We start from the raw sequence: 144,179 nt of genomic DNA, 5'->3' as shown, positions 1-144,179 counted from the left end.
CCTTCTTTTTAGATAATTTATTATACCCACTGTATCTGGAGGACTAAAGTAAGTGTCCACCTTCTCGTGGGTCATGGCTGACGTCATTCCAGGAAGCCAACTTTCTTCATGTAAGCCAGTGTGGAAACCTAAAATGCTCTGATTCTGAAAATAATATGCTGTCCTTCAAAGAAGAAAACAAGGGGTTATTTGAACAACAGATCTCTGCCCTTGGCTTTTAAATACAAGTATAATTGCCCCTTAGTTTCAGGGAGGCTGCACAACCATGAGATTGCTCTTAAGAAACAGCGGTGGTCGCTGGGCGTGAATTGTCCCTGTTAAGAGCCTTTAACCTCAGCATATAGGTTTGCTGTCAGCTGGTAAGGGTAGTGTTTACATACGTGAAATGCATGGGTATCATTGTGTCCCATCTCAAAAAAAGGAAATGTAATTGTTTTGGGAATCGAAGGAGAGACTAAGAGGGTCCTGTAGACCCTGCTGGGCAGTCTGCTAGTCTGAGAGCCTCTGCCCAACCAGAGAAGAACCACCAGGTATACTGAGCAATGCCCTCCTGCCTGGGGGGATCATTTTGATGAAACCTTGTCGCGTGGGCCGCCATATTGCTCTGTCCCATCTGGTACTTTTTTTCAGTTTCAGGAGAAAAAAGCAAGTTTTTGTTTATGAAAAAGAATAAAAGACTGGTCATGATGTGCAGGGAGCTCCTTTCCTGTGTGTTGGGGCAATTGTTTGTTTTCCCTGCCCGGGTCCGCTCTGCCTTGCGTGGCCATCCTGGACAGGGAATATCTGCATTAGCAGGCCTGCCATAAATAAGGTGAACCTCCCCATTCAGCAAAGGTGGCGGCCATATAGAGGACAAGCAGCTACTATTATTTTTTTCTGTGCAGTTTTATGTAGCACCAACTCGACCCAAAGGTATTGGAGCGTTTTACATGAGCACCAGTTACATTAAACAAGGACACATTGATGTTCTGGTAGCACGGGGAGATTAAGTGATTTTCCCGGAATCACAATTACAATTACATTGATCAATGGTGGACTAAGCAGACGCTCCACTGGAGGTGAAATAGCTGTTCCGCAACTTCTTAGTGGTGCAGCGGACCCTAAGCTTGTTCTAGCAAACTTTCAATCACCTCCTAAATTGTGCTGGAGCTGCTAGACCGTGGGTCCTCAGAAACATTTTCCCGGGGGACAAAATGTTTTGTCTGTGATGTGATTGAGGTCTGCATTGATGCCAGCAGGGTGGCGGTCATGAGGAGGAGTTTCTGGGGGGGAAAGAGGGGTAGAGCTCTAGGGCGGTGCGACCGGTGCTATCGCACTGGGTGCTGACTCTTCCAGGGGCCGCCTGTTTGGAAGTATTGTATGGGTTGAAAAGCACATGTTAATCCATTGTTGGCTTCCAGCAAGTATCAACAATAAAAATGTCAAGATAACTCCGGTGATTAATGTTCATCCTGGAGAGAGGAGGAGTTTTGTCTGGAAGTTTTAACTCATTTTATGGTAGCACGGAGGGTTAATGTCCCTGCTGCAAAGACTGTTTACCATGCAGATCACAAAGTGCATATAGTTTAAATAGGTCAGTGCTTTTGTCAGAGAGATCCTTTTGTTACTGGCAGTGTAGATGTTAAAATCCTAAAATGGAACAGTGAGCTAATAACTGTCATCAAAGGGCTACATGCAAACTACAAGGTACGATTAGAGCATTCTGATGTTTTCCTCCATCTTTCTTTATTGTAATGTTTCAAAAAGGGTTCCTTTCAGTAAAACAAAATCTTTATTATTAAATGCAACCCACAACCATGGAGTTATGTTTTAAATTCTGAGTCTTTGCTTCTCCAGACCTAGCACTCTTAAACTAAACTGTCTACCAGGATGGATGACATGTGACTCGCCTTGTAGTGTTCTGGCTTATGTAACATTTCTTATACACTGATTTACACATGTATGATTGATTATCACAAAGACCTGTATACTCCAAAACCATACCACTTACTTGCCAGAAACAGCTAGACTCACCAACACCACTCTGCACAGGAACAGTAGGAGTGGTGTTGGTGAGTCTAGCTGCTTCTGGTGAGTGGTATCGTTTTGGAGTATACAGGTCTTTGCGATAAAGCCACAATTTGTTTATTACTTATTTTACAAAGTGTGTGTTGTTGTTGACTTGTTTGACAAGTTACCTCTATTAGTAAGGATTATGGCTAGCCGTAGAATTACTGCTCAGTAAGTGATTGGCATGCTTTTCAAGTCTTCCTCTGAGCAGGATTATGAGACTGACAGTGCGTCTGAGGGAGAGGAGGGAGTGCAAGATTCTGGCAGTGAGTTTCTGTCCACGAGGAATCATCTGATGATGAAGCTACTCTCAGTGCGGATGAAGCTACTCTCAGTGTGGATGAAGTGCCTGTTTTAGAGGAGGACACTGATGTGTCGATGGTGCAGCAAGAGACATCAGGATTACAGCCTGAGGCTGCAAGGCTTCTTACTGGAAGTGCTGGACTCTGGGTTGATCCAAACATGGTGCAGCCAGTTTTGCCTCACTTTAGTGGTGATGCAGGGTGTAGAGTGGATTGTGAATTTCTTTTGCCTATACAGTTTTTTCAGTTGTTTATGGATGATGTTGTGATGTATTCCTATAGGTTCTGAATCGATCCCCCTATTCCTGACCCTATTCTGGTTAACAAACCAACAAGTTAACTAGCAGTCAGCCCATGAGGCAGCAAACCCCCATGATGCAGATACCGTTATCTGACGAAGCCACACTACGGCACAGGAACGTGTTATCTGATTAGGTCATAACGCTTGCGATCTAATTAGACAAGTGATATTCCTCCAGCCCCTGATAAGGCATACGGAGTTCTCTAAACAAATCAAACCTATGACAACCTGGGAAAAACCCTGCGGCCATTGTTTTGATTTCACCGAGAACTTCAGCAAAAGAATGTGCTAACGACCTGGTCGTATGACATCCTTATTGACGTATCTATGTCCATCCTTACGTCAATCTCGGCACCTTAAAGGTATAAATATTACCGATATTGCCCTATGCAAACACACGCGGTGGTGACGAGACGGAGCAGCCATACTTGCCGAAGCCCAGAGCAGAGCAGACCCCGCTGGCGCAGCCCCGCCTTCCTGACGCGCTGAGAACGAGACGCGCCGCTTTCTCCTGCCGAGAAATCCAGCACCGGCGTTTCCGGGTAGCCCTCGCAGGCAGCCTGGAATATCGAGAGCAGAGAAGAGAGATACCATCCCTCATTCATCCTAACTTCCAGGTACAGAACTGAATAACCCCTCACAGAGAATTCTTTAGTCAGTCACTTGGCAAAAACAAACTTAACTTAAACTGTAACTTTCTATTCCCGCCCACGTATTAGGCTTAGGTCAGGTACACGGGGTAGGCGTATTTAGAAACACCAGTTGAGTATGTTTAGTCAAATGTATATGTGTATATATCTATTTTATTCATTTTAAACCTTCATATGGCTTAGAAACCATATCAATGTTTTTACAGTATTATTTTATACTTCTGCTTCTAATGTATGCACTTTACTTAAATATAAGTATTGCAATAATATCGATCCATTTCTCTTGTATGAGAAAAGAGACTGATCAATAAATAACATCTTTTATTGAACACGCCCGTCTCTTCCTTTTCTCTACAATCTGATGAGACTAAGAATGCACGTACTGACTGAGTAAAATAAATTGCCTTTTGTTCACACGACTCTCGAGATATACTCTTGATTAGGGGAGAGCAAAGTTGTCATGTTCTATGGTTGTCAGAAACTAAATCCCTTCTTGTCTAATCAGGGAAGTTAATTCCTTCCTGAACATTCAAGAAAGTTTCTAGTGAACTCTGAGCTAAGCTGGCAAACCCAAAACTTTAAGTCTAATATCGACAGTAGTAGACCTAGTTAACGTCTGGTCTAGGCCTATACTATTGAAGGTATTATTCCAATGCGCAGAGCCTATTGGGATGATAGGAACTACACTACAATGTATTTTTGGCTGAGATTTTTTAGCAGACTAATTTGTATGCGGAACAGTTTTTGAGGGACAACAGTGCCAGACTTAGGCCCCACTCTAGGGCTACCCGGTGAACTCCCACAAATCTGGATGAGATGAAGAAGTTTTTGGGGTTAACTTTTTTGATTGGCTTAAGGAAGCCGTCCCTGGCTTCATATTGGTCTACCAGTCCCTTGAAGGCAACAGCCATATTTCCTGCAATTATGAGTCATGATCGGTATTTACTTTAGCTTCAGATGCTGCATTTTATTGATAATGCTTTATTGTTGCCACGAGATCACCCCGACTGTGACCGTAGATCAATTTTCAGAGATCTATACTCCTGGGAAAGAAATAGCTGTTGAAGAGTCTTTGGTCCTGTTCAAGGGCTGTTTGGTTTTTAGGCAGTACATTCCTAGCAAGAGGGCATGTTATGGAATTAAGATGTATATGTTGTCTGAGATTAGGACAGGATACAACCTGGTTTTGCAAGGGGGGTCCCCTGGGTTTTTGGCCCTGGGCGCGATGGCCATCTTGGGAAACTACCAAACCCACACATTTCTGAAAACTAGACACCTGGGGGAGTCCAGTGTGGTATGCCTGGCAGGGCTGGGTCTCAAAATCTACAGCTAGGCGCTTTGCAAAAAAAGGGTCAGTTTTCACCGTAAAAATAAAGGGGCATATTAGCAAGAACCTCGTTAAAATTATTGCTGTTATAGCGGCAGGAAACTGACGCTAAAACGGCAATAATGGGCTTGCCAATAGAAGCCCAGGTTAAATGTCCTGCACATCTAACCTGGGCTTCTATTGGAATTCTATAACGCATATTAGCAAGCCCATTATCGCCGTTTTAGCGGCAGTTTCCTGCTGCCAAAACGGCAATAATTTTAATGAGGTTCTTGCTAATATGCCCCAAAGTGTGTCCATGTTGCGTTTTGAGCAGTTTCCTGTTGCGGGCTCTAGGCCTAACCACACAAGTAAGGTACCGTTTTTATCGGGAGACTTAGGGTAACACCAACTTGAAGAGTAACTGTTATTACCTATTGACTTTTGGTGCATTTCTGCCTTCCAAGTGAAAGACAATGTGTAAAAAAGAAGTCACTTTGAAAAATGACCTATAATTCTCCTGTTAGAATGGGTACTCACAATTTCGAAAATGTGCAAATATCTACTGTTTCTAAACTATTTTGTAACAATTTTAGAAATACATAGGTGTCTTTTGTACCGATTTTTCCATGTATATATTTTTCCAAATTAAGTGCTATATACCCGGTACATAATAAAAAACTATTGCAAGATGCTGCTAAGTTATTGGCTCTGGGTTCGTCGGGTTCTTGGTGAACCTACAAGTCCTGTATATCCCCACAACGAGAAAGGTCCAGCGGATGTAACAGTATATTGCTTTCAAACAGCTGTCATAATTAGAAGAAGTTACAGTTGAAAACGTTGGCACAAATGACTGTTTTTTTCAACTAATTTTCAATTTTTCCTATATTCAACTGTTTGCTTGTATAAAGAAACCTTGAAGAATCTACACAAATGACTCCTTGCTGAATTCAGAAATGTGCCTACTTTTCTAAAATGTATAGCTGTCCAGGATCCATTATTGCTTTCATACCCATTTCTACCATTAACTGGAATAAGGTTGAAGGCACAAAAAATAGCAAAAATCGGCTATATTTCAGTAAAATGCCAAAACTGTGGAAAAATGTTGGATTTCTGAAAAAAGTCTGCCAATCCCTAAAAGTTGGGAAAATGGTGATTTCAGCCCCACAAATCCTTGTTGATACCATTTGCAGGGGAAACCAGATGCTTTCATTTGCAGCATTTTTTTACCATTTTTCCTGAAAAAAACTATATTTAGCTGTAATTTGGCTAATTTCTGGGTCCGCTTAAGGGGAATCAACAAACCCTGGGTACGTTTAGAATCCCTATGATGTTGGAAGAAAACAACGCAAATTTGGCATGGATACCTTATGTGGTCAAAAAGTTACAGGGGCCTAAGCGCAAACTACCCGAAATAGCAAAAAAAAGGCTGGAGCACAGGAGGGGAAAAAGCCTAGCAGCGAAGGCGTTAAAAATAAAGTTGTTTCTAAGATTAAGCAGTGCAGGATAACCTATTTACATCCTTTCTTTAACTTCAATCAACCTTTACATAAAGGCTTCCCTTTATATTTAACTTCTTTTGCTGAGTCGAGAAAACAGCAATCCAATGCTGCTTTTGGCCTGGGGGCACATGTAAAGGTCAGAAGAGCCGCATGTGGCACCAGACCATACTTTATGAGTATAACTGTGCCAGGCCATCTTTCTTTGATAAGCAAGTCATTGAATTCCAGGCTGTGAAGCGACAATAGGCAAAAGTGAGTGGTCACTTCTTTAAAACCTTGCAGGCATGGCTACACGTTTTGAATGAGTTCTGGGCCGTATATTTTAAATGTGATTTAGTGTGTTCTCTCTGAATGGCTTTGGATTCTCAGTTAGGCTTATAGTGTGTTTAAGAGGGTGAGGTCTATTGGTTGCTAAGATAATAGTAGGGTTGTCAATGACAGGCATTTGTGGGGTCCGGGAGGAATCATTTTGTGGATTCCTCGGCCAATTTCAAACAGCGTACTGGACAGAAGAGGAGAATCTTAACTTGTTTTATGTCTTTACTCTTAGGGCCAGCTTTATGGAGGAGCAGACGGTGCAGCGGCATCTGGCGCTGATCTCGCGGGGTGGGGAGGTATGTAGGAGAGTAGATACTGTGTTTAGAAATAACTTGTAGTTTTAAAAGCACATGCTACAGAGTTCCTTGTGAGTCCTGCAGTTTTCAGGCATCAATAAACGTGTCAAGATAACTCTGGTGATTAATGGTCCTGTGGAAGAGAGATTGAAGTTTTGTCAGAAAGTAGCCCAGAGGGTTAATGTGCCTGCTGCAAAGAACGTGTACTATGAAGGTCAAAGAACTCTGTTATATGTGGATAGCTCAGTGGGTTACTGCTTTTGCAATAGCGATCCCTTTGTTACAGCAGCTCCTACGTTACAGTCCTAATTATACAACAGTGACTCAAGCACTGACATCAAATAGCTGGATGCAAACTGCATAAAATAGGCTAGATCATTATATTTTTCCCCTCAATCTTTAATTATCCTAATGTTGCTAAAAAGGGTTCGTTTGGGTGGATATACATTTGTATTAGCAAAGCCAACCCAATCATTGCTTTAAAACAAATTAAATGTATGTGAGAGGTCTATGCTAAGATGTGGGGCACTGTTTGAGGGTGGTAGTGAGGGCTGGTGCGTGTAGGCGCATACTGAAAATGAGGGGAAGGAAGTCCAGATTGAAAATGGCTTAGAGAGGAGATAGTAGGAGGAGAAAAGTAGTGAGAAGAGGCACATGGAGGATAGAGAGAGCGATGCAGAGAATGGAGCAGGTCAGTGGGAGATGGCTAGGGTATAAACGGGTGGAAGGAACCTATGCAAAAGGAGATGAGAAGTGCCAAGACCCTGAGCGGTGCAAGGGGAATTAGAGAAGTATAAGTGAAAGTGTAGAACAGCAGAGAATGAAGACAAGGGACATAGGCAGGTAAAAGAAATATTGGTGCAGGGGAGAGGGTGCGAGGTGCAGAGAAGAGGTAGAAGGTGTAGGTGAGAGGCTCAAGACTGAGGTGTCCTCCACAGGTGACAGTTGCAGGAGAGGGTGGAGAAGTGAAGATAAGGGGACTGTTACAAGGGAGAGACGGATGGTATAAATGAGAGAGAGAGTTGGAGATGAGGGAGCACGCTAAGAAAGACACACAGAGACAGTAAGTCCATCTTGGGCTGTGGAGAATAAGTGCAGCTAGAGTACAGAGAGGTAGAGGGAATGTAATACTTGCACATGACAGGTGAAGTGTCTGGTGGAAAGGTGCAGGGGCCAGATGAGCTGTGCATGGTCGGAGATGGGTTTGTAGAGCACGAGCAGGGCCGGCTTCAGAGCTGGTGGCACCCGGTGCAACAATCTTTTTTTATGTCACTCCGCCCCCCCACCCCACATGACCTCCTCCATGAATTACCAGGACTGGTGCTACATTAAAGCAACTGTAGTCATCTGCCTTATAGGACCAGTGAAAGAGGCCACAATATTGTAATATAAAGCATCAAAAAAGGGCTTGGTACTCGAAGAAGGGACTTACCCAATATATTATGTTGCGAGTAGGTCTGACAATATGCTAGAGAGCTGTTAAGTACTGATGAGTTGCAGAACTAACCTCATCTGACCATCATACGAAGGGGCTAGTTGTCCTCTTATAGTGGACCAGGCCAAAGACATCAGTCTCGCTTAATCTTTACTGAGTCATGCCTTCATCATCAAGCTCTCTGTTGAATCTCTCCATACAGCATATAAAAAGCCTCTTAAAACCAGCAGACCGCAAAAGATCAAACCACAGCATTACTAATGCAGACTGGGTTTGGACATTGATTACATTTTGATTGTACGATTATTCCGGGCAGTGTCTAGGTTGTTGCTCAGAAGCTTCTCCCTGGATGGTATCTCCCCAGGAACAGATTGCCGGGGCATACATGGCTTGCTTTGAACTGACCTGGGATAACGATGTAGCCAGTGGTAACCACATGGTACCAGACCCGTACCGATACCCACTGTGGTGAAAGCGGAGGATCGGCCACAGCAGCATCCTTTCTGGTACCTAGGGCAAGATAAACAAAGTGTTAGCGTAGGGTTAGCATCTTTTTTTAAAGCTAACCCTGACGCTAAACTTTTTGGGGGATTGACAAACCAATGCAAATTGGTATTTGCGTTGGTTAGTATGGAAAAGTAACGCAGAGCAGTGCAAAACACTGCTTTGCATTAGTTTGAGTCAAGGGGGTGTTACATGGGGTGTATATGGGCATTGCCATGCAACAACCTATGCTTCTTTACGCTAAATCCGATCTACTTCTGTTAGTGGACAGGGTTTAGCGCCAAAAATTTGTGCCGCTAAAAAGCAGGCGTTAAAAGGAGAAATGTTTTCATTTCACTTTTCTTTTCCTACTTTGCCTACGTACTGCACTGTGCAGCACACATACAAAGTAAGAAAAGCTTCAAAGTGTGTCTACGCATAGTATTTTGCCCAGAAATGGTACTCTTCCTGCACAAAAGCTTTGGTAGACTTGGGCACGAACTCAAACACTACGGCGCTAAGAAGTGTGTCTGGCACACGGCAGCTGAAATCAGCGCAGGCTCTAGGGAGAGGGGAGGCGATAGACATCTCTGTGAATATGGCGCTTTCCTGCTCCCTCCCTGTCATGCAACGCAGCGCAGCATTTTTGGCTGCTTCGTTCCGTGACCCCTTTTAGAATCTGGGCCCTACTTTCTTCAGAGCCCGTTTCACTAGGCACAATGTGAACAATATTGGGTTCAGTGTAAACATTAAGGGCTTTCGACTTCTCGTTCAAATATCTACGCAAAGGATACAGCGCTCAACAGCCATAAACAATACGTTTGATGTCCGCCTATATTTTAACAAGGCCGAGAAGCAAACAGCGCGAATCACCGGCTTCAACCGATGCTAAAGATCTATATGTCTTTGTTATATGTCTCTCTTAATTGCATCGCTATAGATTTATAGCTGGATGGCTGCCCAGGTTTATCGGTGGAGCAACGCACGTTTTATCGTTAATCAATTGTATATGTTCCTCGAGGCAATAAGTCAAATGTCGCTCCACGTGTTTACACACAGGAGTCTGCGACGGACAGACACAGAGGAGGCAGCGGAAACGGGACGGCGCTCAGTTGCTTTCATCACTTCCAGGTCTACTGCATTCTCTTGACTTAGTTATTGTTAAATTGTCCAACAACCATTAAACATACACTGGGCAAGGAACAGGTGGAGACCGAAGGACGCATTTCCTTGCCACTCAGAGGCATTAAGTAAGCACATGGGACATGAACTTGTTAAAACCCGGGACCTAACTGAAAAAACAGATAAACATATCCAGGAAAAACTGTGCGGACCTGCAGATTTGTCTCCCTTTGCACTTGCTGAGATTTTGATGACTTGTATTTTTATTATTTTCTTTTCAGGTTAATGTGTAGATTTTCTTATGACTTGTACATTGATTGCATTTTTAATTTGATTGTTTAATATGTAGATATTTCTTGTGCGAAAGGCATGTCTTTTGCCGAAGGCACCTGTATTGTAAACTCTCTTATCTGTCAGTAAACCCTCATGGAGCACGTCACTCCAGGATAGCATCCAATGCTCTCCCACAGTCTATCTCTGTCGCGACCCTCCTCTGTCGTGACCCTCTGAAAACCACTGGGAGCATTCAGGGTCTGACTAACGGAACCAGATGTAAACCTACAAACAAGTGTGTAAGGTGTGTATGCGTAAATTATTTAAATACCCAAAATTGAAATGGTGCAGCACCAACATACCAGCAATGTGGTACCAGCTCTCCAGAATTGAGCATCGTGTACCGGAAGTGAAGGTCACAGTTCCTGCATCCCTGGAAGTCCCATACCCGAGGCAAGGACCCATCTGAAGCGTGAGATATGATATGGGTCCCAGGAACATAAGGCTCAGGATGACACCCCGGGGACACCATGGAGTTTGAAGGAACTCAGAAAAGGGATGGGTTTTGTGCTTTTTTGCTGTCCGAAGCATTCCAATAGAATATTCCCAATTTCTAAATCAGGCGTTTACCGGAGTGGTAATTCTGATTTTTTTACTTTTCATGGACTCAGAATATTCCTTTTGGGGTGGGTCCCTGGTTTTCACGTTTGATCTCAGATACTAGTGACATAAATGTCTGCCTGGTTTGAGTTAAAGTCATTGCTCAGCCACACTGCGACTATCGTAACCCCTAAGGTTTTCAACAGCCAATTGTCCATTTCTCTAGGATTCCTAATATTGCATTTAGAGTTTATAAAAGGACTGTAAAGGGGATAAAGGCAAGAGATGTGAAATGGAATCTGGAGAAGCTGCCTCTATGGAGCTTGGTATGGCAAATATTTGATGGCGATTCCTTTGGTTTTCAATGTTTACGTTGAGTATATTCTGAGGAGGGATTTGAAGAAGAGGGGATTAAGACATTCTACTGAATCCCTGGGGTTCTATGTGACTCCACATTTAAATTTATTTAAATAGTTCAATAAACAGATAGATGAAATGAGTTTTATAAGGGAAAAAACAGTGATTAATCTCTGTCCCCACAAAAAGAAGGATTACCATAGCCAGTCGATATGGTATAACAACATCAAATTAGCTGGGCATTATTGTTTGGCTACAGATTGCACATAGATTTTTGGGTACCAGCACAAGCAGGAGTTTTTAATTCACTGGAGACTACAAACAATTTACTTTGTGTGCAAAAAACGCAACTCGGAAGTCAAAACAAAGAAAATCAGATTTAAAAGTTCAAAATGATTCTGTGCAGCAGAATAAAGAACAAGTAAAGGCCGGCTTCATGGGCAGCAGTGTTAATAGTGTCTAATCATACAAATTGTACAAGAAGAAACACTGTTTTAATGTAAGTCTCTAAGGTTGTCTTATACCCCTCTATGATCTGCAAATATAGTGATAAAGTCTTTTGAGATCAAATCCAACAAGCTTAAACTGCTAACAAGCACGCCTAAGATATCGGTAACTGCATCCGCCTTTGGCCGTCTTGGTGCCATCTTGAACCTTGATGCATTACCTGGGATTGTTGCATCTATTTGCAGTCACAGCCCTGGGTGATGCATCATGAATCACCCATTTTTATCACAAGCAGATAAGGGACAGCGTACCTGATCCAATTTTCTACAGACATTTCATGAAGTAAAACAGAAGCAACTCTAACTCCTACTTCATGGCCCTCTCAATATCTTTTTACTTCTGATTCTTAAGGGAAGGAACACTCATGAGGCTAAATGTTACATTTGTATAAAATTACACTTGCTATATTCTTGAACTGTTACAGGGAAGAGCGTCGGATGGGATCTATAATACGTCTGTCATTCATTATAGCATCTCAATCAATCAATCAATCAGGGATTTATAGAGCGCACTACTCACCCTTAAGGGTCTCGTTGGGGGGTAGGGGTGTGGGTGGGCTTCGGGCAGCTCCGAGGTCATCCGAAGAGCCATGTCTTGAGGTCTTTTCTGAAGGCTTGCAGTGTAGGGCTTCGCCTGATGCTGAGGGAGAGTTTGTTCCAGGTCTTGGCCACGAGGTAAGAGAAGGATCTGCCCCCCACCCCCCTCTGTTCTGGCTCTGTGGGTGCAGGATGTTTCAGCAAGGGCTAGGTTGGCAGAGCGAAGGTTTCTCTTGGGGGCGAGAAAGGAGATTCTTTCATTGAGGTATTGGGGTCTGGTGTTGTGGAGGGATTTGTATATATACTATACAACAAAATAACTGCCAGTACTGCCACTTTATCTTGGGATCTTTTTAGAAGGGACGTATTGACGTAAAACAATATGAACCATAGACTTCATATTCTGTCTGAAATGAATCTGTTAATTTTATTTTCTGTTTTCACATATCAAATACAATTTTGTCTTTTTGAGCAGATTTTTATATTCACAAACATTTACATTTGCACCTTATAACATCCTAGTAGCAATTTAAAACAACTATATTTTTCACACACTTTCACTGCTCCTCACACTCTTCCCATCCATTCTTACACTCATACCACAATCTATCTACAAATTACTCCTATACATCATCTCATTATATACATTTCATATTAACAACCATGGAATAACTTTCCATTAATTTTCTGTTGGTGACCGCCCTGATCCTTTCAGACGCGGTCGCTCCGCACACTGCTCCCGGCCCTGCCTTGACCGCCTGGTATCGTAGCGCTTACAGCCTGACTGCAACCCGCTACCTCGCCTTGCACACACAAGCGCCTCCGCCTTACACAGAACCACTTCTCCTTCAGAGAGCAGCTAAAAACTTGGCTATTCGATAAGTAACGCACCCACCCTCCCCCAAGCGCCTTGAGACCCTCTGTGTGAGTAGTGCGCTATACAAATTCCCGAACTTGAACTTGAACTTGGTTGTATCATGTATGAACAATCCTAAAGCTGTATGAAGAACTGGTCTACGCATTTCGAACTCCCTGAATTAGGGGGAGTTCTCATCAGGACCACGTAGCTCATAAGTGATGAACTATTCACAGAGAAGAGGCGATTCATGTAGCACTTTCCTTCTATCTTAGTTTGGAAAGTGGGGCTTGATGTCTATCAGAGCGGAGTGTTCGCGTTTCTCCAGATGTAAATGAGTACATGTAGTACCCTTACAATTTTGCCACGGTGCACTGGATATTTTACTCAATTCAGTCCTGTGGACTGAATTGAGTAACATATCCATTTACATCTGGAGAAACGCGGACACTCCGCTCTGATAGACATCAAGCCCCAGTACTTTGCATACACACCATTCCATCTGTCTATTCCTGGCTAATCAAGTGTTCCCTACACTATGGAGCGTACCGGTAACTACACCTACTCCATCACTTACCCCCCTAACCTTTAAAGAAAAGCAGCTAAAGGTTTTAAACACAACTTTTTAAAATCGCATCCTAAAACCCCAATCTCTGATCCATACTTCTCAATGAACAAAGGGCTCATTAAGAATGACATCATCTTCTATAATAAAAGAAGAGCTCAATGGAGAAAAGCCTTTCTCGCTCTCTTTAAGGTCTCTCTCATGAAGAAAACAGCGCACAGATTCACACTAGCTATCCTCCCATTTCTATTCTTTAATGCAGCAGCAACCGTCAATATCTATCATAATGGAATCATCCTCATCCAATCATCCAACCGCAACCTAAATCTGATAGATCACATCTTTCCGCTCATCAAGGAAAAAGTCACTATAACACACCCCTCCTCTCCAGCCAATCATTCCGAAATGTTCAACTCCCAACCTGATCCCGAAGTAAATCAGGATTCCCAGCTGTCCCCATCTGCTCCGACACTAACTCTAGACCTTAGCCACACCCCAGCTAACAACTCATCCCACCTGTTAACCGCCTCACACCGTAACACTACCAATACACACACTATACCCCCTCACCTTGCACTATCACCCCCACCATCCCCCGCACCATTACTCCCTGCACCACTCACACCCCTTAGCCTTCAACCATCCTCTTAACGCCACTCATCTCCGCTTTTCCTACTCCTCCCCTAACATCAACACTAATCATTCAGTTCTAACCCCACATATAACCACCACCTCCCATTAGCCCGTCAGCCCCACTGCCCCTGCATCCTCACCAATACCACTACAGATCCTGACATAGCCGACTCTCAATCCAGTCCCCATCCTGCTTCTTCACTTCCCCCTCCATTGACATACACACAGAAAGAGTTCTGCGTATTGATCCTGACCACGACTCCCCCTTAAACGGCACTAAAGATGCAACTACTCCGCCTACTCCCACAGTCCATCCATCTAATAAGGACACTCTCACAACTGACCCCAGACTTGACCTGATATTATCAGCCCTTCAGCAAGTCAAAACTGACATCCAAACCCTACACGACCTGATTATACAGCAACCCAAGTTCACACACATTAAACAGGAATACAGATCTTTCCCACACTCCAAGAACTCTAGTCGCACCCAACATCTACTTGCAAGCTCCCAGGATTAGGGGTCCCTACGTTGAAGCACAGTGCCTCACCCTAATGCCATATCCTGCCCAATCAGGATGATAAACCCTTTATCTGCTAAAGAATTAGGGGCCCTCCTTTGCTCTTACGAGCCATCTCACCCTCCACATAACGCTGTGCATCCAGTTAACTTACATACAGACTCATGAATACAATCTATCCCGATCAACACATACAGAGCCACTAGACACAACTCCAGAGGCATAGTTGAAAATAACCTCATGAGAATCCCCTTCACAATCGAACCCACCACAGTATCCAACAAGACGGGGCTAAATTGTATTCTCCTAAACTGCAGATCCGCATCGAGACATGCAGCTGATATAGCTGACCTACTACTCACTAACGAACCAGACATTCTAATCCTGACAGAAAAATGGTTAAATGAAGCATCTACTCCCATCATGGACATTTTGCTACCCCCAAACTATGACATCACCAGACTAGACAGAACGGATAGGCCAGGCGGTGGGATAGCCTGCATACATCAGAACAGCCTAACAGTGACCCGCTTTATCCTGCTGTAAATACCTTTGCGTAAACATCGCCAGTAATAACAAACAAATATGTACTTTACACACATTCTACCACCCTCCTGGAGATAACCTCACATTCATAGAACACTTCATGGATATTCTAGCGTCAAATTACAGCCAACAAAATATGCAAATATTCCTGGGGGACTTCAACTTTCACTGGGATGACCAGAACGACCCAGCAGTAAACAGCCTCAAAGCTTTCCTCCCTGACCTTAATCTTAACCAAATATGTAACAGCCCAACACACGACAAAGGTGCAACTCTCGACCTAGTAATCTCCAAAGTGGACTATACAAAGCCCGACTCGATCCTCCCCTGCGATTGGTCCTACCATCACGTCATTACATTCCAAGTCTTGGCAACGGTTAAACGACTTCCAACACAACCCCTGAGAACTAAAATCTGGAAGACAAACCAGAAAAACGTCGGCTCCGACTTTCTAGCATCATCCAATTCAAACCTACTATGTCCCCCGGCAGACCTGCCGATGTCCAGGGGCTGACCAATCACTACTTTCACTCCATGAACAACATACTAGACAAAATAGCTCCTCTTCAACTGAAAAGAACTTCCCCAAAATACTAAAAACCTGATGGGAGGCTAAATGAAGACAGACGCTCTCTTAGAGTAATTTAACGACATTGGAGATCCGCACCCTCAGCTGACCACCTCAAGCTACTAAGAACCTCCAGAAACGCCTACTTTAGAAAGATCAGAAAATCTAAAATAGACTTCTTCAGGATTCAACTAGACCAAGCCAAGAACCGCCCCAAAAAGCTATTCGATCTTATCAAAGCTCAAACCAAGAGCGCACCCAGTCTCCATAAGCCTATCCCAGTCACTCCACCCAATTGTGATAAATTTGCCTCCTTCTTCGCTTCAAAAACAGAATCCACAAAATCAGACCTACTCAAGGACCTCTTATCCCTCTCAGACATGCAAAATAATTCATCACTGCCCCCTGCAGGTGCCCAAGCTAATGACCTTCCAAAATGTAACCTAAAAAACAACGCAACTTGGTCCCACTTCAACACTTACAGTAAAGCTACCATATTAAAGACACTTACCGCTCTGAAACCTACCAACCATTTCACAGACCCGCTTCCGGCCAACTACTTAAAATACATAATTCCTCTGTTACTACCTCTCTGGACCAAGATCATAAATATTTCCCTCCTTCAAAGATCCATTCTAGGCATCATGAAAACAGGTCAGGTATCCCCTATCCTAAAGAAAACAACAGCTGACCCTTCGTATTTAAATAACTATCGTCTGATTTCTAACACACCTATGCTAGCCAAACTCCTGGAAAAATGTGTTAACATGTAGCTGAACAGTCACATTGATCAATTCAACCTACTTAACCAATTTCAATCAGGCTTCCAAGCAAGTCACAGTACCGAATCAGCCATGATACATATAATTAACGATGCTCTAAAAATCTAGGACCAAAACGAAGCCTGTTTACTAATCCTACTCGACCTGTCATCAGCATTTGACACCGTCAAACACAGCAACTTGCTAGAACTCCTGAAACACAGAATGGGACTGTCTGGAGCTGCATTTAACTGGTTCGCATCTTTCCTCCAAAATAGATCCCAAAGATTCAAGGTCAATCAATCCCTGTCCAACTCCATGCCAGTCACGTTAGGAGTTCCACAAGGCTCCTCCCTCTCACCCACCCTTTTCAATCGTTTCATGGAACCTCTCACCGAACTTCTCAGCCTCGCCAAGATTCACTTCCATATGTATGCAGACGACACCCAAATCTACATCAAGATCCACTCACTTGAAGACATCAAATCGCTCAACACAACTCTACAAAATACCCAAACATGGCTGGCCGAAAATCATTTGAAACTAAACTCCCTCAAAATGGAGTTCCTCTTAATCGCTCCCCCTAACATAACACCCACTATCCTGGACTGGCTGAAGCACTTAACAGCTCTCAAAGGACAACCTCTCATTGTCGATTTAGCAAAATTGATAGGTGTAACTCTGGACAGTAACCCAAAGATGCAGAAGCATATCAGTGCTTCCACAAAAGGAGTTAACTTCCACATGCAGACCCTACGCAAACTGAAACCCTTTCTGCCAGCCTACGATTTCAAACAAGCAGTTAAAGCCCTAGTAATCCTTAGAGTGGAATATGGGGCGGTAACCTTATGCAGCCTCCCATGGTCGTCGACAGCCCCGCTAAGAGCCGCTATCAACTCAGCTGCGAGACTCATCACAGGCTCAAAGAGAACCTCTCACATCTCCCCAGACCTTAGAGCCCTCAACTGGCTACCGCTTGAAGCAAGAATTCATCTGAAAATCGCCAGTATGACACACAAGGCCCTACACCACAATTCCCCGCACTACCTAGCTCAGAAACTAGTGCTCTCTGCGGGCATCATAGCCTCCGGGAGTTCCAAGACTCTTCTACTGAAAGCACAACGATTTGCCAAGAAAAAAATCTATAACCGATTCTTCTCTGGTATGGCTCCTAGGATCTGGAACGCTTTGCCCATTGACAAAAGAATGAACCCTTCCACTGCCTCCTTCAAAAAAGAAGTGAAAGCGATCCTCATGGCTAAATTCATGTGAATTTATTGACTTATTACTGTATTTTATTACTAGTTCTGTTTTTGTGCTCCATACTGTTTTCTTTCTTTGTTCGCTAGTTTTTACGTTTATGAGTATTGTATATCCGATTCAATTATATCTTTGTTTGCTATGTCTACTCTTGTTTTCTACATCTGACATGTAAAGTGCTCTGATACTCGCAAGGGTCTTGTTCGCGCTATATAAAATCTTCAAATAAATAAATAAATAAATCTGTCAGTTCATGGTAAATGAGTGAGGAGTCGCGTATGATGCTGAGGTTGCAAGCGTGGTTGTGGGAGGGATTTCGAGGGCGGGAGACCACTAGGTGTTGTCCCACGCAGCGGGGGTGGATCCGAGGATGAGGACTTCCATTTTCTCAGAGTTGAGCTTCAGGCAGCTGCTGCCCATCCAGGATGCGACGTCCTTCATTTCTTCCTGGAAACTGTGCCTGGTGATGTTGGGTTCCTTGGTGAGGGAGAGAATAATCTATGTGTCGTCTGCGTAGGATACTATGCTGAGTCCGTGTTTTCTGACAATGGTTGCAAGAGGGCCATGTAGATGTTGAAGAGCGTGGGGCTGAGGGAGGATCCTTGGGGTACTCCGCATCTGATCTCTGTGGGTTCGGAGAGCAAGGGCGGGAGTCTTATTCTTTGTGTTCTGCCGAAGTGGAAAGAGCAAATCCAGTCTAAGGCAGTTTTTGTACGCTGGTGTTGTGGAGTCTGGCGGCTAGTGTGCGGTGGGAGATGGGGTCGAAGGCTGCTGAGAGTTCTAGTAGAAAAGGGCTGTAGTTTGGCCTTGATCGAGGATCATGCTGATGTTGTCAGTGATGGCTACGAGGGCGGTCTCGGTGCAGAGGTTCCTGTGGAATCCGGATTGAGATGAGTTGAGGATGTTGTTCGTTTCTATGGAGTGTGTTAGCTGGGTGTTGATGATTTTCTCAATGACCTTGGTGGTAAGGGGTTTGACTTCGGCACATTTCCAGTCGTCAGGAAATGCGCCTGTTTTGAGGGTGCACTTGATTGTCCGTCGTAGTTCTGGTGCGATGGTGGAGGCATCCCTGTGGAAGATGTGCGGTGGGCAGGGGTCAGTGGATGCTCTTCATAGTCTTTGTGGTGTCTTCTGTGATGACTGGGGTCCAGGTGAGGAGGGTCGGCTGGGTGGCGTAGCTGGTGGATGGTGTTGAGTCGGTGCCTTGGTCTTGGTCATCAAAGTTGTCGTAGAGTGTCCTGATTTTTCGAGATGAGCTTGTCAGTCGGAGGGAGCTTTGTGGTAGATGGCGAGGTCTCCTCCGGAGCGGTTGGTCGGTCTTTCCTTAGGATCTTCTACCCATCGGGGATGGCGGTTGCGATGTCGGAGGGAGAGCAGCTGGGAGGTGGTGACGGGAACACACAGGGGGGAGGGGCTGCAGGGGCAGCAGCGGCGGGAAAGGCAAGAAGAAAAACAGAGTCAAGCATCAAAATGAGGAAACAAGGCAAAGGCAGAAAAAAACAAATTAGGGAAAAAGGCACAGACAGAAAAAGGAAAATAAAAAAGACAGCAGACAGAAAAAGATAGAAATGGCTGGCAGACCAGCAGAAGAGCAGGCTCTCCCACTGGACCACCAGGGATAAGGCACAGACCAACAAAGGAAGATAGAAAAGAGAGCAGACAGAAAAAGACAGTAGAAGGCTGGCAGAGCGGACCAGTAGCCTGTCGTGCAGCAGCCACCATTAAGTAGGGGTCCGGGGAGGGAGAGCAGCTGGGAGTTGGGAGCGGGAACAAGCAGGGGGAAGGGGCAGTGGGGGCAGCATCGGCAGGAAAGGCAAAAAGGAAAACAGCGCAAACAGGGAAATGAGGTAAAAAGGCTAAGACAGAAAAAGGCAAATTAGGCAAAAAGGCACAGACAGAAAAGGAAAATAAAAAAGAGAGCAGACAGAAAAACATAGATGTAGCTGGCAGACCTGCAGTAGAGCAGGCTCTCCCTCTGGACCACCAGGGATGAGGCACAGGCAGGAGCCTGCGGGTATAGGAGGGCCTCGAACTCCTACCTGGAACCAGAAAGGCGCTGGAGGCAGAGCCTCAACGGCGGAGCTGTGCAAGGGAAGACCAGTACCATGACCAGGAGGTCAGAGGTCTTGCACTCTGGGGGTCAAGAAGGAAAGCTCAGTGGGCATAAGCCAATAAGGCATAACCAATACCAGCCCTAACATACCCAGCACCCAAAAGTAATCTGAGGATGGCAAAGCACTGATAATGAGTTTTCTAATTAGAAAGGGAAAACCGGATCAAATTCCAAGTCATGTGGATGACCAGCGTGCTGGGTCCTAATGGCTATAATCAGTGTTTATTCAACAGAATGATAGGGCACCATTAGAGACTAGAGCATGGTTCTAAGTCAATTAAAGATGAAGAGGAGTTTATCGAAACAAGATGGCTTCTCCTAGTTGAGATCCAAGGTCGTTTAGTGTTGGAGGGCAACCAAGGAAGAAGTGCTCCCTCTGAACAAGGTGGAATCTGCTGGGAGCGCTGGCATTATAATTTGAATGACAGCAAAACTCGGATCTGTGACAAACTGGGAAGGATAAGTCATAGATGGTTCAAGGCCGAGGCACTTCTTAATGGACTGGAGGCCAAGTGTATAGCTGGGCAGGACAGTGATTATCAGTGACAGCGGGCATTACTTCATACTTTGATATTTCACATTATCTGCATGGGAAAACATTCTCTGACATCTATTAGCAATCCTAAGTGATATCAAATCGCGGCTCTTTACAAGTTAAAGAGTCTCTCATTCGTAGACTCAGATAAACGATAGAGATGGAACTCTTCCAGCTCCATTTATGTCGAATGTCTGAGGCGGATGCCTAACAAAACAGTATATGGTAAAGTAATGCGTGAAAGGCTAAAGATTACGTAGCTCGTCGTCCCTCCACGCCTTGCTTAGAGCTTGGTATTTGTAGTTCCTCCCACCCTCTCTGTTAGGATTTAGTCGGCCTTACCTTTTTCCCCAGTCTTCTCTCTATGGGCATACATTCACAGGTTACCAGGTCAGCTGGTGCAGCACATTCAATCGGCGTGCTTTAAAAGGAAGCCTATAGCTGATCCTCTTTGCTTGGTTTCTACACCCGGTCGTATTACCCGGAAGGACTTTGCTTTTGTATCTGGTCATTCCTGTTGGTTGATCCTTGGTTTCCCGCTTTCAGAACGTGGTGTCTGCAGGACTGCAGGCATATTTTCCTATATTCCTGGATCGTGAACTTGGCTGTTACATTCCCGTGGGATACCCTTTTATTTTTTACTTTCGGCACCATTGCATTGGCTTGTGGGACGTTTCCCTCCAGTACGCAGCTGCGTATTAGAACCTCGGCTGAGGATTACCTGGCAAGATTCTTCCTGGATTTTTGTAACCCTCTCAGGTCGTTATAGGGTTTTTGGGTGTATTTTCGGATCTTGACTTCCCGGTAGCGTTTTTTAGGTCTCGCCTGGCGTTGCAGCGCAAAGCGCTGTCGCCAGTGAGACTTATTGTTATCGTCTTGCCTCTCATGCTGGTACAGACCGGGGCACGCGCAGGGCTTTGGCGATTGGGGTCCGTGGACGCGCTTGGGAAGACGCGCCGCGCACACACACGCACCAGCCACCCCCAGCCGCGCACACACGCACCAGCCGCCTCCACACACACCAGTCGCCTCCACACGCACCAGCCGCCCCTAACCGCCCCCACACGCACCAGCCGCCCCCACACGCACCACTGGAAATTAGAAACAACTGTAATATTGATCTTCGCCTCGGTAGGAGAGTCTTAAACCCCTGATAAGCAGAAGCAGCAGCCACGTATCTACCTGCCAGGCAGCGCTCTTAATCCCATACATAAATAGGCCAATGTGCGTAGTACAAATAAATGGTATATCCCGCAGCCCCGGAAGGGTGGCGAAAATGAGAGCTGCATGCAGTTAGGTGATTTCACAGGGAAGGTTCGCTACATAGGACTTCCATTCGGAGCTCTGCTGTGTGGGTTATAGAGGCTCAGATAGTCATATCACCATGTTCCTTCCTTTATACAATTTCAGTTGTCGATGAGCCTTATCTGGACCCCAAAAATTGCAGTTTCACTACTTGTGGGATATGTTGGGCAGCTTGAACTCTCGGCCTGGTGTCTCTATTATTCTCCTCTAACTTACCTCCTCCGCCAACACACAGTAGCTCCTTGGACGTCTGGCAGATAGCAGTAGCGCCATGGTCAGGACGAGACATGACCTCGTTACCACCGACTTCTTGCATTTTGACCAACACTGAATGATCACGGTGGAGGTCCAGCAGCTGGGTTGGTCAAGGGGTGCACAACGTGCAAGAGAGGACTGCTGGGGGCGGCTAAGAGGAAAACAGAGCGGCCATCTTGTAAGGTCTAGGGCTGGCAGTATACTCTGCGGCAACCCTTCCGGATAAGGCGGAAGGCACACACATTGAAGGCCAAATCCTCGGCAAAAGGCAACAGCAACACAAACGTGTCGTGTTCAGGTTCAAAGGTCTTCGGCGGTACTCGCTGGGTTTTGGCCAATCAGCTAAATCATGTGATTAACTACAAAGAAGAATATGTCTCTAGAGCAAAATCATTGCGGCCTTCAACTCAGACCAAAGCCCTGGCGAGGAATGTCCAGGCTGCTGCAGTTCGGTATTCCATTTAGCGCCCTTATTAAAAATTTTGAATCTCTTCCGGGACAGAATAAAGCTTCTTTTCCGGGACGGAGGCATCTTACTAATAGTCGCAAGATGTGTTGTAAAGTAACCGCCCATATCTTCCTAGTGCCGCCCCTTGCCTGTCACTTAGTGCTGTCCACTTTACATATTGCGTCTCCTTACTATTTGTGAAGCAGCGTAGAATGTAGCTGTGGCAATTGGAGTTTAAAGATCCGTAGAGAGAAGTAGAGAAGCTGCCGAGTCCTCCGCCCCAGTCGGTGAGTGCTTGCTTTGCTGCCCCCCCTGTTCCTCGTTGTGCTCACTTTTCTGCCCCCCACCCCCCTGTTCCTCGTCGTGCTCGCTTTTCTGCCCCCCCACGCCCCTGTTGCCTCATTGTGCTCTCTTTTCTGCCCCACCTGTTCCTCGTTGTGTGTGTGTGGCTCTGTGTGTGTGAGGGCCGTTGTATGTGGCTCTGTGTGTGTGTGTGTGTGTGGCTCTGTGTGTGTGTGTGTGTGGGGGGCTCTGTGTGTGTGTGTCTGGGGCGCTCTGTGTGTGTGTCTGGGGCTCTGTGTGTGTGTGTGGGGCTCTGTGTGTGTGGGAGGGGCTCTGTGTGTGGGGGGCTCTGTGTGTGTGTGGGGCTGTGTGTGTGTGTGGGGCTATGTGTGTGTGTGTGGGGCTGTGTGTGTGTGGGGCTGTGTGTGTGTGTGTGGGGCTGTTTGTGTGTGGGGACTGTGTGTGTGTGGGGCTGTGTGTGTGTGTGTGGGGCTGTGTATGTGTGTGGGGCTGTGTGTGTGTGGGCTGTGTGTGTGTGGGGCTGTATGTGTGTGGGGCTGTGTGTGTGTGTGGGGCTGTGTGTGGCTGTGTGTGGGTGGGGCTCTGTGTGTGTGTGTGTGTGGCTGTGTGTGTGGCTGTTTATTTGGGGATGTGTGTGGGGCTGTGTATGGGTGTGTGGCTCTCTGTGGGTGTGTGGGTGGCTGCAAATGCAATAGGTCTCGCATTTGCGAGATATTAAGCTATTGACATTGTAAATGACAATGTCATTTATTTATCTGTTTTCAAAACCAACACATAAATAAAAAAATTGTCATTTACACTGCCAATAGCTCTAACTTTGGCAAAGGCGAGACCGTTGCATTGTAAATGCTTGTTGTATGTGGCCACAGTTTAGCTTGTTTCTGCTTTACCGAGAAGTGTTTTCCGGCACTTTGTGATTACAGCGTTTTTTTTATGTCTATTGACTTTTTCCCCCTTGTTTTGGTTCTATGAGGTATGGAAATCACTTACGAGTCTTTTTGGGAGTTATTTTCCTTTTGTCAAGGACGCTGCTGCACACTGCCTTTGAATCTTGGATTGAAAGCGGCACCACAGAACTAAGACTGGTGAGGAGGGTTATTGTGCAACTTATGCAAAGCCTGTTTATGTGTGTCCATGGGGAGATAGGCATATACACATTGTGTACCTGATTTCTTGCTGTTTGTCTCTTATTCCAGGTGCAGAAGTTGCTACTTGCCTGTAAGAATTGGTGGGGCCCAGGGGTGGTGTTCTTGTTTTCCCTTCCCATTTCCTCCAACCCTCTCCCGGTGTTCGGACAGCAAGTCCACTGTGTGTTGTTCAGTGTTTGCTGTCGGGGCAGTGGTGGCTGACCTGGCATATCCTCGCTTCCGCAGTGTTGGGCATAGCCAGGCGGTAATCTGACACTCTCCTCGTCACGGATCTGGCCGCCCGGTGGGGGTGCCTGTTCTCAGGACCACCACACCCTGCTGTTTCCCCGGGAGCTTTAGGTTTTGCGCGTATACTTTCTACCAGAGTTTTTTTTTTTTACTGATTACAGATTTCAATGTGTTGCGCAACAGAAGAGCCCCAAGCAACACTGGGAATTCCTGTCACTAGGGCACACTTCTGACTTCGTTTAATTCCGTGGTTGGGAGTCTGCATTTTACACCCCAACCATGGAATGAAACAACGTGGTCATAACATTCAACTGCTCCGGTGTAACATTTTGTAGGGTTTCTCTGGGCAGGTATGCCCAGAGTAGCATTTATTTGCGTTAAAAAAGAACACCGGGCAAGGCAACAGAAACACTCTATCCAATTGTCTCTCTCTGTCTCGGACCTGCTCTGCTGTCTCACCCAGTCCTGCAAACTACGATTATGATGGGATACAGCTGAGCAGCCCGTACCCCCATCATTTTCTGAGCCGAATATGGTATTGGTGTCATTCTGTGTGGGTCGAATGAGGCATATGGAATGTGTGTGGGGAGAATGTTGAGGGTGGAGGTTCGGGAGCGGGACGGTTGGAAGGACTATTTGGGTTGATGTCTCTGGTGCCGCATATGCTCCGTAAATCAATTAAACGTTTATTGGCCAACACTTATCGTCTGAGGACCCTTCGTGGTTGCATGAAATGGATAAGGATGTGGTTTTGAGAGAGGTAGAGAAGTATATTGTGGGTGGTTGGCCAAGGGAGTCATCTTGTTCTGCTTTTTGAAAGATTAAGAAAGAGTTGTGTGTGTCGAATGGTATCATTTTGAGAGGGTACTGGATTGTGCCTCCTGTGGGCATGCGCAATGGTATCATGGAGAAGAGTCAAAAGGGTCATGGTGGCATGTCAAGCACCAAAAGAAGAATAAAAGAGAATTTTTGATGGCCTGGTGTTAACTCTATGGGAGATCGTTGGGTTAGGAATTGTAAGGTGTGTGGTGCTAGTGATAAGGTGGCTAAACCATTGTGTATACCCTTGACCATGGTGGAGTTACCTGAGGGACCGTGCAAAAAATTGCTATTGATTTTATGGTTCTGTTTTGTGCAGTATCAGCTAAAGTTTGTTATGCTATTGTTTTGATTGATTATTATTCTAAGTGGATGGAGGTAAGGATGGTCAGCAGTGTAAAGTGTTTGAAGGGAATGGCCAGGTGGAGCGCTTCAGCAGAGTGGTTAAGGAAGCAATTCAGTTGGCTTTGAGTGCAGGATTACCTTGGAGGAAGGCTTTACAAGAGAGACTTTTGGCTTATCGAGTTACTCCCCATTCTGTGACCATTAAACACCCTTCAAAGTGCTGAGGGGGAGAAAACATTCAACAGTGTTGGTTCCATGGTGGTTGAGGGGAAGGAACACTAGAATGAAGTCTAGTGAGAGTGTATGTGATGAGGATATTAAATCTAGAGTTAAGGCATTCCAGGAGTGTACTGTTTGTTAATGTGGTGGTATTTACAGTTGGCCTGTTGTTAAAATGGGTCAGATGGTACGTGTAAGGAATCCTAGAAGTGTATTCAAGGGTGAAGCTGCTTGGTCAGGGCCTTTCAGAGTGCAGAAGGTGTTGGGTAGTGCAGTGGAGCTGGAAGATGGAAGGAGATGGAATTTTCACCAGTTGAGCTTGTGTAACGAGTGGAATGGTGTTCCTCGTGGGGAAGTAGCTACTGAAGAGGGGGTGCAATGGGTACATGTTGGGGAAGGATCATGGTGTGGAGTTGTGCATTGGCGATGTTGTGTTGGAAGAAGCTGCCAGACACAAGTTATATGTTGATAGTAATGCCTTGCATCGAGGTGGCAGGTTGAGGAAAATTCTGGCTCATTTTGTAGAATTGAAGCTGGGATAATTGTTGTTTGTTTTTCTTTGTTTTTTTTTTGTTGGTCTTGTTTTGTGTGGGTTCTTAAAGGGGTAGCTGTGTGATAAAGGTGTCATTCTGTGGGGGTCATGTGAGGCATGTGGACTATGTGTGGTGAGAATGTTGAGGGAGGAGGTTCGGGAGCGGGACGGTTGGAAGGACCATCAGGGTTAACGTCTCAGGTGCCGTTTATGCTCCGTAAGTCAATTAAAAGTTTATTGGCCATCACTTACCATCAGAAGACCCTCTTTTCTGCATTGAACCCGTGCTGTTGGTGAAATGAGACACTTCATTCCTTCCTAGTCTATGCCCCCCCCCAGCCTTTGAATGTGTAGTTGTTGCTTTGGTTCCAAAAATTGCATTCTGACTGTCGCTAGTCTGCTAAGAGTGAGAACAGTCATCTGTGAGCCAAATTGCGACTCTGTGCAGCTACGTTCACCTCTGCTTGTTTAGGCACCCTGTTTACTCCCCACTTTAGATGCGTATTTTTGTTATGAATAACAAAGCAGTTTATATCTCTGCTTTACTGAATAAAAGAACAGCGACACAGAACGTGACACTCTTTAATAACTTACTTAACAAGTACACCCTTTCTGATGTAATCCCTCATTCGTCCTCAACATTTCCCGCAGCAGCCACATCACTGAACACCTAAAAGACATCCGATGACTCCCAGTAAACAAAAAGATCACCTTCATTGGGAGGAGCCAAGCTCGCGACCGCAATGGCCGCTCTGTAGCTCGGCTCCGTCAGCCTTCCTGCCCAACACGCAAATCCTGTCAAATATCCTGCCCCGAGACGACACACTCAGGAAGAAACAGAGACGTAAAGCATTGCTCTTACTCACCGCCTGATCTGGGGGCTCCTGCGTGCTGTGGTTCCGAGACTGTGCTCCTGCTTGGTCCGGGCCTTCGCGGTGTGGAGACCGGAGCCTCGCCTGCTTGGATCGGCCGGGGTGGCGGTGTCGGCGGCGGCCCCTTACGGGAGAGAGAGCCGACGGTGAGAAGCCGTTGTGTGATTGTCCCGGTGGATACTGACCAGGCCTGTTCTGGCGGCCGGGAGGCCCCGTGTGGAGTGCGGCGCGCCGCGAACGGGGGTCGACTGTGCAAGGGGTGCCCCCCCGTTGCCGCCTCGTCCGGCCATCCTGAAGCCCTGCGCCCGGAGTCGGCCTGTGATGCCCGCGGGTGGTGGTGCAGGCGGACCCCCCGAATTTGGTGGCACATCTTTCTGCACCAAGATTGCCATTAGTGGGGCCTGTGTGAGCTCCAGGGGGGTCCCCGCTTAGGAGCCCGCTCCGGGAGTTGTGGAGGGTGGTGACGCTGCTTAACCCTCAAAGTGGCGGCCGACGACCTGGGACACGGATTTCCTCAGGACGGCGGACTTGTGTGGCTGGATTGCGCGGGGGCCTGGTCATATGAGCGTGAGCCCACGATTGGTGATGTTCTTGACGCCCTGCAGTCCCTGCATGCGGCCTTGGCCCCCGGTGCCCCTGTGAGAGGTGTGCGGTCCGCCGCCATCTTTGATGGACCGTTCTTCATGGACGCGGATCGGCTTCGTGGTGACGCTGCTTTGTCCCCCTCGATTGCTGCGAGGAGTGCTGCCGCTGTCCATCGACAAGTCTGCAGGCCTGCGGCCCCGAATCTTCTGACAGTTTTGAGTGTGGAGTGTGGGGACGTGGGCTCCATGTTGGGGCCCGTTCCTGCCCGAATGTCCGAGGAGCGTTGTGGACTGCTGCTCCGATCTACTTTGGTGAGGTCGTACTGTTGTACTGCGGGGGAACCTCTGCTTTCCTATTCGGCTAGACTGAACTCCTGGTTTTTGTTGCTCTTGTTGTCATTGTTGAGAGATCCGGACTGCAGAGAACGATTCTTGTTTTGTTGCTGGTTACCGGGGCCCCCTGGTCTGTATCCTTGCCCTGTTTTGTTCCGATCGGATGGCCTCTCCATCTTGCGGTGTTTGCTACCCACTGCTACCTCATTTGTGATAGTGAAGTCTAAGAAGGGCCAGGGGTGAGCCACACTGAATCCCTGAGGACTACCGGTGAACGGATTGTGCTGTGGCTGACCCCCACTCATGATAATATGGATGATCCCCTTGTGAGTTTATGATACCTGTAACTGTGTCGATCTCGTTTCAGAGGCTGTGTAATTGTGTGGGCGGGCGGGGGGCTGGGGCCGAACGCCTCGTTTGATGGTCCCCTTCCCCTCCCTCTTGCTTTCTTTTCCCCCCTTTTTTTGCCTCTTTACTCCTTTCTCTCTTCTTGACTTCTCTATATTTCGGGTTCTGATTTAGGGCGACAGGCACGCTGCTAGGGGGGGTAGGCCGTAGCCTTCTGCAGGGGTGCAGGGTGGGGTGGGTGGGTTGGGGTTTCTTTCTGTTTTCTTTTCCTTATTTCTATGGCCCTTTTGTATCCCTTTATCGGAACGCCGCGTCTGTCCCTGTCTCCCATGGTACGCTTGAGGGTTGGGACTGGAGGTGCGTTGTTCTCCTTCTTGCGCTTTGCGCATTTCGATTACGATTCGCATGCCCACCTTGCTGGCGATATCCTTACTTCTTTGCGTGCTTATTACTGTGGGGTGCTTGTACCAGCGCGGCGTTCTCTCCTTCTTGCTTACATTATTTCTTCCCTTTCTCCCTCCCTTCTTCCCCCTTTTTCTCTTTTAAGCTAGTATGGCGGGTGATTATATTCACTGTCGCTATTCCGGTTCCTCTGTTCTGTCTAAAACGTGTAACTGGGTGATAAGTAGACAAACGACGAGCCACGGTGGGTGCTGCTTTGCTATATGGTGTCTATTTCCTTTATGGTGTAAACTGTTGCTGATAACTATCCGTACTGATGTCCTTATGTTTTGCTGTTGCTTCGTGGCCCACTCTGGGAACTCGGATATTCATATACTGCAATTGATCCTGCGATACTCCTTATTTAAAAAATTAACCTTCTGTGCTCCTGCTCGATGGCCGTACCTATCCTTTCTAGTCTGACTTGGTTGCTTCTGTATTGTTGGCTGATTCCGGTGACCATCATTCCGGAGTCACCAGCTGCTCATACTGTGTCGTGGCCGGCCTGAATGGTTGTATGCCCGTATTTGTATATTCTTATTACATAATAAAGGTTTAAAAAAAAAAAAAATCACCTTCAAGCTCTTCACACACATACAAAGCCCTCCACAATGCAGGACCTGCATACCTCAACCACTGCCTCTCATTCCAAGCACCCAACAGACACCTCCACTCCGCCCAACAGGCCCTGGCTAACCTCCCACAGATCTGTAAGACCAGGGCCGGAGGAAGATCCTTCTCCTACCTCACCTCCAAGACCTGGAACCCCCTGCCTCTCCACCTCAGGCAATCACCGTAGCTGCCCCAATTCAGGAAGGGCCTCAAGAACTGGCCCTTCGACTGACCCACAGTGCCTAAATGGATCAGCAGCCCCCTGCCCCCAGCACCTTGAGACCTGCACGGTTGAGTAGCCATTCTTAACAAGAATTGGTTTGATTGATTGATGGATGTATTCCCTCTATGCACTTGGAGGATTACATCAGAAAGGGCTGATTAGTGCGACGTTCTGCAGGGGACCGATGATACGCAGGCACAAGGTTTTGTGAGGCTACAAAGTCAGTGAATGAATGCATGCAAAGTTTGGATAATGGAGTCACCAAACAGTTTCCTTTCTTGTAGCTCCAGCCATACCTACCTTCCGCCTCACATTCTGAATGGATGTTGGTGCTTGGTGGCCCAGAGCAGGTCCCTTGACTCCTCATTGTCCCAGCAGGCCCATTCCACTTCTCTCCGACAAAAGGTGATGGGAGGAACGCTTGCAATAAGTCTAACCACTGGAGAGCGCTTGGATAGCATTCCAACCTATTTTTCTATTGCCAACCTTGCTACCTCAGTTTGGGCCCAGCCATATGCAAACCACTCTTAAAAATGCTCCAACAGGAACAACCCATCCTGAACTGCCTTGCTCAATGTGCCACAGGAGTAAAGATGCACCCAACTGACAAGACCCAGTCAGGGAGAAACTACTCTTGGATTGCTTGTGTTCCAGATCAGTAGGGACTTGGCCTGGCAGTTCAGGCTGACTACTGGGCTCCTTTCAATATTCATTATAAAATGGAAATGCCAAAAGGTCTTGCCTACGTGAGCTATTAGCTTTGTCAATGTTTTTTAGCCATGCTGGCCATCTCATAGCCTTTTTTTTTATTACTGGCAGGAGGGCGGGCAGGAGACATCTCAGAGGGAGGAAGGATATGTGACAAAGAGGGTGTGGATGCCTCCCACCCCGCTTTCTCACCAGCATAAACAAACAGTGCTATGTCATGGTCAGTGCTGGCCGCATCATAGTGGGTCTTTTTTTAAACTTTCAGTCATGTTGCATTTCCTTTTTCCAGCTCTTTTGGGCTTCAGAATTTGCAAGACAGAACCACACACGACACTACCCTGCCCAACATATTCCCAGAAAGCCATTTTCCCTAAGCCTAGAATAGACCGAGATCACTGTCGCTCAGTGCATGAGCTATCCCACAACAAAAACATCTGGCATAAAATTATAAATACGTACAAAATTACAGTTGACAAAATGATATACACTGCACCCAAAGAGGGCCTAACAAGAGTTATCACAATCCAAATCTGCTACCCCCAGGGTTTGTAAAAGGGGGTGACCAACACTATGGGCATGATTACGATTTCAGCGGTCGTCCAGTGATCCACCACGCCAGCAACCCCTGGAAGACCGCCAAACCCGTAGTCAGACAGCCCGCTGGATTGCGAGTGTAATCCAGGTCGGGTAGTCCTGCTGCGGCAATACCATGGAGGTGCGTATCTAAAACACAAAGATGTGCTTCAGACGCACTTCCGTGAGACGGACGCAACCGGTTCCTGCGAGGGAAGAAATTCACAGTGTTGTGCATATGTCTTTCTGTGCAGGAATAGGTGGTGCAAAAATACAGCGGGCATAACATGTGTCCCCCTGCATGCACCCCCATGCACAGAGGTGACAGGGGGCTGTGTTAGGGCCCTTAAGTTTCCTCACTGCCACCCTTTTCATAGCTGGTTCACTGCCATGAAAACTAGAGCAGTGAGGGAACTCATAATATGCTTTGTGGTGCCTAAGCGGCACAGCCAGCATATTGCAGCTTCAGACTGCTGTGCCAACGCCGCGGGATCCTTGATCCCCAGCGATTGTGGCAGTCCTGTGGTGGCCCCACCACCACATGCAGAAGACAGCGGTCGGACCGCCAGTGCGGGGGTGCTCGGAACGCGACTGCAGCAGTCCCATGGACCGCTGTAGTCTTAATTAGACCCTAAATTCCTTGCCTACTACAATGATCTGTGAGAATCAATATAACAAAGTATATTTCTGCAGGCTTTAACACAGTATAATAACAATCCACTCTTAAATGCTGATTGTAAATCAGCACATAGCCTTGCGCACTGGCTTGTCACCATAATCAACTCTGTCCAGCTGCATTGAGCCTTAGCTTTTCCACAAAGCAAAAACTGCAATACAAGCACTTTTTAGGTCTCAAGTACAGACAGCTTTTTAATGTCTCTTGTTGGAAGAGCTCTTGGGGACCACTCCAAAAAGTCACACTGGCTTTCTTGTCACTCTCATTTGCTTGCTTTTTATTTGATGGCTTTGCTTCTTCTTTTTTTGTTTGTCCCTTCCCTGGAGCATAGCTTCTTTCCATCCTTTTGATTGTCTGATTTGCATCCTTCCACTACTTACACTCAGTGAACTACTTTTTTATTTTTTATTCGGCATTCCATGAGGGCGCATTTGTTTCTTTACCCTTTACATCGTGTGCTGCTTCCCCACTCAAATACACACACCGCAAGCTTCATGTTGCTCCCTCCTACCCCACCCCAACTTGTCCATTGCCTCGTCAACCCTGCTGTTTGTGTTTTTAGGTTGAGCCCGGGCAGCGCATGTACTGCTCTGCGGCATGCTGTATTGGAGTATGGAATAGGAGCTCCGCCCACTCCCCGCCAATATTTGTCATTGGCTTGTGTCATTGCCCTTCGTAATGCTGGCTTCTGATTTGTTAATAGGCTTGGTAGTCCCTCCTTAGTACCGCCTTGTCTTCATTTGTAACCTCCAATAAGGACTGACCCTTTTACTTTGGTTGTTACACGGTACGTCTTTTTTAGTCTGTAAGCACTATTTTCTTTAATGAGCTTCTCCTACTGCAGGTAGGCCAGGCTTTCCTGCAACATTCAGCGCGCCATGAGTACTTTCGCTTTCCAAGCAGCCCAGGACCATGGCAGCCGCTTCTTTGAATAGGTTTCGCATTTACAAGAGTTTGAGCTATTGGCTTTGTAAATGATAATGCCAATTATTTGTGTAAATTAGCAAAACAGATAAATAAAAGGCATTGTCATTTACAATGCCAATAGCTTAAACTCTTGCAAATGTGAGATCTATTTCACTGCAAATGCTTGTTTTTTTTCCTTCCCCCTTTGCATTTCTACTCCATTTCTCCACAATCACTTCTCATTATTCACATGTGTTTATTTCTCCCCCACCCACTCCTCAGTTGCTCAACTTTCCCAGGGCCATCTAAACAGCATTATAGGTCCCCGGGCAAAGCAGTGTAGTGAGCCCTGCCTACACAAACACTCACAGGAACAACAAGCATTTGCAATGCCATAGGTCTCACATTTACGAGAGTTTGAGCTATTGGCATTGTAAATGCCAACAGCTTAAACTCTTGCAAATGCTAGACCTATGGCATTGCAAATACTTTTTTGTTGTTAAAACCCGCATGCCGCACTTTCACATGCATGAAGGCCGCACCCCTTTCTTTAAAAAAGCAGTGTCTAACAAAGGGTGCGCGGCCGCTATTAAAGTGAAACTGCGGCATGGGGGCTTTTCCCCCCAAAAAAGCCTCTGCTCGTCAAACAAATGCTTTTGTTTTGTAAAAGCCCCCATGCAGCGGTTTCACTTTAGTAGCGGCTGCACACCTTTCCTTAGACACTGCTCTTCTAAAGAAAGGAGTGCGGCCTTCATGCACGTGAAAGTTCGTCATGGGGGCTTTGACAATAAACAAAAATATTTGCAAGGCCGTAGGTCTTGCACTTGCAAGAGTTTTAAGCTAGTGGCATTTACAATGCCAATAGCTCAACTCTTGTAAATGCGAGACTTATGGCATTGCAAACAAGTGCCTGTCATTGTCCGGCTGCTTTGAAAGTGAAAGCACGCATGGCGCGCCGAATGTAAGGAAAGCATATCGCACCTGCAGTAGGGCAAAACCCATTAAAGAAAATAGTGCTTACAGACAAATTCCAACATACCGTGTTGCAACAGAAGTAAAAGGGCCAAATGACAACAAGGCGGTACTAAGGAGGGACTAACAAGGCAATTAAGGAATCAGAAACCAGCATTTACAAGGACAACAGAAGCCAATGAAAAATATGGACGGAGAGTGGGAGGGGCTTCACATCCCTAACTCAATACAGCATGGCTCGCAGAGCAGCGCATGCGCTGCCCAGGCTCGACCTAAAATTGTTTAACTGAAAATAAGAGTTTTAACTTCTGGTCGGCATGGGGCCCCTATGCTCGTGGGGCCCTCAGGCAACTGCCCAGCATGTGCCATGAGTTAAGACTGCTCTTCCCCCACCCTTCATGTCAGTGTCATTTAACATGTTTCATTGAATTTTTTCCAGGCCTGCTAATTGGCATTTGCTGCCATCATTTTAGCGTCCTCTTCTACTCCTCCTTGTTCCCCCACTCCTTTCATTTTTTTGCATGACCTAGCAGCTGCCATTTGCTGCCGGGCCGCTCCGTTTTAAATACACATTTTTACAAATGTATATATATTCTTTTTTTTACTGCTCCAAGTGGTGGTTGTATCATGCGGTATGTGCATGCATGTATGGTGTGACACATGTGGATGCATAAGTCATCGCACTATTTGTCATCCTTTTTTTTCTGATGCTTTTTGCAGATACACCATAGCTACAGCCAAATTCATTGGCAGAGCTAGTAAGCCATGGGCGTAAGGCCTACTTGGCCTTGCCAATGCTTGTTTTCAGGGGTACTACTAAACTTTTGGCCAGCCGAGCGCTGTAAACAAGGGAGTCACCAGGTGGGACAGGCCAAACCCCCTCTCTCAGCAGTGCCTTAAAGCTCTTCTTTTGTTGATCACATATGGTCCGGCAACAGCTGTGCTGTCAAGTCAGGCCTTAAAAAAAACTGGATTCAATTGAGTGATAAACAGGAATATTATTCACATGCAGAAGCCTGGGGAAAAAGAAAGAGCATCTGTCAAAACAAAACCATAAACACCAAAACGTTCATTACACTTTTCCAATGCTTCAGTAAAACAATCGATACACGTCATTGAAATAATGTTAATAAAGCTAACGTAAATAATAACAACACAATTAATAATAATATTTTATTATATCACATTTGGATTTTAGTAAGTTTCAAATTAACCAAATAAAATGCCACTGTCTTACGTATCATTATTTCTCATTCTGTCCACAAGGGGGCAATAGTGGGTGTGTAGGCCGACGCAGAAATTATTTTCTCAAAGCAATGAGGAATCAAAAATTTGCTAGCATTCGCGACAAGAATTTTCAATTCTATTAAGGACACGGAGGCGAGGATTATGCTTCTCAATCTTTACTGCATAAAACACAGCAGCCAATGAAAATGTATATTTTCAGTAAACAATAACAATAAAACTTCATTACCCATGAACACCCATGAGTATAGGCACGCCCCCACAGTCCATAAGAACCCCTTGCGTGCTCCCATCATCCTCTTTCTTTGAGGCGAAACAAGTCCAACAAAACTTGAACAGTCACAATCCTCCAACGTGGAAGAACATCTTCAGGCGGAACATCCTGACCTCCGGAGTCGATCAATCCGACTTCTTATCAGATCCTGAAATAAAGGAAATAACACCCCGTAATCCTTGCATAAAAGGGTGGGTAAGCTTAATACATACAGTACATTAAGCCGGGTGGGATAATCCTCGCCTCCGTGTCCTTAATAGAATTGAAAATTCTTGTCGCGAATGCTAGCAAATTTTTGATTCTATTACAGGACCGGAGGCTTCAGATTATGCTAGTTTAACGCTGATTAAATACCACAGAAGTAATATCTCCCACCGGCTTGTAATAAAACGTCTTAAACGTTGAATCAGAGGACCAATCTGCACAATGCATAATATCTTGGATACTGGATCCTAAACCATATGACTTGGACGCCATCGCGCCCCTAACTGAGTGAGCACCAAAAATATTTGTATCAACACCAGCTTCCTTCATAATGAACCGAAGCCATCTAGCAATAGTGGCAGCCGCCACTGGTTTAAAGGGCTTTTGAATAGCAATCAACAATTGTGAACAGCCCTGCGGCCGCAAGGCCTTTGTACATGCCTCGTAGGTCTTCAAACATTGGACCACACACAGTTTTTCATTTGCAGGAAAAGCATTATAAGATATATGCCTAGACAATGTTTTAGTACGACCTGTAATATGAAACGAAACCCCTTCCGGGGTAAACACTCTACCTGTTACGTCGAGCGCTCTGACATCTGAGGATCTTCTGCAAGATGATAAGCAAAGCAACAAGGCTAGTTTAGCCGACAACTGCTTCCTGGACAGGAGGGAATTAACCGGCCATTTGTCAAGCAAAGAGATTACAACTGAGACATCCCACAAACCCGTATACTTGGGTTTGGGAGGGTTGGCCACCCTGATGCCCTTCAACAGTTTACAAACCACCGGATGCATGCCCACTGGCCTACCGTCCACTTGGGCATGCCCCGCCGAGATGGCTGAGCGAAAGTTGTTGACCGAACGATACGCTAGGCCTTTCTCCGCCTTCTCGGATAGAAAGTTCAACACTTGGGATAACTCTGCCCCCACGGGATCCAGACGTCGTCCCACGCACCAATCCACCCAGTTCTTCCAGGCAGCGGAGTATCGCTTCCTGGTGGAAGGTGCCCAAGCCTGCTTGATAAAGTCAGCAGCCTTGTCCGAAATTCCTGGCATTTGCCACTGTTCCCTGAAAGCCTCCATGCCATCAGGGATAACCTGCCCTCCAACAGCAACGGGTGCTGTTCCTGACGAGGGCCCTGCAACAACCACTTCAAGTCCGGCAGTAGCCGGGGGCGGTCGCAGCTCCACTGCAACAACTTGGGAAACCACGCTTGTGACGTCCACCACGGAGTCACCATGACAATTTCCGCCGCTTGTCGAATCACATGAGTCATTACCCTGGGAATCAACAGGAAGGGGGGAAAAGCATACTGGGTCCCCACCGACCAATCCTGAAGGAAGGCGTCCGTCGCCGCTGCCATCGGATCTGGTCTCCAGCTGAAAAACTGGGGAAGTTGGTACGTCAACCTGGACGCGAACAGGTCCGTCTGGAAAGGACCCCAAATCGCCTGTAACCAGAGAAAGACCTGGGGAAGCAGCTTCCAGTCGCTGTAATCCCTCAAGTGTCTGGAATGCCAGTCCGCCACTTGGTTGGCCTGACCCGGAATGTATTCTGCTATGACTGATATCTGGTTCTGTAGACAGTAATGCCAAAACTCTTTGGCTATCTGGACAAGAAGAGACGACCTCGTGCCGCCCAACTTGTTGATATACCTCACTGCGGACACATTGTCCAGGCGCAGGAGGATGCAACATGACGTCTGCTTCGGGGATAACGTGCGGACCGCGAACGATCCTGCCAGTAATTCCAAACAGTTTATGTGAAGTTCCAGGTCCTGAGATGACCATCTGCCGCCTGTGGAAACATCTCCACAGCGCGCGCCCCAGCCCCATCTGCTGGCGTCCGACTCGATTATCACATCCGGTCGCGACCCGAAGATCGCTCTGCCGTTCCAGGCATCCACGTGGCCTAGCCACCATTGGAGTTCGTGGCGAACCACGTCCGTAAGCGGGACCGAGTCCGTATATGAGAGACCCTTCTGAAGGTGCTTGATCTTCAGGCGTTGGAGGGCCCTGTAATGTAAAGGACCCGGGAATATCGCCTGAATTGACGACGCTAGAACCCCTACAATCCTGGCCAGGGTTCTGAGCGTGACCAATTGACTGTCCAGTAATTTCCTGATCTCCTTCTTCAGCTCCCTCAACTTCGCCTGCGGAAGATGCAGCTGCGCTGTGAGGGAGTTGATCGTGAACCCCAGAAAATCTATCATCTGAGCCGGGGTCACCACTGACTTCGCTAGATTTATCACAAACCCCAGGCTTTGCAACAAGGAAATAGTCATGGTCAAGTGTTGCTGCAACACTGACCGGTTCTGTGCCATGATCAGAATGTCGTCTAGGTAAATGATCATGCGCACTCCCCTCTCTCTGAGGAAGGCTACCACTGGTTTCATGACCTTGGTGAAACACCAGGGAGCCGAGGAGAGACCGAAAGGAAGAGCTAAATACTCGTACCACCGGCCGTTCCAATGAAACTGCAGGAATCTGCGGTGTGGAGGAAAAATTGGAATAGAAAGATATGCATCTTTCAGATCTAACCGCACTAACCAATCTCCTTCTTGTAACAAATCCGCTAACATGTGGATACCCTCCATTTTGAAATGATTGTACACCAGATACTGGTTGAAATCTCTGAGGTTGAGTACAAGCCTGTTGCCACCTCCCTTCTTTTGGACCAGAAAGACATTGCTGGCGAAGCCGCGAGGACTTCTCTGGCAAAAAGCGATCGCGCCCTTCCTCAGCAAGTCTGCCACCTCTGCCTCTATAAAACTGTGATCTAGTTGGGAAAAATGGAGAGGTGGCGGGGGGAACGCTTGCGCAGGAGGAGAGTAGAATTCCAGCCTGAACCCCTGAATAGTCTGCAAGACCCAAACATCTTGAGTTAACACTTGCCATTGTCGCAGACAATGCTGCGTGCGACCCCCCAATGGAAGGAAAGACACATCTGTCAGACTCACCGGAACTTTGATGGGCCTTGAAATTCGCCCTGTTGTTTCCCGACTGGAAACGGCCTTTGTTGAAGCCTCTTCGTGATGGATAGAAGGTTCCTCCGCGGGTAGAGTCCCACTCGCCGCGGCCAAAATCACCTCTCTGGGAGCCTCTCTGGAACCCTCGGCCTGACGAGCGACCCCCGCCTCGCCCGGCCCTGTTGAAAACACCCTGCGTGAGGGCGCGCTTAATACCACTCTGGGCCTTATCCAATGCGGTGAAGGTGCCAACATACTTGGTGACATCCTTCACGAACCTGTCTCCAAAGAGACACCCACCGGCCAGAGGGCCCGGTTCTGCCTCCGCCAGTTCCGTTAAATTGCTGTCCATGCGCATTAGTAAGGACTTGCGCCTCTCCGAAGAGACAGCGCAATTCGCGTTACCCAGAAAGCAAATGGCGCGCTGAGTCCACTCAGCCAAGATGTCCGGATCCACAGGAGTCGCCCCTTCCTTGGCCGCTAAGGCCATCTCTAGGGTCTTCGCCAGGGGCCCAATGACATCAAGCATTTTGTCTTGACAGCCCCGCCAGGCCCTGTCAAGCCCTCTTTTAGGATCCTTGGAAAATTTCTTTAGGAATGTCAGCATACTTCCGTCTATTTCCGGTGTGTCCACGACACAGTCCGGAATATCTGGACGCGGGCATTCCGACCGCAGTCGGTTGCGCACCTCCCGAGTGAAGCTCTTCCGGAGGTGGTCATGAATATAATCAGAGACGTCCGCCGGCGGAACCCAGTCCGAAGACCGGGGATGAACGATGTCCGAAGGGTCAAAGTGGAAAGCCTTAGAGGCTTTGTCCTCCACTGACTTGGAAGCCGGCTTGGCCTTCTTAGGGGGAGGAGGCTGCTCCTCCGAGGTATCAGTGTCCGTATTGGTATCTGTATTAGTGGTGGTAGTATCCGTGTCTATCACGATCTGGCGTTTACTCTTCGCCTTGCCCCCAGAACGATGGTCAGTCGGGACGTCACAAGTCGGCAATGAGGCCATGGATTGTGCATGTGGCCACATTTGGCGCTCGTCAGAAATGGAAGTAGAGGTAGAGGGAGTAGCACGCTTCTGCTTCCTACTCTTGTCATATCCGTGGCGCTTAGCAAAGCCTTCTAACTGCTTGCGAATGGGGCGCAGGGCCACTGCGAGTGCTTGCTGCACAGTCTGGGGGACCTTCGTCTCCATTGCTCTCTCAACTGAAGCTTGGACCGAGGCATCCAAAGCTTCGACAATATTGTCCTCAAGAACAGCTTCCTGCTGCCCGTCATTATTATCCTCCCCATCTGCCTCCCCTTCTTCGGGGTATTTAACCCAATTTTCCATGCTTACTCTTTGATAAGATACTACTGAGGCAGGTGTAGGGGGTGGTGGGGGGGGTCAGCCCACTGCACACAATAAGGTAGAAAATCAGGCAACTGTACCCAAACCCCCTCAGCAAAGCTGTATTCAGCAAGGTCAAAGACCTAGGTCCCAAATATATAAAGAGTGTGTGCTCACTCTGGACCTTGGATTAATACAGCCAGCACTGGCGGTAAAACGAGGGGCCAGCCGGTGTGTGGAACGAGAAAACGCGCGTTCCAGTAAGCCTGGGGAACGTGCTGAGGCGCGCCGCCCAAAACGCTACCAAAAGCTACTAAAAAGCAGCCCAATTGAGCAGCGTTTTTGGGCGCGCGCGTCGGCCGTGAGCCACCCGGCCTTTACACAGGGCGCATTAGGGAGCTCCTGTGCGCCCTCAGGCTGCCGGTGAAACGGGCCCAACTGATGATCGCGGCGGCCCCCCGCCGGTCAGAGACCGTCCTGATAGCGCTGGACGCGCGCTCCACAGCGGGAGCTGCCTGAGGCAAAGCCGGCCCAAGACGAGCGCAGCGCAAGGTGAGCGCTCGCGATCCGCCTCGCACTACAAAAAACCCCAAAACACCACGACAGGCTAAATAACACCAATAAGTACACCATATAAAACGTATGTCCTCAATCAAGCAGCGGAGCGACCCGCCTCAATCCAAATATTTATACAACAGTCTCCCAAGCACCCCCAAACCAACAAGCAGAGTGAGGGAACAGGGAAGGTGCACTTAACTCTGGCTTGAGCAGCAAAGAAAGAGGATGATGGGAGCACGCAAGGGGTTCTTATGGACTGTGGGGGCGTGCCTATACTCATGGGTGTTCATGGGTAATGAAGTTTTATTGTTATTGTTTACTGAAAATATACATTTTCATTGGCTGCTGTGTTTTATGCAGTAAAGATTGAGAAGCATAATCTGAAGCCTCCGGTCCTGTAATAGAATTTGACTGGAGTGGGGGGCAACTCTGGCAAGAGCACACTAGAACTCTTTCCACAACCTGACAGCTTGCTGCATTTTGTTGACGTGATGAAGAGCAGGAAACCCAGATAAGAAGCTAAAATAACCAGACGCTCTGTCCTTGTTACCGGCAAGTGTGTGCCCGATGTGTCATTCATTATTCATCACCCTGAAACATGACCCCGGAAGTGCTATTGCCTCCCTTAGCCTGCAGGGACAAGAGGGACAGACGCCTTCCGTTCTCACCCCCAGAACTCCAAAACAATACAAAGCTCGTGTTTTTTATTTTATTTTAAGTATAGTCCCCTCTACTTCCCCGCCTGCTCAATGTTACCCCTTTGTACTGAAGCAGGCAGATGGGATTGTGGTCTGAGTGGTTTGCTGGCGGCTCGAGGCCACCAGTGAGCTGGTGATACAATTATAAATTACTCTTATCATTGTTAGGGGAACGGTAGATAATCCTTTCAGCCTTCACCCTTTCGAGCACACCAAACAAAACGCACTTGCAAGACAATCGAGGGATCAAGCAGCAGGGCTGGCAAATCCCCGCTGGTTTTCCAATCGGAAAAAGAAACATTTGTCAAGCGCGCTCACGTGAACAAACAACACACAGACATGGGAGTTCTCGGAGATACTCAATGCCTCCTGTGCTGCCTTCGGTCTAAACTGTGAACATATTTTTGTTGAAACTTTCCTGAATTAAATATATTAAAGTAAATAAGATTGTCCTCTTCTGGGGGGTTCAATAAGCAAGCTCCGTTAAACACGTTTCTTCAGACTTGCAGAAGAAACCATATATAAGTGGATAAGTGCATAAACTGCCATGGTTTCAGATTAAGTATGTGTGACATTACATTTTTTTTCACTGTGAGTGACATTCAACGACTATAATTGACACTTTCTCGTGAGCAAAATCAAGTAATGAAGCCCAGGAAAACATATATATCATAAAAAACACTCATTTGAGCAACCAAAAACTTGCATTTTACTGTACCAGCCCGTAGAACATTAGAAAAAAAATCACAAAAAGCCAGTATTTTCTCCCACATTACAACTCCAGGTATAATGAAGAAAGCACTTTAAACGTGCTTTAGAGCTGCTCTTGATGATCCCTGACTGATAAGTAAAATAACGAAAACAGAAAGTTATATGATACAGATGGCTTTATGTGGCCCATGAACAAATGTTAACAGTTTGTATTTTTTTTAATGCCTTGTAATCCTACCTTGAAAAGTCAAGAGCCAACCGACTTAAGAGGCGCCAGCGGCTCCATTCCGGCTCCGGGTGTCGAATATAGAAAAGCACTGTACGTACAGTATGCCACTGCCCGCTTACCAGCAAATCCTGATTTCGGGGCCTTGGCAGTGAGTGGTAAAGACAGGGCTCAGTCAACCCCTAATCAGAGGGCCCATATTGGCACAGAGGAGACCATAAGGACATCACTTGGAATTGTGGTTAAAACAGAGAACAGTAGGTCCAAACTTCTGGGGAGGCCATCAAACATTCCTACGGAGAGGTAAATAAAGCTATGTACATGCCCACCAAGCAGGAGGGCTTGGTTTAACTCTAATTCGAAATCAAATAGAATAAGAAGGGCTTGGTAAATGAGGCAGGCCTCATTAGTGCAAACACCACATGGTACCCCTGATGGGGACGGGGCACACCTGTTGGAGGTAGAATGGGAATTGTCCAGCTAGAAGGACTGTTAACTGAAGATTGCAAGAAGCCTGCCATGGTGGGGGGGCCCTGGATATGACGGCGACCACATCCTGGGCACTGGCGGAGTTACAGGGTGATCTGAAGGCTGATTGGTACATAGCGGTAGCCTTTTCAGGAGCACAATCGGGGTACCTTATAACAAACCCCCGGAGTCTTTACGACTGGACCCTGGATGAAAACGTTGGTGCCCTGCTAGGGATCTATGATGTTACAACGCGTTATTTTACAACGCGTTCCGTTACAACGCAGATTTTACAACGCGGGATCCATTACAACGGATGTCATTACAATGCATGGCATTACATCGCAGGTGCTATTACAACGCATGGCATTACATCGTAAATATAGGTAAGTTGACTTTTTTTTTAAAATGTTATTTAGTTTATTGTAATTAAATTTTTTTTAATAATTTAATTAAAAGACATTTAAAAATTGTGATTAATTTAATAAAATAATATCTATTTAATAAATGTAAATATAATAAAAATTGTAATTAATTTAATTTAATTAAAAATGTAATTAATGTAAAATAATTAATTTAATTTATTAAATATATTTCATTTAATTTAAAAATGGTAAATATAATTTAATTATCCCTAAAGCCAAACCCTGCCCTAAAACCTAAAAACACCCCTGTACCCCAAAACCCAAACCCTACCCTGAAACCTAAAAACACCCCTGTACCCCAAAACCCAAACCCTGCCCTGAAACCTAAAAACACCCCTGTACCCCAAAACCCAAACCCTGCCCTGAAACCTAAAAACACCCCTGTACCCCAAAACCCAAACCCTGCCCTGAAACCTAAAAACACCCCTGTACCCCAAAACCCAAACCCTGCCCTGAAACCTAAAAACACCCCTGTACCCCAAAACCCAAACCCTGCCCTGAAACCTAAAAACACCCCTGTACCCCAAAACCCAAACCCTGCCCTGAAACCTAAAAACACCCCTGTACCCCAAAACCCAAACCCTGCCCTGAAACCTAAAAACACCCCTGTACCCCAAAACCCAAACCCTGCCCTGAAACCTAAAAACACCCCTGTACCCCAAAACCCAAACCCTGCCCTGAAACCTAAAAACACCCCTGTACCCCAAAACCCAAACCCTACCCTGAAACCTAAAAACACCCCTGTACCCCAAAACCCAAACCCTACCTTGAAACCTAAAAACACCCTGTACCCCCAAACACCTATACATATACTCCTATACTCATATTTATTTAAAAAATTACTTAAAATAATAAATATTAATTTATAATACTTAAAATAATAAATATTAATTTATAATTAATATTAAAATCATAAATAAATATTTTTATTTATTTTTATTTATAATTAATATTAATTAAATCATTTATATAATATTAAATAAAATTAAAATAAATTATATACTTACCAATACTTACGATGTAATGGTATGCGTTGTAATAGTATCTGCGATGTAATGCCATGCGTTGTAATGCCATGCGTTGTAATGGATCCTGCGTTGTAATAGCTGCGTTGTAACAGCATTACGACGTAAAAGTTGCGTTGTAAGTGATATTTACCCCTGCTAGTCCTGCGGGCGGTTGTAAGCTGGAGCAACTGGGAGCTTGCCTTGCAACACTCCGCCCCTAAAAAGGCATGAGTAAAGTTATGGACTGATGGTCCATGGTATTTATGGTATTTAAGGGGGATAATTCCCACATAAATAGTAGCACCGATTGGGTTGGCCATGGTGCAGTTTAGCTCATCAGGCAGGCAGGGCAGCTTAGGTCAGTCACCGCTACCTGCCCTTGGATCGCCAGTAAGTTAACCCACCACATTGGCAAACTTCATGGATGAAATAAACCTGCAGCACACTGTTTTCCAACAAAATTTTGGTGGACTGATTATTTTGTGCGGTGCGACCAATTACTGCTACGCAGGGGGGGTTGCTGGTATCAGCACTGTTACATCGGTGATCATCATGCCGGCGCTCATGATACTTTGGCAGCATTCAGAATCATGCTGGGTACCACAAAAAGGAAAGGTCACTGTCAGTGGCATGAAGGTGGCGCCTTTTCCTGGAATAACAGCAATAGGGAAGGAGCCACCCCGGAAAAATCACGTATTCTATTGACAATTACTGAAGGAACTACATGCCACAAGACAGACAGGCAGCAGTGACGTGGTCTGAGCAGCTATGAACACTGGCTTTACTTGCCCCTTCAGGTACTGAGTTAATACACACCACAGGAGTGCATCAGAGTTAGTGGCATAGGCAAGTTGTAAAATGTTCCTTCTTGGGAAGCCATTGGTGCAATGAGAAATCATCAGGCCTCACCTCTGGCCCTTCAGCTCCTCTGATTTAATGTCTAGGCTTTTCTTTTTGTCAGGAAGCGCTGAGCGGCGAGTCGGGCTGCAACTCAGAGAGCTCACTCAGCTGCTAAATAACTTTAAAATGCTGATCTGACTGCATACGTAAGTGATGTTCAATGGCACACACAGCTGAGCACAGCACCAGCAGTGACACTCTACAGTCACGGTATACATTAAAACATCTAATTTTTTTGATTCGTTATGTGCATTTTTTCTCCCTTAAATTAGTGGTCATGTTGCATGCCCAGTTCTGCATTGGATATTGCACTCCACATGTGGACAAATAAAGAAAACTGTCCTAGTTCTCCGACGCCATGCTGCCGTAACCGGCGGTCACGGTTACTATTGGCTTACTTCTACTGGCTCAGCGAGGCATGCGCGCAGGTGGAGAACAAGCGCTAACATGCATGATAATGCATTTTAATGCGGTGATGCAGACCACCACATTAAAATGCGTTTCTCTAAAACCTGCTATGGGGTATTTGGTAGGGCTGTAAGTGGACGACCCTCCCATCTTTCCCATATGTGATGTTTCACCCCTCACTTTTTAGACCCTTGGCACTTCGACCACATAGCACTAAAAGCAGGAAGTGCAGTGTGGGACCGCTTGTTGTTTGCTTTTTAAAATTCTTTATGTTGTGTTATTTCATGGTAAGTTATTAGCATAATAACGTACAAATAATTATAAGATCGAGATACAGGTGGAATTAATATACTGTTGCTAAATAGTGAGGTATGGTAATCCATACACTTCATAAAAGCCAGTTTATGGTTTTCTAGAAGACTGACACTTTGTCCCTTACCTTCTAGAAGAGAATGATCTAATAAAACCCTTTTCCCTTGCGTAATGTAACTAGAGAATCAGATACTAATTAAAATATTTATTTTTTCATCTATTCAACTTAAACTGAGAAATTGTGTGACTTCCAGTATGCGATATTGATTAATCTAGCAACTAATATTGCTATAAATACTTTTTTCGTTTGAGTCCTCAACCCCTTACCTTTATATTGTGGATAGCCCAATAAAATTATCGGTGGGTGTGGAGACTATCTTCATAACTCAGAAGAATTGGGAACAGCAGTTCCTAATACCATTTCTTAGTCAGAACATGCTACAAGAATTAGAGAGATAACAGCAACAGGTAATACAGGGATGAGGGTATGTAATCCAGCAAAGAGAGTGGTGCCTCCAAAGAAGATGTTGCGTAACCACAGCCGTTCCAAGTTTGATCTCCATTCTAAAAAAAGATCTCAATCTTACCTATGGAAATGGCAAAAGTGTAATTTACTCTCTCATATTTAGAAGTCTTTATTAGGGCCATGTCTTAATTAACGGGAACAGTCCAATACTACATAATTTCCAAACTTTTCTGAATAGCTTAGCCAAGATGTGTAATCAGTTCTAGACCTCCCAATACACTCATTAGGGCTACTGACATTACTGCAAGGAAAATAGGAAAAATAGAAATTGTTACTCACGTCGGTGACTTCAAGAAGCTTGAAGTGAAGCCAATTGGATCAATGAGGCAACAGCTGCTGCATTTTATAATTTGCAGCTATGGAGTATGATGACCTAATTTATTTAATGCTCCATTCTCAACAGTGATCCAGAAGAATCGAGAAAAACATTGTTACCGTGCTGAATACATCAGAAATGGAAGCAGATGGACGACCAATAAAGATTGGCTCAGTATATAGAGCTTTCTCACCTGAGTAGACAGAACTGACATAAACTTTTTTAAAAATGTACTTATCTTTGTTGCAATGGTGATACTTCATACAAAAGTGCGCTTTTTGCAGGGAAACTTACATACTTGTCCATGAAAAGGAAGCCAGAGGAAAGCCTCTCTACTTCTATAGTATTTGCTGTAAAGCAAACTCATTTAATCTTTGACTTACTATCATAATTCCTCTGGATCCATCGAAGACTATAGCATTAATAGATTGTGGAGTGATTGAATGTTTCATTGGCGAAGAATGTTGCAAATAGCATGGAGTTTCACTTATTCAGAAGACTTTAGTGGAATCCATTCTTGAAATTGATGAAACACCCTTGGTGTCTGAGGATATACTTTGATAACAAAACCTTTATTGACTGCTACGTAAAATGGGCAAATTGAATCTTTAACATTCAAAGTTATTACCTGTTCAATGTTTCCTATAGTACTTGGAACCACATGGTTAGGAACACACAGTTCTCAAATCAACTTGCAAAAATAATATCAACATTATATTGGAATACTGCAAATAGAAATGCTGGTTACAGACTGAAGTACACTTTAAACAACTCTTTTAACAGGGTTTTCTTTTCATGAACAACTAGAAGAACCAGATGTACCTCTTGCATATCTTGATTTTTGAGATTTGTTTAGCAAGAAGAGAGAAAACAAATTGCTTCCTGAATGCATATAAGACTGTGCCATTGATTTCCAATCAGGAGCTCAAATTCAGCATGGATACATTTCCCTTTAACCCTGAGGATGACCCAGTATAAAGAAATATCTTGAAGAAAATGTAGCCAAAGAATTTATTTACCGTCCAGTTTCTTATGCAGGGGCTACTATATTATTTATATCAATACCGAATGGTGAATATCAACTTTGCATGGACTACCGAGAGTTGGATGTTATTTGTATGGATGGGTAATTGAAGAGACTTTGCTATTTTAAATTGAGCTGGGTGGCTGGATCTCTTTATCTCGCCTATGTGGATTGTTATCATAATATAATTGCTAGTAAAGTAAATAGTTACTATGCAATGTTAACAGCTTGAGAGTGCGGCGTGTTAACCTATTCTATGCCTGACAAAAAAGTAAAAAGAGCTGTACTTGATATTTAAACGAGTACAAAATAACAAGGCAATACAAAGAAATGCACTATGCAATTCACACAAGCTGTGTGATTCTAAACTGGCAAACAGACAGCAGTGCCTTTCACTTGGGACAGTTTTATAATCTTTACCTCTAAGATATTTGTCTGGGGTGGCAGGAGAAAAAGGAGTGGAAAAATATTTTATCAAAGGAAACCATTTCATCTAGGCTTGAATGCTGTATTCCAAAAGTCATTTTTTCAGGGAATATAGTTGAATATGTTTTGCTTCGTTGTCTTTAGCATTTAGATAAGCATTTAGATAAGATGTATTTTGCTAGCTTGGGCACTACTGTTCCAATTGGAGTAGTGGCCAGATGGATTTGCATTTGGTTAGTCTCCATCTAGAGGGGCGATGTAAGCAATAACACAATAGACCATCTTCATGTGGCTGATACTTTTGCCAGCATTCCACCAATTCATTTTTGTTGTATCAGTATGAGGCCCTAACTGTGGCGAGAATGCCCAGGTGTAGGTCCTGTTCTCGCTATGCCATAGGATCGAAGGTGTACCTCACTGATGAAGCTCAACTATGCCAAAATAGGTCTGGGATTGCTTCTGTTTCTGTTCAGGGGCATGTGACCTGGAAGGACTGTTCCAATCTGATCAGAATCTTTTACACACATTCCACTCCTAACCTTTTATTGTTTTCACATATCATTGGAGAAGCCAGAGGCTGCTTCAGAGCGCTAGTAAAACCATGAGACCACTGAACTATTTGAAAGTTTGCCACAGAGTACGGAATGTGATGCAATGCCTGATTTATTCATTCATTTAGGAGGGTTGTGTAACCTTTTAGCCACGTCAGCACAGAATGGAATTGGAACACTATCCCAGCTTATAGGAGAACAGGAAAGGAGGTAAAAAGTGTCCAATAAGGGTGGAAAGTACTGATCTTTTGCAACAGCAGCAACACATAGAACGGCTCCTGGTGCCCATCAGACCTAGGACCCATACCCACTCCCTCCAACTACGCCAAAAACCTCGAATCATCATTGACAACAAACTTACCTTGAAATTACCCATCAAGGATGTGTCCTCTGCCTGCTTCCTCACTCTGCGCCTGCTGCGTAAGATCTTCAAGTGGCTACCCTTAAACACGAGAAGCACAGTGACATAGGCCCTCATCCCCAGTCGACAGGACTACGGCAACACCCTCTACGTAGGAATCACCACACACCTCCTACAGAGACTTCAGACCATACAGAATGCCGCAGTCAGATTCATCCTTGGCCTTCCCTGATGAAACCACATCACACCCCACCTCAGGTAAATCCACTGGCTCTTCGTTCAGAAGAGATGCCAATTCAAGATACTGACCCACGCACACAAGGCTCTACATAAGCAAGGACCCGCATACATTAACAGACAATACCCAAATTTATCTGGAAACCTCCTCCATCAAAGACATCCACAGACTGAACTCCACTCTACGAGAAGTCCAGCACTGGCTCTCACGCAACCACTTAAAACTAAATTAGGACAAGACTGAAATCGTCCTCATCTCCAACAAAGAGGAGACCCCCAAATAACAGAATGGATAAAAGCCATCGAGGCTCTCAACCACAACCTCACTCTAGCTGACTCTGCAAAATCGTTGGGAATCACTCTAGACCCCAAACTAGACATGAAAAAACACATCAAAAACACCCTAAAGGGCGCCTTCCTCAACCTTAAACTACTCAACAAAATAAAACCCTTCATCCCTCCGAGAGACCTCAAACAAGCTACACAATCCCTGGTACTGTCCAGACTGGACTACGGGATTGCAACCCTCACAGGAGCAGCAAATTCCTATCTTGCTCCACTCAGAGCCACTCTGAATGCACCAGCCAGAATGGTCACCGGAGTAAAGAAATATGATCACATCTCCCCTGCATTCAGAGAGATTAAATGGCTCCCTGTTGAAATCCGTGCCAACTTTAGAACCGCCTGCCTCACGCACAAAGTGTTGCACACAGGGAAACCCGCCTACCTGGCTGCTAAACTCCAGAAGGCTAGTCAGTCAAGAACCCTAAGGAGTACAAACACTCTACTCCTTATCAGACAAAAAAACGCATATCGATCCTTCGCAGGAAGTGCGCCAAAAATATGTAACTCCCTTCCAGTCCACATCAGGACTAACCCCTCCTACATAAAATTCAAAAGGCAACTCAAGGACTTCCTCCTCAACCGATCTCTGCCAAACGGATAGCTACAAACCAGTTGCCGAAGACAAACCATTGTAGCACATGGACACTTTGTCATCAATGATCTCTACCTGACTCTCCGCATGACTACCTCCCGCCTCCCCTTCACTGGTCGAACCCCGCCATGAGGCATTGGGTTCTCTACGACTACCTTAGCGAGGCGTCATATGTTCCCTGTACATTCTACTGCGATAACTGTCATATATTCCCTGTACATTCTACTGCAACAACTTACTTTACGAGTGACATTTTGCACTCAAAGTCGTTATTATGCGATGCTTCTTGGGACATTGTATATACTAAATTGCTTAATGTATCCTACGAGTGATTCATGTTGTAAAGCGCTCCGATACCTTCGGGTCTGGCTTGAGTAAGTTAGGACGAATTCTGGATGCTTAGTTTTGCAGTTTTTTTGTAGACTGACAATGAATGTTTAGAAAGTAACCCAGGCACCAAATCCTAAGGGCTATAGTTAGCACTGCCCTGTAGTCACTTTGGAGTAAAGAGGGTATTTTATATAGTAGGTTGTTGTAGATCGGTACCTTTAAAGATATCATTGACATGGGGAATGAATGACAACTCCGAGTGTACAGTGTCTTCTGGATCGAAGGAAGGTCCAGAGACCTGCAGGCTTGTGGAAGGGTAGATGATCTCAGCCTTGCTTTTGTTCATGAAGTCGCACATCTTCAACAATTGGAGGACATGGGCCAGGCATGCTGTGATGTTGAAGGTTTTGTTTGATTAGTTGCCTACCAGGAAATATACTTATGCATTATCTGCATACGTCTCAAAGTTTACTTGACATTTCTCAAGAAGATCGTCCAAGGGTCATTCATGACTGTTGAACAAGAGACAGCAGAGGCAAAGATAGGGAAGATCCTTTAAGGTTGCAGCACAGTGCCAGGCAAGGAGGAGATTCAGTTGTTCCTGTTCTGAATTATTCACTGCGGTTGGAGGGAAAAGATTGGACCTAGAATAAGATAGTACCTACTTTTCTGGCCTATATATCAAAATCAAGGGTTCAAAAATGTGGCATGCCAAGGACAAGTAAAGGGTCTGAGTGATTACATATACATATATATTTTTTTCCCTCACCCATTGAGAGGAGGCACATCTCCATTACGTTGGCAATAGCTTTTTTGGTGCTCCTCTGGGAACCAAACCAGGACCAGTGTCTGTGGAGGAGATAGTTTAATTCTGCATGTTCTTGAAGCTATCTTGTTGCTGCTTTTCCAGGATCCTGCTGAGGTAAGGTACATTGGATATGGGCAAATAATTTGCCAGGATCTTGAGATCTGTGTTTTTTTAGAAATGCTATGAGGGCTACGGTACTATTCCTGATAGGTGAGAAGCATTTATCCTATTTGTTGTTTCCAGTGTAGGAGCCGAGAGGCCTTCTTCAAGGCATGCCATGTAGGGTCTTGTATGAGTTTCCTGATTCTTTTACTTCTATTTTGGTTGCCATCAGGCTGCACATCTCATCTGTCTGTAGCAGTCAGAGGGTTGTGAATGCAGCATGGTCCATTCCCACACTCAACCATATCAATAAATATCATATTACACTCCGCGTCTCCCCAGGTTGAAGTGCACAAAATCTAGAATCACGGGTCTCCTTAAGCTGTTGGCTATGGTTCACTTATAGCTCAGAATCCCAGCACACTAGTGAGGCCATTAGCGGTTGTGCTCATGAACTGATGCGTGTCATGTAGTGAGAGGGTTGTTTAAAGGAGGGATGAAGTTGTTGCTTGCAAGTACAGCAATGAGTCCATATGATTGTGCACAATATAAGTAGTAAATAACAACATTCACAATAACATGACTATAGAACTCGTATGTATTAACAAGGGCGCATGGGTTCCCCTGGCATTGGTAGCCTCCTAATAGTTTTTTTTTTTTAATTACAACCCATTGTATTAAATGTATTATCAAAATGTGGTAGTAACACTTTTTAACCATGCAAATGAATTTATTTGTAATAATTTTATCCTTAAAATGTTTTTAGGTTTCGCCTGGCCGTAGCACTGCGCAGCAGTGCTCGCGCAGGCGAAATCTTATGATCCTACAGTGTGGGGCTTTGTCCCGCCTTCTCTTCCATTTGCTAGCTCCATAAATGGAGGCTAGCCATTGGAAGAGATTGGCTGTCAATCACTCTTTCCCCGCCAGAACGCGATTCGAGGGCGTTTCCGTGTCTTTTTTTAAGTCCCGCCCTCTCCTCTTCCCATTGGCTGGAATTTTACCTTCCAGCCAATGGGAAGGGGAGAGCAGGAAAAACACGCCCTTTAATAGACTCTTGCTCCAGCTGTAATAAGACTGTGACACACATTGTTTCGAAAATAAAATGTTGGTTATTTACTGTGGTATTAATTTTATTATCATCTTAGGCATTAGGCTGACATTGGTGCTTTCCTTCTCGGTGGCTGCTGTGACTTACGCTCACCTCTTACTAGTGTATTGAAACAGAAGACAGACCACCGGAAACGCCTCATCTAACAAGTCCTCGCAAACATTTTTGTTTTGACAATGCTTCTTGGATGAGTTAATTTATGATTAAATTCAACTATTTTAAGTTGTTTATTAAATGATTGTCTAACAAATAAAAATCTGTATATTGTGTCGTGACTCCAACTTTATTCTTGATAGTGATAGAGCGCGCGAGGTCACCCAACCAATAATTTCGCCGTTTCCGGCTTCGGGCCCATATATTTCAATTCACAATATACATTGACCGGGTGACTTCACGGGCTGCTACCAATTTGTGTGAATTCCCTATTGTTATTACTCAGCGTACCCGACTTACCATCCACCGACACGGGTACCTATGACCACAACGGATCAGGGAGCTAGCTGTAAAGGAAAGGCAGCAAAATACAAACTCAAAATGACATTCAATACTGTTGTAAATGACCACGGACAACTGGAAGTTTTAAAATCTTTATCTAAAGTTCGTTTTCTTCTAGCATGAGATTTACAAGAATAAGACAATCGATAATCAAGATAATGAAAAGTACATAACTATAGAGAAATAAAGTCAGGGTAATCATGGAACTGCTAATATGAGATGCAACAGAAAACGCTATGCAATCAGGGTAAAAGCTCTTTGGACAGTTTAAGTAAGGCCGTTCTAGACCATATCAGAAAATGACAAACTGCAATGCAAAATATGATTTCTAACAGGAAGGGTAACATGGGAACACGTTAAGAAATAAATGCAAATGACTTTACGTTCAGTAGTTGCGGCAAAAGCATGGAAAAATCAACATATGCAAAGGTGTCTCTTTATTGAAGCAAAAGACAGAAAAATAGAAAGGTGCAAGTTTAAAGAATTTAGAGCAATATTTACCTAGACTGGTGTGGAAACCAAACCCTGGCCAAGGGTCAGTTAAGGACAGGAAACCCTCAAGGAAGGATACCCCTCAATGGACAGCAGGTGCAGAATGGACACCCAGGACAGGACAGGAAACCCTCAGATTAGGAATCAGGACAGGAAACCCTCAGGACAGGATCTTCAGGACAGGACCCTCAGGACAGGACCAGCACCCGCAGTTCGGAAGCAACGCCTGCGCTCCACCCTCTCTGCAGCTATCGATCAAGACCCCGATTGGATCAGCGAACTCCCAGCAAAGTGCTCCGCCAGCACTTTAAGGTTTAGTAAAACCTTAGTCTATGGTCAATTTCGGACAGAGTGCTCCGCAGCTCTCTGTATCTTCAGTCACCTATTGAGCGTGATGGGTCAGTGACAGGTCAGCTAAACCAGACAAGTCGGACAATTTCCCTAGGTGAACCCAGGGTAGTTATACTGTTTTGGGGCAGTGTACCACCCCCCAATGTTGCAAAGTATCAGAATCCCTCAATTTGGATTGGTCCTAAGGTAGGATTTGGGTAACACACCAATCAGAACACACTATTTGGAGGACTTATTTACATCTCTGGGTACCGCCTAGTGAGATTGGGGTTCCCATGAGAAAATTGCACAGAATACAGGGAAAGAATACATTTTAGCAACATAATAGAACAATATCGTGATGCTGCGGGGCGAAGGTACTGCTTCCCAGGGTGGCTTCTGGTATCAACCTTCTTTGGCAGCAATTCAATGCCATGATGGCTCCTGCCGAGTCTGCGCACAAATACCCTCCAAGATGGACTCCCCAGCCCAGCACCCCTCCGAATGGAGAATACATGAAAAGTAAGCGAAAACAAATTAATACATAGAAATAACGATATGAAAACACATCATTGGATTTGTACTTTCAACTCATCACAAAAAATATACTTGTGCAGTCTAAATGTTAGCTACATGTATACGGGCACAAGAGCAGTGGCACGAGCAGTACCACGTTACTGGCAAAGCTATGCATTACGCATGCGCAACTATTTCCCTCCAAACCTGCAAACACATCAGGACACGTGAGTGTGACTGACGCATGCGCAGACACTTATTTCAAAGCAGCGGCCATTTTTAGGACTCAAATTAATCGTATTAGGAAAACACATAAGCAAGCTTCGTGGACCTTGTTTAAACATAAAATAAACGTTAGTAAGACGTACAAATTATTACTTTGTTACACATGAACGAGGTTCATGACAAAAGCAAGTCGCAAATGTGAAGCTTTTTGCTTCATCAATCCCCTCTTTGATGATATTTACTATCATCACAAAATAAATGGAACCAGATGCCAACTTCTCACACTTTATACAGCTCTATCTCTTCCAGTAATTTGTTCAATTTCTCTTTCTCATTTTTAGTAGGGTGAGAATTCTTCACCCTTTTGTAGATCTGATTATTTATCTCCTCCAATTCAAGCTCATCCACACTTCGTTTCACTCCTCTCGCATTCACTTGATGCTTTCTGGTGTGCTTACGGCATTTGCAACAGACAAATATGAAGAATAGGATGAGACCTATAATTCCAATTGGCATCAGTACCTTGAACAATAAGCTTTTACCTACGTTAGCAAGCCAATGACCTACATTTGAGAGACCATCTACCAGTCTCTTCCAGGCACTATCAACCTCGAGTGGTTTGAGTTCCCTTTCCAAATTAGTAATGTTTTTCACATATCTTTTAAGCTGCACACTTTTGTCCGGAATATAAGTGCAACAATGTTGCGCCTTCAACATCCGGCAGACTCCGCCCTCCTTTCCTAATAAGGTGTCAAGAGCAAGTCTGTTCTGCAAAACCATTGATCTGATCGCAACCATTTCAGTATTGACCAGCAGAAATCCATGAGCTGTGTCAGTAGACAACACATCCACTATAGTAGACAATTTGCAAATTCTGTGAGTGTTCAGAACCACTCCCACTCCAGGTATCAGTGCACTGAAAATACTACCCATTATTTCACCTACGCTTTCTCTTTTACTACGCACTAAGCCATTAGTACTTTCACTGCTTCCAGCAACATTGTTCACATGGTATATTTTTGGGAAGACAATGCCAAAGTAGCAGCTTCCATACCAGTGATCCGGCAATTTGAAATAAGCCTTGTCCCCACAAATATAATAAATTCCAGGAAACACAGGCTCTGACCCATTTTGGAAACCCCATCCTCCAATTACCTTGTAATTATGTTCGCATTCACTGGAACCAATGAAAATGTTATTATAATAGCTAGTCTTCTCACGGTGAAGACATAGCTTGCCTTTCTTTTCAAAATCCAGCAACAGAGCAGGACCCGCTCCACCATTTGAGGTGCCTTCCATGTTTTCCGCCCATTTTGGCCTTTTCTGTTTCTCGTCATCTGCCTTTCTTTGTATTTTTATTCTCCTCTTCTCTGCCATGTTCAGGAACATCTTTTCCTGCTCACGCAAAGAACAGGTCAAGTTATCTCTGTGTGCGTCACCTATGTCGATATTACCTATAGTCAGAAAGTATTCGCCCATATAGCGAGTAATGTCACTTTTTGTATGTACAGGATTCAAGTTCCCACGTATAGGAAGTTCAGAAAAGATCACGTCATTGTTAGAGTAATAGTACTGTAACGGTCCTCTTTTGTAAAATAAACTAGCTAAAATGCTACAGGATATTCCATACGTCAGGGGCAGGTGATGGTATGTCACGCCTTCAGCCACAGAGGTAGGTAGCTTCATGCAGACATAGCAATCTTCAATTTCCATAGTCTCTACATAGTGTATTAACAAGTTTGCGAAAACATTTAAATGTGTCTTGTTCTTAACTCCGTGATAATGTAGTCCTCCCTCATCTGATGCTTCTAAATCTCGTTTTGTTTGTTTCAGTGCTCTCTCATGTCTTGCTACACTCTGTGTTGTCAGCTCCTTACAGTCAGTATTTACAATTTCAGTAGGGTACATATTAGTATTTTTGCTCACCGCAAAAGGAATGAAAACTGTTAGTCCTATCCAAACTAATATCAGTATAACTATACTACATACACATACCTTGCAGCATGTTTTGCAACAACTGCGACTGGGTCTACCATTCACGCTTGAATCAGACATTTCGGCTCAGAAGAAGTTTCTCGACCCCTCTTTGTGTCTTTACACGAGTAGCTTACTTTGTGCAAATTCACAGTGGCTCGTCTTCTTCTTCGGCAGAGTACTCAGGGACTGGTTCCCCGTCACTTTCGTCAGTGATATCAAGATCTTCAAATTCTTCCAACACGAGCGTCCATTCAGGAGACTTGTACTTTTTGTTTTGTCTTTTTATTCGATCACTCCTTCTTTTGGAGGTGTTTTCTTGTTGTTCAGCTATGCGAGCACTTCTCCTTTCTTCTGCACGTTTTTCTTCTACCGTTTTTATTCTCAGTCTCAATTTCTTTATGAAGCCAGGCTCTACGTGCTTTCTTTTCTTAAGTCTTTTAGTTGGCACTTGGACTTCGTTTTCTTCTCTTGCCCTCTTGTTTTCATTAGTTTGTGGCAATTCTGTCTCTGTTTCTCCCTCTTCTATCTGACTAATTCCAGGGCTCGCATCTATTTCTTCTCCCTGGTCACTAATCTGGCCTTGTTCAGGACAGTTTGGTGTTTGTCTTTCAAATGTCTCTGTTTCTGTTTCCCGAACACGTTCTTCTAATTCTATCTGATCCTGTTCAAGCACTTCGATCTCTTGATTTTCTTCTGCTCGAACTATTACACTATGTCTAGTCTGTCCCTTCTCGACATCAGGAGTCAGTGGAGGAGTATCAATCACTTGCTCTGTATCCTTCACTTGTTCTGTATCAATCACTTGCTCTGTATCATTCACCTGTTCTGTCCCTGTCTGACCTTCTCCTTCCCCAGTTTTGATGTGAATCTCAAGATCCTGAGGTTCTTCCCCTGTGCCTTGCTTTTCCTCTCTAGTCCACTCTCTACCTTCCCGAAGTCGCTCACTTGTTCTGATCGGGTCTTCGGTGAGATCAATTAATGGTATCCACTCTTCTGGCCATATGCTCGGCAGCTCGTCTTCAGCTATTTCTGGCTCAGCTTCTTGGACCCCTTCAGCAGGCTGGACTCTTGGTAGTTCGTTATCAACTATTCCTGGGCCAACGTCTGCTGTTCCTGCAGCTTGACTGGTACTGGGCTGTACGTCGTCAGCTACTTCCGGTCTGGCTCCTGCAGAGTCCTCTGCTGGATGCCCTTCTTCTTCAGGCTCTTCGTCTGGTAATACCTTCTGGGTGTGGCTGGCGTGGACCCAATGTGGAACCCCTGCACACTTTACTGCTGTGGTTGTTACCAGGATCACCTGTCGCTTCTCTCCCCACCTGGGCTCCAGGCAGCTCTTCCGAGTATGCTTCTTTATCTTGACCCAGTCCCCCGGGACCAGTTTGTGGAGAGGAGTCGTCGGATTGAGGATGGCGTCTTCTCCGATCTGGCGAGAGATAGAACGCACTTGGTCACCTAATCTCCTGCAGTATTCAAGCACCAAATCATCAGTAATACTCAACAGTTTGCTTCCTGGTACCCATGCTTGTCTCATCACTCTTCCCATCAGGATTTAATGGGGACTTAGGCCTGTCTTGCGGTCAGGAACACTTCTGAGTCCCATCAGGACCAAGGGCAGGGCCTTCACCCAGGTCATGCCAGATGCATCACACAGTTTTGCTAGTCTGTTTTTGATAGTTCCATTTACTTGTTCCACTATTCCAGAAGCCTCTGGACGGTATGCACAGTGAAGCTTTTGTGAGATTCCAAAGGCCTTACAGAGTTCGTCGATCACATCATTCTGAAAATGTCGGCCTCTATCTGATTCAATAGTGACTGGAACCCCGAACCTAGGTATCAGTTCTTTCAGCAAACACTTAGCTACTGTCATTGCGTCATTTTGGGGAGTAGGGAAGGCTTCCACCCACTTCGAAAATAAACAGACCATGACAAGGACATATCGCTTCCCTTCACAACGGGGCATGGTGATGAAATCAACCTGTATTCTCACAAAGGGACCCCCTGACCTCCCAATTTTTCCCAGTTCCACCGCAGTTTTCTTGCCTGCGTTCATCCTTTGACATGGCAGGCACCTCTGGCAGAGGGACTCTGCTACTTTCCTGAACTTTTTACTGTACCAAGTCTGTTGGAACACTAGGATCATGGCGTCCCTACCAATGTGTGATCCTTCATGTATCAATCTCGCCATTGTGCTAAGTAAGTGTCTAGGTAACACAGGCATACCAGTTGGGCCCAAGATGACACCATCCACACGTCTTGGTCTACACCCATCTTCCTTCCACTTCTCTCTCTCTTGCCAAGGTGCCGCCTGCTGCCACTCTTTCACTTCATCCCACGTAGGCACTTCTTCAAACACTTGAAGTTGGCAGCTGGTTCCTGGCCCCCCTCGTTTCGGATTTATGATATACCGATCTCTGGCGCACCATTGGGCCACTCGATCAGCAAAATCATTTCCCAGTGATACAGCGTCAATGCCTTTCTTATGAGCAACACATTTTACCACTGCCAGTTCCTTTGGTAACTGGATTGCCTCTAAAAGGTCTTGAACCACTTTTCCATTTCGAATAGGGGTACCTGATGAAGTCAGGAACTCCCTCTGTAGCCACAACTGGCCAAAGTCATGCACAACCCCATAACAGTACTGACTGTCAGTATACACTGTTATGCGTAGGTTTTTCCCAATTTTGCAAGCTTTTATCATAGCGATCAATTCGGCTACTTGTGCAGACTTTACGTCAAATAGATAACCTGCTTCTTCAATTTTGGTTAAGGAGACTACCGCATAGGCAGCACTCAGGCCTCCTTGTTCATGTCTTAGACATGAACCATCCACAAATAATTCCTTGTCATGCTCAGGCAATGGTGTTTCTTTAATGTCTGGGCGTGGCTTGGTGTTGAATTCTGTTAAATCAATGCAATCATGCTCATCATCCACCCCACCTTCCATATCCATTGGGTCGGGGAGCAAAGTGGCAGGGTTCAGAATACTGCACCTAATAATGTTTACATTTGCAGCACCCACAAGAATCCTCTCGTATTTAGTCAGCCGACTAGGGGTGAGATACTGAGTTTTCGTTCTGGTCAGTAATATTACCACTCCATGTGGAACATACACAGTTACAGGATGTCCCATGACAATGGACTCACTCTGCTCTAAACTTGCACAGGTAGCAGCTACTGCTTTCAGACATCCTGGTAATCCAGCAGCCACTGGATCCAGGGTGGCAGAGAAATATGCCACTGGCCTTCTGGTTGTGCCATGTTCTTGTGTCAGGACTGACAGCGCGCAATTATCGCGAGTGTCACAGAATAGGGCAAAGTCCTTGGAATAGTCTGGCATTCCTAACGCAGGGGCTGTACACAGACAATCCCGTAGTTTTGTGAAGGCTTTTAAGCTTTCATCATCCCACTGCACAATATCCGGTGTTCCTCTCTTGGTCATTTTTATCAAGGGCCTAGCTAGGACTGCAAATCCCAGAATCCATTGCCTGCAGTATCCTATCACTCCTAGGAACATTCTGATCTCTTTCTGAGTACGGGGTAACTGCATCTTTTGAATTATTCTCACCCTTTCTGATGTTACTTTCCTGACACCTTTCTCTATCTGGTGCCCCAGATATTTCACTGATTTTGCACAGAACTGTAATTTGTCAGGGGCCACTTTATGTCCCTTCTCACTCAGGTGATTCAGTAGGGCAATGGTGTCAATCACACAATCCCTATGACTTTTGGACGCCACTAAAAGGTCGTCGATGTATTGCACTAGGACAGAGTTTCCAGGTAAGACCAAAGTTTCCAAACATTTTTTCAAGATCTGATTAAAGATAGAGGGGCTCTCTGTGTACCCTTGAGGGACCCGGTTCCAGACATACACGTGACCATTGAGGGCAAATGAGAAAAGAAATTTGCTGTCTGGATGCAAGGGAATGGAAAAGAATGCATGACATAGGTCTATCACAGTGAACCACTCAGCGTCCCAGGGAATCTGATACAGAATCACTGCTGGGTTCGGGACAATAGGGCAGCAGGGGACCACTATTTTGTTGACTTTTCGTAGGTCCTGCACTACTCTGTACTTGCCACTAGGCTTCTTGATGCCCATAATCGGTGAGTTACAAGGGCTACTCATTACTTCCTGTATGATGTTTCCTTCTAGCAATTTCTGTATTTCCAGGGTAACACCAGCTCTCACTTCTGCATTCATTCTGTAGGGTTTAGTATTGGGGTATACCGCATTGTCCTTTATTGCTATCTGTATGGGGTCCACATTTTTCATTAACCCTACATCTTTCCCAGTAAAGTCCCATACCTCTGGCTTCACTGCTTCTTGAAGTTCTTTGGGCAAATCCTGCATAGTCATTCGTTTAATTTCTGAGTCGGGTCTGATTAGCATTAATTTATAAATGCCATCTTCATCTGGGGTCTGGATTTCAACACCCTTTGGTGTGCAAAAGATGGTACAGTTCATTTTGCACAGCAAATCACGTCCCAGTAAGTTTACTGGACTGGTGTCACAAACGACAAATCTATGCATTTCCTTAAAGTTTCCAATTGAGATCTCCATGGGCTCGGTAACAGGAGTACTAATCAATTGATTAGATACACCCACTACTTGGATGGCTTCTCCCGAGAGGGGTAGGTTTGGAACGTCCACTGTTCTCACAGTAGAACGGGTAGCGCCAGTGTCCAACAGAAAAGTGACATCATTTCCGTCAACCTTTCCTTCAATGTATGGTCCGGACTGGTCTACCGGCAAGGAGGCGCCAAGTACGCACTCCTCGTCCTCCCCTCTCAGGCCCCGTCAGTACTGATCATCACAAAGGAAGGTATCGTTTAACAAATACTGCGAAGTTGCTGCATTTCTGTTCTCATTGCTTTCCCAGACTTCTATCTCATCACCCCCTGTGCCTTTTCCCTTATGTACTTGCTTTGGAGCTCGGGGCACCTGAACCGTTTTTACCTGTGGTTGAGTCTTTCTTGGTCTTTCTTTCTGCGTCTGTGGAGTTAAATCAGGTGTTTTGGGGTTATCGTCAGGCAAATAAGGACACTCGTTACGCCAGTGTCCAATTTCTCCGCACTGGTGACAGGGAAATTTCTTCATAGCCTCTTCCCTGCTCATTTTGGGTCAGGGCTTACCTCCTCCCCCACCCCCAGGACCTTGGTTCTGAGTGTTTTTGACCATGTTACTCAACTGTTTTTCCTGCTGTTCTGCGAGCTTCACTTGAGCCCACATGACCTTTTCTTTGAGAGCCTTTTTCTTTTCTGCCATCTCGTCCTCGCAGTACTTTGCGTACCGCAGGACCTCGTCTATCTTTTTGGAGTGCCAACAAATTTTGTTATCTTTTATCCACTGACAAATTTCAGGCCTTAAACCGTTTACAAACCTGTAAATGAAATGCGTCATATCCTTCATCTCGATGTTATCTATACCACTGTATGTTTTAAACACCTGCAACAGCCTTTCATAATAGGAGTGCACTGTCTCGTCTCTCTCCTGCGTGGTTCTATCTATCCTGGTCCAATCAGTTTCCTTTGCGGGCACCTTATTTTTCAAATGCAGCATTACTTGTTCGTATTTTTTCATCACTTCAATCGACGGCTCCCCTGTGTTAGAGTCCCTCGGGTACTCCTCACTAGGCCAGCCTATGGCTATTTTACACTCGGTCCATAGATCTACCGGGACCACAATATCGAAAAATCCATCCAGGTCTTTCCACAGGCATTTTTGCACCTTTACGAACCTTTCCACTTGCCGGTACCAGTCAACTGGCTTTTCGCGCAATTTCGGGAAATCGTTAGTAAAGGACACAATATCCTGTCTGGACCATGGAACGTGCACATACCTCCCCCCTGGTACTTCACGCATGGGGCATAACGTTTCGGGCTTGTCTACTTCTCTCAAAGGGAACTCAGGGGTCGCTTGTCTGGATCGAGCCTCATCTTTCTTTCGTGCCCACCTGCTTTTCCATTTTTCCACGTCTCCCCATTTTTGCAAAATTGCTAGCAACTCTTTAATCTGCAACTTCTTCCCTGACACATTCAAGTTCTCTATATCTTTGTCTGAAAATTCAGCTCGGTATGGTTTCTGCAAGGGCTTCGATCTGGAAATATCTATCCCCATACTAGCTGCAGTGTCTGTCAGCTTTTCATGGAGCACTCTTGTACTTCTGGTAAGGCTTTTACACATAAACAGCAACTCTTCTTCAGAGTATGTATTTAATCTGTCTAATCCCACATTTCCTGCCATTAATTCCTCTATTTCTACTCTCAGTTTGTAGAGGTCCAAAGGTTTCGTTTGCGGAGTCTGCTTTTCTAATTCACGACTCCAGTTTTCAATTTCTTCCGGAGTTACCAGAGAGACACTCCTAGTACCTGACGTTGATTCTAATTTAATTTCTTTCGTATTAAAAGGATTTTGCCTCTTCTGCACTCCCTTTCCGTTCTGTTTGTTTGGCAGGTCCAAGAACACAACTTCAGACTCGCACTCACTGGACTGATCGTCTATCAGTAGGGGCTCCTGCTTTGGTGGGGCCATGATTGGGTTCATAACTGGAGGGTTTGGACTTCCTTGATTATTCCCATACAACGGAACCACTGGTCCGATTGTTACCGGAATAGTCAAAGCCTCAGGACTGGCATTTAACTGGGAGATCTTCTGAATTATTTCTGTCCTCTGTCTAGCTATGGCCTCTTGCTCCCTTTCATCTAGTACTCTTCCTAATGTCCGGTCAGGTATTATCTGTGGGGTCAGGTGAGGGGTAAAACTCGGGGCAGTAGGATGCGTTTCACTCGGTCCTCCACCATAATTTGGTTTTGGGAACAAAGTTCCGGTGCCAAATGACCTACGTTCTTCCTCATATGGAGGCTGTAAAAAGGGCATTCCTGAATTCAATTGTTTTTCTTCGTTTTCATAAAGAGGTCTGGGGAAAAAGGCTCTCTCACGGGAATATTTTTCCTCCGGGCTCATGGGCACTCTAGGATATATCTCTCTTACCTCCGCGGGTCCGGGATTCTCAAAATAGGGCAGTACCTGACCACCTCCCCGTCTACTTAGGGATCTGTCCTCCTCCTTAATAGATGGACGCTGGGGATTCTCTCCTACACTGGAGGGTCGGGCTCCCTCATTATAAGGGGGCGGACTCCTCGTAAAGATGTCGTCTAACAACTCATCGTCTGACTCCCCAGGAGCTCCCCAATGCTTACTCTTTTCTGTCTTTTTCTCTCCCCCAGAAGGGGTACATGCTGGTATCATGGGAAACAGACCTTCAACAATCATGCTCTGTCTCCACTGTTTCATCCTTTTATCCCTGGTCTCTTGTTTCAGCCTTGGGTACCACTTGGTCAGACCTTTGTCCATCCGGGGTTTCTCTCTTTCAAAAGCCTCAATCTCCCATTCCTCTAATGCCTCATACTGCGTTAGTCTCGGTCTGGGATGTAATTCATTCATTCGGGTCCTCAAATTAAATAAAATCCTACCATTGAAAGTACCGTCTAACGGAAAAGCCAATATTCCGTCATCTTTTGTGTACTTTACCCAATTTTCCAACCACACACAGGTATTGTACCCTCGGTCAAACATCATGAACGAGGCGGGAGTATTCGGTGGTGGGACAATAACGCCCTCTCTGGACTTAATCGGTTTGTCCGTTTTGAAATAATTCTTTACCCTATTTACAAGGGACATTTTTCTCTTAGCTCCGTACATAATATCGTATCTATTGGCTTTCCACTGATCCCTTTCAAACCCTTGGTTTCTTGGATCGGGTCTAGTCTCTGGACAATACGAGTGCCACATACGATTTCTACGCTTAGCTTTGTTTACAAAGTGACCTCCAATCAAAATGCGTTTTGCAATTTCGTGCGACCAATGGGGTGCACGCGTTCAAATAGTTTCGACCAATGGGTGCGCGGCCCCTTCGCGAGACAGTTCTCACGCTTCGGCGCTCACCCCTCCTTCACAATTCCAGCCCCGCTACCCGCCCGCTGCGTCTACCAATCCCAGCGCGGCACGGAGTGACGTCAGAGACGCTTCGCGGCTGACTCCCTCCCTTCACAAGGTAACGGAAACTTTCTTTCTTTCTAAAGTGCTCAGTGCTTGGTTATTTAACAATGAATACACATTCGCCACAGTGCTCAAGTGTCTAGACAGGAAAAGTTGATTTACTGCAAATAAACTACTTCCATTTACTTTTCACGCGCTGCGGGCAGATCTCTTCCGCCTACCCTTCACTCTAGCATCAGTGAACCTGTTATTCCCCTAAACTCATCCACTTCTCCGGGATATATTCGAGTCTAACGTTTCCCAGCGGACCCCTCTGCTTTCACCCAAGCTCCGATGAACCTGCTACTCTTCCGATGTGACCCTTACTAGGTTACGCCACTATGGGAATTTTGCCAATGAACCTCGTTACTGACATTTATTCACACACGTATTCAAGAAAAACCCTAGTTAGTGCTTCCCGGTTTATCCTAACCTGCACCTAACTTTCCTCGAGCCTGCGACCTCAGGGCAAATGGATTCTATTCACCACTTTGCCATTCAATTCCCCGGGGAGTTCAGACAACAATGAACGAGACGGTTTACAAACGCATGGATTAATACATATAACAATATAAGAACAAGAATAACAATGATAAAACAATTCATGAATTTCAAAGCAGCGTATTCACAAGAGAATGATCAGGTCCCTCGGAACGGCCGCTCTTATAGCAGCATTAATATACTAGCAGCTACCGACTTAACTAGCCTAACTAATCCTGCCTAACCTTTAACTAGTCCCTAACCATCCTCTGCTAGCCAGAAAAACTGATAGAGCGCGCGAGGTCACCCAACCAATAATTTCGCCGTTTCCGGCTTCGGGCCCATATATTTCAATTCACAATATACATTGACCGGGTGACTTCACGGGCTGCTACCAATTTGTGTGAATTCCCTATTGTTATTACTCAGCGTACCCGACTTACCATCCACCGACACGGGTACCTATGACCACAACGGATCAGGGAGCTAGCTGTAAAGGAAAGGCAGCAAAATACAAACTCAAAATGACATTCAATACTGTTGTAAATGACCACGGACAACTGGAAGTTTTAAAATCTTTATCTAAAGTTCGTTTTCTTCTAGCATGAGATTTACAAGAATAAGACAATCGATAATCAAGATAATGAAAAGTACATAACTATAGAGAAATAAAGTCAGGGTAATCATGGAACTGCTAATATGAGATGCAACAGAAAACGCTATGCAATCAGGGTAAAAGCTCTTTGGACAGTTTAAGTAAGGCCGTTCTAGACCATATCAGAAAATGACAAACTGCAATGCAAAATATGATTTCTAACAGGAAGGGTAACATGGGAACACGTTAAGAAATAAATGCAAATGACTTTACGTTCAATAGTTGCGGCAAAAGCATGGAAAAATCAACATATGCAAAGGTGTCTCTTTATTGAAGCAAAAGACAGAAAAATAGAAAGGTGCAAGTTTAAAGAATTTAGAGCAATATTTACCTAGACTGGTGTGGAAACCAAACCCTGGCCAAGGGTCAGTTAAGGACAGGAAACCCTCAAGGAAGGATACCCCTCAATGGACAGCAGGTGCAGAATGGACACCCAGGACAGGACAGGAAACCCTCAGATTAGGAATCAGGACAGGAAACCCTCAGGACAGGATCTTCAGGACAGGACCCTCAGGACAGGACCAGCACCCGCAGTTCGGAAGCAACGCCTGCGCTCCACCCTCTCTGCAGCTATCGATCAAGACCCCGATTGGATCAGCGAACTCCCAGCAAAGTGCTCCGCCAACACTTTAAGGTTTAGTAAAACCTTAGTCTATGGTCAATTTCGGACAGAGTCCTCCGCAGCTCTCTGTATCTTCAGTCACCTATTGAGCGTGATGGGTCAGTGACAGGTCAGCTAAACCAGACAAGTCGGACAATTTCCCTAGGTGAACCCAGGGTAGTTATACTGTTTTGGGGCAGTGTACCACCCCCCAATGTTGCAAAGTATCAGAATCCCTCAATTTGGATTGGTCCTAAGGTAGGATTTGGGTAACACACCAATCAGAACACACTATTTGGAGGCCTTATTTACATCTCTGGGTACCGCCTAGTGAGATTGGGGTTCCCATGAGAAAATTGCGCAGAATACAGGGAAAGAATACATTTTAGCAACATAATAGAACAATATCGTGATGCTGCGGGGCGAAGGTACTGCTTCCCAGGGTGGCTTCTGGTATCAACCTTCTTTGGCAGCAATTCAATGCCATGATGGCTCCTGCCGAGTCTGCGCACAAATACCCTCCAAGATGGACTCCCCAGCCCAGCACCCCTCCGAATGGAGAATACATGAAAAGTAAGCGAAAACAAATTAATACATAGAAATAACGATATGAAAACACATCATTGGATTTGTACTTTCAACTCATCACAAAAAATATACTTGTGCAGTCTAAATGTTAGCTACATGTATACGGGCACAAGAGCAGTGGCACGAGCAGTACCACGTTACTGGCAAAGCTATGCATTACGCATGCGCAACTATTTCCCTCCAAACCTGCAAACACATCAGGACACGTGAGTGTGACTGACGCATGCGCAGACACTTATTTCAAAGCAGCGGCCATTTTTAGGACTCAAATTAATCGTATTAGGAAAACACATAAGCAAGCTTCGTGGACCTCGTTTAAACATAAAATAAACGTTAGTAAGACGTACAAATTATTACTTTGTTACACATGAACGAGGTTCATGACAAAAGCAAGTCGCAAATGCGAAGCTTTGCTTCATCAATAGGATATGTAATATTACCGTTTATACTCTTATTAATTGTGCAACTTGTAGCATGGCCGCTTACACGTTATTCCGCACATCTGTCCCCACTATGAATGGGACGCGCCTACGGACAAGGGGTCCGTCGTACATTAATAGCCATACGAATGACGGACATCTGACGAAAAGGCAGCCAATAGGAAAATCGGACTCTTTCCTCTTTCCTCCAAATGGGCATGCCTAATTCCCTTCAAGCAACGTAAAGACGGCGACAGGGGTGTTGCAGCGGGGAATCAACCAATCAGTATGCATGCTGTGGACAAAGGCTAGCACCTACGTCACAATTATTAAAATAATTTTGCATGACGCAACGGCTGAGTGCTGTGTTTTTTTTCAACTTGCGACCGCCATCTTGTCCGGCGGTGAACGATCGGGGCTGCGGCAGAGCTGAGTGGAGGAAGGTGGCGTTTCCGACTTTGCCCCGCAATGCAGTAGGTGAAAGGAACGTCTGGTTGGGCTATCCGCAGGACTGTCACTGAGGGGGCGGTGGGTCATTTAGTGGCCTTCCTGCAGTACCGGCGCGGCCGCCGACGGGAGAAGATGGAGGCCGAGGATGCGTGCCGGGACTACCAGTCGTCGCTGGAGGACCTGACCTTCAACAGCAAGCCACACATCAACATGCTGACCATCCTGGCAGAAGAGAACCTGCCCTTCGCCAGGGATATCGTCGCTCTTATCGAAGCTCAGATCGCCAAGGTTTTTATATTAAAATAATTTTATTTTACTCTTATCTAACGAGCCCCCCTCCCCCTGTCAATGAGGGATGTATCTGGTCGCGGGTCCACAGGGCCAAACAACATGGCGGTAGAAGAGCATGGCGTAATAGGCTCACCCCGTGCGCAGTTCTGGGGTAACACTGACGGGTCCTGAGATAAGAGTAGAGGGATACGCCCCTTCAGCCACGGAGTACTAGTCCGTCCTCCGGTGGTTCCTAATGTGGCTTTCACTCGCTAAGTAACACCACCCCTTCTTCTGACATCTGAAGGCAGGCACCCTGCCCCCAGCTCTTTGAGCTGCAGTTTTACAGTCCATCTCCTTAGCAAGGGGTTTGGGACCAGCTAAGTGTTATTGACACCCCGTCCGTTGCTGTGTACTTATTTTGTCTGGTCCCCTGGAAAGAATGTGGGCTCTTGTATAAGTAACTATTTAGTTTAGTTTTACGTGATGTTTCCATTTGCTTATGTTGTCTGTCCCTTCCGGGCAGTTCCTTATCGCCTTCCATTTTTAAAAGGCCCCGTGGTCTTGTTCACGAGGTTAGTCGCCACCTGTTGACAAGCTATTCTCTTACAAAATCGTAAGATCCTTCCCGCTGTAGTAGGACCTCAGCGCCCACTGGCGTGAGACACTTATCTATGTAGTAAGTTTTTATACATGCCTGGCAGCTGTCAACAAGTCATCTTCTAAATCTTGGGACTCTTCAAAAGGCACGGTACTTGGGGTTGTACCTTTTTGCTGAGCACTCGTCAGAAGCCTCTCCTTAAAGGTGTCACTACCCGTATCTTTAACCCGCTATCCCCGAACCACTGCTGCCTCTTACTGGGTTTCATTCAGTCCTAAACTCGGGGTTTCCGGGGTTGCTGCTATCACTTACCCGTCATGTATGCACATGCTTCTCTGTTCCTAGTGTATCTCATGAATAAATGGTTTTAAAATGTGACTGGTATTTAATCTGTTAATAAAGCCTATGTTGTAATCTTACCCTCTTTCCTTCCCCTCCTTTTCCCCCCTTCCCACTTTGCTCTCTTGGTATGAACCGCGCTCCATCTTGGAGTGCGGGTTAGAATGTTCAGTGATAGCTGATGCCGCCAAGCTGGAAGCACCTGTTGTACTTATAACAATAAATTTAATATTGGAACCTATTAATTGGTAGTGATTTATTACTACATTTATGGCGACGAGGACGGGATACTGAGCCAGGGTCAGTGTGGTGCCTTCCCCCTGGATATATTTGATGCTTGAGCGGAGCAAAGTAACAAGGAAGTCTCACCCAGTTGATGAATAAAAAATTCGGTCTATCGAGAGGCCGGTTGAGAGTGGAGACAAGGAGTTAAATCGTCGATGTCGAGGTGAAGCGGACGACTCATGGCAGCAGTGTTCCGTTCCAGGCTGTGAAGGGGCGTCCCTTGGCACCAGGCTCAGTCCCCTCCGTGGTTTGTGAGGACTGTTATGCTGTTTGCGAGAAGCAGGGAACTCTCGTGAGGAGAAGACGGAGCAGGTCTTGTTCCGATCACACGCAGAGTCGTCGACGGGAAGTTCCGGCCCTGAAAAGGTGCAGTAGAAGGAGGACTTCGTTTGCCTAAACTCTTCCGGTGTGAAGTTAGGAGAAAATAAAGTAAAGGAGAAGTACTCCATGTGGTTCCCGAGCGAGTCGCACAGGTCAGCGAGTTGAGGCTTGAAGTGCGTGAGGAGAAGGGAGCGGAGGAACGAAGTCACTCTCTTGACTACGTGAAAGAAACTGTTTAGAGGTGAGCGCAAAGTGTTCGAGGCATTAGTGAGTGACAGCGTTGGTGAGCCACTAACCCCTCAACTTCCAGAGATAAGGGAGGCGTGTAACTAAAAGCCTCAGAGTATCTGAAATTATTCTCACATGAATTTGGAGGAAGTTTAGCCGTAGGGGACCAAGCTGTATTGCATAATTGCGTTGAGCCGTCGAAACACTAGGAGGAGCGCTGAACGGAACATATTGTGTTGAAAACTTATGAAACTGTACGGTGGCAGTGCATGGTAGCGGCTTGTGAAAATATTTGCGGGGCAGAAAGATTAGCGATCTTTTGTTCCAGAGACTGAAAATCAACCGTGGCAGTACTTTGAGTGACATAATTTTCGGAGTTTATTGAGAAAGGGAGTAAAGGAAAACTGTGCCAGAGACAGTAGTTGTCGCATATCTGGGGTGAGTTCATATATGTCAAAGAAGAAAGTAATGAAGATAATTTTAAGGGGGCAAATGAGGTGAAGCGACAGAAGAAGTGACCACCTATTAATTGGGAAAACTGAAAACTAAGCGCCTCTAGTAGAGTATTTAGACGCAGGACCCATGTTATTATCCTCGTGTAAAGGCATAAGGAAATCTGTCAGGGAAATTGGAAACTAAATTCGGGTATCGTGTCGGGCACCTCGCTTCCGACCTGCCTCGGAGTTTTTTTGAAGGGAGTCGAGGTTCGACTCTAAGGAGGTGGTGCAGTGGTAAAGAGCGCGAAGACGTGGATGACGGTTGGGAGGCGATCGTTCGTGTGTCTGACCGGGCACAGGTGGCGCAGAGGTGAAGAGCGCGAAGGTGAGGACGACGGTTGGGAGGCGATCGTTCGTGTGTCTGACTGGGCACAGGTGGCGCAGAGGTGAAGAGCGCGAAGGCGAGGACGACGGTTGGGAGGCGATCGTTCGTGTGTCTGACCGGGCACAGGTGGCGCAGAGGTGAAGAGCGCGAAGGCGAGGACGATGTTTGGGAGGCGATCACTTTAAGGGCAGGCAGCTGTATTGGTGTGACATCAGGGCACAGGCTGCGCATCGCATGTCTACCGGGCTCAGCTAATGAACTTGGAGTTTGCAGCGTTTGAGAGTGAGAGGAATCCTACACTCGGTGAGTATTTCAGCGCGAGGCAGCGCGCATTTCAGTCACGTCTCTTCACATTTCACGAGCCACTGTCTATACGCACTCAATTTAATTATTCTTTGAAAGGGCACGTCATAGCACCATTCACCCTTCTGTACTTAATTGTCACCAACCAGACCATCCCACACCCAGTAATCCATACAGGGATTGTTTTTGTTCATGTCATTTTCCTAAGGGATATCCTAGCAGTCTTCCTAGAAGCCTTGTAGGAATCTTCTTATCCATCTAACGCAAGTGCTTATTATCCCTAAGTGTACAAGTAGGTAACGTGGTTAATCTAGCAGCAGTGCTCCGCAGCGCCCAGTTTGGGCACCGTGACGCTGTATCTCTGGGTGGTGGCATCTTCTGGTGTAGTTCTGGTGGATTGCTGCACACTAAACATGGAGTGGGGCCGAATCTATAATCTCCCTCCACCTGTGCCGTTCATGGAGGAGGTATAACATTGCAGAGTGGAGGGAGTGGAAAGTGTATCTTGAAAACTATTTGTCCATCTTGGAGGAAGAGGTAGCATCTCTTTCACCGGAAGTAAAGGCGGAAATTCTACTTCACAGCTTAGGTACGGGAGGAAGGAAAATGTATCACAACATGGAGAAGGAATTCATGAAAGGAACTGATAGAAACATCTACGAAAACATTTTGTACGTGTGGGATGAATATTATATACAAGCTACAAGTGGAAAGGCGCAAAGGGATGAAGGGTTCAAGGAAAAAATGATTGGCAAAGAGGATGTTAATGCCAGGAAGATACCTCAGAGATGTACCGTTATCATAGGTGAAATTGAGACAGAAATGATTACAGACTCTGGTTCAAGAGATAGTGTAGTAAGCAAGAGCGATTGGGACAGAAAATTTGCAAAGAAACATGGTAATGAATTGAGAGAGGCCAACACAGTCCTGAAGACGTATGCAGGGAAGGGTATACAGGCTATTGGCTACATAGTCATGGACATAGTTTATAAAGAAAACAATACGTGGAGTACTATACACATAATGGAAGGTGGTATCAACATGCTAGGTTGGAGAGATCAACAGAAGTTGAGGATTTCATTGGACGGAAAAATAAAAGGACTCAGGAATGAGCAGGCACGGAGTCAGAGCAAACAAGAGACCAGAGGTGAAACGGTTAACGTTCTCATGCAGCCATCCAAGAGTAATACAGCATTTGAAAGAGCTACAAGTAAAAAAGGGTGGAAAAAAGAAACTATTAGGGACGAACACAACAAGAAAAAAAACACATATCAAAGTCAGGTGGAGGAAAGAGAAATACGTAAGAAACTAGAGTGGAAGGACAGTAGGAAACAAAAAGTTGAGACAGATGGAATAGTGGAAAGGAGGGTGGAGTGTATAAGAATCACAGCCAAAGAACGAGGATGGCAGATGAATAAAAGTAACCAGTCCAATTACAAGGAGATGCAGCAGATAATTAAGTTGGACGGGTTCGGAATCAAGATGTCAGAGGAGAATGTGGACAATTTTGATTGGGAAAAAGAGAGTGGTGCAAGTTATATTGAGTCAAAAGGAGAAAACAAAGATGTACACTTACAAGGGTTGGATTATAGTTTGATGGAGAGGGAGAGTAAGAAAATTCCGAGAAAGCTTAAAGGATCCCCACTAAAAGTCATGGAAGGGGAGAAGTGTCCAGTCTATGATAATGGGAGGAAGCCGAAGTGTAATGGTCCAGAAAACACAGATATGATCTTGTATGGCAAGTCCAAGAGTGAACAGCAGGACATATCTAGGGCTGATGAGGCTTATGCAAATGATCGACGACGGTTGAAAACAAAATGCTATAAAGGTTGTAATATTGGTCATGGCTAAGGTATGAACCGCGCTCCATCTTGGAGTGCGGGTTCGAATGTTCAGTGATAGCTGATGCCGCCAAGCTGGAAGCACCTGTTGTACTTATAACAATAAATTTAATATTGGAACCTATTAATTGGTAGTGATTTATTACTACAGCCTATCAACTGCGTATTTGTCTTTTTTTTTTATTTACTTCGATGCACAGTGTGTGGGGGGGGGTGGTTTTCAAATCGCGTATGGCACAAAGTATTTCAACTGTTGTAATTCAGGGTGCTTCTTTCGTAGTCGAGGAGGAGAGGTATCAACCTATGGACAGCAGGTAAAGGGCGGGAGATTCAGGGACCTTCCCTCCTAGTTTTGAGGAGGGGACGTGTTCAGAGGGCAGCGGACATGCATTATGCTTCTCTCAGAGTTTAGTGGAGGAGAAGACGTATACAGGAACTTTCCTGATGTTATAGGGAAGGAAGATAAGTGTTCAGAGGACTGCAAATTGGAGAGCAGAATAGATGCAATGGCTTCTCAAAGAGAGCGCAGGATGCGAGCTTTTTAAGGTTCTTCTCTGATAGAGACTGGGAGGAGGAGCACGATTCTTCCCATTAATACGGCAGAGAAGGAGCATTGTTTAGGGATCCTCACTTATGCTGTGTTAGGGATTCTTGGACCTTATATTCTAGAGGTAGCAGAGGAGGAGAGGAGTTTTCCTGGAGAGCTGTGGGGTGCAGGGGCTTTCGGTCACAGAGATGGCTGAGGGGAGACAACGGAGGAGATGGTGAACGAAAAATGCAGGAGGCTTCTCTGTAGAGATTATGGAAGACCGAGCAAGTAATTCCGTTTTCGCCTCAGTGAAGTCGACACATAGACTTTTCATTTGTAATGTTTTCTCTGCAGATTTTCTTTTCTCGTAGTTGCCAGGCCGGTTCCCCCAAAAACATTTCCGACGCTGTCACTGTGTCGGGAAGCGCCACTTGCGTCCCAGGGTGTGTGTGTGTGTGTGGCTCTGTGTGTGGCTGTGTGTGTGGTTCTGTGTGTGTCTATGTGTGGGGCTCTGTGTGTGTGTGGGGGGCTCTGTGTGTGGGGGGTCTGTGTGTGGCTCTATGTGTGTGTGTGTGGCTCTGTGTGTGTGTCTCTCTGTGTGACTCTGGCTTTGTCTGTGTGTGTGGGGGGCTCTGTGTGTGTGTGTGTGTGGGGCTCTTTGTGTGTGTGTGGCATTTGCGAGAGATTAAGCTATTGGCATTGTAAATGACAATGCCATTTATTTATCTGTTTTTTAAAACCAACACAAAAATAATAAAAAATGTTGTCATTTAAAATGCCAATAGCTCTAACTTTTGCAAAGGCGAGACCATTGCATTGTAAATGCTTGTTATCATAGTATTTGATAGTTGTCAAAGGAATTTAATTGTATCTTAGATATTTATATAATTGGTCTTAAATGTATGTTTTTTAGATTTTGATTGAATTTTGATGAATGTTTTTTTGTATGTACTTTTATGACAACTGTCGAATAAAGTTTTTGGTGATGAGAACTCGTATAAAATATCACACGTTTATTGTATCCACGACAACACATCGACGCATCTGAAATATAAATAATTACAACATTGAGTGAGGAGCTTCATGACAAAACTCTTCGCTCACTCATTCGCGTTATCACTCACTGACTGACACACAGGCGTGAAAGTGGCTGCAGAGATAAGGTCACTTGGTAAGAGCTATGAAGTCTGCGTGTGCTGTGCAACATGTATGATTGCTAGGGAGCATTGTAAATGTTAGAAAACTAGCCTGTTGATTTGCTAACGTGTGGGTGTGTGTGCTCGTGTGCTAGCAAGGGCCGAATGGGATAAAGTGTATTTACAGGGCACAAGTCCTAAAAAAAGAAGTGGGGGGACTCTCCAAGGTAGGCGTGGTCACAGGAAGTGACATCACGACAGGAAGTGACATCACGACAGGAAGTGACATCACAACAGGAAGTGTCAAAATTCAGGACAAAACTTCAGGACAATAGGTACGTTTTACAGACACATCAGAGGTCGCGCAATAGTATATAAGTAAGCCCAGCCATTTCCAAAAGTATTCAACCATTTGCAAACCTATCCATCATGTATCCTTCCATCTATCATTTCACTCATCCATCCCTTCATCCATCCCCTCATCCATCCTTTCACTCATCCTCCATTATCCATCCATCCACCCTTTCACCCTATCCATCTGTACACTTATCCATCCACTCTTCATCCCATCCATCCATTCACTCATCCATTCAGCCATTTACCCTTTCACCAATCCAGCCATCCTTTCACTTACTAATCCTTCCACCCATCCACTCTTTTAGTCATCCATCCATCCTCCCTTTCTCTCTCCATCGACCCTTTCACTTAGCCTTCCTTCCATCCATCCATCCATCCACCCACCCATCCATCTATCTACTCATCCACTCATGAATCCATCCATTGCCCCTATCACTCATCCATCTATCATTTCACTCCTTCACACATCTATTCATCCTTTTGTCCATCTACCCTCCCTTTCACTCACTCATCCATACTTACACCCACCCTTTCACTCATATGTCCATTCATTCACCCTTGCACTTATCAATCCATCCATCATTTCACTCATCCACCTACCCCCATCATCCACCCACCATCCACCCACCCACTCATCCATCCTTTCACCCACCCACCATCCAATCCACTGATCCATCCTTTCACCCATCCACCATCCACCCACCCACTCATCCATCCATCCTTTCACCCACCCCCTCATCATCCATCCATCCACCCTTCCCCTCATCATCCATCCTTTCACCCACCCCCTCATCATCCATCCTTCCCCTCATCATCCATCCATCCTTCCCCTCATCATCCATCCATCCTTCCCCTCATCATCCATCTTTTCCCGTCATCCATCCATCCTTCCCCTCATCCATCCTTCCTTTCATCCATCCTTCCCCTCACCCATCCATCCATCCCATCCATTTATCCTGCCCCTCATCCATCCATCCTTCCCCTCATCCATCCTTCCTTTCATCCATCCTTCCTTTCATCCATCCTTCCCCTCACCCATCCATCCATCCATCCATCCCATCCATTTATCCTGCCCTTCATCCATCCATCCTTCCCCTCCATCCATCCATCCTTCCCCTCATCCATTTATCCTTCCCCTCATCCATCCTTCCCCTCCATCCCTCATCCTTCCCCTCATCCATCTTTCCCCTCATCCATCATCCAGCTACCCTTCCACCCATACATCCAGCTATTTACATTTTCTCTCCATCCTTCCCCTCACTCATCAATCCATCTATCCTCTCTCATTATCCATTTATTCAATCTTTCATTCATCCATTCACCCTTTCACTAATTCATCCAGCCATTCACACATCCCTTCACTTACTTACACGCCCACCTTTCCATATTAATTTAAGCTGAGCCCTTTTGAGAAGAGGCCCATCAGGAACTTCACCCTCGCTCCAGGGGCCGTTCCAGGACTGGGACAGAAGCCACCCAGGGCGGAGACAGGATCCACCACAGGGGGGGACAGGAGCCATCACAGGCGGGGGTGGACTGGAGCCACAACATGGGGGGACAGGAGCCATCACAGGCGGGGGTGGACTGGAGCCACAACATGGGGGGACAGGAGCAGGAGTCATCACATGGGAGAGGGAACGTGATCCACCAGGGTGGGCACAGGGGTGGGCATGCAGTATTCTAGTATCATCTTGGGCTTCTCGCCCCCTCCTGCACAAGACAACGAGATGACAGGCTCTCTGTCCAAAATGCCATCCCCCACTGTGATGTACAGTACTTACAGGAGATACTCCGAGAGAACTGATTGAACTGATTGTCCTCCATACTTTGTTAATCAGTGTGGGTGCGATTGTGCCATTTCTTTATTGTATTACATTATGCATGTTTGAAGAACCGATGTTTGCTTACAAATTAGTGACAGTAATTAAGCTCGGTGAAGAGAAGCAGGTGCTGCCTCGGTGTAATCAGGGGTGTAATCTGGCCGAGTCTAGGATGTTTGGGGCCCTGAGTAGAAATGGAATGTGTGAGCCCCCCTCTAAATAGCAGAGACATGATGCATTCAGGGTTGTTTGCGTGTGAATGGATGCCTCCTGCTCCTGAACCTGCAGCCCCTCCCTCTCAGTCACCTTCAAGCACCTTTTAACAGCTCATCAAGGGCTGGAGGTGTGAGGGCTGCCATCCCGCTGTGCCTCTACCATGCTGCTGGGGGTCTGAGCTTTCATACAGCATCGGAGTCAAGAAGGGAGGTGGGGGCAAGCTGTGCCCGGTTAAAATTACGGACAAATGGCAGGGGCGTGCTTGGTAACTTCCAGTTTCAGCCAGCCACTCGCCCACCCGGAAATGCTTTATTTACTTTGTGCGCGCCGTGCTCCCGTTTTTTAATGGTGGACGCGGTTTTGATTTAGCAGGGTGGACGGCGTCCACCCTGAAAAACCCTCGGAAATAAGTGGGGGGGATGCCGTCCACCCGCGTGGTACCCCGACTCGTGCCCTGTGTATTTACAAAGTTTCTCCCAGGGCATAGAAACCTCGAGCGCAACAAAAACGTTCGGGCTGGTCCTGCCTTTGACCCCAGGGCCTTGCACAGTTTGATCTTCAAGGGGGCATTGCTAATGACAGATACAAGTGGTGCAGTGAGTGATGGGGGGGGGCTGCACATGGGGGCGGGGAGGGCTAGCAGGTCACCTCTAACAGCAGGACTGACGTCATAGTGAGGATGCACTTAAGCTCTCATTAGGAATGGCCCGTTAATATCGAGGGGTCTGGAAGTTCCCGTTACTTCGATTCCTGGAGAGCGACACTGCTTCAAGTTATTAAACACATCTATCTGCCTTAGCGTTTCGGCCATAGGCAGATACGAGACCGAATGAAAGAGGTCGAAACACTATTTGTTCAACTACATCACCATGTTTATCATCACGGGTACAAAACGCTGCCAGTAATTAGTACTACACCCAATAAATCCGGTAAATTAACTTTAAATGTTTATAAAAGCATGAGCTTTTTTTCAAAAAAGAATCCCCGATGTGCGGCTACCCCAGGCCGCTGCTGCGTTTGAATTCCTTTGTCCACTGTTTTGTTCTTGGTGTCTTAAGGAAAGAGGCAGTCCACAGTGGGACTTTGTCAGTGTTTAAAGAGGGCAATGGGGGCGGGGGGCAGCACGCAGGCTGGAAGAAAGACTACATTAAGAAGGGGAACAAAGCGATAAGAGGCCGTTTAAGAAACACGTGTGAAAATCACAGTTTTCCTCCATTTGCATTAGAAAACGGAGGCCTGCTGGGCCGTTCATTTGCAGCACAACTTGAGCTGACTCTGAGGGTGGCTGGGAATCTGAATCAAGCCCACTTTCAAGGAACTAAATATGGATTAAAATATCAACCACTGACGTGGTATGATCTGCCAGTCCACCTGTGCATGGTTGCTAGTTTCTCTGTATGCTCCCCAACTTCTGTAGTTTTTTTGTAATAGTAATTGACCTTTTAATTGACTTCCTCTGTATCTTCTCAGTTTTTTTTGGCAGTTTTATATGGCGCAAACTCAACCCGAAGGTATTGGGTTACTTTACACGAGCACCAATTACGTTACACAAGGATTACCGTTATCATCACATCACGCCTGAGTTGAAGTCACTAAATTGGCTCCTGTATGAAGCAAGGATACATCTAAAAAGTGCATGCATGCCCACAAAGCTTTACATTTCAACACCCCAATATACCTTGCACAAAAACTTGAGCTCTCTGGGGGCTCCAGATCCTTTAGGGGCTCCAACACTTAAATGCTCAAGTCACAGAAATTCCATGAAAAGAAAACCTACAATCGAGCATTCTCGGGTATTGCACCAAGATTTTTGGAATTCCCTGTCAACTGAAATAAGGCAGAATAATTCCACAACTTCCCTCAAAAGGGAAGTTAAAGCAATACTGCTGAAGACATTTCTGGGTTGGATCCCCAGTCCCCAGACACCCTAGGACTCGCTAGTTTATACTTGTCTTTATTGAACTGTTATGATTGTTATGAACTGTTATGATTGTTTCTTGTCCGGTTGTTCTATTGTTACCACTTCCTGTACCGGTCTTGTTCGCGCTGTGTAAAACTTTTAAAATAAATAAATGATATATTCATTTTTTGGGAGGCAAGGGGAGATTAAGTGATTTGCACAGAATCACAGGATGGTTAGCCGATGCCCAGGCTTGAACCTGGTTCCTCACTTCCAAAATCGGCAGCTCTGACCGTTACGCCCACAGTTGTCCTTCGCTCGGTTAGGTGGTGTCTCCTGTCCTGGGAGCAGCCAGCACCAGCTCAGTGTTTCCCTGGTAACAATCATAGACAGTGTCTATTAGACACCACATTCTCTGTCTCGGTGTCCTGGAGAAGGAACAGGAGAGAGAATTTGACTCGCCATGACTTACCTATGAGGCTGTTCTCTATTCTACTATTAGACACCACATTCTCTGTCTCGGTGTCCTGGAGAAGGAACAGGAGAGAGAATTTGACTCGCCATGACTTACCTATGAGGCTGTTCTCTATTCTACTATTAGACTTAGAAATGCCACCAGGACTAGACAACAGGTTAGTCTAGGGAGCCTGGGGAGAGAGGTAGTCCTCCTTATGCTCCTATACCCTGAATATGTGGGAGCCACTATTGCAAAAAGGGTGAGTATGCTATGTTCCCTGTGTAGTGTCCTTGTGACCTATGACCCTGTCCAGAAAGTGTGGGTAGGTCTAATGCACCGGAAGAATAATCCCTTCTGTGTTTATCTATATGGAAACACAGGCCAAATCCACCTTCTCTAATTCCTAGAGGTGGGTGAAGCTGCATATGTTTTCCCCCCAAATTATTGGAAATATTACACGAAATGATGTGCAAATTATGCAAAATGCACCTTGTGGCATCTCAAATAAAAAGTAAATGCAAGGGCATACCTCATGTTCAAAACTCACTTGAAATACCAGCAAGGGAATTGGTTCCAGGAGAACAAGTATCTTTTGACACCTTTTCTGCTAGAATTTAGTATTAGCTTCTCAAACCTATCTCCACGAGAAATTTTTTGCACACATCAGACCTCTGCAGCAAAAATATGTGCTAACGTTTGCACATGTGTCATTTCCAACATTTAACATAATTTGTGTAACACAAAATTGTTTAAATTACACATAATAATATGAGCATAACAAAAACTTTGCACAGGTCTACTAATTCCCTGAATAAAGATAAGAATGTTTGGCACACTGATTTAGTGTCTGTTGTCTTTGAGAAGGGAGAACGTCTTCATGCAGTTCCTGGGCTGCTTGTTCACAACCCCAGGTTGCAACTCTCTATAACCATTCCTGAATGGAAACAGGGAGCAATGGCCTAATAAGTAGTACGCCTAAGATGTAAACCAATCTCACAAACAAAAGAAATTGCTTTAATACAGAGTGGCACGTGCGCTCTACAAAATCCTTTCTCCCCATCAATCCACTAAATACACAAAAATAACAAAAGGTGTAAAAATAAATTCTGTACTTCGAGCATATCTGTCCTACTAAATTCAGACGCTAGACGTCGTCAACTCACCTGCTTCAAATGCAGGAAACACCTGAGGAGTAGGACTTCCCTATGCACTTTTTGAGATCACATAATTTTTATATATTCTGAATTTACTCCATATGCAGTGCAACACATTACAAATTTTTTGAAACAGATCAAATGAATTAATTCAATCAGACTGGAAGTCTCTTTAATTGTTTCTAGCACAAAAAATGATTACATGTACAATCTTCAATACCATGCGGGAGGCATTCTGGGATAAGGGTTCGTATTACCTGAATAAGATTGCAATTTATTATATCCTGGCCAGAAGCTTGAAGTTCATCGGTGGACTTGGAGACCAGCCCAACAAGGTCTGGATGCAGCAGAACATGACTAGTTTCTAAGCTCGTGCCTTGTTCCCTTCGACAGGTGCCACTGTACCTAGATGGTCATGTGCAGAAAGAGAAGCCCTATAATTCTATTGTTTACATGGACAACCAGCCCGCCCTGGCTAAAGTCTGCATCGGTCAAGTTACTGTAAATAGCAAAATCAGAGGAAAGAGATCTACAGGTAAAGGTCTAAAACAACTTGAAGAAAACAGGGTTAGGAGAAGAGATCATCAATCTCCTGAAGGTCAAGTGAAGCTCGAAGAAGCAAAGATGCCTAGGGAGAACATTTCTTTCTAATCCTTCTCGGCAGTACAAGCAGTGACTGACCAAAAGTTGCGCCAGGGAACCTATATCGTAGTAGTTACTGGATAAACCTGGATAATTTTCCATTGTTGATTTTATGACAAATACACAAGGATTTAAAAGACATAGGTTGCTCAATCAGCAGCCAATCAAATTGTGCAAGCTAATTTGAAGCCAACATATAACGGGGAATTCTCACTATCACTTTCGGATAACTTGAACTCTCCACAATGTACCTTTTGGTAAAGCGAAAAATAGGGCATTGAAGTAATCAAGGTGAGAGTCCACTATTGCTCTGATGACTGTAAATATTTGCTCATCAAGTAAGAATAATAGTATTGGATACAAAACTCGTAAATGCAGAAAACAGGATGTACACAATTTCACTGTTTGCAAAAACATTTTAATTTTAAAATTATGTCCAAGTTCTTGATGTCCTTTACCAATTCAGTAAATTTTCCCAGGAAAGCTGCCCTCTAATGCTGCAACCTCATACATCTCTCTCTTCCTAGGATGACAACCTCTGTCTTCTGAGAAGGTTAGCGCTGTTTCCCGTGGGAGCAGAGTCCCTTCAGTGCACTTGAGGAGAACAAGGTTCTTTGACAAATTTGATAGCAATTCTTATACCAATGTTCTTTTTTATTCTTTTTCAATTGTTTAAGTTCCACATTATTCATTCATAATGTCATGTTACTTTTTCTTTTCGCCCAATGCATTTCGGGCATTTGCCCTTCATCAGGGGTCTTAAAACTGAAAATAACCGGAGTAAAGCATACAATTACTTAATACATACAGCTAATAGAGCTGGTTTACTACTTTATGCCAAGTGGTACATTTAAACATACAAAGGACGAGTATCGAGCTGAAGTTAGGTAGGAATAGCTCCTAAACGTGCAGAGGAGTGTGTTTTGAAAATGAATTAGAGAGTAGAATGAAAAGAAACAACAACGTTCCTAAGTAGTAGACGAACCGAGCTAAAATTAGGTAGGAATGTCTCCTGAGCATGCAGAAGAGTGTGTTAAAAAACGAGGTGGAGAGTAGAATGAAAAGAAACAAAAACGTTCCTAAGTAGTAGGCAAACCGTGCATAACCGGGGTTGCATGCAAAAAATGAATTCTGTGGGGAATTGGTGTGCATGCTGGTGAAAGAAATTGGGTCGAGTGTTTCATATTTTAACCCAAGTGAAGCGGTTTCATTCAGTGTGAGGTCTGACCTGTTTCTTGAACGTGAAATATTTTTTATGTTCTGAGGTGGTCGAAACCGCCGTCTGTTCGAATATAAAGTGAGCATCAGACTAGTGTAATACAGAAAATGACAGTCCGGTGTAACGGAGTCAATAAACTGATCTAGCTTACCGCGGGTTTCCAAGTGAACTGGCACGTAAGAATCTCTGTGTTGTTGTGTGATGGCGGAATGTCGAGAGACTCGTACCGGCGATGTGTTTTGTTCCGACCTGTCTAGAGATCGCTGATAGGGTCGGTTTGTGATCATGTGACTGACGTCATGTATAACGCTTTCCAATAGGTGGAAATGCGTCAGGTGGTTTAGTGATTGTAAGTGAGAACGCAATTTTTTTACAAAATCAACTTTATGAATGGGACCGTGAGTTTACAAGAAAAAAGGGTGAAAAAAGAGAAAAAGAGAAAGAAAAAATGTGAGTGAAGTTTACTAGGGTGTATGGGAAAGCAATAGAAGGAGGTATGAAAATGGAAAAGAACGATCATGATACATTTCAACACATTGCATTAGAGGGATGAATATCCCAAATGAAGCATGCTGCTGATTGTCCTCTTCAACGATTATTTATAAGTGACAACTAAATTCTAAACATTCGTTGAGTCCTTTCGGTTGTACGAATGACAACCGATGTATCCAAAAGAGTTCTCTTCTGAGTAAATACTGCGTATTGTCTCTTCCGGGTAATATGGGTACCATTTCTAAGATACAGTATCTCAGTTGGCTGGGATTGTGATTCTGTTCATTGAAGTGGATAGCCACTGTGGATTTCATTGATTTTAAGCGAATATTGCTTTTGTGTTCAACAAGTCGCGTTTTTATTTTTCTGGCTGTTTTTCCCACATATATGAGGCCACATGGGCATTTTAACCTGTATATTAGATTAATACTGTCACATGTTCCATTTATGTTGAGTTTAATTTTGGTCCCATATAGTGGGTGGGCAATTTCATTCCCTTTGATGATGACATTGCAATACCCACAATTGTGACATGGCAATGTTCCTTTGTACTCTTTTGTGAGAGCTTCGCTTCTGTGATTTAATAGTTCCTTGATATTCTTAGTTCTTTCATAAGCAAATTGTGGGTTGATCGTAAATAAGCCTTTGAAATCTTCCTCTGATTGCTAGTAAAGGCCAATGTTTCAGAATCACTTTTTTTATGTGTTGGCTTCTGGTAGAGTATTTGGATACAAATACAGCTCTTTGTTCGTCCTTTGTCTGAGCTGGTTTTAACAGTTGATCTCTGTTTACTTTCTGTGCTCTGTCAACGGCCTCAACCAGTGTGGTCTCAGGATACTTTCGATCTTTGAATTTTTGCATGGTGATGTTTTTGTGTTGTTCATACATTTCTTGTGTGGAGGCAATTCTCTTAATTCGGAGCAGTTGGGAAAATTGTAAGTGCTTTTTGAGTGATGGAGGATGAAAACTGTGGAAATGAAGTAAATTGCTTATGTCGGTTGATTTTTGGAACACGCTGGTCTGAAGTGTGCCCTGGTTTTTGGTGACCAGAACATCCAAAAAGGATAGCTGTGTGTCACTTATGTTGGACGTAAACTGAATACGTTTGTTAACGTTGTTCAGATTTTTAATTGCTGTTTGTAATTCAGAGTGTGATCCTTTCCATAAGACAAAGATGTCGTCAATGTATCTTTTGTATAGGATGAGGTTGTCTTGCCATTCTTTGTTGGTTAATATATGTTCGGTTTCAAAGTGATGCATGAAGATGTTGGTATACGATGGTGCCGCACAATTGCCCATGGATGTACCTGAGCACTGGGCGTAAAACTGGTTCTCCCATTGGAAATAGCTGTGAAACAGCATAAAATGCATTAGCTCCATTAGTAATAGTTTCAAATTTTCATCTTTGTCACAGTTGAGTAATGCGTTTTCAATGGCGGATAAGCCCAAATTGTGAGGGATGGAGGTGTACAATGCCTTAACACTGCTATGACCCTGTTCATTATCTTATAAATAAACAAGGTCAGGCTACTGAACAAACTTCTCTGGACCTGCTTGTCATGCGTTTGTTTTTGGCATGTTGAAGGTTTTCCCTTCCAGGAGAAAGTTGATAAGCTATTTGTGCTGCAGGAAAAACACCAGAGCACAATAGAACATAATGCAAAAGTGGAGGAAATTACATAACACAAACTCTGATCTTCAATGACTGGTCAGTCTCCTATTTATCAGTCACGTCAAGAGTGCAGCATGTGCCTGAACAATGATTGATAGACAGCAGGGACAAACGTCTACACTACTAAAACTAACAAAAGTTCGAAGCTCATTTTATTTATTTTGAAAGATCACCAGTCAGATTTAGTAAATTCCAGAGGTAGGGAAGCAGTCCACTGCAGTTGAAAGCGTCCACGTATGAATCTAAATTATTACTTGTAGTTACCATTAATTTATGTATTTCATAAGCAAATGCCCTCTTTGGGAGTCTATTTGTTAAACATAAACACCATAAATGCAGTTTATAAGAACACATGGTGTCCTTTACGGCTTTCAGCTATGCCTTAACTGCATATTCCACACCGAAAAATCAACTTAAGTGAAAGAAATCCCCATGAGGCAGGAGGTGATCTCTCGGTTTGGTTTAGCTGACGCCGGTAGTGGAGACCAGGGCCTCCTTTGATTTGATGAGCTGTCCATGGTTCTAAATACCCATTTTAAGTGATCTCTGTACCGTATGTATTCTATTGAGAAGTGTGCTTTCTTTGAGCGAATGACACCTTGCATCACTCTTTCAGCAAATAGAATTTAAACACTTACCCATAAAGGCTGCTGGCAGAAGGGACCTAACCACATCCATAATGTGATGCAGATGTATGTACCTGAATGTCCCTTAAAGCTGGTAGCCTCTAGCTGGCTCAAATTTAATGCATCCAAGGCTGAGCTTAGATTTGTTTCCATAGCTCAGCACCAGGTCATTGATTCCACCCTCAATTTGGAAGCAACAATCACATCACACCAAAAACACAGGCAAAAAGCCTAGGCATCCAGCTGCATACAAACCTAAGTCTGGTATTCTGGTTAAACTGACATATTAATGCCACACACTCTACTCTAAATTCTATACCAAAGCCTCTCCCTACTCCTTTCACAAGCCAAAGCAACACTGCCAAAAAGTGGTGGAATCCCCGTATGCCAAACTAGTGGTTTGCCCGCTCTATGTGGGGAAGCACTGTTTTTTGACAGCAGTGCCTTAACTTACTCTGCCAGTGGACACATTTGACCTATCGCCCACCGTTGATCCATATATGTCAGAAGGTTTACCCTATTTAGGGCAGTCCTTCTGGAGTGAACATTTCCTGTTCAGGATTGCCAGCGAAAGCCTGGTTACCCTGAACAGGAAACCACATAAATTAACCATATGCATTGGGTAAAAACTCCTAGCATGTTAGTATGAATTTGTAAAGCGCACTGACACCATAAGTTTCCTGCCGCTAGGTATGTATGAAGAAGGCGCGGCAAAGCAGGTTTACAGGGCTGAGAAAATAACCAGGTCTTTAGGCCCTTTCTAAAGCTCAGAGCCATTGATGTTTTGCTTTGCAGAGAGCTTATGCTCAATGCAACAGGCATGAGTTGATTACGGTGACAGGCCAATGATAAAGGGACACATTTATTATGAAGCTTTATAAAAGAAGCAGTAGGCGGCACTTACTTATAAATAAAGGCATATGTTAAAGTCGATTGGGGGGTTAGTGGGGGGTTGTTATTGCACCCTCTTAAAGCCCATAGACAGTTATTTTTATTACATTATAGCTTACGGATTAGGTTTTTGGTCTTTGATACATCCTACTTGTGAAAGATGTGCACTGTGATCATTCTTGCTAGGCCCTCTTGGGAGGGTCTAACTGAAGGTCTGCCAGGCGCTTGTAATCAAATAAAGTATTAAAAAAAGATATACACAGAGATGTACATAGACGATTTGGAGCTCAGCCTTCTTCTGCAATTGGCCTGTTTGAGCAGTATTCAGATTCTACTTCTGCCTAGGACAAGATACGGAATGGTCAATGGATCAGCTCACGGATAGGGATCCTCGTTGCCTGTTGTCTCCACACTCATAGTTAACCAAATTGGATTTCCATAAGCCACGTCAAGAGTAGAATAGGAAGGCCTATGACAGGGCTTCTGAAGTCAGCGGGGTATTACTAATGTCAAACTTTATAAGCTGTTCCACGTAGGCAATCTGTCCAAATGGCGGATTTCTAAAATTCCCAATCTAGGATGAAGTAGTGTCTTTACCTGTGACGTCAGTTCCTGTATGAAGCATATATAAAGCAGAATGTTACAAGAGGAAGATGTGTTGCAATGCATTCATTCCCTGATTCATCCCTTGCTTCTATTTTTGGGCCTGATTTTTAGGTCTTGCCTGAGTCAGCGAATGCGCTGCTCTGCGAGACATTTAGGAGTGGAGTTTTAAAAGTCTGACCACAGCTTTGTGTGGCATACAGTGAGCGGTCATGCGCACAGGCAAGAGCAGAGGCGCCATATGGCTTTCCTCTTGCTCGGCCAAACGCGCGTGCCTCACTTCAATGCACCTCCCCCTCCCCAGAGCGCGTCTCGCAGCTTTTTTTTTTTTTTACTTTGAGCACGAGGCGCGCGCAAAAAGAGCACTTGGTACATCACTACAGCCGCTGACATTTGATCGGTTCTATGAGCGGTACCTCTTGCACAGACCGCCTTCCGCCAGTTCCTGAACCTTCATTCAGTGATTTCTCCTATTTTGAACAGCAAGTAGCGTCGATGTTTAAGGCAGCAAGAACACCCTCTTACCTGCACAAAAGAGACCTCTGGTGATGTGCATACTTCCGCGGACGACAGCCACCTTGGCTGTGCAGTGTCACACTGGCGACGCTTCCTGTAATCACTTCCAGCAAGCTAGGAAAGCTCTGCGTGCATCTCAACTGAGTAGTTTCCTTACTACAAGAGGGAGCCATCCGACGTGTACACTACATCACTTGCGCTTCTTTACCTTTGCCACCTTCAAGTACTGTTCACCGTATACCACCGTGTTTCAGCGACACTTGTGTACACTCGTGCTACTGGCACGAGGACAGTGAGTATGACGTGCTGCCTTCTACATTCCGTACATGCATTATAGGGCACAGGGCTCTGCACCCTCCGCTCTAAAGGGGGTGTGGCTCCATTGCCACATCTCTTCGGGTGAGGTGCTTGGCTGGCTTTCAGCACTCAATACTCAGCAGGAGCAGTAATGGGGCCTTATGCATATTAATATTATAAAGAGAGAGCCCAAACCTTTGAGGCGGGTAATCTCAGGAACCACAGCACCGATCATAACACCCAATACAGCCTTGGAAAGGACAGTTGCAGCAGAATGACATAGGCTATACAGATGCCCACCATATACATTAGAAACGTAAAAGAACCTTACCGGCAAAGTAGTCCCTTGTGGGCGTGGGCGGGGCGCGGCGTTCCGACAAAAAGAAGCGTTCCTTGTGGGCGTGGGGAAACAAAACGTGTACGTTGTGCTGGGGCGTGGCCAATGCGGCATTTCGGCAAAGAGAAGCGTTCCTTTGGGGCGTGGGAAAACAAAACGTGTCCGTTGTGCTGGGGGCGTGGCCAATGCGGCATTCCGACAAAGAGAAGCGTTCCTTGTGGGCCTGGGGAAACACAACGTATCATTTACAAAAAAAGGGAGAAATCTGTTGGAAGAAGGGCAATCACCACTCCTAGCAATTGCAAGTTTACTGGGCTGTTCCTAAGTAAAAGGAATGTACGTGTCCCTGTGGTGTGAAGGATGTTGTAGGGTCACAAGAACTCCTACAGTAGGGCATCCATTATGTTGGATGTAATGCCCTCACACACCCTTTCAGTTGTCATGCTTCATCATCTGGGCTTGCTCCTCGTTGGGTCGGCGGTGCAATACCCAATTGGCAACACCTCAAAGAGGGGCTCTTTGGCGGAGATCTTTTATCCAACTGCCGTTTAGATGAAGTGCGGGTATGGGGCCAGTACTGCGTAGACGTGTGAGTGTGAGTTAAAATAAAGCTGGGGGTACCGAAAATGACTTTATTGTGGGGGTCCCCTGCTCTAATTAAAAAGAAAACTATCCGGTACTTGCTGGAATGTTATGCTTCCAGTTTGTGAGTGACGGTATAGTATGTGCTGTGGTTGGTCGACATGTTTCTCGATCTAAAGCAATTAGCTAGCGATTCTTCAGGACCTATCAGTAGAGAGTGTATCTAAAGTGTGAACTGTCTACGTCAATGTGGTTGATGTCTAATAGTCAGACAACCAATCTAGTGTGTATCGCTCACAGAAAAGTGGGTGTTTCCTGCGTCATATCTCTGTCGGGCTGCATCTACCTGGATTGGGAGAAAAGGTGCAAATCACAACAGGTATATATATAAAAAAAACAGAGGGTGGAGAACGTACATTCCTAGTGCCATGCTAGAACCAGTGCTGCTAGCATGTGAGTTATAACTAAAATGAACATGTGTTCGTGCAGATCCTTAGTGAGCAATGTAGTGGGCATGCTCATGTGGATAGTTAGGCCTTTAAATTAAAATTAAAATTAATACAATATTTACAAGACGCGGAGTCGCATCCACAGTGTAGGGTGTTATGGCTGGTAACTCACCTAATTGGTTGTGTATACAGACCCCAACAGTATCCGGCAGGTTGTATAACATGTTGAACCTTCAATAATCTGGCGGGTTATAGGAGGAAGCCATTACTCAAAGCTAATAACTGGTGGTGTGTATCACTAGCTTCTAGTTCAACAAGAATCTCAAATTGGTTATAGGTTGGTGGTTAATCCATAATCCTAATTTGGCCTCCTTATTGCTAAAAAACTAGCGCAGCGTGGCCCTTCCCTTGTCTGTGGACCTTAATCCCTTTGTTACCTGGGGATTTTTGTTTCTGTGTTGCCTGCACTTCATGCTTATTTCTGGTGTGGTAATGTCCCCAATTATCGAGCGGAGCCTGTGTAAATCTGCCCGTGTTTCTTATTTAAGGGTGCTGGTATATAAAACCAAATTGGCCCCTTACTGCATGCCCCATTTCAAATGCCGCTACTCGTCTGATCCATAGGGTGCACTGAATGGCGTTATTGAGTATGGTAGTTTGGTAGTTTTACCTGGCATCTTACGTTTCAGCTGCTTGTTGTCTGTGCATATTACAAATCCTGAGGGGCTAATGTAGTAACCCCTCGTAATGCCAGCCTATGTGCCCTGGCTGTTGATATTGGTAAGGCTGTAGTCGCAACTCGGTGCATGTTGCCGTTTGCGGTCTATAGTTTTAAAACAGTCTGGTAACAGCCGAGTCGGAGTAAAAAGTAACATCATAAAACGGCTTGCTCATGCCCGTGATGGTGGCCTAGGTCTCAGTACATTAGTTTCAGTCGCTACCCTGTAACATCATTAGACTTGTTAAAAGCTAATTGTAAAGCTTGCCTTATGTGATGTATTTGATTGTTAACCCTTACGCAATCTTAATCGTGCCCCGTGGTGTAACTATAGTGCCCGCCGAGCTAAGGGAGCTAACTAGTGATCAGTCACCCCTCACAATGGCGGGGAAGCTGAAAGCGGGAGCGGACAAGGCATTTCCACAGAGCCTTTTAACTGGGACCATTTTCACTTACTTGTGTGTTCCAGCGTTGTGCCGTCTCTCATCTACCCCTCTCCGCCGGACCCGGGTGGTAGTTCACGGTCCCGCAGCTTGACCTCCAGTACTCGATCACGCAGTCACGTGGGAGCGTGATACGGCGGAAAGAGGCGTCTCTCGATTCCTGTGAGAAACATGGCGGCCATCTTGGAGTGGAATACTCACACTCCGTTCGTGGAGTACCAGCCTCACTCAGTAGAGCGCTTATGCTCTTTATAGTAGCGGTGTATAATTTATCATACAATTAAGGATAGATGTGGCTAACCCTGAGTTTTTTAGTCGGTATTAACTCATGGTGTGCCTAATTTCAAATGAAGTTGTACTGTTCGTGTAAATGGCTTAACCAAATGGAATGAATGCCCTAGTGTCATAGGCAAGTCCAGCCTCTCTGTGGGAGCTTCAGCCACAGAGTTCGGGTATTGACATTGGGAACAGAGTGGAAGACCTGGAAAGGTTGAAGGTCATGTGACTCTGGGTGTGGGGCAGGCGGACATGCTAAAGTGGTGCTCTATAGCTGTAGATATTAATAAGAGGTGCCTCATGGAATAATAGAATTACAGTGCACTCCATGGTATTTCTTCATTGAGGCCTCTGCTGTCAGAAGATAGCCTATGTATCCAGCGTTGTTCTTTAAAGAACAAGTTCTGTTTCGATGTTCTGGGACTGGCTTCTAAAACCAACCAATTTAATGAGTCAGGTGTATGGTTCAACTCAAGATAGTGTCTACACATCTTAGTGTTGCTCTTTTTACAACGGATGTTGCTCCTGTGTTCGGAATTGCGTGTCTTTATTGGGCGGGTTGTCATCCCGATGTAGTACAGACTGCATGGGCATATCAGGAGGTACATGCAGTTGATGCTGTTGCGGTTCGTGTGCCCCCTCATCTCCCAAGTGAATGTATTGGATAAAGTGATGGTCTTGTGTGTTTTAGTAAATGGACACCCACTGCAGCTACCGCATGGGTAGTGTCCCTTGACTGGCGGAAGTTGCCACAGAGTAGTTTGTACTCTCGCCATCTTTTGTATCTTTGGTCTTGTGTGTACCAACATATCTTTGATGTTCTTTGATCTTTTGAAGGCAAACCTAGGTGGTTCTAATTCTAGGGTACCTGTATTCAGGATCTGCCAATGTCTCTTCACAATTTTCCTCACTTCATTGGAGGTGGGTGTGTAAGTTGTGACACATGTCATAGGCTGGTTTTCCAGGGGCTCCTTTTACCTGTGTTCAAGCAGGCTCTCCCTGTGGTTATTTTGTGCCCTTTTCCTAGCTCTGGTGATCTCCCTAGTGGCGTATCCCCTTTCCACTAGGTTCCTGGATAGGATTGAGGATTCTGATTTGTAGTTCTAAAGGCTGCTGCAGTTGCGTCTGACCCTTAAAAATTGCCCAAAGGGTAGATTAACTCTCAGTGCCCTAGGATGGTGGCTCGTGAAGTGCAGCAAGCTGTTGCGATCAGTGCTCTTCCTGAACATGGTGGTGTTCAGTTTCCCATCTATCCCTCTTTGGATGGTTAGGTCTAGGAAAGCAATCTGGGAAGCAGATGCAGTCATGGTGAACTTTAAGTAGGGATTCAGTGTATTAAGCCAGCTGAAGAAGTCAGTATATGATTCTCTGCTCCCCACCCAAAAGACCAGGATATGGTCTATAAAACGTTTCCAAAGTTTTATGTTGGTCTTGTAGGGGTTTGACTGTGGTGTAATGTGCTTACCCTCGAAGTCTGCCACATATAGACAGGCCACACTCGGGGAAAAGGTGCTGCCCATCGATGTGCCCTGTGTCTGGTGGTAATATTGGCCTTTGAACTCGAAATAGTTCTCAGTTAAGGCTTTCTCTGTACATTACATAATGAATGTAGTAGGTGTTGGTGATTCCCATGAGCCTGTATTAAGTGCTTCCTCAATAACCTCGAGTGTGGCCCTCAGTGGGATGTTAGTATAGAGGGCCTCCACATCGAGCGTAATGAGGAAGTCAAATTGGGTGCAGTCCTCAAAATCGTGCAGCAGGCGTAACATGTCCGTAGTATCCTGTATGTAGGAAGGGATATGTTTAACCAAAGGTTGAAGGAAGTGGTCGCAGAATTGCGACAGCGGTTCCAGTACCGAGTCAATCCCGGAGACTATCGGGCGGCCTGGAACTTGGGTGATCTCCTTGTGAATCTTTGGGAGAATGTAGAAGTAAGGAACCTTGGGGTCTTTTTTGACCAGAAATTCTGCCTCCTTTTTACTGATCCACCCTTGGCATTCAGCTGACTCTACCATCCCCGAGAGGGTGTCCTTAAGATGTTCAGTAGGGTTCAGGGGAATGGGTGTGTAGTAATGCACATTGCTCAGTTGTCTATGTCATTCGGCGTCATAGTCAGTTGTGTTCATCAGCACTGTGACAACTCCCTTGTCTGCTTGTTTGATCGTTATTTTGGAGTCACTTGCCAGGGATTCAAGCATCTCAAGTTCTTTTTTAGAGATATTTGCATGGTTCCTGTGTCCAGTAATGGTTTTTATATCTTTCAATACTGCCTGTTCAAAGGTCAGTATTTCGTTCGGGACCATCCCGCTGTGCGGTGTGAAAGTTGAGGCATTCCGGAAGCCAGAGTCATCACTGGTTTCCATGGGTCTCCCCTCAAAGAAAGCTTTCAGCCTGATTTTGCAAAATAACTTTTGTATTTCCACTGTTTGTTGGAAGTTGTCTACTCTCGGGGTTGGTACAAACCCAAGGCCCTTCTGTAGGACCCTTTCTTCATCAGGGTTGAGAGGTTTACCACCAAACTCACTTCCTGGTGGTTTTGCTCCTGGTGTCCATTTCCTGTGTTGTCGTGTCCTGCCACACAACGTATGCCAGCAATCGCGCGGCATTCGAACATCCTGGAGAGGACAAGTACTGGAAAAAGTGGAGGTATGCGTTCAGCTGGGGGTGCAGACACACACGTTACAGGGTCACACACAAAAAGTGGCCGTATGCTTTCAGCTGGGGGTGTGGACACACACGTTACAGGGTCACGCACTTCGCATTTTCATTTGTGCTGGGGGCGTGTCAGACGCACTGTGCGCGTGTGCGTTGTGCTGGAGGCGTCGTGTCAGACGTACTGGGGGCGAAAGCCTTTACAATAACACTGGGCGGTGCGTTAAGAAAATTCCGGTGCGTTCGCCGTTCACGCCATGTGGGTTGTCTAAATGGCAAAATAGCGGATGGCAAAATACCGGACACACACGTTACAGAGTCACACACTTTGCATTTTCATTGGGGCTGGGGGCGTGTCAGACGTACTGGGGCGAATGCAGTTACCATAACTAACGGACTACACAGCGCACACACTGCACGGCAATTGTTACAGGAGGCATCTCACTCATCTTATCTGTTCTGATACTTACCGAATGCTGCATACTACCTTTTGTCAAACTTGCCGAATGCTGCATACGTAACGACTTACATTTCTGGACACAGTGTAACTAACAGGCTTTCATCTCTAGGTCCGGCAATCTCCATAACCTATTTATTCTCTGTCCAGATTCAAATGAAACAAAAAATGTTGTATACCGGGAGATTTTAAAATAATTTTGAATTGCCTATTACACAAATTGCACTGATTCTATTTCATACCCGGACAACGTCGGGACGGGCTGCTAGTGTAAAGATAAACGTAGAGAGGCTCGAGTTGATATGTGATACATTTATTTATACCCAAGCAGACGCACAACGTAGAACCCCCCTTCTAGCACTACTCCTTCTTATGTTCTTTGTCGTTCCCTCCAACCGTCTTTCTCCCAAATTTGTGAGAGTTCTACATGACGGTGATAGAGCGACAACATTCCAGCATTCCGTTAACAACATTCCTACATTCCATCAATACCACAACCATTCTCCTTATTGTGAAAACAAAATAAACATTCCACCCATTTCCTTTTAACTTTTAACAAAATAGGGTCAATTGTAACAACAATACAAACCTAATGTAAAACACATAAACTAAATAATCCCAATATATCACTTTATAATTTTCTTTTAAGCTACATCTTGCACATAAGTAATGACAACGTTGAAGTTCTTTCGTACTACAACCTTTCTCCCACATCTTGTAATTTTCCCCTCATCACATTTCCACTTTCATTGTCAACATTATCCAGATGGGTAGAATTTTCCATACAACTCGTGAATTGTGCACATTCCTGTTCCCCATCCACCCCCTGTAGTGTTCACATGCTTGAGTATCCCTGAGTAGTAGTTCTGGCACTACCTATATTGGTACCAATTATTCCTTCCTCCCACGATATCACCTTCACACTTGGAAGCATTACATTTGGCAATCTTGGTTAAATGTCATATTTCACTATAACATAACTTCACAGAGCTGGTGCTGATCACCATTACATTGTACGGACCCCTGAATTTTGGACTTTCTTTAATGTGCTCTCTTTGAACTTTGACCAGGACAACATCTTCTACATTGAGTTTGGCAGATTTCACCGCATGCTTGGTTCATAGTGCTTTTTGTACGTGCAGTGCTCCTTCACTATATTGTTTGTCACAACTTCCAGTGACCAGTTGTCCATAATTTACTTTTTAACCAATCTACATTTTCCTTTGTGCAAGGTTTCCTACCTCCTTAATAATTTAAACAGACTATAACCAATGACTGTAGGAGATGCACGGTAGGCCCACAACAACCTCTACACATCCAACTCCCAAACCATACAATTTCTAATGGCCATTTGGACACTTCCCGTTAGTGCCCTCTTAAAGCGCCTCACCGCTTCATTCCCAGCTGGATGATAAAGAGATGTATTCTTCCATTTAATGTCATTCCTACCAAGAAATGTTTGAAACTCACCAGACTTAAATTGTGCTCCATTATCAGTAAGAATGGACTTTAAAGTTCCCTTACGTAGAAATATATCTTGCAAACATCTGACTACAGTTGTAAGCATTGGCATAGCCAATAGGTCTCGCCTTTGGGACCTTACAAGTGTTTAGCCAAGCACAAGTTGAAGTTGTGCATAACTAAATACTTCTAATGTCCCAAAAGCGAGACCTATTGGCTATGCCAATGCTTGTTGTTTCTAGTAGTTTGCTTAATTCTTCTGGAATCTATTCCTTCCTGTTGTCAGGAAGAAGCTGGTGTCTTTGTGTTTACCGTAGATATATCTTCATCTCTCAAGAGTTACAAGATTGCTAAATGTGTTTTTTAGTCTGTGGGATATATTCCTCCAAAACGGCGCCCTGGGAGGAGTTGCAATTTCTTTGGGCAATCAATAAGGCTACTCAACAGATCTTCTCAGTGTTCAGTCCTTGACACGGCCCCATTTTAAAAGCATTATGTTGGCCATCATGGATCTTTTTAACAATGATAAACTTTGTGCAATGCCACTCCAAAATGGCTACCCAGTGCAATGTTTATTGAGTAGCCATCTTCAGCCGCTGTCGGTAGGGGAGTACCTGCCGGGGCTGTGACGTGGGGAGGGGCAGGGTGGGGGTTAGTAATGTATAGATAATGGATGTTTGCAGGTAAGTAAACATATAAATAAATCAAACAAATTTCATTGCGTGCACTGTATTCCCAAATGTAATGCAGTGCATGCAACGAAATTCGTTTGATTTATGTATATGTTTACTTACCTGCAAACATCCATTAGCCATACATTACTAACCCCCACCCTGCCCCTCCCCCTCCCCACATCAACGCCCCGGCAGGTACTCCCCTACCGACCGCGGCTAGCCATCTTGCAATGATATTGTGCATAGTGTATTGTTGCTTTACTGCCCCAAGATGTCCAATTATGTGTCAGCCGTATTGGAACTTTGAAACAATACAATATGTTCAATTACCATTGCAAAATAGCTGCCCGCTTCTAGGTATACTTTTCTTATTTATTGCATGCATATGCCCACCATGTTTAGTGGGCTACATGTTTTCTTTTTCTTACTTTTATTCTTCTAATTTACCTTGCAGACGCTTGTTGAGTCTATGTGTGTGTTTTTTTATGGGTGAGCAAGTGCATGAACTTAAGAATGAGTCACTGGGTGAATTAATGTAGTGCATCTCTGATTGCTTACTGAGTGACCAAACTCCAATTGCTAGAAGAAGCACGTTCAGTTTAAGCCAGCCCTATTAGCATTGTCAATGTTTTTGACTATAGGAGTTATAGTAAACATATGTTTTTTATACTAGCTCCCTCTTATCTTGTCCTAAACATAGTCTTTATTAACTGTGACTGAGCAATAAAGTATGTTTCCATCTAACTAAAAGTGTGAAGTGTATTTTTTACTACCACTCTCTCTATTGATTTGTATTGGGAAATGTGCCAGTCATTGATCTGTAGCAGGGTGGTCTTTGTTTTGTTGGCTGTTTTTGTACTGTTTTTGTTCAGGACGACATGACAAGTTAGGCCAAGTCACCCTTTCATTAGAGGAGGTATTATGAAACCTCTTGTACCCATTAACCATGCATAGTGCAAGACCTTTAAACCGTGCTCTTTCACAGATTCAATATAATTGTGGTAGCAGGAGCACAAGCTTTAAAAAAACCCAGAAGAAATCCTCCATTGCGAAAATGCCAAAGAACTGTGAGAAGTCATGTGAAGACAGTTTGCTTAAAGCAGCAACATAATGAAGAAACAACACTTCATGTCGTTAAGTGCATATGTCTGCCATGCATGATCATAAACAAAATAATTTTACATGTAGTAATTATTTAAAAAAAAAGAGAGATCAAACAGGTTTTTGTGAACAAACTATTCATGGACATTACAAGTACCAACTACTATTGGGGTGGTTTGAATGAACAAAACCATCAAAAGATGCCCAGAAACCAACAATCAACAGGGTGTGAATCTGCAGATATCAATTGCCAAATGCCTGTCAGAATAAATTGCCAGTAGAAGTATGCTCTGCTCAAAGGAAGTCCATGAGGATATAATAAACAGCAAGAAACCCAAGATATCAGAATGCTGGGAAGCCACCATGAGAGCTTCCCATCTCACGAGTTATCTAATAATGGTAAGACATATGTCCTCTGTACCCAAGCGAGACAGCAAGAATTGCTTAGCAGCACCCAGCGCTAAAGTGATTGCCCTTCCCCGGCAGGATTGGAGAGGGTAGGTGAGGGGATTAGGGAGTCCCATTAAGGTGTAGCTAGGGAACTGGGTATTTCTGGATGGTGGATGGTGTCAATTTCATGCAAGATTGCATCCCAGAAGGCCTGTATTTTCGGGCACTGCCAGAGTATGTGTGTGAGTGTGCCAGGATGTCCAAAATTGCAGCAACAGCTATCAATCCCACCAGGCTTCTAGCGAGTGGTTCTGACTGGGGTATAGTACCAGTAATGCGCAATTTTTAAAAACATCTTTTTTCCTGCTGTTCTACAAGAGGAAGCCCTAGCTCTGTGAATGTTGTCCTGCCAATCTTTAGGGGTAAACACCCGACCCATATCCAGCTCCCATCTACGCTGCGCATGAGATTTACTGTTGTTCTTGGGTTTGTTTAGGAAGGCGTATATGTCTGAAAGCAGGCACTTGTCTGATGAACGGGTGATGAACCACAATTCAAATTTAGTGAGAGGGCGACTGGCATGGGGTTGCACCTGTGTTTGGGTCACCCAGTGACAAATCGCTAGATATTGGCAATAAGCCTCTTTGGAGATCCCAAAACCCAACATGTGTTAGGGAAAATCCATAATTCCCCTTTCATCAAAGAGGTCCCCGATTCGCTTGCAGTTGGCCTTCTGCCACCTGAGGTAGCTATTCCCCTCAATCGCTGGGGGGAAATCTTGGTTCCCAATGATGGGGGGTCATGGGCGATACTGACATCGAGAGGCCGCAAGGTTCCTGCACCCTGTCCCACACTCTCATGGTAGCTCTCAGCACCGGCGAAATATAAACCCCCATCGGCCGACATCTCTTTGGAAGTCAGGGTATCTTCTATATGTGCATGCCCGCGATCGCGCGATCTATAAAGCACCAGTGCTTCTCCGACTCAAATGTATACTGTATTCTGTCGTATAGCTCAATTGCGCTGCTTGGAAGTATTTCTCCAGGTGTGGGACTCCAAGGTACCCGCCACTCTGACTCAGGTACATCTGATTTCAAGCCATATGAGCTCTCTTTCCTTCCCATATAAAGCCCCCGATAAGTTGTTATTGTTGAGCTAATAGCCGGGGCAGAGGACTTCGCAGGAGCATCTGCATCACATACAAAATGCAGGGCAGGATGGTCATTTTGATGGCCACCAGCCTGCCGAGCCATGATATTGCATGTTTCTTCCAGTTAAGTAACTCTCGTCAGGTAGCGGTCAAGAGGGACGCGTAGTTCGCCTGAGCCGTCTTTTCAGTCGTAGGTAACATCTGCAGTCCTAGGTAAGGGATGCTTTTGTGGGCCCACGCGAACGGATACCGGGACACAAACTGTTGTTGCTTGGTTTTAGGGAGGGTCAAGCTAAGAGCTAGGGTCTTTTGAATATTGATTTTGAAGCCCGAGACCCTGCTGAATGCCTCAATTTATCTCAAATAAGATGGTAGGGAGCGCGATGGCTGCGTATGGAAAACCACCACGTAATCCACATAAAGAGAGATTCTATGCTCTCTAACTGCCATCCTAATCCCAGCGATGGTGGGGAGGTTTAGGATGCTTTGAGGAACGGCTCCAAATAGAGATCGAAAAGTACAAGTGAGAGAGAATATCCTTGATGAGTACCCCTCTCAATCTTTACAGGGCAGGCTGCTATGCCATTCACCCTAATGTGTGCCTCCGGGCCGTTGTATATACAGTTCACCCACCGCAAATAGCGGGTGCCCATACCAAACCTTTGAAGAACTTGCCGTAGATATGGCCAGTGTACCTGGTCGAATGCCTTCTCGGCATCGACCGATAATAGTACCGTAGGGTGTTGGAGGCGTTGGGTTTTCTCTTGGAGGTGTAACAGTCGTCAAAAGACGTCACTGCAGTTGCATTCCAGGATAAAGCCAGACTGATCCGGGTCCACCAGACCCTGCATATGTGGAGTGAGGCAAGCAGCCAGAATGCTAGTGAAGATGTTTAAGTCAATGTTTAATAAGGAAATTGGACGATAGGAAGCACAGTCAATTGAATCCATTCCAGGTTTCGGTATCACTACAACTTCAGCCATAGACATTGAGGGAGTTAAGGCTCCCGACTCACTAAATGCATTAAAAAGATGCACAAGGAGTGGGACGAGTTCAGGATCAAAGACCTTGTAGAAGTCTGTGGAAAAACCATCTATGCCTGGGGCTTCCCCTTAGGCTAGCCCTTGAATAGCCCGTAACACTTCCTCTGGTCAAATGTCGGCATCTAATCTGGCAGTGTCCAAAGCAGGGAGAGGTATCACTGGTACCTGGCCAACGTAAACTTCAGCCTCAGCAGATGCCAATCTCTCCGCCGTGTAGTGCTCTGTGTAACATTGTTCAAATTCAGATGCAATGTCAATATCGGATGTGTGGAATGCACCCTGGAGATTCTATATCCCAGCAATGTAATGGGAGTTAGCTTGGGATCTTAAGAGGTGTGCCATGAGCCTCCCAGCCTTATTTCCCCCCTCATAGTAGCACTGTTTGGTGCGCAACAAAGCATATTCCGCTCTGTCGTAGTCTAAGGTCCTCAGCTGCTTACGGGCAGCATAGAGTTGACGACGTATCTGGACTGCGCCTGTAAGGTGGTGAACCCCTTCTAACTCTCTAACCTGCATCTCTAGCTGTTCCAGCTTGTCCCTCCTGTCCTTGTTCAATCCTGCCACAATGGCCAGAAACTGTCCTCTAATAACAGTCTTTAGTGCATCCCAAACTACTGGAACCAGAACTGAGCCGTCATCATTAGTTGCCAGGTAAGACCGTATGGCTGCCCGTATCTCAACAACATTGGGTTCGTATGTGAGTAATTTATGGTTTAGGCGGGATGAGGAGAAGGCCCCGGAAGCAGCCGTGCCCGGTGAACCGGCGGAGCTCCCCTGCAGGAGAGAGAGCCCTGCGACAGTCCGGCCTGGAGGAGGCTTCCCCCCCCGAGCAGCCCCTGCCCAGGAGCAGCCCCAGGACAAGGAAGAGCCCTGGAGTGCCGACCCCCAGCTATCTGTGCTGTGACAGATGCCCCCCTGGAACCAGAAAAGCCATCCAAAACGACCAACCAATCTGCTGCTATGACTGTGTGTCCTGCTCAGATGGCGAAATGTCCAATCAAACAGGAAAGTCTACACACCTTGACCTGTGTTTAGGCCAGGACGCTCCCCCACCGCTCCAGCGTCCCCTGCTGGTGCCGTGTCCCTGTCCGCTGCCCCTCGCTGCTGCTGGGAAGCCGAGGCCCTCCTCCACCCGCAGGCTCCCGCCTGCGCCTCATCCCTGGTGGCCCAGTGGTAGGCGGTAAGTATTCGGTTTGTTCTGCTGCCTGTGTTATTGTGCCCCGCCTCGTATTTTTGTCTCCTGTATCTGTGTTGTCTCTGTCTCCTGTTATCTCTGTGCGCTGCGTTAGTTAACTGTCGCCTGTATCTGTTGCACTGTCTCTCTGTACTCTGCTTTAGCTAACTGTTGCCTGTAATTTGTTGCATACTTCTCTGTGCGCTTCTTGTCAACTGTTGCCCTCTGTTTTGCCCATTTCTGTGCCCTTGTGCTGTGCCAGTTCTCCCGCCCGCTCCCCGCACTCCCTGCAATCCTTTCCCGCCGCTGCTCCTCGGCGGCCCCGCCCCCCCTCTCCCATTCGCTTCCCGTCACCCGCCCCCCAGCTGCTCCTCCCTCCCTCCACCCCTTCTTAATGCAGGCCGCTGCGCGATAAGGGCGCGAACCTTGACCTGTGTTCAGGCCAGGACGCTCCCCCACCGCTCCAGCGTCCCCTGCTGGTGTCGTGTCCCTGTCCGCTGCCCCTCGCTGCTGCTGGGAAGTCGAGGCCCTCCTCCACCCGCAGGCTCCCGCCTGCGCCTAATCCCTAGTGGCCCAGTGGTGGGCGGTAAGTATTCGGTTTGTTCTGCTGCCTGCTTTATTGTGCCCCGCCTCGTATTTTTGTCTCCTGTATCTGTGTTGTCTCTGTCTCCTGTTATCTCTGTGCGCTACGTTAGTTAACTGTCACCTGTATCTGTTGCACTGTCTCTCTGTACTCTGCTTTAGCTAACTGTTGTCTGTAATTTGTTGCCTACTTCTCTGTGCGCTTCTTGTCAACTGTTGCTCTCTGTTTTGCCCATTTCTGTGCCCTTGTGCTGTGCCAGTTCTCCCACCGCTCCCCGCACTCCTCGAATTCCTTTCCCGCCACTGCTCCCCGGTGGCCCCGCCCCCCCTCTCCCATTCGCTTCCCGCCTCCCAGCTGCTCCTCCCTCCCTCCAACCCTTCTTAATGCAGGCCGCTGCACGGCCGCGCCGCCCGTCTGCGCACGTCCGCGCCTGGACCGCGCCCAGCGCCAGAACCCCTGGCCCCCGCACCCCCCACCGCACCCGACCCAGACTCAGCTACAACGCTGACTCCCTCCATGCTCTCAACACGGGCCGAGACCAACGCTGCAACCAGGCTGCCCCGAAACACACCCACGGACCCTTCTCCTGCCGCAGCTGCAGATTCACCTGTGACAGAACCATCAAACCACCAAGAACCACACCCAACCACCTCCGCTGCATACTCCTCAACATCCGCTCCGCACACAAACACGCCATCGAGCTCTGGGACCTGCCCCACACCACAGGCCCGGACGTAGCCTTCCTGACCGAGACGTGGTGGAACAACTCCTCTGCACCAGACATCGCCGTGGCCATCCCAGACAGATACAAGATCACCCGCAGGGACCGCGCCAACGGCATCGGAGCAGGAATAGCCATCGTCCACAAGTCCACCCTCAAGGTCACCACCCACGCAGACGACACCCTCAACACCGCCGAACACCTGCACTTCCGGATCCACACCGACCCCAACACCACCCTCAGAGGAACTCTCATCTACAGACCCCCCGGACCCTGGGCCCGCTTCCGCGACTCCATCGCCGACCTCGCCAGCACCCACGCACTCGCCTCCACGGACTACATCCTCCTCGGGGACCTGAACTTCCACCTCGAGAACAACGATGCCAACTGCTCCACGCTGATCGACAACCTCGCCAACCTCGGCCTCAGACAATTCGTCACCGTGCCCACTCACGCCGCCTGCCACACGCTGGACGCCGTCTTCTCCACAAGCACCCATGTCACCTTCAACCACACCACCGAACCCCACTGGACCGACCACCGCTGCATTCCCTTCACCTTCAAAAAACCAACCACGCACCATCGCACCCAACAGCTGTCTCGCCGCTGCTGGAGCAAATTCACCGAAGATCAGCTGATCAACACCCTCTCCCAGAACCCACCCACCGACCCCACCAACCCAGACGCCGCAGCCCTCAACCTCAGACAGTGGATCAACGACTGTGCCAACACCCTCGCTCCACTGAAGAAACCCTCCAACAACCAGGCCAGCAAGAGAGCCACCTGGTTCACCGACGAGCTACTGGCCTCCAAGCGCGCACGCCGGAAACTGGAGAAGAAATGGCTCCACGAACGCACAGCGGACAACCACACATGCCTCAGGGACGCCACCCGCAGACACCACCACCTCATCAGATCAGCCAAGAGATCCTCCTTCAAAGACCGCCTGGATAACAACGCACACAACAGCAAAGAGCTCTTCCGCATCGTAAAAGAACTCTCCAATCCCAGCGCCAACACCAACGACATCCCGCCCTCACAGGAACTGTGCGACTCACTGGCCATCTTCTTCCACCGCAAGATCGCCTACATCCACGAAAGCTTCAACACCACGACCCAACCGACCACGCCAGACTCCACCCCTCTCTCGAACACCAACAGCGCCATCCGCCTGACCACCTGGTCCAACGTCAGCGACGTCGAGACACACAAGGTCATGAACTCCATCCACTCAGGATGTAGTAGTATACTTGTAAAGCGCACAGCTGCCCCAGCAACGGGGCGTCCCGGCGCTGTATAACTCTGGGGAACCCGTCCTGGCTTTCCCTGTGGGATGGTCCCTTGCTGGGAGTCCCCAAGGTGGAGCCAGGCATCCCCGGAATTGGTGGGGCCGTTGTGGAGATTAGGCAAGCTAATGCCCAGAGTTGCCGAGTGGAACCCCTGATTAGAGTAAGCACCGAAGCGAGAATTATCAAGTCCGCTGACCAAGGTCCACGACCCTGCCGCGTCGGGAATTGAACCCTGGTCCCAGGCTGACTTCTGCTCTCAGGCCTGCCGCCTCTAACCAGTGAGCCACACTACTTCACCGACAGACCCGTGCCCACACCACGCAGTCAACAAGGCAGACGCAGCCATCGCACCCCAACTAGGGAAGATCATCAACATCTCCTTCGAGACAGCGACATTCCCGGAAAGCTGGAAGCACGCGAAATCAACGCCCTCCTCAAAAAGCCCAAGGCGGACCCCAAGGACCTCAAGACCTTCAGGCCCATCTTCCTGCTCCCGTTCCCGGCGAAGGTCATCGAGAAAATCGTCAACATGCAACTGACACGCCACCTCGAAGACAACATCCTGGACCCGTCCCAATCCGGTTTCAGACGAAACCACAGCACCGAGTCAGCCCTCATCGCCGACACAGACGACATCAGGCGTCAATTAGACAACGGCGAAACATCTGCCCTCATCCTCCTGGACCTCTCGGCCGCCTTCGACACGGTCTGCCTTCGCACTCTAAAAACACGCCTCCAAGAAGCCGGTATCCAAGAGAAGGCCCTCGACTGGACCACATCCTTCCTCTCCGACAGATCCCAGAGCATCTGCCTCCCACCTTTCCGATCCGAAGCCACCGACATCATCTGCGGCGTCCCCCAGGGCTCCTCACTCTGCCCGACGCTGTTCAACATCTACATGGCCCCCCTCGCACAAGTGGCCCGCCACCACAACCTCAACATCATCACCTACGCTGACGACACTCAGCTTATCCTCTCCCTCACCAAGGACCCACGCACTGCCAAAACCAACATTCACGACGGAATGAAGGCCATCGCCAACTGGATGAGGAGCAGCCGTCTGAAACTGAACTCAGACAAGACGGAGGTCCTCATCCTCATCCTCGGACCCAACCCCTCAGCCTGGGATGACTCCTGCTGGTCAACCACTCTGGGGACAGCACCGACACCCACCGACCACGCACGCAATCTTGGATTCATCCTCGACTCCTCCCTCTCCATGTCCAAACAGGTCAACGCCGTCTCCTCCTCCTGCTACAACACCCTCTGCATGCTCCGCAGGATCAACAAGTGGATCCCGACCGAAACAAGAAGGACGGTGACACAGGCCCTCGTCAGCAGCAGGCTGGACTACGGCAGTGGCGATTCGTCCATTGGGGGCGTTGGGGCGTTGCCCCACTAGCCATGGACGACCGTCACTGCATACATACAATTACCGAGTCATCATAATGCATTTATTTTCTTGAGGTCGGTCGGAGTCACTAACTATACGTCACTCCTCGCGGAGGTGTGGGGGGCGGGCCTGCGCCGGCAGTGAGTGGCAGGCGCCGGGCTGGCAGATAGCAGCAGCGTGGCAGGGAGGGCAGGGAGCAGCAGCAGTGTGTGCGCATTTAGGACAAGTCACTTTTATGACTTGCCCACGCATGCGCACACACGCAGTAGCCCCTTCCCTCCTCCTCCTCTCCTTGCACTTACACAGGCAGAGACCCGGGGGAGCCGGGTCTCATTATGGGCAGTATTAGCCCTGCTCCATATAGTCAGTGATTGGCCGGCGCTGTGGGGACGTCACCACGCCCTGGCACGAGGAGAGTGATGGCACGCGCTCCCCCTTCCTCTAGAAACAGAGCTGTTAGTGATTTTACTGATGGAGCTCGCCCTGAAATGAGCATTTTGCTGCCCGGGCCTTTCAAGCTCTCTGTCTGCCAGCCTCGGACTGAAGTGCCGGCCTGAGCTGCTCTGCCACCACGGGAGCTACAACAGATTAAACAAACAAAGTTCATAGGATGCAGGGCATGCCGTTATGGAGATAATTGTTTTTTCCCTACTGACAATTGAGGGATCATCATGCAAGAGGTAATTACGTTGGGGCATGTCAGCGGTGCGCTCCCACCCCCGAATAGTTTAAAAATGTCGTAGAGCTGACGAGTTCGGGAGCTTGCGCCTGCATGCTGAGAGTGGAACGGGTCCTGAGAGATAACGGCAGCATGCCCTGCAACCTATGAACTTTGTTTGTTTTTTCCCTACTGACGATTGAGGAATCATGAAACACGTGTCTAGGGATACGAATTGGAAATTAATAATGCAGCACTGGCTATGAACACTTTGAACTGACTATTGAGCGAGAAATCAAGAACTACATGAACCATCATGCAAGAGGTAATTACGTTGGGGCATGTCAGCGGTGCGCTCCCACCCCCGAATAGTTTAAAAATGTCATAGAGCTGACGAGCTCGGGAGCTTGCGCCTGCATGCTGAGAGTGGAACTGGTCCTGAGAGATAACGGCAGCATGCCCTGCAACCTATGAACTTTGTTTGTTTTTTCCCTACTGACGATTGAGAAATCATGAAACACGTGTCTAGATATACGAATTGGAAATTAATAATGCAGCACTGGCTATGAACACTTTGAACTGAGCATTGAGCGAGAAATCAAGAACTACATGAACCATCATGCAAGAGGTAATTACGTTGGGGCATGTCAGCGGTGCGCTCCCACCCCCGAATAGTTTAAAAATGTCGTAGAGCTGACGAGCTCGGGAGCTTGCGCCTGCATGCTGAGAGTGGAACTGGTCCTGAGAGATAACGGCAGCATGCCCTGCAACCTATGAACTTTGTTTGTTTTTTCCCTACTGACGATTGAGGAATCATGAAACACGTGTCTAGGGATACGAATTGGAAATTAATAATGCAGCACTGGCTATGAACACTTTGAACTGAGTATTGAGCGAGAAATCAAGAACTACATGAACCATCATGCAAGAGGTAATTACGTTGGGGCATGTCAGCGGTGCGCTCCCACCCCCGAATAGTTTAAAAATGTCGTAGAGCTGACGGGCTCGGGAGCTTCCGCCTGCATGCTGAGAGTGGAACTGGTCCTGAGAGATAACGGCAGCATGCCCTGCAACCTATGAACTTTGTTTGTTTTTTCCCTACTGACGATTGAGGAATCATGAAACACATGTCTAGGGATACGAATTGGAAATTAATAATGCAGCACTGGCTATGAACACTTTGAACTGAGTATTGAGCGAGAAATCAAGAACTACATGAACCATCATGCAAGAGGTAATTACGTTGGGGCATGTCAGCGGTGCGCTCCCGCCCCCGAATAGTTTAAATCTGTTTTTTAAGGCCAGGCCTACATGCTCATCTACCGGCGGGAACCAACACAGCAGCACGGCCCACTCAGCGGCGCTCACCTGATCAAGGCTCTCTTTACAGCCAGTGTACACCGAAGCCCCGTCAGACGACTGGCAAGGCACCTCCAGCAGCTCTGGACCACGAGTAATTGCTGCCGACTGGCATCACCAGCTTCACTCATCTAAAGCAGCCCGCTCCACAGATCAAATCGGACATCAGGGAGCCCAACCACGGGAGTCAGGGGGGACCCGTCCTCACCCGCTGCACCGCCTCTGGATTCTAGGCCTCCGTTTCAGCCAGAGGGAGCCCAGGGACAATGGGACACACCTGTCCCGGCACCACCAGGTCCCCAGCTGGGACGGGTCTAAGGCGACCTCACCACAGTTCACTGGCCACAAAGTCCGCAGGCTCTCACGCCCACTCTGTCTCCCGACCTGAGGGTCGGAAGCTCAATCCACCCGTCGGAGGGTCAGCTGCTCTCCTCCGAGGGTGCCGTCTTCCTCTTGCCTCGCGCTTCACTCTGTCTTCTGCGGGCGCTTAATCCCACTCTGGCAGGGTTTAGAGACCATGAGGTATGGCCTCCCAGGCACTCACAGGCCCTTGGTGGGCCAGCCGGACGGTGCAGCCACCACGGGTCTCGGGCTACGGAAGATCGGAGATCACCAACAGCCTCCCGATCCTGGTCTGCGGGTCCCAGGGCCCTAAGAGCGGTGTTAAGGGATCGCAGGATGACTAATAAATGCTAATGAATGACCATGGCGAGCGGTGCTCCGAAAACGCTGTCTCTCCGCCACCATCTTGGCCATGCCCCCCTCTGCCACCATCTTGGCCACGCCTCCCCAATAATGGAAAGTTATTACCATTTTATGTTTCTGCTTCTCACATTGGAGTAAGCAGTGGGGCGACACTACTGCCCCCTGGTGGAGTAGCTGCCCCTGGGCACCAGCAACCAGGAGACAGAGAATGGTGTTCTATAGAGAAGGGGAAGCCCCCTACCCCAATCCACCTCACTACAACCCTGCACGTCGCTTTTGGGGTCCACAACTTGTAAGAGATCTGCCCTCACTGGATCACTAGAGGTCTTGCATGCCCTCCTGTCATATTACATTACCCTTTACCACTACCGAGCACAGACTCCTCAGCAATATCTAAATTACCCACTATACAAAAGCCATACAAGTGTTTCTGTTTATGCAAACCCTTTTTTTCAGATTGGAAACATTCCTTACTGTAACGAAAGAGCTGTGCATTTAATTATAATTGACCATGGATTTCCGGAGATTTTAGTGTGTCACACTCATGCCCTTTTTCTCCAACCATTTAAATCTGATTTTAAGTTGGCTTCCTGTGGGCTACATTAGGCTTTTGTATTATCTTCACTGCTTTTTAACATCTGTCTGGCCCCACCAGCTTAATTCTTGTTCCCGATGGGAATGTTTTACATGTTTGCGGACGTTACACAGTTAATCTTTAAACTCTAGTAGTCAAGCTGTTACAAAACCGCATCACCTAATGTCAACTGTGACCTGGACTTTAGTCTTTTCACAGCCGCCATTGGATAGCCACCAACTTTTTTAAACTTAATCCTTCAAAAACAGAAGTAAAGATCAGCAGACACAATGTGCACAAGCTACACCAAGTTAGTTGTCCCAAAACTAGGGGCCTTAGCCTTGAGCCTGCTAATGTGGTGCACAACTTGGGCGTCTATGTTGATTCAGAACATCAGGTCTTCAGAGTGGCCTTTACTTGCACCTGGCAACTAAAACTGCCATGAAACATTCTACCCTGCTCAGCTACCACATCACTGTAGTACTGCCACTGATTCAGTCTCTCCTGGACTAAGGAAACACTTGCTATGTGGAGCTCCCAGACAAACTCTTAAAGAGTCCGCAGCTAGTTCAAAACATGGCCACTGGTTTTTATCACTGGTACAATGGTACCACCCATCAGGAGCACATATCTTCCATCATTAATCATCTGCACTGGTTACACACCAAGAAAGGATTTCTTTTTAAAGTAATGGGTACCTTATATTGAGTACTCCATGGCTCTGGTCCTCAGTTTTGTCTTCCAAATTAAGCATCTGTACACCAAGGCCCATCCAGTCTTGTGGCCTGTTGTTGCTAGTCCTCCCAAAAACTCGGACAAACACTTTTAGAGATAGAGCCTTCTCTGAGCTAGTAGGCAGGGGGTGGAACTGTGGAAAAGTGTAAATTCTATGTTAGCATAAGCGGCAGTCATTTTGACTATCCCGTCCATTTAGTTTCTGTCATGTTTATTTGCTCTCTGTTGTTTGCCTTTTTGCCCAGCCTATGTCCTCTATCTTTAGCTGACCTCTCTGACATGGTCAATCTGATGTACTTGCTGGGGGATTGCAGCTGCTGGTGCACCTGGTCTTAAATGCTATCAAGTAATTCTGCTCTGCCTGTCAACCTTAAACTTTTCTAAAGCTACCTTTTTAATCTATTAGTTTAAGTGTTGCGCAAATTCCTTTTAGCACCAATCAGCTTCTGTGAATGTGCTCTAAATACATATAAAGTCAAACACAAAATAAGAGGCAAAGGTATGCTTTGGGCAGACACTCATGGGTCATTTGGCATTTGGTGGCCGGGCTGTCTAGCCAATGGCATTACAGAAGCATCGCCTCTGCCCCATCCCTGATACCAGCTCTTCGCCTCTGCTCCACTGCCACAGCCCCTCCTTATACCTCTGCCCCTTTGCCACCACCCCACCTATCTGGCTCACAGACTAAATGAATGTCCTGAAAATGTACCCCCACCCTCATTAGAGGGAGTACATATTCATGCCCACCCCCATAGAGGGAGTACATATCAATGTCTTCACTGAGTGTCCCCTCCTAGTGTATCAGTGACCAGTGTTTGCACTGGAGGAAGAAACTGCACTGGGAGTCATTCCTTATTGAAAGGCAGAAGGCGGTGTATGAAACCTGGCCAGTTTACATCATCATTATCATCTACTTCTCTGGGGGACCCTTGAGGATCCACCCTATCTCCTTGCTGCCCCTGGCCGAGTTGACCCATAACTACAGTTTCAACGTTAAGCCAATCATACTCAAACCCTATTGGATCTTCATGATGATACCAAGCATTTACATTATCTTTTCAGCCATAGATGAATGAAAGTTTAAAGGCCACTTATGACATTTGTGATGAGTGTCAAGGTGATGCTCTCTGTTGATAGCCAGATAAAGAATCATTCGGATGCAAGTGATATTTACTTCCATCCTGCAATACTGCATGCTTGACCATTGCAGGTAAACTACTTAATACATTGCAGAAAGGACTTGTAATGACTGTAATTACACGAGGCTCTCCATCACACACTTTCTCATACCCACATACGTACACCAGATTTCCAAACGTTCTAATGTCCAACTTGACACCGATATCCCATGCCTGCACTCGTTGGTGCTTCCAAAGCACCTAGCCTCTGCTCTATGATACTGGAAAATATATTGAACTTAATTAAGCATAAGACACAAATCAATTAAACATGTTTATACTTTAATTTAAAGCAATTACATTTAAAAGTCTAGTTATTTCAAAACAATTTTAAGTTTACACATGTTGTTAACCTTATGTCTTTATAATTTGATTTGCAAATAGCTCTTTCCTTATTAATCAGAATCAACTTTTTATTGAGTACACTTTGATCCATGTGCATGTCTGGAACATAGTGTCTGAACACGACATAACACCTTGACCCATAGAGTGATCTTAATCCATTGCTAGCTACGCTAAGTGTTTAGGCAAAATGGATTCTCTCTGATCACTTTGTCCCTCAGTATCAACCTCTACCTGTGGGCGGCTCCTCCTTAATGGCGGAGGAGCGCCCCACCGTCAGTGAACAACAAAAAGATAATAAAACAATATTATACTTGTATTCCCCACTGACTGATTGAGCCAGGGAGTCTTGGGCGGGGCCGAACCAGGGTAGGGAAGAGGAGTGATGGGCTGCTACCGGACGCAGATGGTGAGGCGGGTGGGGGGAGGACAGAGTGATGAAAAAAACAAAACACTTACCAGTAAAGGCCAGCTGCGCCCCTCCTCTGTCCTGTACCTTCTTTTCCTGCAGTCCCGGCCGGCAGCAGGAAGCCCCCGGGCTCCCAAGCTTCCCTGAGACAATCACAACGCTGCAATGCAGCATTGTGATTGTCCTGCGCGAGGTGGTTTGGCGCGCAGACAGGGAATGGGAGGCTTTGCTTCCTCACCAGGCTCTGTAATGCAGCCTGGAGGGGACAATGTAAAGTGTATAAGACTGTTTGGCCAGCCTAAGAGGGCTGGCCAAGCAGTCATGCGCACTTAGGGAGTGTTAACCACTCCTCTTCCTGCTCCTGCCAGCCCTACCCGAGAGTCACTGATGAAATGAGAAAACTAAAATGATAATAACAGTAGTTATTATCATTTTATTTTTCCTTTTGTTCAGTGGAGTGACACTCCGCCTTAGCAGAGGAGCCACCACTGTTTGGCCGCTGGATATCTTGGCCTGGCCAATCACACATGTTTCTCCAACCCAGCTGTGCTGACAGCCAAGCTGGAGAAAAGCTGCAGGCTCCCTGTGCCTGCAAGAGCGTCAGACCAACCTGCTCAGGCCAATCCCCACGCTTCTCTCATACTTGGTATAGCATGAGAGCAGCATCTGGATTGGGTGGAGAGCCATGGGCATTGTGCCCCATTGACTGCCGGGAGGAGAGAAGCACCGAAGTGGCCGGCAGCGTCAGCATCGTTGGCAGAACAGGTACGTTTTCTTTTTAAATTATTGTTCCCCTAATCCTCCCCCCTCCCCCCGCCCACTTTAGTTTGCCATTGCCTCTACCTCGCCTCAAACATGCATACACTAAAATATAGTGAAAAAGGTCAACGTGGTAAACTTGCTCTACCAGTAACAGAGAATTGGAGATATAATAAAATCCGTTTCTCGAGGGTACCATACAGAGAAATATATTTTCATCCCATGAAGACTACGGAATGCGAAATAAAGCTGTACTCAAGCAGACGAGGAAAGCAGATCATTAATCCCATTCCCAGAGCCTTTCATCTGTTTATGAGTGACCCATTTATTTTCATGCAGGCAGCTCATCTACCCAGCTCTCAGTCCGTGGACTACACAGTCATTTCTGAGCACATGAGATGATTTAATCTTTTTCCCCTTTGTTGTCACTGTCGTCCATTGTTTCCTGAGCCTGTGTGACAGCTATCCATCTATCCGTCCATCAACTGAGCTAACCGTCTATTTCTGAGCTTGATTGTCCCTGCCAGCACCCTTTTGAGCCTGTCCCTCCTGACCGGCGAATCCTAAATCCTGCGAGTCCGATTCCTTTTCTCTTGCCCCCTAGTCTGCCTTCTTTCATACCTCTGAGCCTGCTTTATCTGACCCCCACTGCAACCCACCCTTTCTTGAGCCTGTGTGCTCCATATGCACATTGCTCAACTTGTGCACATAGAGCACATAGGTCCTATGTCTAGGAGCCTGTGAATCAACTCAGTGAAAGGGGCACAAAACTGATGATGGACACGGTTTAGAACAGATATTAATCAGCCATGCCACAAATGAATTCAAATGACTACTGTTTGTTGACACTATGGAGAATAAACCTCTCCCACGTAGCCTCAGATGTCTCTTCTGCACTTCAATTAGCCGAGGTGCAAGCAGGGAGAATGTAACATGCACAAGATCACACTGGTTCTCTTTCAGGGAGGTGGTGCATGAACAAAGGATGGATGGACTGAGCTTCAATGCATGTCGCAATTTCCTGTTTGTGTACCCACATAAATCCATCTTTTTTCCACAAATCGAATAAAACACTGACACAGCCCTTTCCTCTACAGCAAGTGATAGAGGCCATGGCAACTTGAAATCTGTCCTTCTGATAACAAGCATTGGCAAAAAATGTGAGAACTATTGGCTTGTCAGTGTGCTTTGTAGACATGTTGTACAGCAAAGCGGCTACTGTGCAGCATGGCTGGAAGTTTAAAAAAAGATCTATGAGACCATTAACATTGGCCAATCATGGCGTTTTTTTTGTTGTTTGACCGTCCTCTTGTTTTCTTGTCATTTTAAACATTATTTTTTGAGTGTTGTAATATATATTTGTATACTCCTGATTGTGCTGATTGCAAGATTGTTAGTAATATATCAAATAATGCAGTTACTGCATAAACATGGGAATTTGAAGCATGTACTTCCCATTATCGTGATTCCCTCCTTCCCACCAGTGGGACTACCTGTGGATCTTTCAATTTTCAAGTAACAAGTAAGTTTCTGGACCTTCCACTGTATACATATATTGGCTTCCAGCCTCTTGCACACTGTTGGACTTGGCCCTTTTGCATGGTCATCCATGAACTTTTTGCCTTCCTCCTGTATTTTGTCTGACCTGTTTTTGTTGGTTTTATGACTCTGGGCACTTTACCACTGCGGAGTACATCTTATAATACAAACTTGACTCAGGGAACTAGGTAGAAATTCGAGTTTAGTATGCCTGAACTCAGAATGATACATCTTTTAGTGAAGTTGGTTCTAACATTCTGTGTTTGAAAATACCACTTTTAGAATGTAGGTATTTTCTTGCCTAACTATCCAAGCCTGCCTCTGCTAGGTTGTGTATTCCTTGTCTGGAGTTTGAGTGACAGGGGCTGGGGGATTCCAGGAGACTGGGTGAGTCAGCACAGGGCTGAATAGAGAGATCTGCATGTAGATGGGAGGGAGGAGTTGCACCTGGGACCTGAATAGGGCTGTGCCTTCCCTCCTCAATGCTGGCTTCACTGTCATATAGCTATGCCTTGCCTTCACACTGTGTTAAGTTAGCATGAGCTTATTAGGAGTTTAAACGCCATTTTACCTTTCTGCTGCTTCTGCACACGGCACATATTGTTATTAAAGCTTTGAGCCTAGTAGACTGTTTTGCTTCACAGGAGAATAATATGTTTTGCTATTGTATCAGCTTTGCTTTGTAAGCTATGTCTGTACAGTGAGTGCCGAGGCCTTCAAGGATATTTCAACACAGTGGTTGTTGTGAGGTCTGATATTTGCACGTTCTAGACATAACATACATGCAGCTGTGGCCAACTTTGGCTTTAGGCGCCTTTTATATTGCACTACACAGAGCATACACACACACTTGATGATGCTTCGCATGCAGAGAGCTGGTGGAAGATGATGTGATCCCTTACCACTAGGATCAAAGGTATGAGGTCGCCCTGCTAAAACCCAAAGAGACCTTCTTAGATATAATATAATATACTAGCAAGGGAGGGTAAGATTTAGGTGCTATTTAGCCTTCTTCCCTCTAGCATTTTAACATGCTTTCTCCCTTTGTATTCTATGGACTAGTAACTATGCCGATTACTTTGTTTCTTATAATATATTTGCTTGTATTAGCTAAGATACTGCGCTTGAGAACACTGCATTAGAAAATAAATAAACATTTCAAATGTGCACGTGTCTTCATTTACTCCTAGTTCTGGATTGATATGGTTGTATAACGAAAGAGTGTTCATGTGTTCCACGTTACCTGAGGTGTTCTAAGTCCATGTTCTGGGTTGTCTAAACATTGGGAGTTTGTAAGAACCAATGAGACACTGATTGCTAGTCTGGTAGGGGGTTTTGGGTACTAAGGTGAGTTTTGGCACACCCTAATTCACTGAGGTTCAAAGTGCTCCAGGACTGACCAGAACTGGTTTGGACTAGGCAAAGGCCTTCAGAGAACAAATAGAAAATGAGTATAAAAGAGGGGACCCAGACCCCAGAACTTTAGATCACTTTTGGGAAACAAGAAGAACCTTTGCTGAGGAGAGGAACCAGAGAGAAACTGAAGGAGGAGACTGTCCATAAGATGAGTGCTGTTTGGGGGACTGGCCTGCAGTGGTTGCCTGACTGCCAAAGAAAGGAGAAAGGAACTTTGTGCTACTTTCATCAACTTGTAAAGAATCTCCAAGGGCTTGAAGATAGAGCTTGCCTCCTGCTGAAGTCTCAGGGACAACAGACTACACCAACCAGCTCCCCTGAGTTCTTTGGAAGAGTCTGCAGTTGTGCTGGGCCTTTTGAGGGACTGCGTGTTGCAAATGAACTTGAAGCGCGACTCTCGAAGAAAAAGTGTGATGCTGCCCCAGCCCTGTCGTCGCATCACTGAACAAGGGTGTCGCCGCTGCCGCATCGCATCACCGAAGCACCTCACATCCTCGAGAAGAGTGTCGTCGCCGCAGCAGACAGCGTCGCATCACCGGAGAAGCTTGTCACAGGGCCTGTCGCAGCTCAGAAGATTTGTTGAGTCGCTGCACGGCCGCCGGGTGTGCACGCATCATTGTTGCATCAAGAAGAAGACACCATTTTGTTTCATTGCACCGGATCTTCATCGCATCACCGCGCTGCTGGTCGCATCGCCACGGAAGCGCAGAAATAAACCGATGCATCACCTCCCCACGCAGAGAAGAACCAACGCATCCCTTACGCAGCAGTAGGGAACCAACGCATCACTGTTCTTGCGTGTAACACTTTCATTGTATAGCGTTACACATCCAAAGGTACATTGAACTTAAAGTGTCGAATTTTACATATAAAGAGAACTAAGCTATTCCTACCATTTTTAAAGTACAGTATTGTGGATTTTTGTAGCTTGTGGTCTTGTTTTAAGCCTATATAAAAATACTTATTTTTATACTGCAACTTATGTGGTGTCCATCTGTAGTGTTGTCACTGGGTTACTGTATGTGTTCACAGATGCTTTACACACTGCCTCTGAAATAGGCCTGTCTGCTCGTGCCAAGCTACCAAGAGGGTGAGCAGGGATTATTTTAGGAGTGTACCCCCTTACACTGACTAGACGCAAGGGTCCCTATTTGGTCAAAGGTACCTACATCTGCCAACTAGAGACCCCCAAATCTAACATTGGTGGTCAGCAGTGAGGGTTCTGGACTTGCATTTGTGACTCATATACAGTGATTGGTGATCACTACTAGAGAGTGCAGACCAGGGGTCTCCAACCGGTCGATCACAAGCTACTGGTAGATCGCCGAACCCCCATGAGTAGCTTGCGTCCTGCTTCTAAATGTTGTAGCCTGTTATTGTCATTTATTATTCTTGGGCCTTTTTTACAGCTGTTGCCTGCCCTCACCAAACCCAACTGCTCAGATTGGCCTAACTGAGCTTAGCTGGGGCAGGGCAGGCCAAATATGATGACGCTATTGCTGATCTCAGCCTCCAGTCCACGCTACTGGCTTTTCACAGCCTGGCACCTCTTGATCCAGCTGGTGCGAAGCAGAAGGTCCTGGGAAAGCCTGCTAGCATGCAGGTGGTGCAAGCAGTATTGAAATGCAACGAACCCGCGCAACCTGCTTTTTTCTACGTTGCGTCCTGGCAGCGAGGCGCTCTCCATGGCAGGCCAGCGCCTGCAGGTCTCATCACAGTGGCAGGTCACGTGGCACATAGCGAGTGCGATGGGCCTGCTGACAACAGACACTGTGTCCGAAGTGGCGAGCAGGGACAGTGAAGCGGAGGCTATTGCGAGTGATGAAGGGGTCTAAACACCAGCCGGGGGAAGGGAGAGAACAAAGATGAATAAGAAGGGTGGTCGAGGCAGGTCGGGCTGCGTGGAGGTTTTAAAAGGAGGTAGCTGTGAGAGGGAAGGGCGGAGGAGGAAGAAAGGCAGATGAGATGGAGAGACAAGCGAGGAGCAGATCAATCGTTAAGCATTATACCTCTTAATGCGCTGTTCTCCAGACTTGAGCCTTCTGTACTGTAAACGTGTTGCAGCCACTGGTATGCCACTTGCACTTGAAGATTCGAGTGAGCTGATCGATTTGAGTAAGGCTGCTCTGTGCTGTATGGTTAGCAGGCTACGCTGTAAATTCAGTAATGGCGCAGCTCGCAGCGCTGGTGCAGACAGTTCACAGCGCTGGTGCAGGCAGCTCACAGCGCTGGTGCAGGCAGTTCACAGCGCTGGTGCAGGCAGTTCACAGCGCTGGTGCAGGTAGGTCACAGCGCAGCTTGAGGCAGTTCACACTGGTCCGGACGCCACTGTGCTACCTCAGCTGTTATATATGTTACCCGGGCCCTACCTAGTACCAAATGCAGTTGTTTCAAAGAAATGTGACCCGCAGATTACAGAACCATGGTGCCGCCAGGACAGTATCACTGGGCGGCCCGCACTGAACTCTCAGGACAGCCGATCACTGTGTGGAGGCCACGTGCCGGGTGGCAAATGGTAACGGAATTACAGCCTCGCCTGAGCTCAGCCTGCCTGCAGTGCGGCAGCTAAGGGCCAGAGTGAGTTGCTGTCTAGAACCGCCGCCCGTTTGTAGCCTCCGGACACACAGACACTAAGACTCATCTGCAGCCGGGCCCAAGTAAGTATCATGATGGTCCTGATACTCCATTTCCATGACAGTATATTATAACCCCCCGTTATTGTGTCCGGTACCATTGTCCTTGGTGGTGCCATATTTGTGTCGCTTCTGGTTATCCTCGCAGACGCCTTAGCTTTGATGCTTTGTTATTGCCCCACCTGATAACATTCTGATTCGCTCTCTGCCCTCTCAGATGGTCTATTATTACCCTCATATGAAGTTCCACTTTTATTCTCCTGGATGCCCTGTTAATGTCTTATCAAATTTGCTGTTATTCTTGCCACAGATGCTCTGTCATTGACACCTCAGAGGCCCTATGGTTGTCCTTTCTGATGCGATGTTATCCCCCTTAATGCCCTCTTAACTCCCCCTCTGATGCAGTATTATTGCCCTGCCTGAAGTAGTGTGATTTCCTTATTTATTGCCCTGTTATTAACCCAATCCATGTGCTATTATTGTCCTACCTTATGCCATTATTGCCTGTTCCATCTCCCTGTTAATGCCCCCTCTGATGCCTCATTACTGCCAACTCTGATGCCAGTATTTCCCTCTCTATTGTCCCATTAATACCTCGTCTGATGTCTCATTATTGTCGCCTCAGTTAAAGCTCAGTTAGGCCAATCTGAGCAGTTGGGTTTGGTGAGGGCAGGCAACGGCTGTAAAAAAAAGGCCCAAGTATAATAAATGACAATAACAGGCTACAAAATTTAGATGCAGGGCGCAAGCTACTCATGCGGTAGCTCACGATCGACCGGTTGGAGACCCCTGTTCTAGGTGTACCACTCCAGTTGGGAGGGTGCAGTGCTCTGGAAGAGGGTACAGAGGGAGGGCGTCCTCGTCTCTGATCCCGATGCAGCCTGAGGGTTTGGACCCTAGGTTGGAGGGCCAGGTTCAGGGTGTCCCCCCTGACCTGGAAGCCCAGTTGCAGGATAGAACCCCTATACTGGTGGGCGAATTGTGCAGGACACCTGCTACAGGCACCCTGACAATTCTGGAACGGGGTACCGCTCCAGGTGGGAGGGTACAGAGCCCCAAGGAGGAGAAACGGGTGTGGGAGAGCCTACCCCAGTCTCTTGTCCAGCCCCCAGGTACAGGCCTGGGGCTGGTAGGTCAGTGTCAGGATGTCATACCTGACGTGACAGGAGGGAGAGTGGACAAAGGGTGCCAAGCACCTGGGGCTACTGCTCCCCGCTCTCTGACGCCACAGAGGATTGAGAGCCCTGAGAGGCATAAGTCCTGGGTCTCATCCCTGACTACTGCCAGTGGCCACTGTGGCTTGCTGTCTGTGTTGGGACACACCTGTGAGCAAGCTAAGGTTAGGTGCTGCACAGATGGTGTCCACAGGATAGGAGGAGGGTTCCTCATCAGTTAGCATGGTGGACCCTGAGAGTATGGACAGAGGGATCCAAAAAGGTTCAGACTGGCGTAGAACTGGAATATGCCCCTGCTGTTGTGGGCCAGGTTCCATGTTCTATCGCCCAAAGTAGAGAAACCCATCAAGGTAACGATTGGTCTACCCTGCGTTTTGGCTGGAAGGGGGTGGTGTTGGACTTGGCCCTTTTTGCAGGGTCATCCCTGAACTTTTTGCCTTCCTCCTGGGCACTTTACCACTGCTGATCAGTGCTAAAGTGCATATGCTCTCTATGTTAAATTGATGTATGAATTAGTGACTACATAATTGCTGGTTTGGATTACTTGTCAGACCCTACTACAGTGCACTGAGTGTGCCCAGGGCTTGTAAATCAAATGCAGCTGGTGGGCTTGCAGCACTAGTTGTGCCACCCACAGAAGCAGCCTGTAAAGTCTGTCTCAGGTCTGCCATTGCAGAGCCTGTGTGCAGTCTGGTACTGCCATGTTAACTAGGCAAGTGCATCCACTTGCCAGTCCCTAAACCTTCCCTTTTCTGCATATTAGTCACCCCTATGGAAGGCTCAGGGCAGGGTGCATTGTAGATAAAAGGTAGGACATGCCCTGATGTGTGTGGCATGTCCTAATAGTGAATTACAGCCATCTTTGTTTTTCACTATTGCAAGGTCACCTGTTTCCCATAGTCCAGAATGGGCAGTTTGATTATTACATCTTATAAACCTAACTGACTCAGGGAACTAGGTAGAAATTCGAGTTTAGTATCCATGAACTCAGAATGATAAAATACATCTTTTAGTGAAGTTGGTTCTAACATTCTGTGTTTGAAAATACCACTTTTAGAAAGTAGGTATTTTCTTGCCTAACTATCCAAGCCTGCCTCTGCTAGGTTGTGTATTCCTTGTCTGGAGTTTGAGTGACAGGGGCTGGGGGATTCCAGGAGACAGGGTGAGTCAGCACAAGGCTGAATAGAGAGATCTGCATGTAGATGGGAGGGAGGAGTTGCACCTGGGACCTGAATAGGGCTGTGCCTTCCCTCCTCAATGCTGGCTCCACCTCCTGTGGTGCGTCTGATGTCTCTGGCTTACACTGTGAAAGGAAAGAAGGAATCTTGTCCACAAAGTGCTCCAGTACTGACCAGAGAACAGAGAACAACAGGAAAAGGAGTATAAAAGAGGGGACCCAGACCCCAGAACTTTAGATCACTTTTGGGAAACAAGAAGAACCTTTGCTGAGGAGAGGAACCCTAGAGAAACCGAAGGAGGAGACTGTACCTAAGCTGAGTGCTTTTTGGGGGACTGGCCTGCAGTGGTTGCCTGACTACCAAAGAAAGGAGAAAGGAACTTTGTGCTACTTTCATCAACTTGTAAAGGATCTCCAAGGGCTTGAAGATAGAGCTTGCCTCCTGCTGAAGTCTCAGGGACAACAGACTTCACCAACCAGCTCCCCTGAGTTCTTTTGAAGTGCCTGCTGTTGTGCTGGGTCTTCCTAGGGATTGCATGTCGCAAGGAGCTGGAAGCGCGACTCACGAAGAAGAAGCATGATGCTGCTGCAGCCGCTGTCATCGCATCACTGAAGAAGGGTGTTGCCGCTGCCACTGTTTCATCGCATCACCGAAGCACCTCGCATCCTCAGACAATAGTGTTGCAGTCGCAGCAGAGGCCGTGGTATCACCGGAGAAGCGTGCCACAGGGCCTGTCGCGGCTCAGAAGATTTGTTGAGTCTCTGCAAGGCCGTCGGGCATGCACGCAATCGTTGTTGCATCAAGAAAAAGACGCCATTTTGTTTCATTGCACCGGATCTTCATCGCATCACGGCGCTGCTAGTCGCATTGCCACGGAAGCACAGTAAGAAACCGATGCATCTCCTCCCCACACAGAGAAGAACAGATGCATCTCCTACGCAGCGTAGGGAACAAACGCATCACCGTTATTGCGTGTAAGGAACCGACGCATCACCTACCCTCCAACACTTTTGTTGTATAGCGTTACGCATCCAAAGGTACATTGAACTTAAAGTGTCGCATTTTACTTATAAAGAGAACTAAGCAATTCCTACCATTTTTAAAGTACAGTATTGCGGATTTTTGTCGTTTATGGTCTTGTGTTAAGTCTACATAAAAATACTTATTTTTACACTACAACTTGTGTGGTGTCCATCTATAGTGTTGTCACTGGGTTACTGTATGTGTTCACAAATGCTTTACACACTGTCTCTGAGATAAGCCTGTCTGCTCGTGCCAAGCTACCAAGGGGGTGAGCAGGGGTTATTTTATACGTGTAGCCCCTTATCCTGACTAGACACAAGGGTCCCTATTTGGTCAAAGGTACCTACCTCTGCCAACTAGAGACACCTAAATCTAATACACTATTCTGAAAATCCAATTCGTGGGAAAGTTCCCTTTTTGTAGGCCCCCAAACACACTTTTTGCTCCAGTGCTGATGTTTGTGACTCTGGAAGTACACTGGGTCCTGCTAACCAAGCCCCAGTGCCAGGCCTCTCCCCCTAAAACTGATATATGTGAATTGGCAACCACAATTGGCAAGGAATTTAACCCCCATATAAGTCCCTGGCAAATGGCACCCGGGGCATGGAAGTTAAAGGGGTCACCAGGGCCTGAAGCACTGTTTGTGTCACCCTGAGTGACCCAAGTAGACAGATGATTTCAGTCCTGCCATCGCAGACTGCAGGAGCAGTGCAAATTGCTTGAACCTGACTTTGCCCTCACCATGTGTGGCAAGGCCAAAGCATTATCTTAAATATATGCCAGTCAACCCTAAGGAAGGCCTCCTGAGCCCAGGAGTCTGGGTGCATTATATTGGGGGTGTGGACAATTAAGGAAACTCTTATATGTCCCTATAGTAGCCTTTTCCATTAAGGGATTGTATAAGTGATAGCATGGGCTGGCACCCAGGAGAAATCAAGGTCGCCAGCTCTGTTATGGTACTGCAAATATGTCATGTTTGGTATTAAACAATTTGTGTCTCATCACCCCTGACCTGATTCTTGTGTTGAGGTCGATTTGGCAGGCACCCAGGTGACTACCTTAGAGGTTCCAACTTGGTTGCCCCAGCCTTTCCTGTACTTTGGTTGCCAGCCAACAGCTGCCACTGCCAAGACAGGAATCTGACCCCCTGCTAAGAGGTTGGAACTCTCCAATGAGTCAGAAACAATGACCTGTATGGGAAGGAGGTGACACCTCCCTCCCTGACAGGATGGCTAATGAAGTGGCACATCAAAGCGGCGAGCTTCAAAGCTTACACTGCCTGTGATATGAAATCAGGCTGCCCAAAGGAGGAAACAGCCCTCCACCTGTCCCAAGCACATTTTCACCTGGGCAGATGTGAAACTGTTGTAGCCATGAGATGTACAACTCCAGAAGGCTAGCCACACCTTTAGGGTGGGCTACCTATTCTGTACAGCTAAAGAAGGGTTCTGGTCTTTTTTAAAGTGGCAGATTAGAGGGTTCTGGGTAGAAAAAGTGACACACACCCTCGGATGTGGTCACCTTAGAAATGGATTAGCCACTGGGGTTAGTAGCCCATTGGCCACTTGCTCCCACACCCTTGGATTTAAGGGGCACCCTGGCACCTCAACCACAATTCTGATTGGAATTTCCACAGTGGACACAGAATATATCTGAGTCTCTGATAATAGGACTTGCACAAAACAAAGGCGTGATACCTGTGGCAACCATCCTGATACTGCACAACTACGACTCGTCCTGGACCAAAGACCGGTTTCCCTAGACAGAGGGACCCCTTTGAGAACCAAAGGCAACCACCACCTTTAGTCAACGCTGGGACACAAGGGACCCCCACACCACCTTCAACTGACCATAGCATTTTCAACTTTTGCACCTGTTTGCCAGTCAGCACCTTCTAAGCAATAAAACCAGCTCCTCCACAGCTCCCGCATAAGCACTTAAGACAGTCAGGACAACTCAGCACCCGGGCCACTTGAGCCAGGTAAAGTCGAACAGACTGTTGTGGCTTGGTCTTTGGACCCGCATCACTGTACCCCTCCGTGGGTTCCACACAATTCGCCCTGCATGCGTCCAATTGTCAGTAGTGCTTTGTACTGAATGCTAAAGTTGAGCAGTACTGATTTGCACTGATTTATTATTACTTCACAGAATCTATAACTCTGGTTGTACTTATCTGATTTACTTTGTTTTGGTGTCTAAATGTATATGAAAATAATTTGTGTTATTTGTATACATTGGTATGGGATTTCTTTCGAGTTGTGTCAATTACCTATTATCCATGTTGATACGCTGAAATGCTTAACACATGTTCCTGTAGTACAGTCTGACTGCTCTATGCCACACTACCAGGACTGAGCTAAGGATTTATTATTGTGAATCCAAAGACCATGTTTGCCCTATTGTGATAGTATTACATAGTGAAGCCTAACCAGCCTCACTGCATAATTCTCCACTTTCATACACAATTCATCCTTGCCAGATTTTGGAAGCCAGTCTGCACTTGCTAAAAACTCCAATACCTAGAATTCCCTGCCTACTGCTTTGTCTTCATCCCTGCAGGCCAAGGATGGGTGGGGGAATTCAACACACCTATGGCTGGCAGGTGCTAGCTAGCCTGCTCACATCTGAGCACTAGAACTTGCACTGTCTCTCCAACATTTCTCCAGTCACGCATTTTGCTATATTGGTGAAGCCCTGCTGTGCCAGAGTATTTAAACTAAATTGAAAAATGTAACCAACACTCATTTCTTCCCTAATCTGTTTTTGCTCCCGTGTCGTCATTAAGTGACGCCTTGCCCTTGATGTTCTGCATTTCATTAAGTGCCTTTGCGTTTCTTCAGGGAATCCTTCGTGTCGGCCCCGAGCAGTCTTTCTTTCATTTCTCCTCTGCCTGCCTGGGGAGTGAGCGAGGACGAGCAGAGATAAACTTTAAATGCTTGTTCCAATGGAAAGAGACATGGCTTCTCCTTGCCTCCATGATACGAGGACAGCTTTGAGGAGAGAGCGTGCATGCCCTCCACGACTCTTTGCATTCTCATTCTCCTTATCTGCACAATACGCGACATCCCAGAATATACTGCAACATTAAAAGTTAAGCTGTTCTGCATAAATCTTTTGACACACAAATCAAATGCCTCAGCTAAAATCCTCTTCAATTTACTAAATAAAGGCACAATTTTGTTATGGTACAAAGTGTCTTAGCTTCTGTTATCTGCAAAAAGGGAGAGAATTTGTTGTAGGAGCAAGTAACATGGTTTATGTAAACCTTCATTTGAGAAACAAAGCTAAATTTATACTAGCTATAGGTCTGCGTTAAATAGCACTAGATGCCCATGTTTGCGACAGTACAAAAAGCATACAAACCTAGGCTGAATTGAAGATTACCTTGTTGAGGATTTCATGTTAAAAAGCACATCACGAGGCTTGTGCATGGTAGGTACAGGTACACTGTGAGCACTGGGGAAAAGGTGCAGATACTGGGTACCTGGTGGCATGATCCACTATCACCAGGATAAACCTGTGCCCAGATGCAGGTGGGGATCCATTGGTCCAACAATGTCAATTCCTACACGTTCAAAGGGAACCCCCACCACAGGTAGTGGTATAAGGCGGGCCTTTGTAGTGCCACCTGATTTGCCACTGGCTTGGCAGGTGACACAGGAGCGACAAAACTCCTTTGTGTCTTCAGACATGTGGGGGCCAGTGAAAGTGAGGGACAATTCTGTCCCAAGTCATGTTCTGGCCCAGGTGTCCTGCTAGGGGAGTATCATGGGCTAGTGACAAAAAGAAGTCCCTGAATGCCAAAGGTATGACCAACCTCCTGGAAGCACCAGGCTTGGGGTCTCTACTCTCTGAATGCAGGAGCCCTTCATCCCAATAGATTCTATGGATGCCACTAGCATTCCCAGCAGCAGCCTGCTGTCTGAGGGGTTCAAGAGAAGAACAGTCCAACTGCTCCTGACTCAGATCTGCCCTGGAAGGGCCCCCTGTCCCTAAGAACTCAACCTGATCAGGTTCAAGCTCCTCTGGGACAGTTTCTTCTTCAGGTTCACAATCACCTTCCTCGGAAGGCTGATCCTCACTCTGAGTCAGGGGGGAAGGCACAGCATTAACCCTACTGCCCTACTGCTCCTTTATCTTGTAGGCAACTGGTCCATTATTCCAGAATCCAGTGCCTGTTCAGTGTTACACTTTTTGACCTGTGACCTAGTCACTGCAAGGACATGTCTGGAGATTCCTAATATTTCTGCATGAGTCCTAAACTCCACTTCAGACCAGGCTGAAGTCTCTAGGTCATTGCCAAGCAAACATTGTACAGGGAGGTCTGCACTAATCACAACCTTCATAAGGCCTGGAAGGGCCCCCTGTCCCTAAGAACTCAACCTGATCAGGTTCAAGCTCCTCTGGGACAGTTCCTTCTTCAGGTTCACAATCAGCTTCCTCAGAAGTCTGATCCTCACTCAGAGTCAGGGGGAAGGCACAGCCTTAACCCTACTGCTCCTTTTCCTGGTAGGCAACTGGTCCATTATTCCAGAATCCAGTGCCTGTTCAATGTTACACTTTCTGACCTGTGACCTAGTCACTGCAAGGACATGTTATTATTATTTTGGAATTTTATAAAGCGCTTAGTTACGCTCTCCGGCGTGTCCCTGCGCTGAGACTGAGTAAGTGGGAGGGTGGGGAGTTAAGGCAGTGCTAGGCGAAACAAGTGTGTTTTGAGGGCTCTACGGAATTTGGCCTCAGAGGGTTCAAGGCGTAATTCAGTCGGTAGTAAGTTCCAATTCTTGGCTGCGAGAAGTCTGAACGATCTGCCCCCCATACGGGCTCTACGAATTTTGGGGACTGCGGCCAGACCAGTGCCAGAAGATCTAAGCATCCGCTCTGATCTATGGAGGGTGATAAGACAGTTTAGGGGGGCGGGTGCTCTACCTCCCAAGATGCGATGGCATATGCAAAGGGCTTTGAATTTGATCCTTTCACGGATCGGCAGCCAATGAAGGGACTTTAGAGCAGCTTTAGAGGAGGTTCGCCTAGGGAGCCTTAGCACCAGCCGGGCTGTCGCATTCTGCAATACTTGTAGACGGTTGAGACTGCTGGCCGTACTGCCCAGGTAAAGGAGATTGGCATAATCGAGTCTCGATGTTACCAGGGCGTGCACAAGGGTCTGTCTGTCTCCAACAGGGAGCATGTCAAGGACCTTACGTAAGGTCTTAAGTATCCCAAAACACATTCCCACTACCCGATTAATCTGGGGCGCAAACGACAGCTCGGAGTCAAATAGTACCCCTAGGTTTTTGGCCTGTTGACATGGCGCAGGAGTGGGGCCCAGACAGTCTGGAGATTCCTAACATTTCTGCATGAGTCCTACACTCCACTTCAGACCAGGCTGAAGTCTCTAGGTCATTGCCAAGCAAACATTCTACAGGGAGGTCTGCACTAATCACAATCTTCTTTAAGGCCAGTTACCCCTCCCCAGGAGAATTTAACAACTGCCATACTATAGGTAGTACTGACATTGCTGGCATTGATCACTTAGTAAGTTTCACCAAGTATCACTTGTTCAGGGTCCACAAAGTCAGGTGTCACCATTGTGACACTGGCACCTGTGTCCCGATAGGCCTGAGCCTTTTTCTCATTGATTAAAGGAGTTTGTCTGTACTTGCCCAGGTTACTGGGAATCACAGAGGGGGGCACATCCATGCCCCCATCACAGATCAAAACAGCTTGAGTTGGTACTCTGACTAGGCCAGAGTACTTCTCAGTTCCAAGGGTTAACCCTACTACACCCTTCTGTTGAGAACCACCACTTGGAGATGAACTATGGGGAACAGTTGCCTTAGGGGCAATGGTGGCTGGAGCTGCCTCCTTCTTGCTGCACTCACTAGTCCAGTGAGTATTATTGTTATTATTATTTTTTTAAGAGGTTTTTATTAATATCCACTCATTATAATACAAAGTAGCAAATAACGTGCATAGTATTCAAAAGACATCAAATTTGTTCCTGATAAGGGATCACAACTCATATTCTTCAGTATCCCCCCTAATGCCCCCCTCCCGCCTTCACCCATCCCCTGAGTTCTCTGGCATATTCAATAAAGAGAATTAAGTATGTCTCCGTGAGCGGAGTTCAGTTCAATAGCAGGCTCTTAGTAAAGTCCAGTACGTACTTCTCAATGTCCTGATATGCATCTGGCAATCGTCCTGGTTTAGAGGTGTCCTCATGATCTCCCAACAAAGTGATAGGCCCCTTTCCCCCATTACAACAGCCTACCCTAGCTCCCTGTCATCCCTCCCCTCTCCCCAAACCACACCTCTCATTCAGCAGCAATCCCGCCCGCTGCTCGCGTGGTGCATGTATCATCTTCATCATGCTGTCCCCTAAGGTAGGACATCAATGGGCCCCAAATATCTTTTGGCCGGGACTTTATCGGTAACTGTTCAGCATATACTTGTAAGTATTCCTGCCATGTGGTCATATCTTGTACCCACCCCTTGAATTTAGGCGCCCTGCCCCTTCCCCATCTGCAAGCAACTTGCCTACGTGCCAAGAGTATGCCCATAACGAAACATTTGCGATGCGGTGTGGTAATATCCGCGACTAGACCTAGAAGGGCCCTGGTGGGATGTGGTGCAATATTGGTCCCTAACATGTCAGTCAGCCCCGCAAAGACCTCTCCCCAATACTCCGCAACTTTCAGGCAACTCCATGCCAAGTGTAGAAAATCCGCCGGGCCTTGCCTACATCTAAGGCATCTATCGTCCTCCCGGAGGCCAAATCTATGTAATCGCGCTGGCGTGTGATACATTCTATGTAGGAATTTGAAATGCAGTAGTCGTAACCGGCTACTACTAGATACGAGCTCTGTCTGCTGACACGCCATTTCCCACTGGTCATCAGAAAGCGGCTCAGTCAGGTCTCCATCCCATGCAGCCCTGGCTCGGACCTGCGCATCAGGGGACACTGAGCGGACCCGCGAATACAACAGAGAGACAACATGCGCCTACAATTCTTGCACCATGGTTTTCTTGGACCTTCTTTCTTTTTGGATTGGTGACCCCCACCATTAGAAGCTTTTTGGGGACCTTGTGAAAACTTCTGGTCTTTAGCTTTCTCCCCACCCTTTTGGTCTTGCTTCTTCTGGTCGCCACCTTGGTTCTGTACCTTCTGCGTCACCCTGGTTCTGACCCATTTGTCTGCCTTCTTTCCCAATTCTTGGGGAGAGGTCAGATCAGAGTCAACCAAGTGCTGATGCAACAACTGGTTCTGACAGTTATTAAGAATCTGTTCTCTCATGATTAGATTATACAATCCTGTATAGTCACACACTTTACTGCCCAGTAACCAGCCCTCTAGAGCCTTAGTAGCACAATCTACAAAGTCAGTCCAGTCCTGAGTCTGTGTCTTCCTGGTATCTGTGAACTGCAACCTAAACTGTTCAGTGGTTAGGCCAAACCCATCTATCAGAGTACTCTTCAGGACATTGTAATTGTCAGCATCCTCTTCTCTTACAGTGAAGAGCTTATCTCTACCTTTGTCTGCAAAGGAGAGCCACAAGATTGCTGCCCACTGCCCTGTTGGTACCTGCTGTACTTTGCAGGCCCTTTCCAGTGCAGTTATCCATTTGTGGATGTCATCCCCAGTCTGATGGGGAGGGACAATCTTGCTTAGGTTTCTATGGTCATAAGACCTATCCCTACCATTAAGGACATTGCTGCCACCATGAGGCTCTAGCCCCATCTTTTTTCTCTCTCTCTCAAGAGCTAGGATCTCTTTCTCTAAGGCTACTTCTTGTCTCCTTATCCTAAGCTTGGCTTCTTTCATCCTAGCATCATGTTCCCTCTTCTCAGGAGAAGTTCTTCTCCTATGAGCAGAGGCAGAGGACCCTACATATGAGCTAGAATGGTTGGATTCCACTGAAGGTGATCTTTCCCTTCTAGGCACACCTACAGGTCTACGTGGGGGGATGGAGGGAGGCCAATTCTGACCCACCTCATCTCCTGGTAGCCCTGTGTTTCCCAGGTTGAGTCTATTGACATCATCCTGGTCTGCATCATCATCATCATCATCATCGAGTTCTAGTTGGGCACCCCACTAGTGTCCTCTTCTGTTGATGGATGCACCCCACTCCCATTACCTAGTCTATCTGGATCTGATGCTTTTTCCAAGTCATCTGCCACTAAGATATCTATCAGGTGTTGGGTGGTGGGACTTTGTCCTTGCTTTAATTTCCTTATGGCACACATACCCCTTAACTCCTGAAAGGAGAATGTGTCATACTTAGATGGCAGCACTTGGCTGTCATCTGGCAGAGACCCACTAGGCCCTGCCTTTAAAGCCATGACTAGTGAGGTGTGGTGTGTGCACCTACCTACACTTCTTGCTTTACTACTAAACCCCTCTAGCAGTTGTCAGGGTGTGCTATTTATTTATTTATTTTTATTTATTTAGTGTTTTATAGACCGCGAACCAGACCCGTGAAGGTATCAGAGCGCTTTACAGTAGTATCGGGTGGGATAACAGGACAAAAAAGGGGGGGGAGTAGAAAGGATAGGGAGCACATAGTAGGATACAGTACATGGCAAGAGAAACAATAAAAATATCCGACTGCCTATTGGGATAGGAACAGAATGATACAATAAGCTAGAAAAGCATTCTCAACGGCCTGGAAGATTGTTTGGCAGAGCAGGGTGGTAACAAAAGGAGAGGGGGCCAGGGATAGTGCAGTAACGATAAGTGAAGTCAGGTTATGGAGGAGAGTGTAAAGTGAGCATTAGGAAAGGAATTTGCTCAGTAGGAAAGTTTTGGTCTCCTTTTTGAAGTGAGCTAGAGACGGTATTTTTCTGATGGCGGGTGGGAGTGAGTTCCATATTCTTGATGCGGCTCCGGAGAAAGCTTGACTGTACATTCTTTTTTTCTTGAAGCGTGCATGTTGGAGCAAAAGGTCTCTGGCGGACGGGAGTTTCTGGTTCCGCCAGATAGAACAAGTTTCTGTGCGAGAAAGGCAGGGGACTTGGAGTAGAGAGCCTTGTGGGTGATGCAGGCCAGTTTAAATTGGATTCTGGCCTCAAGCGGAAGCCAGTTCAGAGCTTTAAGATGGGGTAAAATATGGTCGAACTTCTTAGAGCCATTTAACAGTCTAGCAGCGGCGTTGAGGCAGGCTGTCAAGGGTGCCAGAGAGGTCTTAGGTAGGCCAGCGAGGGTGAAGCAACCATATTCTAGCCTGGAGATGACTAGAGCCTGGATTGCCGATTTTAGATCTGGGGGTTGAGGAAGGGCTTCAGATTTCTTAGATAGTTCAAATGAAATCTGGCAGTTTTGGCCATCGCATTGATATGGCCCCGCATGTTCAGGTTGCCGTCTAAGGTAATTCCTAGGGATTTAGCAGAATCCACTATGGTAGGAGAACAGTTGAGCACTGTGATAGCCTTGGTCCAAACTTGAATGTCTGTATTGGCGTTAGGTGGTGAGATTAAGAGGAACGCCGTTTTTTTGGCATTGAGTTTTAGCTGGTTTGATGTGAGCCAGTGAACCGTCAGCTTTAGGGCCTTGTTCAGAGACCGGATGTCCTCTGGGGAAGAGATTTTGATGTAGAGCTGTGTGTCGTCTGCATACATGTGGTAGGAGATGTGGCAATATGCAGCACCTCGGCGAGCGGTTCGAGGTAGAGATTGAAGAGGGTAGGGGACAGGGTTGATCCTTGAGGGACTCCCACTGTGATCGGAGAGGAAGCGGATAGGCTGTCGTTGGTCAGGACTCTCTGAGAGCAGTTCTGGAGGAAGGACCTAGACCACGCCAGAACAGTGCCATCAGGCCCATCCTAAGTTTGAGGCGATTCATGAGAATTTCGTGGTTGACCGTGTCAAAAGCCGAGGATAGGTCAAGGAGGATCAGGAGGCAGGTTTTGCCTTGGTCAAGGGCTTGAAGGGCATCATCCACAATGTGGAGGAGAGTGGTTTCCGTGATGTGTTCAGGTCTGAAGCCAGATTGCAAGTCGTCTAGAAGGTGGAAGTTGGTAATGTGTTGGCTCAGCTGTTGTTGTACACATTTTTCCAGCTCTTTGGCTAGGAGAGGGATGTTTGAGATAGGTCTGTAGTTGTCAGGAGAAGCCAGATCAAGTGTAGGTTTTTTAAGATGGGGACAACTTGGCCGGCTTTGAGGGAGTCAGGAATCGATCCCTGTAGGAGGGAGGAATTGATTATTGTCGTCCAAGAGGGAATGATAGCCTGAGAGGCAGCGGCAAGGCAGTTTGACGGGAGAGGGTCGTTGAAGTGGTTGTTGGGGCTTAACGAGGAAAAGATTTTTGCGACCGATTGTTCGTCATAGGCTTTGAAGTTGAAGTTTTGAGGGAGGTCTGGGAGGGCAGCGCGGAGTGTGGAGGAAGAACCGGAGGGCTTTGTGAATAGGTAGCAGACATGAAAATTGCATGCATGTGATTGGGGATATAGGGGTTTCTTTGGAAGATTTAGCTAGTTTGTTGGATTGGTGTTTGACCAACTCGAATAGTTTGCGAGGTCTATTCTTAGCGTTATCCAGTTCAGTTCTGAAGAATTCTTTTTTTGAGTTGATTATGTTTTTTGTTATAGACGTTTCTGGCTTGCCGGAGAAGTTTAAGATGGCCTGCGGAAGGGTGCTTTTTCCAGTTCCGTTCTGTTTGCCGGAGGGATCTCCTCTCATTGCTAAGGCTAAGCCCTTAACACCTACAACTGCTAAGTTCAGTAGAACGTATGTATTTTAAGCTTGATTTTTCAAATGATATTCTCAAGATTATTTGGTAAAACAATGCAAGCTCTAATCCCACACGTTGCACACCAATGTGAGAAGTTGGCCTGGCATATGATGTCCACTATTCTAGTGGGCACCTTGCACCAGTCCAAACTACCCTTATTGATGGTAGGTTTAAAGTAAACCTTTATAGAAAGCTGTCCTAGTGGTAGCTGTGGAGAGCAGCCTTCAGGCTAAGACTTAGAGGCGAGTGAAGCTAGTTGTTTTACCAATTATAATCTCTTGAATGATCAAATGAAAGCACACCACACAAGGTATATATCAAATATATATGTATTTATTCTAAAGAAAACCCCTCTGAACTCTTAATGAGGTCAGAGGTAAAAGTACAATACAAGGAACTTAATAAGCATACGATAATTTGCACAGTATACGTTATGCCCTAGGGCCTCACAAACCAAATAATAAAATAGTGGTATAAGAACCATGTGAGGGTTAGAAAGCAGGCCTAGGGCCTGTAGAACCACTGGGGCTACCAGGAACCACCCAAGGTAGGGGCCCAGGAGGCCCACGGGGGACGCGTGCAGTGTCTAAACACAGCCGCGGATCACCATTGACTTTCTATGGAGAACGAACAAGTTACAATTTTAAAGATTAAGGGCACTTAGAGGTGAACTACGATGGAACCCTTTTAGACTAGGACACTTCGAGAGTCAAGACCCACGGAGCACCAAAGTACTCATATTACCTCACCCAGGAAAGCCGGGTGCATAGGTGTCTTTTTGCGTCGGGTTTCGTTGTCTATTCCTATGGAGAGCTTGCGAAGAAATGCTGCAGGCGACCAGAGGAAAAGTGTCCGGGTGGATCCAAGAGTGGATCAGAGCTGTGAAGAACGTGAAAGTAGAGGGGACAGTGTCTGGGTCACTAGTCCAGTGACCAGGATGACGATGGGAAGATGCCAACCAATGTAGGGTGATTTCAGGTGAAAGAGGTGAAGCTTGACTCTTCAGCCACGAGGACCAGGAGGCATCGACGATGACCAGGAGCTGGATTCGAGCTGTCCCATAAAGAATGTCAAGTGCTGCAGTGTCAGAATCCGGATTGGATCCAACAAGCGGAGAAGTGGAGAAGTGTGGCTCACTGGTTAGAGGAGGCAGACCCTGATACAGAGGTCAGACCCGGACCAGGGTTCAAGTCCCGATGCAGCAGGGTCTTGAGCCCAAATGTCCACGGACTCGATAATTCTCGCCTCGGTGCCTACTCGAATCATGGGTTCACACTCTGCAGCTCTGGGCAATAGCTTGCTTAATCTCCACTACGGCCCCCACGCGGCGGGATGCCTGGTCTTCACCTTGGGGATGCCCAATAGGGGTAATCTTGCAGGGAAACAAGCCTTGGCAACAGCAACCCACGCAAGATGACAAGATTGGCTTCGGTTCAGACCAGCAAGGTCTGAGGGACTCCTCCTTTGTAGAGGAGTGAGAGCACATCTGGAGCAACCAGGAAAGCTCAAGAAATCAAGGATTGTTCTTCCTCAGGGCTCAAATGCCAAAGGACTAGAAACCATGAAGGTGCCTCGCGCTGCGGTGAAGAAACGGGACTCACGGGTCACTCGTGGAGTGCTGGCCTCTGCAATTCAGTGCAAAGGTGCTCGGGGCAGGGGCTTCAAAAACCCCAATGCACAACTTCGGGATACCTCGCGAAGTAGGTGCAGGTGCAAACATGCAGGATGTCCAGGAGTTCCGGTCCCACGTCTCTCGTGTCAGCTACGGGTCTCAGCCTCAGAGATGTCTGGAAGTCCATGTCCTGTGTCGCAGATTCCTCGGGATCCGGCGGGAGCTTAAAAAATGCAGACTGGCAAAGATGCTTTTGTTGCCTGTTTGAACAGAGTGGTCACTCCTTGACCACAAGGGAGATTTCTTCCGTCTTCCAGTCGATATGGAATGTCGAAGGTCCAAGATATATGTTGCAGAGTTTCGTCCAAGGTAATCTAAAGTCCTAGGGACTGGGATCCTATTCTTATAGCAAGTTTAGGGGTTGGACTAACTCTAAGGTCCCACCTATGGGTGGACCTGGGGAGGGGGTGGTTAGACCCTTTCCCCTTTGTCCAGTTTTGCGCCAGAGCTGGGGCTGAGTGCCCCAGCAACCGGTTTAAACTAGGAAATGCATGGAGCACCTTGTGTGCCCCAGGCAGTATCTGAAAAGTATTCACTAAATGCAACCCACCCTGCCCCAATACACTAAAGCCTGTCTGGGGAGGTGCTAGCACCTCCCTGGACAGGAAACCTATTGTCCAGGCCTCCCCTGATGGAGTTTCGTCCAGCAGCAGGAGGGCAGACTCATGTCTGTGGTAGCAGCATCCATTTGTGATGCTGGGGCTCTGTTTTACTTTAACCGGGTATACCAGTGTGTACATGTCTTCTCCCTCTAGAAGGGTGGAATGCTACCCACACCACCAGAACTGGTGGGGGGTAGTATTCCAAAGTGTTTGACACCTTACATGACATGTTTTGATAAAGCCAAACCAAAGTTAGCATTAACCGTGAGGTTTATAATGTACTTAAGAGTATATGGTATGGCTATATCATAGAACAGCTATAAGGAGATGGTTCTGAAAGCTACATAGGGACTCAGCTCATGCTAGGGCACCCTCTCACACAAAACCAAGCACTCTGCCTGCAGGATTGTCAAGGCCTGCCATAGGAGTGACTTATAGGTTACTATGTGTCTATATATAAAGGTAGATATAGGTATACTAAATCTAAGTAAGGGGTGCTAACACCACCTTACCCAGGCTGCAAGTGCAGACCTGTGGTGTCAGTTTGGAAGGCTAACCAGGGGTGGCACAATACATGCTTCAGCCCCTGGTAGGCCTCTGGGGTACCTATGCCCTGGGTACCTAAGGTACCATATAAAGGGACTCATAAGGGTGACCCAGTAACCAATCTAGTATGTACCTAAAGTACAACGGTATCAATCTAGAGAGAGAGAACAGCTAGGCTGTGGGCCTGATTAGCAGGGCCACAGCCATACTAAAGTCGAAAAACCAGTGAATCACAGCAAAAAGTGGGGGTAACCATAGGAAGCAGACCCTACTCTCCTACAACCAGCTTGCCTGTTCACATGGCTTTGTTTTCATGTGTTTGGTACTCTTTGACCTGGAATAATTGACTACTATAGAGCTTCTTCCCTCTGTTTTTCTTTTGTGTACAGCGCCCTGCATTTGGTTCTCTGTTGATTCAGTCTCATTTAATGTAGCACATTATCTAAGACTTCACCTTGAATCTCTCTGAAATAAATGGATGGAGTTTTTGTCTGATGTATTTTTCCCTTCATTGTTTCATGAATTAAAGCCAATACAAGTATTAGTTTCTTTAAAGTTTGTCATTATCTAAATAAATAAACATAGGAGCATGAATCTCCTCCTGTGTTTTTTCTTTTTTGGTAAACCGTGCTGAATTTCTTCACACTCATCACACTTTTACCTTTTACTGTATGCTTTTGTGTGTGTCACATTGGTTGCTTATATGGAGCAAAGAAATACAGCAATATAGCCATGCCTGTTATGCTAAAAAAAAACTAATTGTAATTAATTTAGTCCACTGCCATTTCCTGCTCTCACGCCCCTAATGATGGAATCCTGTTGCCTAAAATTAACTGGTCAAATAAAAAAACCTGAATTATATTAGCCTTTAGTTTATCTGCAAAACACTTAGATATTGCAAGACAGGGTTAGAATTTGGTAGACACAAGCCAGTGAAAACAGCCCCCTTGCCTTCCCTCTCCTCCCCCCAGCAACAGGGATATTCTACATCAGAGGGTGGTTCTGTGAGCTGTTTAAACTGTGTTTACTAGGGACTGTGCACTTCGTTTTTTGGCCAGGAGAGGGAGTAAAGTTGTATTCAAACAGTATTGTTAGATTTCAAGTTATTGAGGCCTTTACCTGCAGAAGTCCAAAGTGTGGATTGAGCCTGTCTGTCTCCTAGGAAATTCTGAACAGGAGAAGCAGCTTCCAACTCCCTGGCCAGCAAACCTTGTCTGAGGTCGCCAGGACCTTATATTGTCTGCTAGTGGTTGGTACATGTGTACACTGATTGGTGGTTGTATCTGGTGTTTCTATTGGATTAGGGTTAGTGTTCTCATTGGTTGGGTATTTGAGGGTTCTGATTGGTTTCTGGGTCTGTGATTCAATCAATGTAGGGTTGGGACTAGAGCTAGGGTTAGCATTTCTATTGGAAGTAGGGACTAGGACTTCCTATGTTATTGGTTGTTGGCAGTAGGGCGGGACTAGGGCTAGGGTTAGACCATTAATTGGAAGTAGCGATTAGGGCTTCTGGTGTGATTGGTTGCTGGACTAGTTGTGGGACTAAGAGTAGGGTTAAGCTTTCTATTGGAAGTAGGGACTAGGGCTTCCTGTACCATTGGTTGCTTGGACTTGGGTTGGGACTACTGGTAGGGCTAGGGCCTCTATTGGATGTAGAGATCAGGGTTTTAAACAGATTGGGTGCTTGGACTAGGGCTAAGATTGGCTGTAAGGTCTTGGTCTCCTATTGGTTCTAGATTTTAGGGCTAGTGTTTTGATTGAATAGTGTTAGGGCTTGGGTTCCCATTGGCTGAAGGGGGTCACCTGATCACTAGGGAAAGAAAAGGCCAAGGTTAGGGCGTCTCAGCCCGGGCGGAGAGGCTAAGGGCAGAGAGGGCAAGGGCTGCTGCCTGTTTGAGCCTGTTAATGGCGAAGAGGACAAGGGCGGCTGCCTGTTTGAGACTGTTCGAGACTGACCAGGTCCAGGGCCAGAAATGCTGCCCAGTTTCCCATTTAGCAATACCCAGCCCACACCATCCACACCCACAAACTTAAGGTACTTATGGATCTATATATTTATAACTTTCTTCTAATTTAGCATTTCCAATGCACTACCCTATTTCTCAGCCTATACATCTGTCAATATATCCTCTACATCCACTCTCATTTATCCCAAACCCCATACCACTACTATGATCCCCAAAATAACCCTTTCTTGACTCTCTCCTACTCTACCCCTCCTTGTATCATTTGACACCTCTTTCTGCTATACCTAGCCCCAAAACATACCTTTCTAAACTCTTCCCTCTGACTCCTCCCCTCCAAAAGCCTCCTCCTACTGTTAAGACCTAAAAACAAAACAAAACAAAAATCCTTCACTCTTTTATCCCTTCACTATCCTTTTCAATCAAAATTAACAGACTAACATGTTCACTTCTCAAATTCCATATTCAGCTATACTAATTCACCACTTATCCTTTATGGGTTTCCGGAGTAGCGTGCTTCAACGCCCCATCAGGGGTAACAAGCTCTATATAAATACAAACCTTTTTTCCTCCTCTATCCTTCTGCTATCATTCCAAATCCAAATAACTGACTAACCTATCCACCACTTAAAATGTACTTGCATGTTTCACTATTCTAATTCAACACTAATCCTCTATGGGTCCCAGAGTAGCCTGCTACTCGCCGAAAAAGCGCATATGTGCGCATTTGAAGTCAGTATCTATAACCACAATTGTGGGGGAGGAACTTACTGATCTTCAGTCTTACTGTGTGGAGTTCCTGAGTGCTTTGTCCCACATTCCCTCTAATTTTAATGTTGTTATATACACGTCTTTCACATCCAGGAAAGTCATATTTCGTCTCCATTTTTTACAGAGATGCACAGTATAAAACCTACACCTTTTAAAGTCAAGGCTGCATTGCTTTTAATATGCAAGCATGGGAGAAGAAGGATTTTATGCATTTTAGGTTTCTGTATCTGCCTTTTAAGTACGTTGATGGTCTTGGCCTTCAAACGGACACATTTATGCCCTGTGCAGGATGTGTTATTCAGCCTAGAAATATATCGAACAAGTTATATGTCTATGTCAATCATGGCTAGAGGCTCTGAAAAAATATCTCAAATCCACCTTCAAGGTGGAAGGTATAAGAACAATCTCAGATGCACTGTTACTTTGCTTTCAAGGCAATACACCAAAATGTGTGGCACTATTGGTAGAAATGTTATATCTGGCTTATAAGGTGTGAAAAATAACCTCTCAGACTGTTGTTGATGGCAGAGATTAATGCCAGGTCTGATGGCTTAGTAGACTAATGTGTCCATTGCAGAGGTCAGTGATAAACCTCATGGTCACAGGTTCAAATCCCAACGGGTCTACTCATCCTCCTGATCAAATGAGTTGGGTAACACTAAACATCTGTTATTCGGTGCCAAGATACCCTTGGGTGAACGTGCGCTTTAACAAATGCACATTAAGTTATTTACTAGTTGGCATCTTCTAACTAATGTCTGTATTTTTGTCCCTTTTTTTCAGTATTCAATTTTTTAAAGATTTCATACGAAGTCCAAATATAATTTAAACAAGAAGCGTCAATATATTGTTCAGTGGACATGGGGCTGCAGGAGAAATGTATATGATGAAATGGGGCTGTCCGATTCCTAGCATGGCAGACGATCTGGTCTTCTGCCATATTACGCTGTTGATGCAGATCTCTAATTGTTTCCTAATTTGAGACTTGTGTCACCTACAATCTACATTGTTGCTTGTCTTAGTGAAACAAGATTTACAAAATGATCACACTACAAAAACATCATTACAACAGTGTCATTATCAATTAATGCAAAATCGGTGCATCACTGTGACTTCATATAAATTCACCTTACTGCAATCTAGGTGTCGTTTATATTATTTTAAACTCATGATTAAAATAATTCATCAAATCAAGTCAATCTGGACTTACAGAAGTAATCTCTCCGTCATAAATTCGTATACCTCTGTGGTACTGCAATATTCAAAATTAATTCCCAGTAAAAACTTGAATGTACATGCTATTTTGTTTTTGATTGGCTTGTAGTCGAAAACTAGGCTATAGTACACTTCACATTCCAAGAGTGTACCATGAAGGGCAGCTAGCCAGCTGGTAAACATTGTTTATCAGATGAATCAGGATTTGGCCAGGTCTCTATTGGTGTTTCTTGGCTGGTGGTGTGGTTGGGTGGTCCGTTGCCTACTGGCTGAAGAAAATGGAGATGATTCGCGAGGGCGTTAAAGTGCTGGTGGTGGAGAAAGACCCCACATACCCCAGAGCCTCCACCGTCCTGTCAGTGGGAGGGATTCAGCAGCAGTTCTCAATGCCCGAAAACATACAGATGTCCCTGTTCTCTGCCCATTTCCTGCGAAATATCAATGAGCATCTTGGTGTTTTGAATGAAGATCCAATTGATATCCAGTTTAATCCGTCGGGCTATCTCTTCCTAGCAAGTGAAGAAACTGCCCCTAAACTGGAGAAGAACGTGCAGATTCAGAGGGGTGAGGGTGCCACGGTGGCCTTACTGCAGCCAGAAGAGCTGAAGAAGAAATTCCCCTGGATCAACTCCGAAGGCATTGCCCTTGCTTCATACGGTCTTGAGAACGAGGGCTGGTTCGATCCATGGACTCTTCTCAACGCCTTCCGCCAAAAAGCCCTATCCATGGGCGTGTGGCAGTGCCATGAAGAGGTGACCAGTTTTGGAATTACCAACCGAGAAATGCTCACAGATGGCGAGGAGCTGACGTTTGGCCGGATTACTGAGGTTCAAGTGCAGATGCCCAACAGCTTGGAGAGCCAGCCCGTGGAGTGTGCCATAGTTATCAATGCTGCTGGCGCCTGGGCTGCCACAGTGGCTCAGATGGCCCATATTGGGGTAGGACCTCCTAACTCGATTAGTGGTGTGTAGCTGCCAGTCGAGCCGAGGAAGAGGTATGCCCATTGCCCTGATGGACCGGGTATTGAATGTCCGCAGCTGATTGACACCTCTGGCGCCTACTTCAGACGGCATGGCATGGCTGGAAACTATATAGGTGGAATTTCACCAGAAGAGAATGAGGAACCAGACATCAGCAATCTGGAAGTAGATGATTCTTTTTTCTTTGAGAAGGTGTGGCCAAAATTGGCCCAGCGGGTCCCTGTCTTTCAGTCTCTGAAGGTGAAGTGTGCTTGGGCTGGTTACTACGATTACAATACTCATGACCCGAACGCCATCCTTAGGGTGCACCCGTTGGTGAATAATATGTACCTTGCCACAGTGTTCAGTGGACACGGCCTGCAGCAGTATCCAGCCGTGGGCAGAGCCATTCCAGAACTTATCCTGAAGGGGAACGACAGGTCTCTGAATCTCAGTGCCTTTGCATTCACGAGGTTCATCAAGGGGGAAAAAGCATTGGAAATAAACATCGTGTGATGGCACAAGGAGTGAACAAGTTGTAGGAGTCAGCAAGAAACACCAAATGAGTTTTGGCCAAATCCTAATGTCTGTATTTTTTATGATAAATGATTACTGAGCAGGTAATGTTCTTAAGATATGTAAATGATAGTATGTGGTTTTAATGAAAATTCCCCACCTTTAAGGCGGAAGGTATCAGAACAATCTCAAATGCACTGTCACTTTCCTCTAAAGGCAATACACAAAAATGTGTGGCTTAATTGGTAACATTTTCATGTCTGGCATATAAAGTGTGGGGAAAAAGCTTTCAAACTGTCGATGATGGCAGGAATTAATTAATGTCTATGGGGTCGATTAGGATGGCGGACGGACAAAGTCCATCCGCCATCCTGTCTGGGGCAGGTTCCGACCGCCACAAGGACGGAGGAACCGTGCCCCCAATTAGGATGCACCCGCCACAGTGGCGGGTGAATCCCGCATTTTTAACATTGCGGCGGACGGTGCTTAAAGCACCGCCTGCCGCAATGCTAAAAAGGCATGCTGTGCGTTTCCAAGCACAACATGACAGGCACCGCGCGGTGCCTGCCATGTTGTACTTGGAAACGCAGGGGGGTACCATAGGTACCCCCCATGTGCACCCCCCACCCTCCCCTTCACCCTGGGAGCCCGCAACGGACCCCCAAAGCAAAGACCGTATGCCTTTCCGTGGCGGCACGGAAAGCCATACACCACAGCCCATCCTAATATGGCTGGCGGTGTCTGATAGACATCGCCACCATATTAGAGCTTTTCCGCCACAGTCGCAAGCCGACCGCAGCGGAAAAGCGGCGGACGGTGTTTTTGACCGCCGCGGTCCCCCCGCCATTGTAATATGGCGGGGGGAAATTGAGAGCGGACGGGCACGGATGGCGGACGGATCACCACCGCCTGCATGGCGGTGGCGATCCGTCCGCCATCCTAATCGACCCCTTAGTTTGCACCTTTGAACTATGTGTATTTTTTATGATAAATTATTAGTTAGTAGGACATGTTCTTAAGCAGTTTAAATTGCTGTGTATTATTTTAATGGAACGTAAACAAGAAATTTATTTTCATCATTCATTCACAGTATAAACATTTAAGTTAACATACTGACAAAGATACATTCATTTGAGAAATTAAGAGTGATTTGTTGCTCTTTTGAAATGTGTAACATCAGAATAGAAATAAATCTGTAGCTGACCCTTGCTAACAAAAAGGTGGCTGTCTTGTCACCAAAAGATTGGTTTAACTGAACAGCACATTTGATTCATTTTTAGAAAGGTACAGTAATGCCTTGAAGCTTAAATAAGTACAATTTGTTGTATTCCTCCTTTCCAGCCAGCACAATATATACAAGAAAAGATTAATTCAGTCACAGCGCAGCTGAAAGGATTAATGTAAACTGGATTTTTTTGTGAGGGCATGGTAACAGGAGGAAATCAACCGTATTTTCAAGCCACTGAGCAAGACAGCCCGCAGAGCATTTGTTATTCCAACACAGGAATTGAATTGATAAATGTTTGACAAAAATTAACAATGGCGTAACTTTTATTTCCATATTTGTTTAATACATGAGTTTATAATTTAAGCGTATTTAATTATTTAAAATTTTAGCATGCAAGTAAGTAACAGCATATTTACTATAGCTAGCATAAGGTGGGATTTTTAATTATATGGTTTAACACATTCTAATGTATGAAAGAATTATTTAGTGCTGGATATTAATTTGAGTGTATAATAATGCATATACACAATAAACCTAAGGGAAATTCAGCAGTATAGACACCATACCAGAGAACTTAAGAAGTAAGATTACTATTGTGTGCATGTGTGTACACAACTATAAATACACTAAAATGAGTTCACAACAACCAAATTAATAGACCCACACAATTACTAGACCATGCCCTTTATAGATCTCAAGCAGAGACTAATGGAAGCTCCCAAGAAGAGGTTAATGCCCTCCCACACTCTCCAGTTCGGCCAGCGCCAAGACCACGGAGGCCAGACCTCCCGCCAGAAGCCAATAGCCTAACGGTGGTTCTAGCAGGTGCCCCCCATTTAAGATCAGGGGAAAATGAAGATTACCAATCCCTTAAGAAAAAGGTCATCAAATGGCTCAATTGGAATCGACCCCTACCATCCCATTTTAACAACGAGATTATCATGGTGAGAAGGGTCCCTTGGTTAGGGAAGACCAGAAAAACCATAATAGGGGATTGTATTCTGGTAACTTTTAAAGACCCGGGCACTGTTTTGCATATCTGTGGAGGAGTAAATAGATCACTGGATTCCACCATACAGACCCTTCCAGTGTCTTTTTTCTTCCCCCCCATTCGCATGCATCAGGTCCCATCCCATGATGAATGGACAAGGGTGGAAGGCAGACGTAGACACAAGGTCTATGCACAACGCCCGCATTTTCAACCGCCGGATACACCCTATTCCCATTTTAATCGCTTTAGCTGCTTGAATGGCTTGGACGGGGTTGATTGACTTATTGTCCACAAGCCAGTGACCTGGGATAATGGCTCCTGCGGACTTTTTGAACCTCCTACCGTGGCCCCTGGCATAACCCCTGGCTTATTGAACGATCCAGTGGCTCTCGACTATCACATCAGAGAATCTTCCCATCCATCTGCTGTAATTGCACCCATAGCTGAGGGGATAGCCAAGGACCTTTCTTTGGTGGACAATGGTGCGCTTAGACCCTCGGAGTCACTTACACCCCCTGCTGCCCTTGTCCCAGGCCTTGCAACAGAAGTGGGGCCCGGAACTATCTCCCCTAACCTCTATGGCATGGCAACTGACACCCCCGAACATTTGAAGCTAATTTGCTGGAACATTGCGGGATTGGCTAACAAACTGGATGAGCCGGACTGGGCAAATTATATCGAGACTGGCGACATATGCATGTTCCAGGAAACCTGGGCCAGAGAGGATTACGGACATCAAGGCTATATATCATTCTCTATCCCAGCAAGGTGGGAAGGCAAGGGCCGCCCATCTGGGGGGCTCACGACGTGGGTAGCATCTCATTTGGGTTGCGTGGCCACACGGTGGCCGTCTAATTCTGATGATATCCTTGTGGTCACACTACTATGGCCAAACAAAGTTAAACTTTTGCTGGTTAACATCTATTCCAGGCCGATGGGAATGGCAAAGGAATCACCAACCATTGATGAACTTTCGAATTTTTTATCTGAACTGCCGACTGATTCATACTATGTGGTGGGTGGGGACTTTAATTCTCATTTCGAGCCACTCCCCGACCTCCTGGAAGGGTTCTCATCGGAAGAAGAGGCTAGGTGGGCAGTACCCTTGGTGGAAGCTCCACTCCCGAAAGCCTGGACCCCACTAGCACTGCAAATCACTGCCCTTACTCTAAGGTTCGGACTCAGAGCCTGTAATGGGCGAACAAAATCCGACAGACCCAGTAAAAATACTTACAATAGACGGGGGAGAGAGTCCCATCTGGACTATGTCCTGGTCCAGCTAGTGAGGTGGCCGACAATACAGGATTTCAATGTGACAGAAAGGACCGACAGTGATCATAATGCCCTTGAGCTTGACCTTGTCCATCCAGGCCCCCAAGCTTCAGTGGCTAAAGTGGGAGGGAACAACCTAGTGCTTCTCCTGGATAACAGCAGGAGAAGAATCAGGTGGGAGCACATGGTTACAAACAAGGATAAACTCCCTCTGCTTTACGCGGAGATTACTCCCATCTTGGAAACCGTGGGGAGCATTGACATCGAGGCAAATAATAGAGACTCACAGAGCAAACTGTATGAAGCCCATGAGGAACTAATAAAAGCTGCGGCACCTCATTTTACTTGCAGTTCGCGAAAGCCAAGGGAGAGGTGCCAAGGTAAAACAAGTGGTACAATGTAGCATGCAGACGGGCCAAAACAGAACTACTTGGTGTAATTAAGGAGGGTTTAGGAGGGGACCGCCTTAAACAAAGCAGGCGAGACTATAAAAAGCTTCTTGCCCAGGCTAAAGTAGAATGGGAAGAAAATCAGTGGGAAGAACTCACCAAGGCCCTAGCGATTCAAGATCAACGCCTGTTCTGGAGGACCGTGAACGGGGGATCAGGGAGTCTACATTCGGCACTAGAGCCCAACATAGCACCTGGAGTGTGGCAGGCCCATTTTCAGTCCCTATACAGCTCTGACCCGGGAGAACTCCCCGCCCTTATTGAGGTGGATTGGCCGGGCTGCCATGGGGATCCAATAACATTAGGTGAGGTTACTGCTGCTATCTCAGGTCTGGCTTCGGGGAAGGCGCCGGGATTGGACGGGCTACCAGGGGACCTGTTTAAACAGGAGCCCACCGTTTGGGCGCCCTATCTTGCTGCCCTCTTCAACAGTGTTCTCGGCGGGATGGAAATCCCTAGTACTTGGCTGGGGGCTGAGGTGGTCCCTATTTTTAAAAAGGGCTCGCCCCTCCTCCCTGTCAACTACAGACCGATTAGTCTGATAGACGTATCGCAGAAGCTGTTCGGCAGGGTTCTGCTGAACAGGCTTCAGGATTGGATGGAGGAGGTGGGTGCCCTTAGTCCCTACCAGGCGGGGTTTAGGAAGGGGGTATCCACAGTGGACCAGGTCTTTAGACTGAATCTGATTTACTGGAGGACAGCAAAGTTCGAGGGCGGCAGTTTGTACACAATTTTTGTGGACCTACGGGCCGCCTTCGACCTGGTTCCCAGGGGGAAACTTTGGAGCGTCCTGGCAGAGATGGGTGTACCCCCAGACATCCTACTGATCTTGCAGAGGCTACATCACAATAATTACGCCCGTGTGAGGTGTGGGAGATCGGGGGAACTGACTGACAGATTCCCCGTTGGCAGAGGGGTAAGAGAGGGCTGCGTGCTGGCGCCGACCCTGTTTTGCCTCTTCGTCAACGGGGTAATCGCCCACCTCAATGCCACCGATTACACTGACGCCCCAAAACTAAACGGTAGCAGGGTGCCCGCGATTATGTTTGCGGATGATACTCTGCTGCTATCTAAGACCCCTATGGGCATACAAAGGATACTTGATTCCTTTGTGGCTTTCTGCCTTGTTAGAGGGCTAGAAATTAATGCTAAAAAAACCAAATTCATGGTTCTGAATCCCAGCCAGAAACAGCGCCCGAATCCACAACTGGGAGCCGTCCGGCTGGAAAGAGTAGCCACCTTTGAATATCTTGGCGTGACCCTCACCTCAACGAAACCATGACCTGGGGACCCCACCAGAGTAGGGCAAACCTCAAACTAATACAAACTACTGGGGGTATCTGCCGGATGATGACTGGCTCGTCCTACCGCCCTTGGGGGGCTTTAATCCAGATATATAGGGCACAGGCTAGGGGGGCGATTATGTACGGGGCTGAATTGTGGGGCCATATGCCATGTCGGAATCTGTCCCTAACAGAAAATAAGTTTATAAGGCAGATAGCCGCACTTCCCCCCAGCACTCCGCTCCTCCCCTTGAGGCTTGATCTAGGGCTACGACCACTTGCAGACGAGATAAGCTTGAGACCCATTGCCTTCTGGCGCAGGCTTTGGAGCAACAATAATCTCGCCGACTACAGGGCGGAACTGGTCGAACTACTGAATCACCCCAAGGCGCTTACCATTCCCTGGGTCAAATACATTCAAGCTACCTGTGTGGAATTGGGGCTCCCCGATTTGTGGACTAAGCCGGCGGATGCTGCACCAAACATCTCCAAGAGGTCCCTGGCGAATGTGTATCACGAACACAAAAGGGCAAGGGCCCAAACAACCCAGCCAGAGGGGTCCTTATCAACTGTATTCCTGCAAAGCAAGGATCTCTATAGATTTGAGAAGGCAATGGACCCTATATATCCCACACTTGCTAGGAAGTTGTTCCTCCAATGGAGGTATGGCACATTGCCCTTTCGGGCCTTTACAAGTTCTTGGTCATTGGGTCCCTCTACAAAGCACTGTCCTGTCTGTGTTGACAAAGAGGAAAACGACTTGCACGTGGCGTTCTTCTTCCCAGCTTACAAGGCAGCTAGGAAATACTGGCTCCTCCCTTTGATAAAGAATTTGGGTGGCAGGGAATATGCACCAATGTACAGGATTTTAAAATCCGATGTTTCCGGCCCAACTGTTT

At 46.3% G+C, this 144,179-nt stretch overlaps 1 protein-coding gene across 1 annotated transcript; it reads left to right on the top strand.

The window, feature by feature from the left end:
* Nucleotides 1–70,759: 70,759 nt before the first annotated feature.
* LOC144762321 (FAD-dependent oxidoreductase domain-containing protein 1-like) lies at nucleotides 70,760–138,057 on the top strand. The gene is given in 4 exon segments (XM_078647479.1): nucleotides 70,760–71,351; nucleotides 79,738–79,886; nucleotides 79,945–80,086; nucleotides 136,796–138,057. Coding segments are annotated over 4 exon segments (2,145 nt in total).
* Nucleotides 138,058–144,179: the final 6,122 nt, after the last annotated feature.

The sequence above is a fragment of the Lissotriton helveticus genome, chromosome 1_1, assembly GCF_964261635.1.
Source record: "Lissotriton helveticus chromosome 1_1, aLisHel1.1, whole genome shotgun sequence".
In the NCBI taxonomy this organism is placed as follows: domain Eukaryota; kingdom Metazoa; phylum Chordata; class Amphibia; order Caudata; family Salamandridae; genus Lissotriton; species Lissotriton helveticus.
The sequence above is the reverse complement of the archived record's forward strand: the minus strand, read 5'-3'. Positions and strand labels throughout refer to the sequence as shown.